Source organism: Toxotes jaculatrix, chromosome 7, assembly GCF_017976425.1.
Source record: "Toxotes jaculatrix isolate fToxJac2 chromosome 7, fToxJac2.pri, whole genome shotgun sequence".
NCBI classification, from domain to species: Eukaryota; Metazoa; Chordata; class Actinopteri; family Toxotidae; genus Toxotes; species Toxotes jaculatrix.
In genome coordinates, this window is record NC_054400.1 from 29374351 (window position 1) to 29504013 (window position 129663).

A 129663-nucleotide genomic window follows, 5' to 3' on the forward strand; every position below is an offset into this window, starting at 1 on the left:
TCAGATGACAGTTCAGAGGAAAGGACTTCTAATTTCTAAAAAGACCTGTTTCCTTCTTTCCTCTTTTCTCACATCTTTCTCTTGTATCTCCTCTCACCTTCATGTCATGTGTGCGTGCGTGTCCTTGTGTGCGCCCTAAAACAAACAGAACAGGGACACAGTCATAAAAACACTGCTCTACAGCGCTACTAGTGGTCAAGAATTACTAACCTCCACATAGAGATGAATGGTTATTGTGGATGTGTATGACCCAGGTAGGCCTCTGGCCATCTGTCTTCTAACAAACCGTAAGCGAAACCATAAAAAACAAATGGCATAAGTGCTAAATAATGCAATCTCAGTGGAAAAGTGATACAAAATGTGTCACACAAGTTCCACTGAACACTTCATATTTAGCAGCACAGTTAGAGACTAACTGGTGGACATAGCGAAGCATTTAGCATCTACAAAGTTAGACAGAGAAACAGAGATTATGGGATTTGGAATATTGGTATTGTTGTTTACAGCTTGTTCCACTGCACCCAAAAAATCAATAAATACAGTTTTTACTGTACAGACATATTACTATAAACTAAGCACTGGTGGGTTATATGGGTCAACATATGTGTAGTAATTTTATGGGCTGGAAAATCCCAGACTACCTATTTCTTCATACTGTTAATATTCCACTGACTCTCCACTGTCTCTGTGTGTCCTTGGCCTGCAGGTCCCCCCTTCTAAATGACCTAGTTCTTTCAGTTTGCACTGAGCACTAGGTTCTGGGTTGTGGTTGTCGTTTTTTTTTTTTCAGTGACCTTAAATGAAAAGTAATTAGAACAATATACAGCTCTCTAAGCTTATTACCCATTGTAAGATTAAAAAGTGTTTTGTTCCATAACTTTGTCAGGTTGACAGTAACACTGGTTAATTCCTCACGACACATTCATTTTATGGAGTGTAATGAACATTGCAGCCCCTAGGGGCCACTGCTCGAGCTTGAGGCCGTTCTGGTCTGGTTTCATGTTGAAGGCTGACTCCCTTTACTGGTGTCTCTGTCTGCTTCGCTCTAATCTGTGCATTCTAGCCAAAGCATGAGAAGTGAAGTGTGGCCTAAATGTAAGCTGACTTTTCTCAGTGTAACTGTGTTCTGCTCTTTCTCCCATTTTAATTAGATGGCAGCAGGCCAGCCTAGTGCCGTGATGGTTTACCCAGCTACTCCAACAATAGGCATGCTGTCTTTATAACGACTGTGTATAAATATGTCCCTATTTCTGGCTAGCATTAAGCTTGTGGAGGCACGGTCTGTGAAAACATAATTCCTGTCTGCCTTCCTCCACCAAAAAGTGTTTTCCTTCTTCCTCTTTCTTTTTTGATGATCTGTCTCTTGGAAGAATAAGAAACTATGTCATTTGGTGGTGCTCATTTTGAGCAGACAGTATCAGACAATATGATGAGCAGAATTCAATGAACCATGACTGAAGTGAATTGTGCTTCAGTACATGTGTTGTCTCTGACAGCAGTGACTGAGCCTGCAATTAACTACAGTATACATCACTGGTCCAGTGCTGAGTGATGAGCAGTCATAGACTGATAAGAAGGGAGTTACATTCAAGTCTTATGTTTGTGTGACTGTGATGATGTGACCACAGTCAGATGTGTGCAGATTATTGCCCCCGTTTTACTCCAGATTCGAACAACTGTGCACTAAAGAGGGAACTGCAAATGTGGCATGAATCTAACCACAGGTCTCTATGGTACTGGATGGGAACATCCCCTCTATATCCTCCATGGTGGCATCACTAAAAGGTGTAAAGTGCAATGGGTCAAGAAACACGAGTAGGCAGAGTTATTTAGAACGATACTCAGTCTGTGTGTTGACAACATCCATCCCCCCTAGAGATATACTTCCAGCTTCAACTTTGACCTGCTGTACTTACTGTAGTTGTTTTCCTGTGCAATGGGGGATTATTAGACATTTCAGGTGCACTCACTTTCACTTTGACCTCCTCATACAGTGGTTTAGATAATCTGGATCAACTGCTGTCGTCTGACTGCTTGCATTTCAATTACTTTAGCAATGTCAAGCTAAAGCTATAAAATTATCCTTTAAATTATGTGGTTGTGAATGATGTGAATGGGGTTTTGGAAATGAATTAAATGCTGTGAAATTTCTGGAATTAGCAGTGGACACTGACAACCGATGCTTTTCTTAACCATTTGACGTTTTTGACCCGGATACACTATCAGAACTAGGCCATATTACGGCGCTGTCTCTCCACATTGGAAATTAAAAATATTTATACTTGATCCAAACACGCACGCTCGAAGATGGGATGAAAAGCTAGTCACCATGGCGTGGTTTAAAAATGGGGATAACAGTACACACAGCCTCTCAGGGAAGAATATATCTCTCATATTTGTCTCTTATTTACTCACATTTTTGATCTTTCTGTCTCTTCCTCACAGAGGTGCCTGTTGATGATGGACTCCTAAAACCTTTTTCTGACACCACTGAACCAACCAGAACCAGACAGCCATGAACCCCCAGGAGATGGAGCTCGGCCAAGAGGTGATGGAGGAAACCGATGCCCCTCTTCGCCATCGCCCCAATAACCACAACAACCGGTCCCGTAACTACAGCAACCAGGAAAAGCGGTACAGGCGCTGTGAGGCCATGGCTGGAGGAAGCGCTGGTGGCAAAGTCAGAGTGCCGCAACAGCGTCGGCCGCAGGAGGAGCAAGACATGGAGCTGCAATATGGAGCTCAGTCTCCACAGCTCCAACAGCCCCAACAGCCCCAGCCCATTCCTCGACCTGCAGTGACACGTTATCGCAGACAGGGGGACAGTGAGGCCCGGATCAGATCCCAGCAGCAGAGGTACAGGCAGAGGCAGCAGAGAGAGGCAGAGAGAGCACAACACTTAGCACATCAACAGGAGAAGCAGCACCGTACAGAGGCAACCCAGGAAGATGAACGAGAGAGGGACGATTCAGTGCTGGCCCGTTCAGGGAGCACTGAGAGCGGCTTCCACACTCATACGGACCGGGCTGAGGGAGACGATGGCCTGGTCATGATGTCTCTGGAGCCTGAGGGGCAGCCAGAGGTGGAGGATGAGGCGGGGAACTATGGAGTCCAGCTACGGCCTGAGGCGGAAGGGTACACTGAGAGCGCCGAAGCTGAACAGCAACATCTCCATCCACATCCTAACTATCCTCCTCAGCCACCACCACTTCCACATGAACCCCTGCCTGACATCCAAAACCCCCAGCGACAGGATGAAGCAGAGGAAATGTTGAACGCTGGCTACTCCAACTACGTCTACACCCAGCCCCTCAGCCACTCTGGGGCAAGGACCGATACCTTGGTCGGTCAGAGCTTGGAGGGTTTAGATACTGGACTTGCAGATGAAGCCTATTCTGAGCCATATGACATTTACTCACTGTCTGAGCATGTTTACGAGGAAATCTGTGATGCTCCCACATCAGCAGTCTCATCTGCTGCAGATGGGACTGGGGACGCAGAATCTCTCCAGCAGAAGAGGGCCAGCTTTCGGCTGTTGGAGGGCCGGGCGGGAGGTGGCAACTACCATCAGCAGGAGGCAGTAGGCTCCCGTCTGCGCCACTATGATGAACGCTCAGATGGTGAGTCAGACAGCCCAGAGAAGGAGGCCGAGTTTGCGCCGTATCCACGTGCTGACAGCTGTGAGCAGGAGGAGGACATTGACAGCATCGTGGCTGAGGTCAAAGAAAGCCTAAGCTCTCAGAGTCTTAATCGTAGTGCAGAAGACACGGTAGATGAAGAAAATGAGCTAGCACAGGAAAAAGAGAAACCCCAACCTGAATCCCAGACCAACTCTGATAAACACCACAAGGCTACCAACCGAGGGAAGCCAGCCAGAAAACAGGCTGTGAGTCCTTCAGAGGAGCCTGTAGCAGTGAGGAACAGGCAGGAGAAGAGGGACGCAATATCTCTGGCCATCAAGGACATTAAGGAGGCCATAGAGGAGGTGAAGACCAGAACGGTGAGATCTCCTTATACACCTGATGAGCCCAAGGAGCCCATTTGGGTAATGAGGCAGGATCTGAGCCCCACTGCCGAGTGTGACCTTCAACCATCTCTGGGGGGTGATGTAAGTTAAGCAGCTCTGGTTATTACTGATGAAGCTATATTGGATAACGTGGTTGTTGTACTTTTGACTATGCAGCATATTTATCGCTCACAAAATCAGCTGACTCATGGTCGACTGATATGTGTTTTTCAGGCCTGATACTAATTAAAAGTTGATTTCAAGGAGGCCAATAACTAATACTTGGAACCAGTATACATTTGCAGTAAAAATTAAAATCGTGGTGTCAATAACTCCAACACAAAACTTTGTTGAAACACCTTTAAGCACGTTTAATTAAAAGATAAATATTCAACATTATCTTAAAACAAAAAGTTAAGTTAGCTCCAAACAGTATTTCTTATTAAATTCACTAAAAATATATTAAATAAATAAAGAAACGAAACAGTTTAACAGACTACCTGGTGTTGTTGAGTGTAATACTCCCATACTGTATTTTTGGACCTTTTCTTGAGTGCAGAGCCGGCGGTTGGAGGGGGCGCTGCTGGTTGTCCATTAATGTTTGGGGTGTGTGTGTGTGCACGCGGAGCTTTGACTAGGCCACCAAAGTGGCTAGAGCTGGTTCTGCTTGAGTGCATCCATCTGCAGTGAGGGTCTAGAGAAAGAGAGAGAGTTAAAAGTGGAGCTGCAGACCGACATATGCCTAACGCATGATTATACTTAATTTATCACAACAAAACAGCTTTGTAAAGCCTTTAGCTGGTCAGTTTGTTCAAAACCAGTCTACTTCATTACTAATGATTACTATAGCTGAATATGTACAATAGCAACAGATTCAGCTCTGACAGCTGTACACCATCTATGCAGTCCATTTATGGATTAGCACACACTTTACCTTCAGTTCCATTAAATCTAAAGTCTCTAACAACAATATCCTGCACCTGTCCTTGAAACAGTCAGAGGCAACAGGATACACTTTGTTAACATCAGCAGTGATCTCATTGGTTGAAACTGAAAGTGTGACTTGTTCGTGGTGTTCAGGAAATAATGTTATAGCCTATCGATAGTGCTGTAAGCGGGACCCTGCTTGAACCCGCAGAATGATCATTACAGACATTATAGTATTATCCATACTAATAAAGGACAGCATCATCACAAAGGCTAAAACAGACACATAAACCCCACAGAGAGGAAGAACAGGAGGCTTGTACAGAAAAATGAGCTTCTGTTTAAAATATTAACCAAATGAAGTCACTCCAATAGAAAAGTACCCATGTACACAAACACACACAAACACTGGTGTATGTCACTTTTGGGGATGTTGTGCTGTCTTTCTCGCTTAAATGGAGAGAGATGGAGAGATGGATATCACTGTCCTGTCTGTGTTCAGTAGCAGGGCAAGATGTTCTTAGCTAAAGAAAAGCAGTGGGAAACTGTTCCAGGACACAACTCAAAATAGCTGTTTTTACATTTCTGTTCATGTTTAGATTAAACAAATAAGAGTACACGTGTTCATTAGTGAGGTGTTGGTATGTGTATTTTTGAACTTCAGTTGGAGCCAGACTCGCTGTTCACAGTGTGTCAAAGATGGCAGTGAGTGCTAAGGAGAACTCCAGGATTTAAGTGGTCCCCTCAGAAACCTTACCATAAACTGAACTTCACAATGTAGAGCTTCCCTGTCTTTGCCACTCCTCATATTATCTGGTGTTCTTATGTAGCCACAGTGGCAGTCTCCCTGCCTCCTCCCAATGATTTATTCAGTAAGGGTGATACAAAGAAAGGTAAAGGGCAAGACAGGTTAAATAATTCAGTGAGGATCCAATAACAGAATGACAACGAATGTTTTCCTGTTGACGTCACAGTGATCAGATCATACCTGCTGCCTGGGTGGTTTCAACAAAGCTTATTCTGTAAATTTCATACTTAGATATTTAGATATTTAGATTTGTCCACAACATACAGTGTAAATTTATTGGATGACTAAAGATGACATGCTGTCACAGTGTGACCGGAGCCAATCCAGGCTTACAGATAGACAGAGGTGGCAGACAGACAGGCCCAGCCTGTTGATTCCATGATGAATCTTGATACCTCAGTGTCACCTGAGCAGCAGACTCTCAGTCTGTAGACACTGCTGTTGCATTTAGCCACACATTCTCAGTGCTTGTCCATCTGGGGCACTTGTTGAAATTCAGCTGGGCTTGTTGCATTTACAGAAAGCCATGGAAAATTTTTGGATTTATCAAGTGGAAAAGCTTGAGGAGGAAGAAGCCAAGCAGAAGCAGGACAGTGAGCAGCGTGATGGAAATGAGGTGTGGACAGTTTGGGGAGTTTGTGATGATTTTTCCCTTGGTGTGTTGATGGTTTATACTCGTAGCAGTGGTGGTGTTTGTCTCAGGAATGTTATGAATTATGTGTTTATAAGACCAGACTTCGTTTGCCCTTTTGTGGATTCTGATATTTTAAAGTTAGGACTTTGTGAGCATGATTTAATTATCTCAGTATCTTGAGTACAAATTAGCACAATTTACTCAATTTAAAATATCACAAGTAAAAGTTTTCATAATGCTGGGTGGTACTTTCCAGTGATTATGTTGTATTACAGTGGGTACGGAAAGTATTCAGGGTCTGAATACTTATGACCATGTGATATTTCAGTTTTTCTTTTTTAATAAATCTGCAAAAATTTCAACAATTCCGTGTTTCTATGTCAATATGGGGTGCTGTGTGTACATTAATTAGGAAAAAAAAATTAACGTAAAATTTTAGCAAATGGCTGCAATATAACAAAGAGTGAAAATTTTAAGGGGGTCTGAATACTTTCCTTTACAACCCCTGCAGCAAAATGAGCCTTTCATTAAATGCAAATGCACTGTTACTTTTTATTTTAGAAAGTTTGGCCACCCTACAGTCAATACTTAGTGCTTGCAGGAGAGAGAAAAGTGTCATGATTTATGAGGTGGATGCATTATTAATTGACTACTTCCAAATATATTGTAGTTCCCACCAAATAACTACCACCAAACACTGGGCACATATTTTTGCATGTGATTAATAACTTAAGAATTTACTTTATGAATGCAAAGATTTTAATGCGTGTTCATGTGCACAAAGCATAATGTAACATGAGGTGGATCTGTTTTTTTTCTCTTGGATATCAGTCCTATGCACAAATACTGATTCTCAAAACAAGAGCTGGTATTATTTGTATCATGGTGTTTTTAGAAAATGATCCATTGCTCTACCTTCAATAAACTGATGGATGTGCACCTTTTTCCAACAAGACTACATCTTCAGCATGGAGGTGGTGGAGTGATAATCTGGGCTGAAATATTGGAAAGTTACATGGAATGTTCCTTTAGGGTCTCTGACATCCCCAAAATGACCTCCTCGCGATACGTGGAATTCTTAACTGAACTGTCATGATATAAAAAGATGAATCGTGCCTTCCAGAGTAAAATTATCTTAATGCAGGACAACACACCATCTCGTGCTGTACAGAATACACCCCATGCTATGAGCATAAAAGGAAAAACAACATGGTGTGGCAACCATTGCCCCCTGACCTCAACACTACTGAGAACCTGTGGAGGAAGATCTGTGACTCAACAAGATGCTAAAGAAAGTACAATACAACTGAGTTCTAGTTGGTTCAGTCATTTGGTCTTACATAGAACATTTGCACTAACATTAGTACTTGTTCAGGATTTCAGTTGACAGCTTATATTCTGCTTTTTGTTCCCACTCCTCCTCCTCCTCCTCCTCCTGTAGTCTCCCGGTTCAGGCTCACCTTCTCCTCCAGGAGCAGAATCATCCAACAGGCATCTGTTGCAGGATAGCAGCTTTGAATCTTCTCCTTCCAGTAAAGAGGTGTGTTCAACATTTTCATTGTCATCATCATTGTTTTGCACATCAAGTTGAAGTAATGTTAAAAAAAAAAATCCTAAAATTCTCTCTCTTTTTATTCATAGTCCATGAGAAGCCTTGCGTCCTTCCCCACATATGTAGAAGGTGAGTGCAGAGTACAATGATCATACTGTTATGACTGAACTAGGACTTGAACCCAAATGCACAACTCTGAGGCAAACTACAAAATAAACAGTTTTTATTAACAAAGTACCAACAGAAAATCACTCAAAGAGGAAATGGTTCATTGCAAAAAATAGAAAACGAAAAATCACTCATTCGAGGAAAAAGGCTTACTACGTACCTGACAAAGAAAACAGTAGAAAGACTAAGGGAAAGTAACAAGCAAAATACATGACCTGACTTGACAAGGGGAGATATAATCATGGACAAAACGCTGGTTCTCTGACAAAATGACAAGACAAACTGGCACAGGACAAAGGGAGACGCAGACAATATATAGACACTAGGTAATGGGGAACAGGTGGAAACAATAAGGGCGGGGGAAGACAATCAGACGAGCAGGAACACAAGAGGAAGGGCAAGCCACCTGAAACACAAAGGGAGAACAGGTTACCAAAATAAAAGCAGAAATCACAAGACAACAGACAGAAGACAAAACATAACCTAACAGAGTTTTCTGGATATGACACATACATTTATTCAGCTCATTCTCCCAACTGGTTACTGAGCCATTGTTAATAAAAAAAACAATTAGTGCAGCTTACTATATTAATGCCAAAGTGGGAGAAAACATTGTGTTATATAGTGACACTGAATCACTTCCCCCCCCTCCAGTCCCAGGCCCATGTGACCCAGAAGACCTGATCGATGGGATCATTTTCGCAGCCAACTACCTTGGCTCTACCCAGCTGCTATCGGATAAAACTCCATCCAAGAATATCCGCATGATGCAGGCACAGGAAGCAGTCAGTCGAATCAAGGTGAAACACACATAGTTTACACTCAGACAAACTCACACTCAGACAAACTGGTGTATTACATACTGCAGACTGTACATGCATTTATGTCATACAATATATTATGCAGGCACAGTCTGACATCATACTGTACCTCTAGTACTTTAAGTATTTTCATTTCCTAAGACTCATTCTTCCCATTATTTTCTAATTTCCCATCATACAATACATCATACATCATACAACCAGTTGTATCTCTCTCTCTGTCAATATATAGTATACACAACTAAATACCCAATTGATAATACATTTAATGTTTTTCAGCTTTTTGTTAATTACCTGATATTCTACTGTTTATATAAATGTTGGTCAGGTGTTTGACCGGTTAAAGCAAAAAAAAAAAAAAAAAGGTACACATCTTAGGCTTCATTTTTGTACAGGGGGAGAGTGGATAGCTCAGTGCGTATGATGTGTACATAGTGAGCGGGCAAGAGATAAAAAGAGCAGGTGTGTGAGGCTGTCGACCAGAGCAGAGAATTAGCTGTGTGAGTAGCTGTGAATGTAGCAGTGTAACATATGTGCAGGCTATTTGTCAGTAAATAAATGCTACAACTCCTCAAGCAAAGTTCCTACATCTTATTCGCTACCTGCTGGTTTAAGTGAAAGGAAGGGGGTGGGGGATTATAGCCCCCAAGTCAGCTGACTTCGGCTCTGAAGCATAACACAAAGTCCCCCTTGTGCTTCCCAACTATGGTCGGGAGGATGAGCCAGGACTGGTTTGAGGCAGGAAAATACAGGATTCAGCACTGTCACTGGAGTGTTACATTGTCAGTTAATGGTAAATATTGTGAAGAGTACCTTAGATATTTTTCCTCCATACTTTCTCATTTGATATGCTTACTGTCAGTTCAAAGCAATAATTTCTAATAGTTTAGGATAATGAATGTATGTTTGGGTAACTACTGAGTAATTATGTCCTGAGCTAATGAGTGGATCCAACCCTTCATTTCATTCTCTGTTAGACTTTGGTACATTGGTGACACCTGAGTTGGCAAAATAGCTTAAACAGGTTTGCTAAGCTCCAACACCAGTTATAATTAGCAAAGTGTAGAAATGTAGAAAACACAGAGCCAGGAGAAACAAAGAAAAGAAAAAAATCATACTGACCATAGTTTACAGTGAGACAAACTTTTGGCACAATTCAGTGGATATGCTGAAAAAAAAATTCAGTCATCAATCATTACCAAATTTTTATTCACTGACTGAGTCATAGCCCTTTGTACCAAATTTAATTACAAGGTACAAACTTTTAACATCTATGGCACCCCTTCAAGGTGGAACGCAAAGTTTTGAGCAGATGCCTGAAGACATCTACCATGATCTAGAGATTGGACAAATAGCTAATGACTATATTCATGACAATATTCACTATGTCAGCCCCTTATGAATATATTTTAGTTGATGCCCATTTATAATAGAATTGTGTATCTCAGTCCCTCAAGGGTGTGTATCAGTCAAAATCCAGTAAATTTGTTTCTCACATTAGAAATGCTGCTATGGCAGCATTATATTTTTATTGTTAGGTATTTTGCACATCATTTCCAGTTATTTTCCATTTCATTTTTCTAGCTCATTCCGGGTCACAGCAATTTAAGCTACAGCTTAAGGCAAGAAATAATAATCATATTATATGAATATAATAACATAATAATAAATATTAATAATGATAATCAACTGCAGCAAAAACAAAAGGGCTCTAAGCCTAAAGGGGGTAAAAAAAATAAAAATAAAAATCTGAACCACTACAAGTGCCACAATGCTTTGCGTGCAGGGGCCCCAACCTTCTTGTGACTTTGATTTGGCTTTTGTAAAAACTGAAATATAAACTAGTGCATAATGTTTGTAACCTGTATCCTCATACAGCATTTGACTCAGTGAATGCCTATGCATATGTCCTGTTATTTGTTGTAATGTGCCCATGTGCCCACTCCCATCCTGTCACACCCCCATCCTCCTGTCCTCAACCCTTCACTCCCACCACCCCAGCACTTGTTCAGTCCCCAGGTTACAGTGAAGCAACATACAGAGACACACACACACACACACACACACACACACAGCACAGCACAGCACAGCACAGCACAGCAAAGAGCAGTAACACATCCAGCGTCTTTCACAGTGTCACTGTATCTTAAGGCCACAGCTGAGTTTTGGGCTGTTTACACAGTTTGTCCTCATTTATCCTCACTGTTGTTCTACTTGTGATATGTAGAGAACAGGGAGACAAAATAATAAAGTTCAGAGACGTTTGTTATGCAGCACCTGGGGTGTTTAAATTAACTTACAGTGCCACCTGCTGTTGTGGAGGAGGTTTTTGAGAATCCTTACCACAATCATGGCAGAACGATCTTGTCAAAAGTTGTGATACTTTCTTGTTTTTGTAGGTTATGTTTTTTTGTACTTGTAAAACATGCTGCATTTCTTTCATTGTGTTTCTGAAGCATTGTGTATTAGAAAAATGTTGCATATTATTTTGATAGGTTAATTTTGAATATTTTCTGAATGCACTGTATATGTAATTGCAGGACATATATGTATTACCAACATGACACATTGAAGCTGTTGTTGATGGAAGTTGATTAGCTTCCTCTGACTTTAGCCTTCCCCTTTTGATGTAGGCGGTCCAGGGCCCACATTTATCTCAGTCTTAACTGGCCAACTGACAATTCCAAGAGTGTCACAGTTTTGGTTGTACTTTTAGTACAACAAATACAATCTTTTTATCTGCTTTGTAACTGGAAACCCAGCGGTGTCTGAACCTGCTAGAAGCTGCAGGGAGATGGCCTTCAGTCAGACGTTCACAATTTGGTCGTACTTTCAAATTTCTTCAGATAAATCAAGGTAAATGTCACTTTGCAACAATGATTGCAGTTTGGACAATAATAAATCGAATTTCAGTAACTCTTACAGCTCTTGAGACTCTGTGCAAATTTATTCACTTCCACAAGCTGCATTATTGCAAATTGTGTGTTAAGTCATTTCCTTGTTTATTTATAATCATTGGTGTGCGGAGTCCTAGGAGTGATAAACTCATGCCCTCGTTTTGTACGTAGTACTCCTCCTAGTCCGAGTCCTTCAAAATCAAATACTATAGAGAAATATTGTATTGGGGTGTAACCATCTGTAGACATCCACACTAGTAATGATGTTCATGACACACAAATACATAAACAACCATACAAATAATCATTTTAGAGTGCGGTGGCACTACAGATCAAGATTTTTGTATCTGACACACACTGGACTCCCTGCCCCCCTCTCTGTGATCCAGTCAGTCCCTCCTGTGCACTGCTCTAACCCATTACTCTCCTGTTTGCTTTATTCCATGCCTGGCAGACGGCCCAGAAATTAACCCAGAACAGGAAGAAGGTGCAGTACCTACATATTTCTCTTGTCCTCCACACTGCCGGGCATAGCATCTCTTTATCCTCTGCTTGTCTCTTCATTTCTCTCTGTGTTTGTCTGTCTGCAATCACTGTCCTATCCTGTCTTTACTCTTCAGTGTTTTGTCATTCTGATGAATTGTTGGCATTTTCCTGAATCCTGCAAACAGCTTTGTTTTGCTGGAGGTGATATGCATTGTTTTGTTCCCTTCCTCAGGTCTCTTGTCTAAAGATCTTGTTAAATTCCTCATCAGACATTTTGTTGTCTCCATAATTGGAATACTCTGGTTTTTATCAAACTGGCTTGTGATGGAAGGAATCCATTTGCTGGATGCAGGAAACGGCTGTCATCTTTCTGACATTGTAAGGTCTTTCCGGGTTTGTGGTCGTTTTCAGTGTGCTTTCTCACAATCTACCCAGAGCAAGATGACAAAATGCAACATCAAATCATCTCTGGGTGTCGGGCATGTGAAAATAAAACTCTACAGCCATGGTAGCACGTCTGTGAGGCTGTAATTAGTCACAGCTGTGTTTTAATTTAGCACTAATTTAGCATACTAACTGGCATGTTAGCATGCTAACTTGCTCACAGTGGCAATTCCTACCTTTATACCTAAGCTCATGCCCATAACCACTAAACAAAAAGCACAGCAGAGATTGATGGGGATATTATCTATAATTGCAAACCAGAGTGTGTGATGATGATACTAGATTTGTCAGAGCAGTTAGAGGTTTTACAGTCATGTAAAGCGGGTGCGCTTTGAGTACACATTAAAGTGCATGTACAGCACTTTAATGTGACCCCTTTAAACTACATTGGTGTTCTTCTGCTCCGCTACCATTACATGTAACTGATGGCTAGATTTTACCTACGGACTTTAGCTTTTATACGGAGTTAGCTTTTATAATTAGCTTAAAAATATGATGTGTTTGTGGTGCTTAAACACCCCAAGATGAAACTGATCTTGTCATATTACTCTGGGTAGGATAGTAAAAGTGTATTTCCCAAAACTGTTCCTTCTCTACTTACTGCACAACCTTAACTGCTAACGCCTTTTAGCAGTTCTTTGAATTTGGTTTCAGTGACCCATTGTGTGTGCGGTGTCACCTACCATTTGTGATGCTCAGTAACAGCTGAATTTTTAATAACTGTATGTGAGATGCCTTGCAGGGTGGGGTGTGTGGAGATTCCATTTTGGCGGAAATGTTCTAAAAACATCTTGAATTCACGAATAAAACAGATTAATTGAAAACCAAGAGAGTAATAGTAGAGTACCAGTGTTTTTCCTGCTTTAGTCCATTCACCACAAACCAGATATATATTCTACATTAGATTACAGACAGATTAAATTACAAACACTTTACTTTCAGATTTTTGGCTGCTTTGCATTAACTTCAGTACAGTATGGAAAGCCACTTAAAGAAACCTTGAGTGCAAGGAACCGGCTAGCAGTGTCAGGCTGACAAGCAGCAGCTGATTTCTCCTGTTAAACACAGCTGTATTATCTCCAACATATCTTTAGACTGTATAGCACGATAAAATAAATGATAATGAACAATATTGTTCAGTTAACTTCCAAATCATGAATTTTTGGACACAAATGAATGTACACAGATTTTCCCTTCTAAGTAGTTTTCATAGTGAATGCAACCGGTGTCTCTGAGCAAAGTAAAAGCAGTGGCCAGCTTTTATGGAAAGGATTATTGTGCGAATGCAGAACTTCTACTACAGCAACTTTGGCTCTGACCTCATCTCTCCCACAGAAACATTGAGCTATAATGATGATATATAGGGGAATGTATACTCAGCCTTACAGGTGGATGCTGGGATGGAGGTGGGGCATTAAGATGAGCAGGTGTGGCAGCAGAGCACGCACTGGTGGTTAGGTAAATCATATTCATCACAGAGATGTGTTGGATGTGTGGTGCAGTGAGAGGAGTTGACTGCCTGAGAGCTTATGCAGGCTTTGCTTCAAAAAAGTCTAGCCACACAGGGACTGATAACATGTTTTCATCTTGTTGGAAATAGAAATAGCCTTACATCTTCCTGTGAAATAGGTGAATCAGCCTCATCCCAAATATTTAGTTTTTATGAGCTGAAAACCATCAACCATAAATAACCATAAATAAAGTAAAAACGATTCACTCTGTCTTATTGTTGTTTAGTAGCTGCTGACTTTGATTCTTGTGTTGGAATGCCCACACCCCTTTCCTGAGCTTCCCGTGGTTTGGCACTTTTCACACAACCAGAGGCACAGTGACGGAAAACATTTTGGTGGATTCATTTGACTTTATGTACCCAAAGCTGGAACACTGGAACATATCCAGGTTATGTAGATCTTTATGGATCATGAATCATCATAAATTTAACATTTTAAACATTTTAAATATACATTTTCATGTACTTTACACAACAACGACTGGAAAAAGGAATTATATTGAACCTTTTAGATGTTTATGGCCATGTATGAATAAAGCTTCTGATTGGCCCAGCATGTGAGCAAGCTGTAACTGTAACTCACACGTTTCACATTGCTGTGCTCTGAAAATCAAGAAGACTTGTATAGATAAATTAACATATTCGCTGTGTCACCTGAGTCAGAGGATTAAAAAGTCTGTTCTGATTTGCCATGTAACAGGCCAGGATCTTAGACTACTCAGCTTTTCATAGTGTACTGAAATGAAGGTGGGAATAACACAGTCAGAAAGCTAAACTGTTGCATTCTTTGCAAAACAAGCAACAGTGGTGTCATGAATTCACCATTTACAAACTGGCCAACTTAAGGAAATAACTAGTATTATCTAATAGGAGTTATTATAGTTGTGTTCTGGGTCAAAGACTAATTTTGAAACTTTCTTGTCTTTCAATATGTTCTCTTTCACTGTGTACGCACTGGTTGTAATGAGATGGATTCTGACTTCTAACTCTGAATGTCTGTTTAGTAAGGAATATCCGCTCACTAACATTTAATAAATAACTTTTTTATGAATGCCTTATTGTTATCAATCTGTGTGTAATATTGCATCTGTGTGTAGGCCCCTGAGGGTGAGCCTCAGCCCATGACAGAGGTGGATCTCTTCATCTCTACCCAGAGAATCAAAGTGCTCAACGCTGACTCCCAGGTACTTACTCTGACAGGAGTACAACTCACAACTGCTGGAGCTATTAGTTATCACTTCATCCACCAATTTAAACATTACAAGATCACTGAAGAACACTGTAGGCTTCTAATGCTACCACAGTCAGCCTGCTCTGCTAACGAGTGAATTAACTAAAAAAAAATGAATGCTACAGTTTGTTGGTTCATGTTCATTTTTTTCTGTTTTCTTAATTAGCTGCTGTGAGCTGTTCTTTTTCAGCAGGACTTCCTCGTACCCAGCCCCCAATCAATGCCACTTCCCAAAATAAATTGATTACTTTATTACAGAGATTACTTTTAAAATCTAAGAAAAACCAATGTGAGTATATTTTATATATGTCATAAAGCAGGACAGCTCAAAACAGATTGGTCACAAATGGAATTCAGCTCTTTATACTTTGCAGGAAGTGAAAAACAGATAAACTGAATGGAATTGGAAATTAGTTAGCTTGCATGAACCAAATTATACAGCAAATCAAAAAACATAAAATAGATAACAGGGTGGTACAGGCTCTCCCACTGGCTTCACTAAAGTCACTAAATGAAAAATGGGCTTTGATTTCAGTTCTGCAAGAAGGCAGCGAAAAACACTCCATGCTGAAGGCAAACAGCTTTTTGGTGCATTACCGCCTCCTTTTGGTGCACAAGTGTCGTTGACACCAAAATAAATGTTTGCGGTCACATTTCAGATGGAAACATGCTGTTCAGAAAACCATGGGTACATTCAATAAGCCTGTTGTTTTGCCACGTTCATGCAGAACACTGATAACAACACATGAGAGCAGACAAGCAGAGGTGACTCTAGCTGCATTGTACACATACACTACTTGCCTGGGTACTTTTAGGTACCTAGAGGATTAATTCTTCACAATACATACTGTATGTGTTAGAAGTCTACACTTACCCATTGTTTATGCGTGTAATTTAAAAAACCTAGGAAACCTACAAACAAAAAACATGCATTGTGGACGTCAAAAGCAACAATAGCAATCCTTTTAGATTGCCCACAGCCTGTTGTAGTTAGGAACAGTAATTACATGAAATGCAGAGTATCACAGTCTGTCTCCAGTTTGTAGGGTGACCCCAGGGGACATATGGTAGAAAAAATATGACATGGAAAATCATCCAAATTGATTACAACAAACAAAACTGTAAGAGGAAAATGATTTTTTTTCAATGCTCAGTCAAGATGGATTCAGGGGAACAATACAACTTCTACTGTGACCCTGTGTAGTATTTTTCATAGAGAGCTCAAGTGTGGCTGTTTGAGTTAAACAAAATGTGCAATGCTTGGTCAAATTTAGGTGATATAAGGACTGTTGCTGTTCTCTGCCTTCCAGGAGACCATGATGGACCATCCTTTACGGACTATCTCCTACATTGCTGACATTGGGAACATCGTGGTTCTAATGGCCCGACGCAGGATGCCTCGATCTGACTCTCAGGAGAATGTAGAAGCCTCCGACCCAGGTCAAGACAGCAAGCGCCAGTACAAGATGATATGCCACGTGTTTGAGTCTGAGGATGTGAGTCCAACAACAAAGTTATATAATGTCCATATTTGTCAAAGGGGACCACATGAATCTTTTGTTTAATCAGCTGTGAAATGGACTAAAGTTAGTTAAAAGAACTTGATTTGACCATAAGATGACTTAAACATCCATCCATCCTGTCCTCCAGGCTCAGCTGATTGCACAGTCCATTGGGCAGGCCTTCAGTGTGGCTTACCAGGAATTCCTACGGGCCAATGGCATTAACCCTGAGGACCTAAGCCAGAAGGAATACAGTGACCTGCTCAACACTCAGGACATGTACAATGATGACCTTATTCACTTCTCCAAGTCTGAGAATTGCAAAGATGTAAGTAGACAATGAATTATTCAAACAGTTTTATACTGGTTCCTTAACAGTAATTCGTCCTCATTAAGTGTTGCTACTCTGAACTTTCAGACTCCACAAGTTCTGTTCTTATTGCACTTTCAGTCACACATGTGAATAACCACTGTTATTAATAACCATTCAAACTACATTCATTTTATGATTTTTCTTTACATGATATTGCAAAAACAGTTTCTGCAATGTCATGGAAAATTGTAATTTACAAAGAATGCAAAGTGATATGAGACTTGTTTCTGTTTGCTTGTGGCCTGTCTGCTGTGAGCTCAGGTGCTCATAGAGAAAAATAAGGGGGAGATTCTGGGTGTGGTCATTGTGGAGAGTGGATGGGGCTCCATCCTCCCCACTGTCATCATTGCCAACATGATGCATGCCGGGCCGGCTGAGAGGTCTGGCAGACTGAACATAGGAGACCAGATCATGTCAATCAATGGGACCAGTTTGGTGGGATTGCCGCTGTCCACCTGCCAGAGTATCATAAAGGTACGTGCATGATATTTTTTAATTTTATAAATCAGGAAAAAAAGCAGATGGTTCACAAATGGAAAAGTTAGTTATAAACCAACTATATGGTAATTCACAGGACCACAGGAGCACATTTTGCCATGATGACAATCATGCAACACAAACGCAAACTTTCACTATTCCCTTTGGGGTACATCGATGCACATGCATTTTCTACCTGCTTAACCTCACTCTAACCTTAGCCCTAAAACCAAATCTTGTTAACCCTCAAAGTCTCCTCCTGTGGAGCCCAGTGTGTTTTCAGGTTTAACTGCCTATCAGGATAATAAAAACAAGCACACACACACACTCACGAGATGAAAACAGCACCAGCCCTGCTGTTGCTGGTAAAATTTCAAACTGCTGTTCATATCTACATTCATAACATAGAGCAACAGGAACAGGGAACATTAAATAATAATGATTACTGTTGTTATTTTTAAGATTTAGTTTTGGCATTTTGCCTTTATTTTATTAACATAACAGAAATACAGACAGGGATTGCATAAGAGAGGGGGAGCGCTGACATGACACTTGTATATGGTATGCATCTTTATCTCTTAGCCATTAAACACCCCCAGCATTCTGACCCAGCATCTCACCATATCCTTTCCTTTTGTAGGGTCTGAAAAACCAGTCTCGGATCAAGCTGAACATTGTCAGATGTCCCCCAGTAACCACTGTTCTCATCAGACGGCCAGACCTCCGCTACCAGCTGGGCTTCAGTGTCCAGAACGGCATTGTGGGTAGAACTGTTGTTCTGCTGTTTCTATGTTAAATGATACTTGCAGTTCTGTTAAAATGCTTGAGTGAAATTTGATCTGTCATGTAAAAGAGCTCATCTGTCCTTTAACAGATCTGTAGCCTTATGCGTGGGGGCATCGCGGAACGAGGTGGGGTCAGGGTGGGTCACCGCATCATTGAAATCAACAGCCAGAGTGTGGTGGCTACGCCCCATGAAAAAATTGTCCACATCCTGTCCAACGCTGTGGGAGAGGTGAAGCATGACACTGAACATAGACACAACACACACTGTGATCTGGCTTCTTTCACACTGCATGCAAGTAAACCAACAAGAACGAAACAAAAGAAACACTGGAAGTGGCAGTCCTCATGTGAATTTCTGCTCTGTATGGCCACATGATGGCAGATGTTGTAGTTATTAGCACACAGCTCAGTTGCTGAGCAGAAGAAACAGCATCAAATGTCTCCTAATTGGCTTTGAGGCAAGGACTTCCCACTGTGCTGTCTGGTTGGTTATAATCAGCAACAGCAGCTACATGACACCCAAAGACGCATTCCATTCCCAAGCTTTAAAACAGCCTTCCTGACCTCCCAGCGTCCCAGGGCCCTGTCAAGCCAAATGTATACAAACACAAGTACAGTATAAGTCATCAAATACTGTATTTGGAGGGATATTGATATAAACACTCACAAAATCCAAAAACCAATAAATGCGCTATTTGCCACAGCTGATAAAAAATACAGAGGACAACTCTTCTTTTTAAGAAATTCATGGAGTTCTTTCTTTTAAGAAGTTACTAAACCTTTTTTTAATAAATGAAACCACAGTGTGTATATGTTAGGTGTTTTTAAAGCTCTTCAGAGTGAGCCAATGGGCTTGCAGCAGAGAGCCACAGGCAGGTTAGGGAAGTAACCTGTCATGGGATTTGTTGGCTGTAGTGAAAATATCAAATATCACCAGCCTTATCTTTTAAAACGAGTAATTGAGTAATTGGAAAAAAAAATATATTCTATTTTGGTCAGTTCTATCTTTTCTGTCATTTGCAGGTAGCAACGCTTTCATTTGACTGTTCTGCTTTATTTAGTAGAGTTGACGTTGAAAATAATTTTGTTTGCCGAGAGAGCACAGAGAAAGGAAGACTGTGCTGTTACTGCAGCAGCACTAACTGCTTGCCTTTCATAGCTGACTTGAGGTTATTTACTATGAATAATTCCATGAATTAAATGTATTTTTCTGTTTGTGACTGTCTCAGATCCACATGAAGACAATGCCTGCAGCCATGTACCGCCTGCTGACCGCCCAGGAGCAGCCTGTTTACATTTAACAAGACAAAGCCCTAACCTCACACACCCTTTAAACTTCTTGCTGTCAGCTGTCACTCCCCAAGCCAACCCCATCTGTTCAGTGCAGTTCTCATCCTCTGTCCCCCCTTCTATTCATAGCTGATGGACTACAGTGAGTTGCTGGTTGAACTGTTTTGTTGCTTAACCTCATCTTTAAGTGATAACTTAAAATATTGACTTAAAAATGTGGTTTCTTACTTTTGCTAAAGTTATGAGGAGTACTTGATAAGTTTGTGCCCTAAGGTAGAAGGAGTCCGTTTAAAAAAAAAAACACTTTTTCAGCACAGTCCCCTCCCAGTAGTTGTGCCCCAAAACTTTCTTCCAGGTTCACTATTAATCTGTTAAAACTCAACACATTTCACACTTAAAACACTTGGGAGCACTGTAACATTTCCTTAGTGTGTCTGTAATGTTCTGTTTCAGCAAATATGGCAGTCTAGTGAGCTTTTTAGTCATTGCACAAGATAAATGAGAACACAAGCTTATTTTCATGAGCTGGCAGCTGAACTCTGATTGTGGGCATGAACCTGTACATCGACTCCTGACCATCACTCCTTTTAATTATTCTTATATTTTTGGGAATGTTAGCCTTTATTGATAGCACAGTGAGGCAGGAAGGGTAGGTGAGAGAAGAGAGGATGACATGCATCAAAGGGCCTTGGCTGGAGTCAAACCCAGACTGCTGCAATAAGGACTCAGCCTTAAAATGGTACATGCGTAACCAGGTGAACTACTGGTACGCCCAGCAACCTGACTACTTCTGCCATGCTGCTATTTCACCGGCAGAACACTGCCTGTTTCTCGTTATATTTCCACCACCAAATAATTTCTGCACAAGACAGAGCTCTTCACAGAGGGAGTTAGTGAACCTTGCTGACAGATGAGTGTGTGACCACACTCCCTGTCGTCACATTCCACACATTTGCTGCATTGTTGAAGAGTTGACTTTGCAGCTCCATTTGCACTTCACATTTCCAAACAGGGAAGCTTTCCAACTTTAGTGTAGTCGATTGTTACAGTTGTGTTTCTGTTCCATTGTTAGTGTTCTCTGTACGTAGCACCAGCAGTAGCTCCAATCGTTGTCTAATAACCCTCATTAAAATGAATCCCCCATGTAAGTAGGAGTACCCTTACAGCACAGACCAGTATGTACCCAAACATAGAGCAGACCCACATGCAACCCTGTTACACCATCTGATGACCCATGATGCTGCTATGTCAAGACACCTACAAAAGATGCAGGAATGGGCTGGAGTCACATATGGTGCATTGCTTATAAAAACCATATATATGAATTTCAGTTTCTCCCCCCTCAACCAAACAAAAAAGAAAAGAAAATGAAACACCTATATGATTGTACACAAACAGTATCAGGAAAGTAAGAATTTGTAATATAGCTTCTATAGAAAAGATATTCATTTTTATGAAATATATTCTTCAGTGTGGCTGGTGGATAATGTAACCCAAAATTATGAGGAGTGAGCTCGGGATTTACGTCATGCTACGCATGTGGCTGTGCAAAGCACCATACTGCATGGTGCATAGTCCGTTTGCTTAATACAGGGTTTTGGGGGCTCTGCACCACCTTAATGGTGTGCATTAAAGTACTTCTTGTAGCAAATTCAGTAACACAAACGTACAAGCTACCATCGACTCTCAAGTGATAGCTGGAGGAATGTGGGCCAGATCCTAATATAAACGTCCACCGTACAGTGCAACCTGGCATGAATGTGTTGTTGACTAGAGCTGTGGAAACGAACATTATGATGAAATTATTCAAGAATACAGGTAAACATGAAGGGTTAGTTTTTTTGTTTTTTTTCTGCATCTCATGGATCACATCCTACTTTTCTGAGTAGTTTGAGTCAAGAGGAAACAGCAAATTAAAAGAGGAGCAGTTTAGACAAAATCTGATGAAATGTACTTATATAAGAAATAATGTCCTGTCTCTAACAGCTACTTCTCTGTCATAAAGACCCGATTTTCTGCATTTGAGGAGAATTTGCAGTAAATTTACAGCAAACAACACTACACACCAGATACATCCCTCTAGCTACAATGTAATTATTCTGTTAAGTACATTTCCCTTTAGTTAAGTAAATGCTAGTGAAACATTTACACTGATCACCAAAGACCGTCTCCATACACTTTTTACATGTAGCATCATTTAGCAACCAAATCTGTAAACTGTTGACAGTTGTTTATCGAATTTTATTGGTAACATGTATATGGAATTTTAATGATAATTCATGTCAATACATCATTACCAATGAGAGGAAAGAGTGAGAAGTGAGGACCTTTTACATGAATGGGAAATATATTATCAGGATTATTACACTGTTATGAATATGGCTTGTTAAATAGCAGGATAGTACAGTTCAGTTTTTCCTCAGTTGAAAAGTACTATGTGTTGTATTCTGACAAAGCTCTAGTTCCTCTGTTCTGATGATTCAGTCAGAGGGAATACATGCCATTGGCTGCATGTATTCCAGGGCTAATCTGTCTTCAGATCATACAGTGGAGTCACACTGAAAGACAATAAGTCAAGCAGTTCAGCAAATGGTCACTAGAACATAATTTCCTGTCCACCAAAGCCCTAATGCAGGTTGTATAGTTTTCCCTGCAATACAAACTGTTCAAAAGTGCAGTCTTAATTTTTCTTAATTTTGTATTGTTTTTGTTCAGAGACATGAGACATGATTCTTTTAGTCAGATTTTAGTCAGGTTCTGAGACAAAACACACAAATTAAGACTGTACAGTAGCTTGTTTTTCAAATCTGAATGGTGCTTATAATGAGACTGGATATGAATTGAGTGTGGCCTGTACCTTAGCTGTTACTGCTATAGTTAGTCTTACTGTATTTTTTATGCTAATTACTATAAAATACATAGTAGTGCAATGTAATTTCTTTTCATCTTCCACAAAATCAACTTGTAAAGACATGAAATTTAGTTTCAATAATCCATCACAGTGAGCATTATGGCTGTCAAGGTTTCCAGTCTGTCAGGAAATCTGTGGCTAAGAGCTAAAAGCAAAGCATTTCCTGTGGCTAATCGTCGACAGCATGGAGAGAAACGATGATAAAAATTTGAAATCACTGAGGAATGCTATGGATATTGATTATCTGCGGTTTTGAATTGCAGTTACTTTGAATAGACGTGTTGTAGGAAGACAAACTAATAAAATCTGAAAAAAAAGCAGAGTATGTAGGTTTTTCTTGCTCTTTTTCATGAGGAGTTTATATTTAAATCTTTAAAAATATAGTAAATCTCAGTCTGTGGTTTAGTTGTCCCCACTGGGCAAGACATCACATATATTCAAACATGTTCTAATTAAAAGCTTTTAACCATTGCTTTGCATGCTGCTTAATTAAAAGGTTGATTGTCATATATTATTGCACTTACAAACAAATGTCTCCATGATGTGAAAGGTAGGTCAGATGTTTGGTTGAACTGAACAGGGATATATCGTGAAAGATACAGAAAATATCTGTAAATTTCACATTTATTCAAGTGACATAAGTTGTGAGTGCAAAAATATATTTGTCAACCAGTTCTTCACATTTCATTTAGGCCTGAAATCAATGGTTCGAAGGTTTTTTTTGCTCTTATGTGTTGTAAATGTTTAGACATCAGCTACAACTTGAACTGATAGTACAGTGACAACCGCTTAATGAGCTTGAGCTTTTCTTAAGCTGTTACAGAAGTTCAACTGTTACACAGTAAAACTGAACCAGTCTGAACAGGGATATACCTTATGTAGTCATGATTAAGGTTAAAACCGATGTTTAAACTAATTGGAAGAACTTTTAAAAGTCGACTGAATTTGGAATTTGATTCTGAATTTTTTTGTGTGAATCCATGGAACTTCTTTTCTCCAGTTTCCTAAAGCATTTAACCCAACACTTATTCTTCTGCTCCCCTCTTGTTTTTCTGGGAAATATACCTGATTACGTCACATCAGCTTCACCAAGCTTTTACTTGCCTTTGTACACCACATATGTTTAAGACAAAACAGCAACTTGTTGCCCATTATACCCCAACTTCAAAACCTTGCTTATTCCAACTGTCTGCCCTCATCATTTAAGCTCATCTTGGCCTTACTACTACTACTACTACTACTACTGGACTTATTATGATGTTAAAACTGATACTGAAGAGGAACAAGGTCTACAGCTAGTAGTTCTGGACTTTTAACACGGGCTTCTCTGGAACCATGTGATTATGCTGTACCGTTCTTTCTTCCAGTGTGTGTGTGTGTGTGTGTGTGTGTGTGTGTGTGTGTGTGTGGTGTGTGATTACAAGCAATGTACTACATGTTCAATCAAAAACCAGCTGAATATATAAAATACATACAACTATAGAGAAAACTATGTGAAGGTATGTACTTCTAATGGTTGCTTTGTGTGTTCGGGCTGGTCTATAGGCAAGGTTTCAATCAGTAGAAAACAAATATATATATACGCGCAGCACAAGATAATTTAAGGTGGATATTTATTTTCCCTTCCTGCTCTGTCAGGCATTGTAGGCTGGCGTGATACAATGAAGCTAATCAAGGAAACAAGCACTTGAAGCTGGTGGCAGGCAGCATGGTTGGCTAACAAGTATTTACAAGTGCACTCATTCTGAATGTAACTGAAATGTTAACTACTCATTGTGTCTAAACATAAAAAAAACATTCAAGATAATGACCATTTCTGCAGAGCAGCAGCAATGTTTTATTTATTTGCTAGCTTTTTTCTGTGATGTTCTAGCTATTGGAGCTCTATTCCTGTAACAGAGTCAGAATGTTTGTAACAATAATAAAAGACTTGGAAAAGGCTTTGGCTCAGACTGTTTCTAAATGAGCCCTTAGGGTTTTGTATAGGTGTGACTGAAGTATGGCTTTACCTGTGGGTTGATGGGATTATCTGATGATATTGTTTAGTGACGTTAATTCTAATTCTGTTTAAAAGCTACAAAAAGCAAAAGACTGTATCCAAACAATTAAGGGGCAGTGGAGTGTATTATGTGTAAGTCTCTCTGAGTTGACATTTTTACTATGGCCATAATTCTGAGTTGTGTTGGAACAATGGGCAAGAAGATTATTTTGTTGTGGTTTACTGTGGCTCATCGTGTGATGTGAAACTTCACAGTGATAAGAAAAATAATACGAAATGTTATGACTTTGCAAAGGAAACGTAAGACGACATGTTTTTGTAAATCAAAGAGCATATATACAACTGTCACTGAAGTTTAAAAAAACTTTTTCAGGCCTATACGGCAACCACCTTCTTTCATATAATGAGGATTATATGAAAGAGGGTGGTGCCAGAGCGCCAGGGTCTCCACAAAAGATGTATTGTTTGCTAAGTGTAAATCAGACACCATTTTAGTGTTTAATGTTTGGATTGTTTAATTTCATTCCAAAACAACATGTTGGAAAACATTAAGAAATGATGGACCGATTAAATCAACCAGTACTCTTTTATCAGTATCTGAAAATGTTTAAGCCAACGCACCGCACCATTAACAACAAGATACATGTAAAATAACTGCTGTCATGTACAGGTAAACTGCTGTCATGTACAGGTAAATGTTTGGATTGTTTAATTTCATTCCAAAACAACATGTTGGAAAACATTAAGAAATGATGGACCGATTAAATCAACCAGTACTCTTTTATCAGTATCTGAAAATGTTTAAGCCAACGCACCGCACCATTAACAACAAGATACATGTAAAATAACTGCTGTCATGTACAGGTAAACCCGAGTTGGCTAGAACAAATGCAAATGTATTACAATGTTAAAATCTCAAACTGTTTAGAAAGCATACAAAACCTTGGACGCTGTGTACCGTTTCAGTACAAGGTGCCCACATTTTTTTGTATTTCACAAATAAATTGTCATAAAAACAGAATTAGCAGGGCAAAAATGTTTTTATCTATACATACCTCACACATACACACACACACACACACATTCTCAGTGCTTAGATTTGCAGTCCATGGGTTATAATTGTTTACTATTTAGTTTCTACTTTAGCAAGAGATAAGACAGCATCCAGCTGCATTACCACCCACATTATGTTAATACCATTAGTTTTCCCTCAAAGCACTGTCTCTCTAAAGACTCCGATCAAACTGTGAGGGCGATCGGGATGATCCAGACGGGACCCTGTCCTTGAACCCGCTCTAGAACCCGCCCTCGACACCACATTTCTATTGCTTGACTGGCGTTCCAGAGATTCCAGTGCTGCACAGGTGAAGGAACTAAGGTCCCCACAGCTCTGTAGGTGCAGCAGACCGGGTCTTCTCCGGGGAGGGCGGTGGAAAGTCTGGGAGGAACTGCCTGCTGGCTGCTCCTGGGGTGGTTTAGGTTGACTGGGATCCAACTCTGAGTCAGTGAACACCTGGAAGAAAACACACACAGAGGAACCACAGCATTTATTAATTACTACTGATATATCATTTGGAAGCAACATACTCATTTGCCAATTAATTAGATGTTAAAACTAATGCAGTCCAATTCAGCAGTCCCGTAATAAATGGAATGCTCAAAGTGCTTTACAATGCATGCTACATTCACACATACATTCACATACTGAGGGTGCAGCATCAATAGCAGTTGGTCGCTCATTGTCTTGATCAAGGACACTTTGATGCTCTCTGGTGGAGCCGGGGATCAAACCAGAAATGTTCCCTTACTTCCTACCTGTTCTATGTAACTGGCACAGCGTACAGCTTCCTCCATGTGCTCCTCATCTGACTGCAAGACATTTCGTATGCTGTCCACCAGCTCCTGGATCTCGGGGGCCAGGCCCTGGGCAGCTGGCTGCTCCAGGATTTTCCTGACGAGCTGCTGTGTGTGTTGGTAGCTCTGGTAGTCCACCATGGAGGAGGGTCGGGGCCGGCGGGGAGTTCTACTGTCGTTGTTGCCCCGTCGCAGTGTGACCTGGCCCTGGGCAGCCAGTGTGGGCTGGGAGGTCTGGGTGGAAGAATCTGTTGTCTGAGGAAAAGGAGTGAGGGGAGTGTCGCTGCTGCTCCACACTAAAAAAGAAACATGAAATGCATTTGAGTACCAGTTTCCAAAAACTCTATAGTTCCTTGTGAGCAAAAAAAAAAAAAAGAGAGAAAGCCAACCTTTAGCCGTGAGGTCTATTAACACTGGGTCACTGTTGGAGCGGCGGATCCCTGCTTTCTTCCAGGGGGCTACTCCTGGAGTGTGTTTCTGCTGCTGAGGAGGAGGAGGAGGAGGCTGGAGCTGAGGTTTAGCCTGCGCAACGACACCGGGTGACATCTGTACCACCTGGGGACTCATGTCTGATCAAATACATACAGACAAACATACTTGCTATTAGAACAAAAAGCAGTGTTTGACATTCATTTTGATAAAATAAGAGACAGACTGTTCTGCTGCTGGAAGAAATAATGTAAAGGAATATCAGAGCTATTAAATCAACAATGCCTCCGCTAAAGCACGAGAATGGGGTGGTGAGGAGAGTTTCAGCAGTAAACACTGTTAACTTGAGGGTGTGAAGAAAGTAGTAGTGCAAAGTGATACCTTGACCAATTTGATTGGTTGCAACAAGTCAGCAGTTACACAAACAGAGGGTGGATGAGATACTGATGGGAAATCATGAATGGAGCCTTGAACTTAGTGAAATTTGTTGATAAGTGTGATCTGTGAAAAGATCACCAAAGCTTTAGTAGGAATTTTTTTAAGATAAATGTAAGAGGTTGCAAAACACGTCTTGTCAACATCTTGATAGTTTGATACTGTGATAGTTATTAGTTAAAAGACAGGAGCACCACTGTCTCAACATTGATGAATGTATTAGCCATGGCTGAGAGCACAACCGGCTCGGGTTAAATGCATGAGGATCTTGGGGAAACCTCCACAGCTGGTGCGATTTCAGCACATGCTAATGATTTAAACAGCAGTCTGAATAAAGATGAGCTGCAGCAGAGTCTCCCTGCTTCGCCTGTAGAGCCATTCTGTTGTCAGGAGGGGTTGGAGGAGTTTCTGTACTTGGGAGAGATCTGGTGAATTCTCTGGCTTAGATAGACCAGAGTCACAGAGTGGGGGTTGGGATTAGCAGGTAATTTAGGGGTGATATATGGTTTGCAAACTAAAACACAACACATAATGAAATGCCTGCTTAGTAAATCACTCCACTTCCACACAGACCATGTTTGTGCCACCCTTTTTAGACCCAGGCCCTCGCTGTCTGGTGTGGCTGGTGTGTGGACATACCTCGAACACAGGTGTGTGAAGGTGGAGTGGTTGTAGGGCTCCTAGTCAACTCTGTCAGAGCAATCTCTGTCTCCTGAAATAAACAGAAACTGCTACAGTTAGATGACCTGGCTAAAAACTTGAGTTGGTAATCAAGTTCTTTTTTACATTCAGAATTCATTAACATGAATATTTAATCTCAGCCAGTTAAGTTAAGCGAAATGTACCAATTTTGGGGTCAGGCTATGATGTAAAGGATGCTGATCGGGAGTTTACCTGCGGGACTTCATTGCTGGAACTTCCAGCAACAACCTCATATGGAGGTGGGCTATCTAGTGGACAGAAGACCTCCACCCCTTTGATCCGAGCCCCGTAGATATGAGGAAGGGGGATCGCACTGTCCCCAAGCATGCTGAAATACAAAAGTCATGCAACAAACTAATTATGTTTCATGGGCAGACCACAACAAATAAAAATATACCACATTTGTTTATGGTCTGAGTGTCTTTTAAAACAGAGAGATGCTTATGGAACAACTTCTAACAACAAGCACAAACACAGCCTAACACCACTGGCCTGAATATATTAGTGAATAAAGTGAATATATTAATCATAGTTTGGTATGAACTGAAATTATATACAGTATATGCTTCTATATGTGATGGCATACAGTATAGATGACGTGTGTATGTGTGTGTGTGTGGGTGGGTGGGAAGTTACTGGCGAGCCAGACGTGGTGTGTATGAGTAGAAAGTCGAGAAATAGGAGGGAGGAGGGGCTGGGGCCACAAACTCCTCTGGGTCAGGGACCTGAGGGGCATCCTCCCTTTCTTCTACTACAGGCCGGGGCTCATCCTGTGACAGAGCAAAGACATGTAACGTGACATATCATCTTAAATAGTATTACATTAGAAAAAACCTCTATAGGCATACATGTTTAACTGTTGGGTCACATGGAAGTACACAGTGCTGTTTTACATGGACTGATCCAGACACAGTACAGTAGGTTACATATACAATAGGCTGTAGCATCAACCCACTGTAGCAGCAGCACGTCTGTCTGTTTTGTGATCGTACCATGAAAGGTGTTCTTGTATTGAAGATCTGCAGGTATCTCAGGGCAGCTGCCATAAGGCACACAGCTGTGGTCAGAGCGTTCAGAGCACACAGCGCGAACAATACTTTCTGAGAGAGAAAAGGACAGATCAGTTAAGCTAGAACAAATGAGTGATGAAGTGAGTGTTTTAAATCATATCAGAAGCACATTTGAGTAGTTTTGGTACTTTGGTAACTCATGCTACCTGATGAGAGGCGGGATGTTGTTTTTTTCCTGAACATTGGATCTTGGATATGAAAAATCAGCTACAAAATCAGCTGATTGGATAACTGCTTGAATAAGCAGGTGTACAGATGTTCTTAAAGTGGTCAGTGAATGCAGAATCATCACAAATACAAATCATGTGCCAAGTTATGAAAATCTGAGTTCTGAACGATCACTCACTCAAAACTTAGTTTTGTATTGTTTTCAGAGCTAGAAATAGGCTTTGTGTGTCTGTGTGGTGTTTTGGTGCTGAGCGCAGAGTGTGAGATATTTTGCTTTATCATGTGGGAAAAGTCAAGTCAGACAGTTTTGCATGTACATTCCATGGTGAATCCACTTCCACGATGCATATGAAGCACATTTCTGAATTCAATCATTCACGAAAGCTGGAAAGGAAATGGTTATCCACTAATTTAGAGGAATTCCGCCTAGCCTGGAAAGACAGCTTTATAACGTATAAAAAAGCCCTTCGTAAGGCAAGAACTGCCTATTACTCATCATTAATAGAGGAAAACAAGAACAACCCTAGGTTTCTTTTCAGCACTGTAGCCAGGCTGACAAAGAGCCATAGCTCTGTTGTACCATCCATCCCTCTAGCTCTCACTAGTAATGACTTTATGAACTTCTTTAGCAACAAAATAGTAGACATTAGAGACAGAATCCATCTTATCCTGCCTACAACTGTTAATGATGTAGGTATGTCTAGAACAACATCTTTAGAAATGTCTGCCAGTCCTGATTTGTCGTTAGACTGTTTCTCTCCCATAGATCTAGCTGAATTGACTTCAATAGTTTCTAAATCTAAATCATCAACATGTCTTTTGGATCCTATCCCGACCAGACTTCTTAAAGATGTGTTGCCTTTGATTGGCACTCACATATTAGATCAGATAAATCTTTCGTTGGTTACAGGATATGTTCCACAGGCTTTTAAGGTTGCAGTTATCAAACCTTTACTTAAAAAGCCTTCTCTGGACTCTGACATTTTGGCAAACTATAGACCTATATCCAATCTCCCCTTTAATTCTAAAATTCTTGAAAAGGCTGTTGCAACTCAGTTGTGTGACCATCTACATAGGAACGGTTTGTTTGAAGTTTTTCAGTCAGGATTTAGAGTTCATCATAGCACAGAAACAGCACTGGTGAAAGTTACCAACGACCTTCTTATAGCATCAGATAATGGGCTCGTCTCTATGATCATAATATCCTATTGGAAAGATTGGAACATGTCATTGGGATTAAAGGAACAGCACTAGGCTGGTTTAAATCATGTCTATCAGATAGATACCAGTTTGTTCATGTTAATGATGATCCCTCCATATATACCAGAGTAAGTCATGGAGTTCCACAGGGTTCTGTGCTTGGACCGATACTGTTCACCTTATACATGCTTCCCCTAGGCAATATTATCAGGAAGCATGGAATAAATTTCCATTGCTATGCGGATGATACCCAGCTATATTTATCTATGAAGCCAGACGAAACAGATCAGTTAGCCATACTTCAGGCATGTCTTAAAGACATAAAGGCCTGGATGACCTGTAACTTTCTTCTTCTGAATTCAGACAAAACTGAGGTTATTTTGTTTGGTCCCAAACACCTCAGAAACTGTTTATCTAATCATATAGTTACTCTGGATGGCATTAATTTAGCCTCCAGAAACGACTGTGAGCAACCTTGGAGTTATTTTTGATCAGGATTTGTCCTTTAACTCACATATAAAACAAGTCTCTAGGACCGCCTTCTTTCACCTGCGCAATATCAGTAAGATTAGGAACATTCTGTCACAGAGTGATGCTGAAAAATTAGTCCATGCTTTTGTTACTTCTAGGCTGGACTACTGTAATTCCCTATTATCAGGATGTCCAGTTAACTCTCTAAAAAGCATCCAGCTGATCCAAAATGCTGCAGTGAGAATACTGACTGGAATTAGCAAGAGAGATCATATTACTCCTGTACTAACTTCTCTTCATTGGCTTCCTGTAAAATCCAGAATTGATTTTAAAATCCTTCTCCTTACATATAAGGCCCTCAATGGCCAGGCTCCTTCATATCTCAAAGAGCTGATAGTACCATATCATCCTAACAGATTGCTTCGTTCCCAGAATACAGGTTTGTTTATGGTTCCCAAAATCTCTAAAAGTAGAATGCGAGGCCGAGCCTTTAGCTATCAGGCCCCTCTTTTATGGAACCAACTGCCAGTTTGGGTTCGGGAAGCAGACACCCTCTCTAATTTTAAAATGAAGCTTAAAACCTTCTTGTTTGATAAAGCTTATAATTAGTTGTAGTTACAGTCCTAGTTATTTATTAAACTTATAGTTAGTCACAATTATCTCTATAGACACTGTTACAGTTAAGGATATAGCCCTTAGTAGGGCTGGCTCAGGCAACTGAATCATCCCCTAGTTATGCTGCTATAGGCCTAGGCTGCTGGGGGACATCCCATGATTTACTGCGCACTTCTTCTTCTTTCTCTTTCTCTCCTCAGACCCACTCTCAAATTTATTATTTAATTCCTCCTTTCACCCAGCCCGGCCATCGGCAGGAGGGTCCCCCATCTGAGCCAGGTTCTGCTCAAGGTTTCTTCCTGTTAAAAGGGAGTTTTCCTTGCCACTGTCGCCTTAAGTGCTTGCTCTGGGGTCAGGCTCTGGGTTTCTGTAAAGCGCTTTGAGACAATTTTGATTGTGGAAGGCTCTATATAAATAAAATTGAATTGAATTGAATTGAATCATAAAATAAAAACTTCAAGCACATTGCGACTTATGTATTTTATGCTTTCGGTGCTAGACAAGCAATTAAGTGTAGGACACTGAATAATGGGAGATCAAACAACTCATATACTGTAGTACAATAAACAAGGACATGTTTTATAACAAAACGTGTGATGCTTTTAAATGTGTATATGTGTAACTGTGTGTGTTCCTTCTCAGGAGGTATTCAGGGGATAGCTGACAGTGTACCTTGAGCAGGATCCTCATGGTGCTGCAGGAGTGGGCAGGATGGAGCTCCAGCAACTTCTCCTCCAGACATTTGGACGTGGGGGAAAGGGAGCAGCAGTAACATACATCCCCATCCTCACTCTGACATAACAAACAGAGAGAGGGAGAGAGAGAGTGAGACAGTGACAATGTCAAGAATACAAAATGAACTTGATGTGGATGTTCACAGTCTCTCTCTCTCTCTCTCTCTCTCTCTCTCTCTCTCTCTCTCTCTCTCTCTCTCTCTCACAACACACACACACACACACACACACACACCCTGTCACAGACAGAACTAAAGTATATGAAAAACATAGTGACAGAGAAGAGACAGAGGAGCGGGCGCTGTGCAGCTGAACAATACCCCCAAAGACAAATTCAAACACATAGAATATGTAGTGCATTCAAAAGAGGATCAATAGATAATAATAAATAGATAACATGAAATAAATAATCATATAAATAAATACAGACAAGATATAATCACAAAACTGTGAAATAATTCAGGATGATCCAAATGTTACCATTCTTATTTACAAATGTCATTTCACAAATGTCAGTTTTCTTTCACAATGCCATTTTTTCTTTACGTACTCAAAGTAAGTTTTCACTTCAGTTTGGCTTGTTGTGGACACTAAGCAGAAAAAAAATCCATGATTAATGCAACCACATATTCCCTGTTTACCTGCTAAACATGACTGAGAAACTCTTTAATTCATTAAACACAGTTATCAAATTAATCCAGGCTAGATTTTGATCTACAGTAGACAGTTTTTATCCCTGACACATTTATTGAATAAGTGAAATGCCTAGGAGAGAAATAAAGGCAGCTAGGGACAAGTGAGCAAAACCAGAAAAGTGTATGTGCTTCTTCCTGTTAACAACGTCAGGAGATGTGTGGCTGCTTTCAACTATATTCGGTCTTTTTCAGAGAACAACCAACACTGGTGTTGCGTTGTTTCCTCTTGAACGAATTACAGCAGAAAGGTTCCTTCTAACAATTAGCAACTCAAAAATATAAGATGAATTTCCATGACAGTAGTTGTGGCTTTTGTGTCTGACTGTACCATGAAGCCTCAGAAGGGGTTTCAGGGGCCTTTTTGTTGTGGGATGAGACCGAGGTGAAAATGCGATCTGTTTCTGTTATTACCAGTGTTTCCCATTTTAGTTTTCTTCTTTCATTTAACTGGCATCTTACTTATAATGCACTTAGTGCCAGAGTTACTGAGAGAAAGGCATGTTTTCAGCACTGGGTTTGCAGCCGTCAGCTGTATGTATTCAGCAACCTATTTACAATAGATATCTAATTAATGCTATAGGTAATGAAATCAGAAAAGAGGCCCAGAGGGAACAGTTCTTGTGAAATTTTGTATGATCTTTCACTGTTTCACATTTTTAAATGCCAGTGACTGCATGCTCACATTTCTTTCTTCATGTGAAGTGAGTAAATGATTAAAACCTTTACTGTACACCCTTTGATTTACTTGCCATGTCATGACCTTCCGAAGTACTGGTACTGGTTAGATATGGATTACATCAAATTAGCAAGGATGATGATTTCAAGGTGCCATTTCTCACTGACTAAAGCAGAGAGACGCTGAAGGAGAAAGGAAACAGAAAACCAAATGACGTGATCAAAACCAGACGGACACAAACAGGCAGCAACCTCACCAGTTGGCAGCTGGTCATACTGGATACTAGCTGGGCTCCCTGGCAGCACAGGATGAATCCCGCCAAATTAAGGAGCACACACACCACAGACAGCAGGACAAATACATTGACCTGGAGATGGAGCAATGGGGGTGGGGTTAAAAGAAGGTGGATGGAAAAAGAGAGGGAAGATTATTGTAGTTTGAACATACGTCTAAGTGTACATATACTGTAAAAAAGTTTAATGAACAGGATGTAATCAAATGGAGAGAGACAAAACAGTTACTGAAGTTTATGTGGGCCATAGGCAAGCACAGACAGAGATGAGATTGCATTCGATTCAAACAAAGTCCAACTTAAATCACAAATCATTTAAATCCCTTTTTGCAGTGACAGTGATTTTCAAATGTGCTTTAGTACTGAAAATAATTTCTTCAAAGATACTCCAGGAAAATTCAGGAGCACACTGATGTTTGCTTGATGGAGACACAGTGGAAAACTACCAGTGGTGGTGTTGGTGGTGGTGCAGAACAATGGCATGGAGTAATGGAGCTTTAACAAAATGAACACATAAACCGGCCCAGTGAGGGTCAGGAGCTGTGTGGTATAAAAGTTTTCCCAAAAAACTTCTAAAAACACAGCAGAACTTTTAATTAATCTAGATTAATTAAACTGCAGCTGCAGATAAAAACACTGCTGGTTAACATGTGGGCCAATTACATCCTTTTCATGCCTGTTCAGATGAAGGCTTCTTCTGGGAAAATTGCATATTTTGTTCATTTTAAAAGGAGTAAATACAACCCATTAAGCAATCCTCAAAGGTAAGTTTCCAACACCTTGTGAGTGTGTCTTTTTTCTATTTCATCCAGCTCACTGATTATGAACTGCTGAACTCTGCAGAGTGAATTACTTATTACACTGTGGTGAACAAACTCATATTATCTGCTGTCATTCTGCAAGGAATCTTACTTCAAGAACTGTCAACTTATCCAACAAAATACTGAGAAACTTTCAAAACTGCAAACTAAAGGCGTCTCCTCAGTTGTTGAAACCCCCCTGCACAAAAACCTTTCAGACTCCCGAACTGGACTGTGTGTGTTTGTTGCATGAAACTCTGCTGCAATAGAGTTGCATGATTTCTGTAACTTTAAAGTGGCAATCAGACTGCCTGTTTTAGTGTTTGCTGAAGTTGTAAAGCGTGCTTGCTGTTGCCATGGTAACCACTGGTGTCACCATATCAACCAGAAGTGAAACCTTAAGGATTAAAAGTGTTGGAAAACAAGTGGAGCAGATGTAGGCACCTGTTATCCACAGTTTGTTGATGGGTTGGTGCGACGCATTCAGTGTGAATTAGCGAGAGTAGTTATGCAGAATTTTGTTTATACATAACATTGTTGTCTTTTTCCTTATTTGTCCACTGTCTTGTCTGATTTATCCACTTATGTGCCTCTACAGGTTTCCAGTTTCAGCTGATGACCTTCAGCAGGTAGTTTCACTGATGACTTCTCCACCTGAAGGAATGCTGAGCAGCTGAATGGAGTCCTGGAGACCTCAACACTCGCGGCTCTCTGTCGGACACCCCTGATTTCAGTTTAACAGCAATGCAATATTGTAATCAATACAATCACTGCTTTATAGAAGGAAACAAAACCATGTTCCTTACCAGCAAAAGCATGGGCCTTCTCCATGTTGTGAGGCCTACAATGCCTGACAGAATGACCTGCAGGTACATGGAGACACTGTGTGAAAACAATAACACATAACTAGCATAACAGATATGAAACACAAAACACCAAGTGAAAAAAACTGATTTTATCAACTCCATGGACCACAGAGGGAGGTTCTGGTGTCTTAGAAAGGGAAGGAGACAAAGGTCTGAGTGTCAGACATCTGAGGAGTACCCGTGACAGTGACACATTTAAATGGCACTGGAAAATGGAAAACGTTTTGGTTTTGTAGTATAAAAACAAATACCATCGGTAAACCAACACATGACTTCTAGGATCAAAATACACACTTGACATGGATAAGTCAAACACAGGAGGCTCCTTTCAGCTTTTTATTTCTGGAAGCACTTGCTGCTGCAGCAGAGTTTGAGCAGAGGTTTTTGTAGGAGAGCTAAAAAAAAAAAAGAAAAGAGAAAAAGCTGAAGGGAGCTACAGAATTATCTACACTAGTAACTTATTTGTCACTACTAGTGACACCCCTCAAATTAGCATTGGAAGAGTGCAGTGCAGCTTTAGCTTAGCTATGCACAGGGATTGTTAACTTCTTAACTACTAAGTTTTTTTCACACAAAGAAGAAGTTATCCTTCCCCCAAAATCTATATCAGTTAACCTCCAGTTGCTACTTTCCTGAATAACTATCTCAATCCCAGCACCTTCTTCAGCTGTTAGTGCACACGACCACCCCACCAAACCTGCCTCCCCACTCTACTGCTGATATTTAGTGTGGTAGTTTTGAACTGCTACAGCCCATGATACAGTCCACCAGCTGCTGCCAAACAGTCTGCAAATCCACTACATCACTGTCCCACTAGCAAAGCTGTGGAAATTTTTTTTTCAATGTATCTGTCCTTAGTGAAAGTGAAGTCTAGGATTGTTAATTTAGAACTAAGCTGTACCCAAAACCATCCTTTGTACAAGTTTTCCCACATTCTTTCAGGTTGTAAAACCCTCCCCGGGGCTGTTGTAAGGAAATAAGGATTATACCTTGTGGTCATTTAAAACAGACGTCCCCTAAAGTGAAATGACATCTGTAACTGTTGATCTGGAAAGACCTTAGCTAACCTGGGAGTGAACCCCAGTTAACTGTCCTGAGTGCTTACAGTAGGTGTGCTAACAGATCTTTCCTAGAATGAACTGTTTATCTGAAACTGCTGATCTGGAAATATCTTAGATGGCCTGGGAGTGAACCCCATTTGGTTGTCCTGACTGTTTACATTTGGTGTGATCAGGAGACATCCTTTGTCTCTCATGCTGGGAAAGGTATTTATAGCATACTGACTACAGGTATAAAGAGTCATACTAGACAACACTCTTCAGACAACACTGCAGAACACACTGTGAACTGTATGGCTTGTCTCCATGCTGCATGACATTAAAAGACTTGATTCACAACACCTGGTCTGAGTTTTTCCTTTTGCAGGATTAGACCCTCATGTTGTTTTCACAAAGCACACGTGTGTGTCCTGTGTAAGATGAGGTATGAAAGACAGGACTGCTGCAGCAGAGACCGAAGAGCTGGAGCAGAAAATGGGAGGGAGGGAAGGGAATTCATTCTTCTCCAAAGGCTGGAGGAGCAGCAGAATTAGAGGTTGTGTGAGAGGAAGCTGGTGGAGCATGGGATCATTTTACCAGCAGCGTTCACTTCAAACAAGAATTCCTCATTTACCATGATCATGTGATATGATCAGGAGATATGTTGAGTAGAGAGTCAGTCTGGATTACTCTTAAGTCAAGTCTGAAGACAGTGGAGACACTAAATTCTGACCTAGAATGAAAATTACTTTGGAACAGGTTATTTCTATACATCCACACGTTAGGTAAAGCAGCCTATCTTTGGGGCTTAAAAGGGAAGGGGGGGCAGTCCTCCTTTCTCTTCCAAAAACCTTTGGACAACCTGTTGGTTTGCTAGGGCACAGCCTTTCTGACTGTCGTCCTGCTGGTGTGTCTTGTGCTGTTGGATTTATTTTTAGCGACGTTGCTACGATCCAAACGCTCATCAGTTACTTTGGTGAATACAATGTTATTGTAACTGGCAGAACCAAAAAAAAAAAAAGACCCAGTAAATAAAACCAAAGTCAACTGCAGTTTTTCCTGAAATTTTACCCAGGCTGCATGTACTCAAGACTGAACCAGAGGTGCACAGATAATCAAGACCTTTGATAGGCTGTCTTTGCCAGGGACCCATAAAACTCCTGTGGCTCTGACAGTATCACGTTCACCTGAAAAAGCAATGACATCATACCCCACCATATCAGTCAGAGTGGCTCCAGCTCATATGCTTTTTTATGACGTACAACATTTTGGTCTGTCGTCATTTCCGTTTAATTGTGAAATACTTATTTCAAAACGTTTTTTGCCCATATAGGGCAAATGCAGTATAATGTATGTACTCCACATGATTCGTCATCTTTTACCATGGATATTTTATTACCTGTTATCTCTTAGAGGCACAAATAAATCATTTAATACACGATGATACAATGCCGGTGGCTCACTTACCGAGGAGCCTGCCCAGAATGGACAGGAGTTTCGAATGGGGGATGAGTTGCTGAGGGACAGAGCTCCGAAGGACAGCGCCACCATGGAGCCTCCGAGCAGCAGCTGCAGCAAGCCCAGCGACAGCAGCGGTCGCCCGGGCAGTAGCAGCGGAGAGCCTCCGCTGGCAATCCGGGAAGACAAGCCCCGGGGTCGGTTTCTGTGAGATGGCTCTGCGAGCTGCGAAGCCCCAGTAACGGGACAGCAAGACCCCGGCAGCACTACTGGGAGCGACATCTAAAGCTGATCGATAGACAGGACGAAAACAGAACGTGTCGGCGCTGTAGTTTAAGCAGAGAGGCGTTATTTAAAGGGAGTTAGGCGTCGGGCTGAAGGGTGGATCCTCGCTGGGTTCACTGGAGTTGCTCGGTACTCCAGCCATGATGGTGTCCATTTTTAAATAACATCCTGCCTGAACGGCAGAGCTCGCTTGGATTGACTTTCACATATTTTGGCAGCGAACTGAGAGAAGTCAGGACGGGGGAGGGGCAGAGCAGGCCATGTGTAACATGTAAACAGCCTGTCTTCTTCAAGGGTTGCAATAAAATGGAGACTTGAGGCTGTACGTAAAATGTACAGTTGCTGCCATTTTTCACCCTGCAAGACAGGGACCCTTCTGTGTCAAAGGCTCAGTGCGATTTCTTTGAATAAAAGGTATATGAAACGTGAACAAAGCCAAAAATAAAAATGGAAGCGTATCATGATGTTTTTTTCTGATTTGATTTGTTTTTAATAGAAATCGTGATAGATTTTCAAGTAAAAGGCTCCTTCACAAGGCCATTAGAGCTCACTGGTCTGTCTGGGACATCAGAGTAAAGCCTGCAGATCACCTGTCTGCGTGTCTGTGCTCAGGATGCCGCTGACAGGATTTTCTGAATAAAATTATGCCTGATAATAACTAACATCAGTTGGACAAGTTAATTAATTTTACAAAAATGTTTGTGCAGCAAGAACTCTGCTCTTGATTCACTCGTGGATTGATTGGATTGATTATTGATTACAGAACATGCCTACTAGCTGAGCCTCAGTTCTTCTTTAAAAGGGATATGTCTTAATTTGATGTGGGAGGCATTTTCAGTTCACACTCATTTAACACTTTCACTGACCTTTAAATATAATATTGCTTGATAATTAATTGCAGTGAAGATGTTTTCAGTTGTGTGTCATTTGGAATATAAATACTGTTTGTTTCAGATCCACCACCGCTCATCACCAGCTCCACTGTTGCTGGTGCTGGGCAGCAGACAGTCAGGCAGTACTACGTACCTTTTCATACTGACCACCTTTCATCACCAGCTAGTAGTGCTGCTGGTCACCAAGGGATACTGCAGTTTGAGGCCCAAGGTTGCCAGATCATAGTCGAGTATCCCCCATATCAGACGCGACGAGAAGGCAAAATGGCTGCATTGGAAGGGAAGTCAGCAACACCTTGACACTGGTAGGGACATGTCCCTACTGTCCATACCCAAATCTATGCCCATGGTTTTATTCAATGTGATTACCTAAATTCAGATCTCACAGGAAGGTACTGCAGACGAAAATCAACCTTTTGTCTATTTGGCTAATTGTTTGGACTAATTCTGAATAATAGCTGAATGTATTAGTTTAATGTATACTAAATATCATTTGAATCTAATGAGGCTTCAGCTGTCACACTCAGACTAATTGATTGGGTAGTAATGAAATGCCTGTTTGTCAAAAATGATCACAGTAGATACAAATGGTTAAGACTTTATTTTATTTGGTGTTTTAAGGTAAATAATTGAAAAAAAAAATTAAATTCAGCAGACACAGTCCAGTCATCCTTCTGATTCTCTCTGTTCCATTTTTATATAACCATCTGCCAGGATACAGTACAGTATTCTCCATGAGCTCAATGCCAATCCAAGTTAGGTGACTTATCAGTTCTTCTGACAGAAAGCACTGGCATGGACATAAGGAGTGAACTGAGATATACAATCAGGCATATTTGAAACCTGTGGGACTCTGTACGTTTGCCCTGATGGCGAAGCCCAGAACAAAGACAGCTGACTGCCTCCATTACAGACACCAAGACCGAGGCAGACCACACACTCCCACTCAAAGCTGGGTCTCCATCACTGTGGGTTAGTAATTGTGGCTTCAAAACCAGACTCACCTGACACAGGTTTCCCTCTGGGTGTATTTATTTCTGTTAACTAGTGCAACACTATTTTATTGCATACTGTCACCACAGTTGATGGAGATGATTGTTGATGTGCTCTTACTGGCTTTTTCAACAATTGAACCTATGAGGTTACACAAATTCTCTTTCCAGTATTCAAACACATCATAATAGAATAAACATAATAATCTGTCATTTTTTCATAGAAATGAATCTGTTTTGCTCCACTCTGTGGATGACTGATAGAACACAAAAATTATTCACTCAGCTCATTAAAGATTTTACACGTGCTTGTGTCATGTGTGTAATGTCACTGGTTTGTTTGGAATAATAAATGAAGCTGCTTCTCAATTCAGAACCTTCCCCCTTTGAAGGAAACAGCCCACAAAGATGGATCCTTAAAACCAAGCTGGATTACCAAGATCACAGCCCAGCCCTGTAGCTAGGTACAGGGCTACTACGCTTCGGCCCTGAAAGTTTACTGTGTCAACTTTGTGCTAATTTCATTGTAAATTGGCTTGGGAATCTGCACCACAGATGGCAGATCAGATGGCAGGATAAGGGACTTTGGGTGGGCCTTGCTTTATTGATCTTGAGGTCTTGAAGAGGAGTCCGTGCCAAAATCTAGGCACAATGACCCTAGTTATCCCATTCATCCATACCTCCAGAGTACTGAAAGCTGAATCTGGTGCGCTTACTCAGTTTTTTGAGGAAACTGATCTGAAATTGGACACAGCTTTGAAAAGATAAGGCTGGTGTTATTCTGTTTTGTTCTTTTTGTCAATAATCTCCACATAATGACCAAAGCCAAAAATTAATCTGTCACTCAGAAAGATCATTTTGTTTAAAAAAAAAAAAAAAAAAAAAAGCTCAGCAATTTCCTAAAACAGCTGGTCATTGCTGTTTTTTATTTTAATTTGTTAATGTCAATCAGTGCTGTTGTTAATATTTACAGTTTTTGGACAAGAGTGAGCTCTCTCTATACAGGAATAATAAATATCAGGCTTTGGATATTCACACACTACTTGTTAGGAGACATCAAGTCACAACATTGGGCTTTGTTGACAAAAAGAAAAAGATGAATACGAGCAACCTTATCATTTGTCAGTGGGTTGTTAGCATAGGCAGTGATAGCCAACATGGTCGAACAGAGAGAGGAGGGCTTCACCAGCAGAAACTTCATTTAACAACCAAAGAACATCTTGCAATGGCATCACACCAGCCATGACACCATGACATGACATTCTGACCCATAAGTGCTCATTACTCTTAGTCAGTATCACATTATCGGACAACACCCTTCTTCAAATGCAACCTCCATTGTGATCTCATCTACACACCTGGAAATGTCCGTGACTGTTGTGATGTGGTTGTGATGCTATCTTGGTGACAAAATCTGTCCACCAACATTAAGACACCTGCCAAAGTACTGAAAGTACTGTGGTAGTTTCTGCTGCAGCAAGTGTCTCCAGGACCACATTTTACCATGATGACACACACACACACACACACACGCACACACACATACATACATTCCCAAGCCCTTAACCCTAACTTTAACAATTACAACTAAATGCCTAACCCCAACCCTGATGCTAAACCTAACCTAAATCTAATCCTAACCTAAAACCTTAACCCTCAAATAGCAGCCCTTTGAAGGTGTGTCAGAAATTGAGGACTGATCTAAATGTCATCACCTTCCAAGGATGTCCCCACTTCAGTAGTTCAGAACTCAAACTGGTCTTCAAAATGTTTAGCCATTCAAGTACACACACACACTCACTCAGTGAAAACAATACCAGTCCCGCTGTTGTGGCTGGTAAAAATTGCAAGGCAAAAGACATCACTTCTCTGGGCCACACAGACTGACAAATCATTTCTGGATGGGAGGTGCAGTCCAAAAACAGCACAGCAGTTGACTGCTGAGCACCAAAGATGGCAAAAATAAGAAAAAGGGGTCTTAAGGCCCAGTCACACCAGACAGTGGAACAGCACATAGAATTGCACATTCTAGTAAAATAGGTTGTCAAGACAATTCACTATTGGTTAATGGCACAGTTCACCAAAACTGAACTTGAAATAAAATATTTGTGCATTTACTGCATCCCTGTGAGCTGGTCAACTCATTGTGCCAGTTCCACTGAAGTTAATTGATTTTGCCATTAAATCTGGCTCTTTTAAATGCTTGAGTTACTTGAGCCACAGAGATTAAAACCTTAACCTACTGTTAATGATCGCAGTTAAAAAGGTCTGGTCTTAGACTGACATTGTTCCTGACTGAATTCCAGAGATTGGACAGAGTTTGCACTTTCTTACAGATAGGACTGGCAGAAGGGTGTGTACTGTATTTTTGTGGGTTTGTTTTGTCACTAGCGGTAACAGCAGACATTACAGCATGTGGGGACAGCATTAAGGTTTTGGTGTCACTGGTTCCCTGGTTTACCTTTAAGCTTGACAGCAGCAGAGGTTTTAGTCCGGCTGGGTGGCTGAGGGGTGGAGGAAGGACAACCCAAACCTCATGGGACTAAGAAAGTAAAAGGCACTTCAAAAAACTGTAACAAATTCCAGTGTTACTAGATAGAATATAGATATATGCTGTATGTATACACAGGCATCAGGCATTGTTGTTTAGGACAGAATGCAAAGACAGAGTATAAACACATGACGTGTGTGTGTGTGTGTGTACATATAATCTGTGAAATAATATATACCTAACCTTTGCTGATTGCTTAAAAAAGAAGAGCGATAGATGTGATGAAGCGCATTGTGTTTTTTGGGGTGTTTGTTTAACTTTTTTGTGAGAGCAAAACTCGTGGCAAAAGGTTTCAGTTGCTGTGCACAAACTGAAGAGTTGCATAGGCAAGAAAACAAGTAGTTCCTGTTCATTCAGTTTTGACCATTTAAAAGTTTGAAGTAAGAAAGAAACAAATACAACATAAGTAAAGTGAAGACAGTGTGTTTGTATCCAAATGGATAGTGCAGATTACTTTAACTTCCTAAAAAAAAGTTCTTTTCCCTCCATATCAAAGAGCAACAGTCAGTTCGAAGTCAGCAGCTGACTTGTGCAGGGCATAATGGAATGGTATGTGTGTAGATAGACTGCATGTGCAGCGCAGGTGTACATGTATGGCCAATAAGCTGAGGGCAGGCACAGTTCCTGTGTACTGACCCTACAGTTCAGTGTCTTGGTACTGATAGGAGTTGGCGGAGTAATATCCGGGTACTGCCTCGTCCTCTTCCTCTGCCTCCTCTTTGGTCAGGTAGAAGGGACATCCATCTTTGGAGGACGGAGTAGTCTGGGGTTCAGGACGGGAGCTGGAGCTGGAAGGAAACAGAAAACACATCCTTCACTGAGACCATGCCCCACTAGCTTGCTGTGAAATGCGATTTCAGAATTTCAAGTAAGTATCATTTTGTTTTATAGCTTTGTTAATTTGTAGGGATCAGTTAGCCTGAGGATCTGAAAGTGTTCAGATCCTACAAACAACCACGTCTTTCATACTCATCCCACCCCAGCTCCCCAGGAGGCAGCCCTGTGCCCCAGTGTCTCTAGTGCATGTGCATGCTGTGTCTGTGTGTTTCATTCACTTGGTGTGGGTAAAATGAAGAGATTAATTTCCCCGTTGAGGGACAATAAAGGACTTAACTTTAATTTATAATAAATAATGTGCAAAATGTGGCGCTATGTGCAACATGAAATCCCATCGAAATAGTGCACAACGGGAAAAAGGCAGGTTACTGACTGACTACTTAACTAAAGCGGCTGCCTCGTAAACAGATCCACCAGCTGCTCTTTATGTTATGTATTAACACTTCTTGGTACAAGTAATAACTTGTAAACTGGGAGGATCCCAAATGCTGCAGAAACACAGGTAGCCTGGAAACAATTATACGGGCCTACCCAATAGGCTGTGGGCGACTGTCATCCAGTTTGGCAGTCTTCAGAGGAACAGCGTAGATGTCTGGATGCCTCTGAGCAATTTCCAACTGGGAACACAGGATAGCTGATTAAAGTCTGTGATGACTAGTGTCCAAACTAACTAACTAAAAAAATGCAGCTCACAATAAGAAATGAAGCAAGAAACTAAAAGGAACTGTATGGAATACTTCAGATTTCAGATCATTCTGCTGTGTCCCAGTGTATTTGTCTGGGTTTATGCAAGACCATAGTTATGTCAGTGATGGTAAATTAATATTTTGAGGGTGACCCTATGCTACTGAAGCATATTATTTTAGAAATAAAATATTACACACCCATTACAATATAGATAATGGCAGAATTGTCATGTCTTTTCAGTGTAGGTTACAATGTCTTGTCTTCGACAATGACTGCATCTTTTTTATATTTTAAGAACATACCAACTCACAATGTTATAATGAGAGAACATTGTGTGATATTAGATGAACTGACACGTTGTTAAAACAAGAAAGGTTTCATGGGAAAGAGAATATATGATATGTAGTACACATTTGCCATTGCTACAAAAGATTTCTTGCTATTAAATGACAAGACTCTTGTAAAATTAGAAACTCTTCTTGTTAATGAGAAGCTAAGCAAATAAACTCTACTTTAAAAGTACCGCCTGCCTCATATGTCTCATTAAAACAGGGTAAGCATCAACTGATGACAAAGCTCCAATTAGTGCATCACAGACAGGAAAATGAGATCAGACCTGGAAGGTCTGGAGGATATATTTTTTAAATGGAATTGCAAGGATTTTACACATAGTCTGTTCCCCAATGCTGGGGACTAATGCATATGTAAAAGAAAGTTCTAGAAAGCCTTTAATGTCTTCAGAGGAAGGGGTGTGAAGTAATTTTCTTGTGTGCACAAGACAGAGCTAATATCTTGTTTGAAGTTAAAAAAAAAATCCTTCTTTGGGACTTTGGGGCCTCTATAGTGGACTACAATTTTATAGATAGATAATCTTTTATAATCTCTCTCTCCTTGTTAAAAGTTTAATTACAGGACAGTATGCTCCAAACCTCCAGATGTGATGTCATCTGTCCACTTTCCTCTCCATTTGGTGAGAGTAAATTTCATCACACCACTGTAACTGGTGCAGCTAGTAGTGCTTTACTTGTAAACAGGTTAGCAATGATGGTAGACTAAATAATTTTTTGGAGGGAATCCTATGCTACTGCATTCATAGAATTAAAAAAACTACACACCCATTACAATATAGATAATGGAAGAATTTTTTGTCATTGTTTGCGATAATGTCTTCTCTTAAACAATGACTGCATTTTTATCATGTTTTAACAACATACCAACTTACATTGTTATCTCACATAGCAAAAAGAAGCTTGTAAAATGAGAAACTCTTCTTGTTAATAAGAAACTAAGCAAACAATTGGTGCAACAGATCATTATGTCATGTGCTAGGATGTGCTCTTATTATCATAATCAGGGCTGGCTAATGGTAGCACAGTTAATAAACAGACATACCTGTATATCTGAAATGTGATTTCACCAGTCTACAGACCTGATCTAAGTCCCTGACATCCTTTGTGTGTAATACGCCTTACAATACTGCAGATGACCAATGGGAACACTGAACTATGCCCACCCTGGCATTCTGTGCCTCCTGCAAATCCCGTATCCTTTGGGCTCGGGCGAAGTGATCCATCTTCTCAAAGGCCTTGATCTTCCCCAAGAAGGACTTCATGGCTGGATCCTCCACAGGGCTCTCATCTACTGTCTCCTCCTGCTGCCTACAGGCTGCTACAGATGCACTGGGCAGAGCCATTGGTGAGTGAACTGCGATCTCTGCCATGCTCCCACAGCTGCTGTGTGTGGGTGCGGCAGGGGGTTGAGTTGCTCCCAGGGGCCGCAGTTTGCTGAAGGAGTTGAGGAGGAGAGCTGGAGGCGGGGGAGGTGGGCCAGACATGACAGCTGGACGGGAGATCAGTGGAGGGTCATTGTTGCTGCTGGCGGGGCTGCTGCTGGATGGAGAGTCATAACTTCGGCTGGAGGTTGGGGGTGGAGGGTGGTGTTGGCGTGGATGATGATGTGGGTTGATGGCACCAGATACAAAGACTGGATCATCCCTCAGAGACAGTTTGACCTGAACAGTGAAGGAAAGAAATAGAAAACATCAGAGCACTACTCTTGTTTTGTAGAAAAACCCAAAACTGACTTTCATGATAAACAAAGCCATGTAACAATAGACCCTTCTGCTTTTCAAACAGCTGCCACAATCAGCAAGATATGGCAAGGCTGTATGGATAGAAGTGCAGTCAGGTGTTTGCAATTCCTATTGTCTAGACTTCCATTATGGTAGACACCAAAAGTTTCACTCCATATTTGCAACGTTATCGCACTGAGGCACTTCTCATAAGACAGCATAAGACAGATGTAGGACTTTGAATTGACACAACCAGTGCATATTTCAGTCAGACAAGGAGTCAGTTTACCACTCCTCTGAGACTCACAATAATCATTTCTAGATATTTGCTGAAGAAACAGATATTGTATCAGTAATTGGCCTTTCCAGACCTCTTATGCGCTGACCCAAATTATTTTATGAGACATCATGGAGTGAGGAAAAAACTTGGTGTTAAATCAGAGGTGTGTAGGAGAACATATCCAAAGCATTGTAGCATAAGCTGGAATGTTGTGGCATGTTTGATCCCATATTAATCATATATCATCTACAACAGGGTTGATTGCTGTTGATTTAGATTTTAGCTTGTTCATCTATTTTTAGCAAAAAAAAAAAAGACAAAGCAGAATTCAGCATCTTTATGACAAGTGGTACGTAATTGATTTTGCAGTATTGTGTTTTTGTTTTTTAGAATTTCTGGCATTTCCAGCGCAAATATGGTCCATGCCTTAGTGTACAAACTGAAGATGCACACTGAGGCATGAAAACATACCTTTTGTAAGCAGCAGTTAATTGCTTTGTGTGAGAAAGTGTACATGTGTGCTGGGTTTGAGAAAGTCAAGTGCACTATATCTCGTCTCTAAAAGGTGTTAAAATCTTTTTCTGAACAGAAGTTGTTCAACAAAATGCTACTGACAGGATCTACTTCAATCAAACAACCCTTTTCTACGTCAGAAACCAAATATAATGCCCGTTACATCTCCCATAACCTGAATTTTTAAGGACACTGTGAGTGTTTGGTTTTCCTTTTATTTCCACTGTATTTTACAATAGGATTTTTCAGATAAACACCATTAAAAAGGCAAAAGCAGGACTGACCTCATCATCAAATAATGTGTCTTAAAAGACTATGAGATACAACATCCAGTGCATCAAACCACTTTGCTCCACTGGGTACATCATGACCCTTTTTCTTTCAATAGTCTTATTTCCAAACTTGTTTCCCCATTTCTGCCAGACAGAAATAGTGTTTGTAGTTGTCCTTGTTGTCATATGATATCACAATAAACTGCACGGATGCTAATCACCGAAAGTACCAGGAACTTGAATGTGGTATCACCTCCTGACCAGGGACCAAGTTCCAGGAACGCATCCTCAAAGCAGGCAGAGAACAGTTGAAACAAAAGGATGTGATACTGGATATGTTTTATGTTGCCTTTCACTTTATTCTTGCAGTGGAAATTAATTTGGTTCTTCCTGGACAGATGGAACTATTCACTAAAAATTCAGCATTTTCATGTTCTATAGATACGGATAGATAGTAGACAAGTAGAGTATTAAGGCTAGTGGGTCCCTTTGTTGGTTTTATTTGGATCATGGAGGAATCTGAACTGCAGTGAGAGTGGTTTCTCCATATCAGGCCCATCTCTAAGATTGTTCCTTTGGATAGCGGCTAAGAGGTGCCAGGGTGGATATGGATGTAGAGGTTAGGGTCAAAATAACTGTAGGTTGTCATATTTGACTGTTTGCTGATAAGTAATAGTGTCATCTTTGATTAATATATTGAAAAAAAAATTCAGCCTTCGATATGTGGTGAAATGGAAGAGTTGAGGATGTTGAACTTGAAATCACGACCTTAGAGCACCATACAGTATTTACATGACCTGTCCATCCTGATTAGATTTAGAAACTGAACAACCACCTTCTGTATACACGTCATCCAATCTGACTATAATATGATTATAGTTTAATTCAATTAAAGCTGCATTCATTCATTTTTTGGACACAAACAATATCTAACATATTATTGTGTTATTATTAAGTTGATTTGGCAGATGTGTTCACAAAATGACGGAGAGTAGGATCTATGTGCTGGAAAACCTAAATAATGAGCTGCAGTGAGATAAAGAGCTCTGTTGATCATTGTCTATTCTGTGGGATGCTGACCCTGCTTTAAAAGTATTTTTCATTTAACTTCATAATGCACAATGTAGCAGCCATGTGAATGATTGTCACCCACAAGATATTTGCTTTGTCATGACCTTAAAGTATTCAGGTGTGCCTTGTGGCACCAAAACTGATCTTCAAAGCACATGTGAGGCATAAGTGAACTAGAAGCTGCTTAGGGCCCTGTATCCACCAGGAGGCTCCCAAACATAAAATTACAGTGACAACTAGACCTGCAGGAGGATATAACCCAGCGGCCCATTGAGGAAGTGCAATTCAGATCTGCAGGCCCATGGGTGAAATGCAAGTGATATGTTGAGAGCAGCACAGAGACTGAAAATGTTTCATCAAGGTTGGAAAAGCACCACCAATATGCCATATGCACCAAATTTTGTACAGAACCTCAGTGTGGCACGGCAAACTACCGGCTGTGTTGTGTTAATCGGACAGACCAATGTAAAGATATGTCACTTCCGCTGGACACGAGTATTTATATTTAGTATATACATTTTTTGAGAGTGTATCGAAAATATGTGCAAATTTTCATGCAGATGGAATGTACAATCTAAGAGTCGTCTGGAAAAACAATTTTATCATGTTCATGCAACAAAAGCTCCACAGATTGGTGCCAGAGCCTCAGTGAGTCATGAATAATGAAAGAATGAATTTTGTGTTAATAGGAGTAACTGTGGTCAAGCTGAAGTGATGGCATCACATGGGCGCAACTTTTTGTCTGTCTAAACTTATAACTATAGCTGTTGTGAAAATTCTGAAGAAAAAAAAAATCACCTTGCTGTCTGGTAAGGAGACAGCTGGGGGGCTAGACCTGTTGAGGACTTCCCGGCTGTTGATTTTCCTCATACGACTCCTGATCTCTGGACTGTATCTGCGCAAGATCTACACACATACACACACACACACACACACACACACATTGTACACATCCATACAATACACAGGACAGGTCAGTGGGAAGGACCATGACACGGTCAGAATGTCACTTCTGAGGCTGAAACCTTAAACACCATACCATTCCCTTTCATTCAGCCTGTTAAGGTGCACTTTAATAACCTGTTTGCCAGCAGTCTAATCTCACATTTAAAATACGCAACATTTTCAAGCATTTGTGTCAGAATGTCCTCAAGAGAGCTTTGGTTTTCCAAAAATAAATAATTAAAAGTGATCCTATAGAAATGTGTAGTATCTACATTACTAATTTTGATTGTGGAAGGTGCTATATAAATAAAATTGAACTGAATTGAAGTTGAATTTCTGATAAATTGTATAATTGTATACACTTAGTGATAGTTGTATTGTCCTGTCATCAGATTTGAAGCTGTAATACCTCATCTGCTCTACAGATGGCAGCACTATCCAGAGACAAGGGAGGGAGCCTGAGAACCAAGGTCTGAATCAGGCTGTGTGTTTATGAGAGTCTGACATTTCCATAAAACTGACTCTGAAATCTGGATCATATCAGTCCAGTTCTGCGGTATTTGAACTGAGTCAAACAACTGTTAGTTTATGAAGAGCTGAATAGTTCAGCACCAAAACACATTTGTGACCTGCTATCTTCTGAACTTTCAGACCTCTCAAATTGTCTGGGACAAATTAGCTCACTGTCATCATAGGGCCAAACTAGGCATGGAGCAGCAGAGATCAAACTCCCAGAAAACACAAGCTCTGCTCCAGCTCTCACTTCTTTTAAATTACATTTATATTTTTTATTAATAAACTTTTCTTGCCTATAATATTTAAGATTTGTAGTGAAACAATTTACTTGTAGAGAGTGTTATTGCTTTGTATCAGTTAATCCTCCTACACAGCTATATTTGAAAAGGAAATATTTCACTTTTTATTCTACTGTATTTATCTGACATGCACATACAACTGAATGTGCACTTTGCAGACGAACGTTTTACGTACAAAGCATGCCAGTTTGTGTGTTCCAAATGCAAAACTGTGAATGAAAATCTCTGAGGAAAAACTGTGTGAAAGAGTGGAGCATTAACCCCATTTGTATAATTCATGTTTTCCCTGTGCGCACATGTCTATGTGACTCTGACCTCTTCAGCTGTGACAGGTTCAGATGAGCGACTGATGGCGGAGATGTGTATTGTCTCCAAATCAGGCTCAATGTCTGTGTAGGGCCCCCCCTCGTCGGCAGTGTCGTCCAGGTCAGAGGTCAGCCGGCTGTCCATGCTGAGGTAGTCGGCAGACATGGCAGACAGGAAGGACAGACGCTCCATGTCCTGGCAGTCCAGATCACTCTCTATTCCCTCCAGCTAGAAGAGACACATGATGGATCTTGGGTGTACAGGAAGGAAGGACGGACACACGGATAGCACAAGAACAAGAGAGAAGAAAGACAAACAAAGCCGAGCTGTAGAGCACTGCTAGCAGGAAGTAGGAAGACAAACAGTGAGCATTCTCAGCGTGCACACACGCTGTGGTTGCTATGAAGGTGACAGGAAGCTAGAAGGACAATCAGTCCACTGCAGACTGCAGTTAAACTATGATGTATTAGGTACATCAATCGAAAACCAATGCAGTGTAATTCAACAGTCCCGTAATAAATACTGTCTTCAAGAAGGTTCTACTGTTCAGTTTGGGCTAGAACTTTTTCAGTGTTCATACAACAAAGTGGGTTGGACAAAATAATAGAAACACCTCTCTGTACAACATGAATTTCAACAACACCACTAACTGCATTCTCCAAAATGATCGTCCAGCTGGATGATCACCATCTCTGTGAGGCAGTTTCAAGCATTTATTATAGGACTGATGGATCAGACTGTCTTAGGCTTAGCTAGGTGGACTTAACAAACGCTGTGCTGACTGCAGTGTTCATATTGATATTCATGGCATGAAGCTGTGAAGTACAAGTAACTGAGGCATGTGATCATGAAAACCAAGTGTCTATAAATAAAAAAAAAATAAAGATAGAACCCTGGTTTTACCCCTCATGCTTCTGATTTCCAGGGTCTTTATAGTCTGGGTAGATGTGGCCATCATTCCTATCAAAGTATGATGATATTTTAATCCCCTGTTTCTTTGCTGAAAGCTGGAGTCACGAGGACATGGCTTTTACACTTTAGCTTATAATAAAATGCACTTCACAAATAAAATGACCTTGATTTATAACACAGACTGAACAGGGCAACCACACAAGGGATCAGACAGAATTTAAACGTACAGTTAAACCTCCCGTATGAGTGAAATAATTTATCTGGATGTAAAAGTCAAGACAAGTGCAAACGTTAACACCCAAACCCCTGTTACAAATGTCCAGAAGAGTTACAGTATGTCTCACAGTACAGTACCTACTGTACTGAACATATTTGTTCAGCATGCAGTGCATGATTTTAGCAGACATTACAGCAGTATTACTGAAACCACTTTCAAAAATATGGCTATATTTGGAATATGTATGTGTGTGTGTGTTTGTGTGGGCCTGTTGCAATATTGTGGGGACATAAATCTGTTTACACAGTCACAGTGTGGGGAGTCCCCATATAAATCAGAACATTTTGGGGTGAATTTTAGGTTTCAGGTTGAGGCAATGTTAGATTTAGGTCAAGGTTGGGTTAAGTCTCCAGGAAATGAATGTAAGCCAGTGTAATGACCCCTGAAGCAATGGAAACAAGACTCTGTGTGTGAGTGTGAGTTTACCTTGCCATCAGAAACCCAGACAGCCTGCATCTGCTGCTCTCTGATGGAGTCCTTGATGCTGCCGTACCAGGCGTCGTTGGCTGAGTTCAGATCGATGGTGGCTGGATGAGAAAACCATCCAACCTCAGCATACACACTTCAATAACGGTAAATACACAGCTACTGTACAGTGCTACTGTACATTTACACCTGGCTGAATCTCTGTTTGTGTGTTCACTATACCAGTGAATAAGTGAGAGCAGGTCTTCCTCAGTTTGACTGCCTGTTCGTAGAGTTTGCGGGCACTGCGGTTGGAGTTGGGGATGATCCTCTGTCTCATAGCCTTGATGCCATGCTTGCTGTCTGGGTTGAAGAAGATGACAATGGGGTACCACTGGGTGTAGTTCAGGGTGTCCACTGCCTTTGGTGTCACATCCAGCAGAGCGTGCTTATCCTGGGTAGAGTGAAGAATGGGGGACACAAGGTAATGGTGAACACTGTTAATGAAGGTCATCGTCTCACCAGACCAGCTGACAGGGCAGAGGGTCTCCTCATTCTGTAATGTGTTTGTTTCATACAAATGTCAGGATGTCATACAATCAACAGTCAATAGATGAACAAATTGATGATACTAATGAGAAGTGCACAAACATGCTCAGAGGTTTTTGCTGCTACAGCCTCACCTGTTCTCCAAACAGTATGTCATGAAGTTCATTTAATTTGTCTGAACAGGAATGGTCATATATAGAATATATAAATTGTCATATATAAAATAAAGTAAAGAGTAAAGTATTTTTACTATGTTTTGTTCTGTTGTGTTTTTAAAACGTTGAACCATCTTTCTTAATGCCCAGTTAATTCCTGAATTTTGAGTATGTACCATATGTATTTCTAATGTTTTTCTAAATTAATGCAGGATCAATGCTGTAATTTGTGCAGGGAGGAACCTGGGACCAAGAGGAAGACCATCAACCATCTACCAGCAGTTCAGTTCACAAGGTACACCACACACAACCAGCAGGTCCCATTTGTAACACTGATAATGAATAAAAAATAATTCCCAGCAGCAGCCTTGATGGGCGAGTCAACAGCAAACACAGATCACAGTTTCTCAAGGGTTGGTTATAGTATGTATTGCTGATTGTTGGTTGACATGACAGATAATTTATGTTTTGTGTGTGTGCGTGCGTGTGTGCAGGTGTGAGCTTGGGTACCTGCTCGATTATTTGTCGGATGGTGTTCAGACGAACCACACCTGAGGATTTCTCAGAGCCGGCGTCTTTTGGCTCAGTTTCTAACATAAGATCACAGAAACAACGGAAAAGTCACATGCAATACGAGGAATACATTCCTAATCTGTTCACATAGGAATGAAGACTTTCGCACACAAACACACAGACAAAGGCTGGCAGAGACTCACTGGCAATAACAAACAGGTTGGACATCTCAGAGGCCAGTCTCTCATTAGCAGCATCAGCGATGGGGCCGAACAGAACCACAGGACGCCGAAAACCAGCTGCAAATGACACACTGTTGATTACAAGGCTGCTTGCAGAACATAACATTTACATATTTTTGGCCAACTCAAGTGGCTTTGAACAAAACCTGATCTATACTAGATTTTCAAGGCTGGTGGAGTTTCTAAATTACCTCAAACATATCTTTGACATACTTATAATTAATAGCTAAAATCAGATTAATGAAATTAGGCATGCCAATATATCAGTAAGTGATCTTTAAACATTAATATCTGAGACTCTGGGTCATTGGCGCATATTAGAACCTTTTCAGATAGCATAAGTTGAAAAGCTGTCTCAAATCTTAAATCTAAGACTTAATAATGGACTGTGACAAGACTGTTCATTGCCTCCACAGCCTGAATTTTGATTAATTTCATCAGTTTTTGTTGTATTATGCTACATAAAATATTTTTACTATTTCCAACCACTTTGTGAAGCAGACATGTTATGTCATGTCATCATCTGCCGCTTATCTGGGTCCGGGCCCAGGTAGTGGGAGCGACTTCCACCCAGTCCAAAATGCACCTAAGTCCTATGGCATCTCCCATGGGTGGTGGGCCCATGGGAGGTGGTGCTGCCCAAAGTTTTTCAATATTTTTCATAAACAGAGACATAGAGAAAAAAGTCCAAAAGAGGTGTTCCACCCACCCTCTCGGAGCACCACTCGTTCGTATGCTGGGAAGCGAGTGGCCAGGGTCTGAGTGCTCAGATTTTCTCGGCTCTTCCTCAAGTCCTTCCTCCTCATGGAACGTTGGCCTCGCAACCGCCAGAAGTCAGCTCGATCGCCCACAACAGCTTTATGAGAGCTCTGGACACTGGCCATCTGCTCCGCTCTGTTAGGGAGGACAAATACCCCTTCATTATATATTCATTACCAAATAAATGTTCTCGTATAAAACCAGCTCTGAAACTTTGTAGAGCATCAAACTGTACATGTTATAGAAACCTCTGAATGTGTCGGTCTGATCTGAAATATGTCTCTCATACCTCTCTTTAAACTAGATGAACATCATTTTTTAAAACAAGAAAGAAAGCTGGGTGTGACAATTGTTTTATCTTATGTAGTACGTCACCACAAGTCATACAGCATCAAAGAGGAAAAAGACTGGCATGTCAGAATTATTCTGCTTTCTCTATTTTGGCACTTCTATGATGTGACGGATAATGAGGAGTGCTGTTTCATTTTATTTAAGTGAACCCGTAATCATGTGATTGTCACTCTCAGATCAGGAGCATTACACCAAACCTTTCACACCTCACACAGAGCCTCTTTTGTACTAACTGGGAAGTAAAAAAACATTAGAGCCCACATGCTTCACCCATGAAAGCTTCCAGCTTCACTTTCATTCACAAATGCATACAAGGATATATTTTACAATCTTTAACAGTATTATACATCAAACATCCGGTTTGTAATAATCAAAATCCTTCCACTATAATTGTATTTAAGACCTGAGCCCTGAATAGTGGCCTTCTATTCAATTTGGTTTGTTGGTTTTTAACCTTACCTAGGGTTGCCTTTCAAACACGTTTGACATACAGCTAACAGGAGTGATTAGGATTCTCTAAGGATGCTGTGCTTGTTTGAGTCCCAGTCACAGAGCAGTGACAGTAAATGTGTGTGGTGTGGTAGTGACCTTGCATTACTCTGGGCTGTAACTCTTAAGAGAAGAGTGACTGACTGCAGACGGGGTGGTAAATAGCTGGACTCAGAGCTTACATTTATAAAAGCACATAGAAACAATTCTGTGTGGAAACAGGATTAGCAGTACGGAAGCAACTGTTGCATCACAAATAAGCACCTGGATTCAAAAGTCCAACTCCTGTCACCTGTCCTGGTTCATACCTGATCATTAAGTTCATTCCACCTTGCTGCCTTTTTCAATGTGAGTCATTTTAATTATGGAAAGTAGTTGTAGGTGTCCAACCTCTGAAACACACACCTTCACAGGCTTTACGTTTCTAAAAAAGGGACCAGCTGATGGCCCTACCTGCTCTTGCTCGGGATGATACCCTTCTCCAGGAGCTGCTTGTCCTTGCCAACACGGATTGCCAGCCAGTTGCCAAGCCTGCCATCATACAGGGTGTCCACCACCTTGAAGATGTCCCCCCGGCTGAAGGCCAGGCTCTGAGGAGTCTCCTTTTCGTATTCAAAGTGGGTCCGGATGAAGAAGGAATCTCCACGTCCCGACACCAAGATGTCGTTATAAACTAGACACATACAAAAAACGTGAGAGGAAAGAAGGCATTAAAAAAGAGTGAGAGAAGACATGACACACATGCATGTGTACAGTTGTGGTTTGTTTCAAAGGTTACACTGTTCCTATGGTGGCAACTTTACATACATTAGTCAACTATACTGAAACACAATCAAATGTTCGACTGACTTTATAAGTAGTTTCATCTTGTTGAGAATATTATGCATCAGCCAGCCAGACATCTAGCTAAGTAGATGTAGACAACACCACGGATATAGTAAGTTGTAATTAGGGTGGTATTAAGAAATATAGGTGCATGAACACAAGCAGCTTGTGTTTTCAGTGATTTCATTTACTTATTTGCATTGAGCAAACAAAGCTGCATTGGAAACATCCATTCAGAGGAAAAGTTTTAGTGCAGGCAGAGGACAAGTTTAGCTAACAGGCTACTATAAAAACGTGGCTAAGCATGTGGCTTTGAGCCCTAAAAGGCAGCCAGCATCTACCGGCAACTTTGAAGGCAGAATGTTTTCATGCATTTTACTCAGTGCATGGGTTAAAATGTCAATGTGAACACTCACATTTATTTTTATCGGCATGACACACTTTAATGGTGACTGGATCTTCATCTAAAAAAATGTATATCCATTTCTGCGCGAGCTGTGAATATTCTGTTTCTTCACTTGGAAAAAATAAAGTGGTGGAGAGTTGATCTCAAGGCAGGACTACACCTATGAGCCAGAGAAAGATGGATGCACGAGAACAAGATGGGGGCAGCAGCAGTAGAAGAGCAAAATGCTGGAATATAGCTCAGCCACACTCAGAACTAGACTATGATGTTATCATATTCTCTCCAAGTTCAAGTGAAGTCTGATACTGTTGGACTATGCTGCAGGATCAGACTGCTGCAGCTGTGTCAGACTAGACTGATCTTTGTTTGACCTGCCCCATCAGCAGTCATACTGACCGCAATCCACTGTTGCCACGGCAGGCTAGCTGCACAGTGAGTACAAGAGCACCAACTGTGCATTTATCTGCTGCTGAAAATAGTCCCCAACAAATGTCCTCATACACTGTGTGGATGTCCTCCTGTCATTGACCTCTTCCCAGTCGATATTCTGATTGGTTTTGATCTGTTGTCTTCAACCACCACAACGGTTACTACTCCCTCTACAGTGCATGGAAAGGGTTGTAAAAAGCAGACTGTAAAGTGTATGGAAATGCTTTGCAAAGTGTATAGAAATACACTTTACAGCCTGTTCCAGCCTCCTGAGAGGCTTCCTGATTTGATATGCATGGTCCGACAAGGCGCTGACCCAAAAGGACCAACAGCGGCAACAGTCATATTGACTACAATCCACTGCTGCCAAGGCAAGCTGGCTGCACACACGCGGCTTCGTTCACGCTGTGGATTCAGCTGCAGCATATATTCAGTCCACTTTAATCACAGTCACCCTGAGGAAGTACATAAAACAAGGAGTTCCCTTGTATAGCCTAACCTACTTCTAGTTGAATGCTCCTCCAAAACCATTCAAAGACGTGAGTATTGCAAACTCATGGGGCTTCAAAAACAGAACATTTAAAGAGCAAAGGAGTCATTACTGTCACTCCAGTTTTAGCAAACAACATTTGCCTGAAGATACTATTTCTATTAAAATCTATGGATTTCTTTCATGTTTTATCATGGAAGCAGGATTGTTTTGAATTCATTTCTAAGTCCATTGAAACTATTTAGATGAAACTATTTAGTGATTTACAAAATATGGCTGCACATTTAAAAGTTTTAAGGAGCAGTTTGACATTTTGGAAAATATTCTGAGTCTCTTTCTCGCTGAAATTTTGATAAGACTTTTGATACCACTTTCATTAGGTTATTTAATGTGTGTCATTTGTGTAAAATTGGAGCAGACAGCTGCCAGTTAGCTCAGCAAAAAATGGCAAACAGACAAATGTACAAAAACCAAAGCGTAAAAAGGACATGGTTTTATGAGAGGCTATTCTATGGGGCTATTACTGTAGCAAAACTTATTACAAATGTGCATAATCAGATTTGTAAATGTGTAAGAAAATTTGACAAATTTATCTTGGATAAAAAGATAAATTTGTCAGTTCATCTGTTTAGTTACCTGTTTTCTGTACCTGCATGCCTGTACACCTGTCTGCCTCCTAGTCTGCCTGTAAGCCTTATTTTCTCCTTATTTGCACTAAATGTGATTATGAACATCTGTTCCAGTTGTTTGCAGAACATATACACTGTGCTTGAGAGAAATTTGCATCAACTGTATTCATTCCTGAAATGTAAATCTAACCCGAAACTCTTCAAATTTCTTCCCAACTAGTGTTACATTTGCCACTCTGACCTTTCTAACCTCATCATAACTGTTTATTCTTCATGTGAAGGCCTGCCACTCTCTGATGTTAGGTGTTTTCTTAACAGTGCTGGGCAGTGAAGAGTCACACAGTTTCCATGTCAGTTCAGCATCTTGCTTCATTGTGTCATGTGTTTTGCTTCATTTGTTTTTTTCAGTAAAAAGGCCGCAAGCTCAAGGAGGCCAATGTGCTCATTAGCTAACACTCTGTGTTGCTCACTCTCGCTCAGTGTGTTCTAGAGCAGATTTGTGTGGGTGCATGTGTCCACGTGTGTCACGGTTGGCTGAACCAAAACTAGCCCGATCTGGCCTAAAAACCTTGAGGGACCAAGCTGGTATTGCCATCCTTACATGGAAACATCAGAGAGAGAGTTAGAGAGAGACTAATGGTGCTGAGGTGTGAGTGTGACAGCTGGCAGAGCATTGTGGGAGAGTACATTGTGTTCTGGGATATTCCACAAGTGGCTGGTAAGCCTACAACTGAGCCACTTAAAACTGCTCTGATTAACACCTTCCATTATTCTGTCATTCCATCACTGCTAACACATCTGCAACAGGCTCAGGCAGTGATGTGCAGATATGCTGCACTTGAAGGATGGTGTTCTGCTATCTGCTAATGCCATAAAGATTACTCAGTTTAAACTCAGTAAACTTTATAGCAATCCTTCAATTAGAGTATGAGATTTTGTGTGTAATCTGGACATTTTGGACTGAAGAGATCAAAGAGAAAATCTTCTAGGATGCTGAAAACAAGTAGGGATCATCCTGCTGATATACAGAATGCCAGACTAATCTTTTCACTGATAAAGAAAAGTTGTATTATTATTCAATGTTGAACTTTTATTGATGTGAGAAATGTAACTTTTTACGTGACTTTGCTTCTGTGTCTTTCAGAGTTTCTGGAGGATATGTCTTACCATCAGGTTTGCTCTGGGCCAGGATAGTGACCAGTTCCCCTTTAGGAATCTCCAACAGAAAGAGCACCGCTTCCTCTCTCACTACACCTTGAAAATCAACGTTGTTCACCTTCAAAACATAAACAAAGGACACAATAAATCAGGTTTGCTATCCAGATAATATGTAACACTAAACTCACATTCATACTGTGCTTTGAACCATGGATTATCTAAGCTTTGTTTTGTTTGTTTGTTGTTATGAAATAAGCTCTGTCTGGGCTGGCTACCTTTAAGATCTGGTCTCCAATGCGCAGGCCCTCTTCCTCAGCAGGACTCCCCTCTTGAACACCAGCAATGAAGATGCCGACATCATTTCCTCCTGCCAGCCTCAGCCCAACACTGTCTCCCTTCTGGAAGTTCACCATCACTGTGTTCGGCCTGCAGGAAAAAGCCACCAGAAATATGGGCCAGGTTTACTAACATGAGAGTGCCAAGAGAATGTGCAAACTCTCCATACATAATGTAAAAATCATGAAAAATCATATATTTTTTCATAATTATGAAAATTATGACACAACACCTGTCAGTGATGGTGCAAAATGATGGGTATCTCAGTTTACTGATCACTACAGAGTAAACTTTAACTTTAATTATGCAGGGAAAAGAGACAGTGAAGTATCAGCAAAGTGTAAGCACCTGCTCCACTTTAGCTGTGCCCCAGTTCTTCACAACACACCAATTCTATGCAGATTTTAAGTATGTATACAGTATTCCCCAGAGTATTCACACTAAGAAAGTAAGTAAAGTCAAAAAAAGATTTTTGACTGTGGTGTTGCTAACCTCCTGTTCCACAATGCAATGCACAAAGGACATGAAGGGGCTGCTCATAGCTACACATAGGCTGTTGCCTACCATGGGACAGGAAAGTTAATACACCATCGTATCATGCTAGACTTACACCTTCCCAAACAGATCTGGTTCTCCCAACTATACCACTCTGACACCACAGACTGGGAGGACACTGCTCAAAACATGGATTCCTTGCAGGACACAGGATGTCAGGGTAATCTCCAGCAGGTTGCAAAAGGCAAGTGGAAACAAAGAAAGGAGACACTGACTACCAAGAAGGCCCAGCTAAAGCTAACAAGTGGCACCATGAATCCACACCCACGCTGAAACAGTTTGTGTTTCTAGGATCAGTTTTCTCAGCAAAGTTAAGACCCACAAAGAGGAAACCTCAGGAAGAAAGTCATACTTGACCCCACATGATTGTCATGTAACACAGCTGTTAATCTTTTTGTGCTGACGGATTACCTGAAAGAGTTTCATGTCACATAACAGAAGATACAAGATTTTAATGCAAACTAACTTGTTTAAAGTACTTTCTAATATCAGGTTTCATTTTCCATTTTTCTAACTATATTATTCTGCTTATTTCTTTCTTATTTCAAGCTACAGACAAATCTTTTTAGAATTTCATTGATTATTATAATTTGTTTGTCTAATGTTTATATGTTTATATTTTCTACTCTAATGTTTATATTTATATTATTGCCCTTATGTTTATATCTCATTCTTGTTCACGTCTTGCTCTGAATGGCTTAAACTGGGACCTGAGTACTAATTTCGTACCATAACATGTAAATGTCCTGGTATGACAATAAAGTTCCTTGATCCTTTATCCTTGTTTGCTTTAAGAAAATAAGATTTTTAGTACTAATACTTTTTAGTACAGGCCAGTCCCAGCTGACATTGGGTGAGAGGCGGGGGTACACCCTGGACAGGCTGCAAAGTGACATTTCTATTCTTATTTATTTCAGAAAGGATCACATTGAAGGCAAAGATCATGTATGTATGAAGTCAATTACACACAGGTGTGTTGCTGCAATTTGATTTGAACATGTGTAGGCCACAATTCACTGAATATGTTAGTCTCATAAACACACACTTTCAGGAGTTTATTAATAAAATGTAAATAGGGAAAGAGAAGCCACCGTAAATGAAAAGTGAGGGGAATTGTGAAAAGAGAAAAAGTAAAACTTACCCATATATTTTTTCATCTTCTGGACTTGGTCTGAGGAGAATCTTGGGCGTGGTTGTTACAGCAGCTGTAGATAAGAAAAGCAGGAGGAGTGTATTTTCTGTGCTCACAGCTGCCCACATGCTACCTCAGTAAAGGTAAATGCAAAACAAATTTTCTTTTACATAGTACGATTATGAAACAGTCATTTATAGCTTGTCATGCTGAAGACCTGTCTGGTATGTATTAATGTGAGGAATGTCTCAGCCATGATAGACTGTGATGGACTGATAACCTGAAGGCTCCTCTGTGACCGGTGTGTCTTTGTCCACATCAGCTGAGGCATGAGGGTCTTCAGGTACTCTGAATGGGGAGGCCATGGCTGACATCTTGGCTGTTCTCATGGGTTCTTCCCTGTTCCACACACAAGCATGTTGGTCTTACTAGTTTTGAGGACACTGATTGACATAATGCATTCCCTAATCCCTTACCATCATAAATGCCTAATCCCAATCTTGACCTTAGCCTAAACCTAAACCTAATTCTAACCTGAATCATAAAACCAAGTCTTAACCCACACTGCCCTTTGAAGGTGAGAGGACTGGCCAAAATGGTTTTGATCAAAAATTTGTCAACACAGCCATAGGTAGACACGTACACAAGGGATGAGAGGCTCAAAAGGGACAACAATGTGCAACTGATTAAAGCCTGAGTATGTTTTAGTTCTTGTAGCAGGTGGACAAGATTACAGTAAGAACTCACACACATTCAGACAAAGAGACTAACTAGATAACTTCAATTTCTGCTTATAAGAGCTGTCTTGATGTCTTTTGGGGACAGTCAAATTTGAGTCTCCAGGTCAATCAAGACACGTTTCAGTCAAGTCTTGTCATAACAAGTCTTATGTCAATATCCCAGTCCTTGACCAACCCTGTCTCCTTTAAGTTTATCTTTATATGTTTTGAAGGAAATGTAACTGCAACAGGATTACCATTTCTATGAAGCCAAATTCACTGGTGACTATAGCATTATTAAACTTTTTTATGGTTTTGTTTAGGTAGGCAAGTACTTGGTTAAGGTTAGGGAAAGGGAGTGAACATAATCCAGCCAATGATTATGTTGCCAGCACAACATGATTTAGCAGTTCATGAAGTTAATTTCTAGGAGACATAGTTGCCTTACGAGCACTATATGCAATCCAAGTCACAAGTCTACATGAGCAAACCAAGTCAGTCAGTTCTGTCAGGTTTTGAGACTTTTCTTGCTTTCAGCTCATTCATCCAAGATTCTATCCATCCTACCTGGGGTTGTCTCGTTCATTAGAAGAGTGGGAGGACAGGTCAGACTGGCGGGACCTCCTCTCCTCTGGGGGAGAATAGGAATGGTATGACTCCATCTCTGACATGTCTGCAGACAGACAGATATCTCAGTAAGACAACAAAACCTTCTTCAAGCTAAATCCCACCACCCAGACAGCGTGCCACCAAGGAAACCACCACCAACTGCACCATAAGTAATAATGGTAAGCATAAGTAAGTAAGAACAGGAAGCCCAGGTACCATCTTATTACTACATGGGAAAGTGTGGACGATATTAGAGGTGTTTGTCATAATTATGAGGGTGAAACTCTGACTGGACTGAAACAGCTCAGGACTCAAGATGAAAGCAGCCATTACTCAAACACACTGAATTCATTGCCCTAATTACTTCCCTAATTACTGTGGCCACTGATCTTGTTCAACATAGTACAGAACTCAAATGACTGACTTGCATAAAAGATGAAGTGAAAGCATGAACCAGCTTTTGTCTTGGACACGGTGTATGCACTGTTTCCTGTGAATCCCTTGTGCATGAGTGTGCAATACAAACCCTGTAGAAGAAAGACCTTGGCCAGAGATAATAAAAAATATGTTTCAGAGGGGTAACTACAGAATACAAATATCGGGACCAATAGAATGAGACTGGGAATGAAAGTATGACCCCAGATCCATATAAGCAGAAGAAGAAGGACAGAAGGACATCAAGCACTGCAGTAAATGCACAACTGTGGTGCAAGTCATTTGTACAGGGGTGTCCAAACTTACTGACATAAACTTTAATCCAGTAAGTCTAAAAATACTGAATTCATGCTTAGAAACATTTTAAAAAATGCTTTCTAAGGACCCATGTGTCGACATCTGGAATACCAGTATGAGGGTATGAACTCTGGCCTCATGGGAGTATACATACTGCTCATAATCCAGATCCAAGCAGGTGGAGAGTTCTTACAAACAGCTACAACTGCTCTCCACAGAGGAGAGCCTGGCTTTCATGTAGTCCCTCTGATTTTTTTTTCTTTTTTTTTATTTGAAGTAAATGTGGACGTCAGAGTCTTTGATTTGGCTGCTTTTATCCATCAGAGTGTGGCTCTGAAGAGAGAGAGAGAGGGAGGCTGTAGATGGAAGGATTGACAGACACCTGCACTTCAAGAAACCAGAAACATTGAGACTGACTGAGGTGAGAGAGGACAACCCACATTGAAGAGAGTGAATACAAAAATAGCAATAAACCTTCCTCTGAATACACCACACCATAACAAACCAACAATTTGGTCATTTGGTCAACAGGGTTGTTGAATTCCCTCATGTCTTTAAAAAGATCACGTGTGCCTTTAATTTCCCAGCAATTAGAGGTCAGAGAGGGAAATGACAATGGTTAGTTGGGGGTTTGGCACAACCCTGTTTCACCACGTACCATCTAGTAGTTTGATCTAGATTAGTTCGATTAAGGTTAGAGAGAGATTTTGCATGCAGAGGTGATGGAGTTTGAAAAGTGAGACTGAGACATCAAACTGGAAGAGAGTGAGAGAGAGAAACAAGGAAAGAGGACGAGAGAGACCGAGAGCATGAAAAAAAAAGAAATGTGAGGATAATGCGTCAAACCTGATATGGGCGTTGTTCAAATACGGAAGAAAAAACATCATTCAGATTTATGTCACAGCACCAAATCCGGACAGTGTGTTGATGTGAACATAGCCATCACAAAGACAAAGCCAATCAGTCCTGTCTTTCTGTCTGCCTTATAGAAGGATGCTGAGATGGCCTGGCATATCCATCTGTGGATCCATGAGATCTTCACTTACTATATGTCTGTGCAAGTTCTCACCCTTGGTGGTTGATGGTTTCACAAAGTCTACATGGAAGAGTATAAGTCCTAAAGACAACGCTTCATCTGCCTGACAATTCCTAACAAGTTAATGAAGGTCTGAGTGTTAGTAGATGGGCGTCCAAGCTTTTGCACATGCCACAAGTACTATTTCATTACAAGCTGTGTGGCTGGTATTGTCGTCACCTCGTGAGTCTGTGTGTTTGTATCATCTTGGCAAAATGTGGTCCTGGAGACACCTACTGTAGTGGGAACTACCAAAGAGATCTGTCTATCTGTGGACAGATTTTGTTGTGTAGTGTAGTTGAGATCAAAAGGTTCAAAGACGGCCTGTTTTTGGTTTTTTTTGTTTTGTTTTTTTTCATTTCAGGTAATTTCCACATGAACAAGCACTCTTCATCTCTTGAGCCCAAACACATCTTAACTCCAAACCCACCACACACACACGCATGCACGCACGCATGCACGCTATATTTCTGGTAACCTATCACTCACATAATGCATTCCCTAAGCCCCGTACCCTAACCTAAACCTTATTCTAACCTTAAACATAGAACCAAGCCTTAAGCCTCAAACAGCCATTTAAACATGTGGGGTCCAGTATTTTGGTTCCCACACAGCTGTTGAACCCTACAATGTAGCAGCACCCTGGTTTTAATAAAAATAAGCCCACACACATGCACACACACACGCACACACAGTCAGCTGCTCTACTACTCCGAGTTTTCAACAGCATGTGCCTGAAAGGTGACAGATGCACAAACTTTGTTTAGTTTACACAGTTACTTAGCTACCTGGTTTTGGATTGTATCTTAACCCTGTGATACTACTGTATGTGACTGTATTATATAGTATTGTATTATTAAGAAAATTTCACTGTCAGTATAGTTGTTGTGCAGTACATTATCACACCAGCACAACCAGGGGCTGGGCTCCTGAGCTGAAAACTGGAAACTGGGAAGACTTGCTGCTGTTGAACCCTTGAAAGTTTTTTGTTTGTTTGTTTTTTTGGTAATTGGAAGTATTTGAAAGGCAAATAGCTGTTATACTCGTACATGAAGCCATGACAATCTAATCTAGAATGCTGAGGTGGAGTAACTGATCCAAATCCTGGTTTCAGCAATACTGAATTAGTGACCCTGACAGTGCAGTGAGATGAGTGAGCGTGATATGTGAATGTTCGTATGAAAAAGAAATGCAGCAAGAAATAGATTCAGATATACCACCTGGACAGACAAACGGCGAGTTGCTACACTGTTAGGACAAATCATTAATATGTTATTACATTGAAAATGCAACAAACATCTTACCCACTTTATGAGCCACGCTTTGTCATGCAAAATTCTGTATTCACAAAAATAAATCATCATCCTTTGTTGCGACATCATGATTCAGGCATAAAAAAATGAAGCACATCCATCTGGAGGCAGCTTACAGATGTCTTCCACTGGCATTATTCAACTGCTTTACTTAATGAATCACACAATTCGTAGTACATATGGATTAAAATGTTTATTTATTCAGGAAAATGAATCATGTATTAAAAAGTTAAAAGATTTAGAGCAGTATAAAGAGAAGTGCAAAACGTGTGAGAGCTTGACATCTTAGTCGGGTTTGTCATAGCTGTTTTACAGCTTAGAGAAAGGCAACAGAGTGTTACACAGTCTGTGTCTCGGGTGGTCCTTCATCTAAAAGTAGGACATATTATCTGGAAGAGAAAACAGACAAAAATTGCGCTTTTGAGCGATTACAGGGATCGCGTCTGCTTGTCAAGATGAACACTTTCAAATCAATATGATACCTCTGGTAGTCAGATTTCAAGACAAGGGGTTGGTGGATTTTTTTTTTTTTTTCTAAAACATTTCATTCCACAGGAAGGTCCAATCCTGACCTGCTGGTGACCTCTCTCTCTTTTTGATACATAGCAACTGAGCAGCTGCAAGTTGAAACTCAAGACCACTTAGTTTCAGATGTTATTTTTAACTACGTGAATGCCAAACTTTTCTACATTGTATGCGCAAACGGATTAGAGACAACTGTATTTCTCTAGGAAACTGCTGAAATAATATCAGTGGACACTAATGATAAATCCTTCCATTCATTATACTGTGTTTTAAATGAAAGCTCAGTGTTTCTATTCTTCATTTATTGTCAACATGTTTCTGAGTTCTCAGCTTGTTGCAGGACATGAAGCTAGTGGTTCAAATCAGTAACACTCCATGCCACTTGCACTTTAACATCAGGTCTCCACAGGGCTGCAGCTCTACCACTTCTGATGACTCCGGGAAAACATTTTTTTTGATGCTATGGTGGTTGGTTTAGTAACAGTAACTGTCAAATCAGCATTGAGGAGGGAGTTTTGGCCAGGAAACTGACTGAGAATGTGAAAGGGTTTAACCTTAAATCAATCACAAGGAAATATTCTGAAAAGTAGGCTCATAAGAGATACGATTTTTTGTGTTTGATGGACTTCAAGGTCTTCACCCTGACCTGTACCTACATCAGAGTTTGATGGAGTAACAAAAACTGCTACAAGTCTATGATAAATCTTAGCCACAACAAACCTTAGACAGGCTTTAGTTAGTTAAGTGGGCTAAGATCAACATGCAGTAGTCCAGGGATACTGTAAGTAATATGAGGCATTTTATTAGATATCACACATATTTAATTAAATTTTAAGAAACATTTTTGATCCTCTGATTTCTTTCAGGTTTTGAAATTAAATACTATGGTAAGTGTCACCAGTAGACCATTTGTTCTTTGTCATGTGTTTGATGCCCATCCAGAGTCCCATAACAGGTATATTTCAGACCTGTGGGAGACACTGGACACAGCAGTCCTCTCTACTCAGCATGATAACCACTACAAACTTCCCTGCAGTCTAACACTAACTCTCTGTTGGTTAGGCCATGCATTCAGTGACTAACCGTCATTATCAGAGTCAGAGTCGGCGAGGGGGGGGATGCGGACGAGGATCTGGCGACGGTCTCTCTGGACCACCAGCTGCAACTTCCCTCTGGACTTCTCTATCAGCTTCCCAGCATCATGGAGAGAGAGGTTCTCTGTTACTGTCCCATTGATCTGTGCATGCACACAAACACACAGATACAAACACAATACGTGAGTTATCTGAATTTTATGTATTGCATAGTTGTTGTCTTGGCCAGGAAAATCTTGATCTTGGAGAGGCTATTCTTATTTGTGTAAAATTTGAAAATGTAGATAAAAGTGTGATGTTATCACTTGCATTTATTCGTGGATACTCAACATGTTTCTCAGAACAGTGAGAAATGAGACATCATTTCAAGATCATTTGTTTGTTCCAGCAAAAATATTTTTGTATGTGGTGTAAGTTTTTTTTTTAGTTTAACACTAGAATCAAATAACAAAATCAGATGTTCAATATTAGCCTGACAAAAAGCATTTTAATGTTAGTATTATAACCAACTATTCTAGTACTCATATCTTATTATTAAATATGTAACTATTATGTAAATTACTCTCTGTTTCTAGTGTGGACATGAATTGTTCTTCAGATTCTTTCATTTGAAAGGGTTTTTGATGCCACAAAGGTGTGACAGCACCTTTTATTTTACAAGAAAAGAAAGCCAAAAATTGAGAAGAGAAAGAAAAAACATTGCTTACCAACATCACCATAACAAAGATACATTTGGCATTCCTTTAACTGTGTCCTAATTCCTCACAGCTAATTTAGGAGCCCTCAGAGGGTCTGAGGATCATAGGTTGAATGCTGTGCTGGATGACTTATCTGTGACGGATGTGATTGCATGGCTGCACTGTGAGTAAATGTGTGCACCTTGAGAATGATGTCTCCCTCCTGCAGGTTCCCATCCTTCGCAGCCAGGCCTGTGCTGGTCATCTGTTTAATAAAGATCTGACTCCCCAGACGAAGACCATACTCTACAAAAACAAACAGAAACACACTACAGTTACTCCAGAGCCCTACTGGAACTGACTGAGGACGTTTTAGGCAGGAATGTTTTGACAATATAGGACCTGAATGCACTGCTGGCCAGCATATGATCGCATAAGAAGTTAACCCTCCCCCACCCCACATTTTTTATCAATCACTAACAATGACATCGGAAGTACCTAATAAAAGGATCCAATTTTAGGTCAGAGTAAAGGTCAGAACGTTCTCATCAGCAAACGGTTTATTTTCCCAACGGGAATCTTTCATGCAACTTAGTTTCACTCCATATTTTTCCCCAGTCATCCCCCCTTCAGTGTCTCCATGACCCCCAGTGGGGCCTGCCCCCCAGTTTGAGAAGCACTGGCATATGATTTGAACACCTGGATGCCAGATTTTTCAGCAGCACACACGGACACATCAGCCAGTTAATGTTGGGACCAGAGACCATCTGTACACCACATTTCAGCCCAAAGCATTTGCTTCAGGACATACAGATGACACGTAAACTGTTAGCAAAAGATGCTCTACAAGTTCATTTCAATTTTACATACTACTAAATCTAGCTATTGTATATTAAATCATTTGATATTAGATACATTTTGCAGTCAAGTTTTTCTTTTCTACAGCTTCTATATTGTTCAACCAAATTAAATGCAGTTAGAGAAGCAGGATTTTGTAGCAGCTACGTATTTAAATGTAGTTTAGTTACTACTAAGATGGAACTCACATCTCCACCAAATTCATCACTCAGTCATCCTCTCCACAATCACAAACTGTCTAACCGATAAAAAAATGGATGGACAACAACTTTCTAAAACTCTACAGCAATAAAACAGAACTCATCATCATCAGACCCAAAGCTCTCCTCCCCTCTGCCCAGGACTTCTCCCTCCTCACCGATGGTCACAATGTCACCCCCTCCCCCTCAGTATGAAACCTCGGCATTACAATGGACCCCCACCCTCACCTTCAAACCCCACATCAGTAACATCACCAGGACATCCTTCTTCCACCTACGCAACATCACCCGTCTTTGTCCCTCCCTCTCTCACTCCGCTGCAGAAATACTCATCCATGCCTTCATAACCTCCAGACTTGACTACTGCAATAGCATTCTCTACGGACAGAACTCAGCTGCCCGGCTGCTCACCCACACTCGCTCCGGAGACCACATCACCCCCATCCTCAAACAGGTCCACTGCCTCCCTGTCCAATATCGCATCCAATACAAACTCCTCCGCATCACGTACAAAGCCCTAAATAACCTTGCTCCCCCCTACCTTACTGATTTTCTCCATCGTCATTCCCCCAACTATTCCCACCAAACTACTCACATCAAAAACAGAAGCCTTCTAAAGACAAGCCCCCATCCTGGAGCAGCTACTACTCAACTGGCTCCCAGTTACGCAGATCTAAGGTAAAACAGGCAGCCACAGATGATAGCTAATGTGTTTTACCTTCGTTGGGTCTGTTCTTCACCAGCAGGACGTTGACAGGCTTCTCTAGTGGCTCCAGCTCTCTGGAAGGTTCTGGAGATGGCGGGGTGTCATTAAGCTGGTCCCTGCTCCTATACCTCCCTCCTTTACCTCCTCCTTCTCCTCGCTTGTACTTGTCATCCATGCGGTAGTTGTCCCCGGGGCTGCGTCCTCGGCTGTGGTACCTCAGACGGTTAGTGTTGGTGTCCAAACCTCTTTCCAAGCTACCATCCCTCCTGGATCTGTCCGGGCTGGGTGAGGTTCTCTCCTGACTCCTTCCACGGCTCCTTCCTCTCTGGTTGTAGTCCTGCCCTCCCCTGTACTCGGGGTCTAGGTATCCTTTGCTGTCAGAGGTGTGGTCCCGTCCTTCGTCACGGTACCAACCGTCATTGTCAGCATCATAGTAGTGGCTAGAGGGGGTGTATTCCCAACTCTCTCCACTTGGGGAAGGAGGCTGCTTCAGGGAGTGAACTGCCACCTTACGAGGTCTCTTCACCATCTGACAAGAAAAAAATGTTATTGAACGTCATTGAACATCCATACCAATTATATAAAATTGCCTGTTTGTTACAATAATAATACAAGACACAGTGAGCCTGAAACTCCCTCTCATACTTTAGTAGTCTGATTGGCTGGGAAATCACAGATAGATAAATTAAAACTAGAAGAAACTTTAAACTTAGAATCCTGTTTCTTCCGTTTACAGTTACAGTTACAGTTATGTGCAAAGATTTGGGTAGCCCTGGGCAAAGTAGTATTTTGTTTATTTTTGAAGTTAAGTAAATCCAACCCCTGCAGCAAACAGACATTAAAAATGAAGGTTCTTCAAGCGTTAATGTAGCGTTACATTTTCTGTAATGAACTTACAAAACAGGAAAAAACATTAAAATAACAGACAAAAATCCAGTAATTGCGCAAAATTTGGTTACTACTTAGAACTAGTAATTTGCCCCAGTCATTTCCATACATATGTATTTGAAGGGACACATGAGATGTTCTGTGAACAGCATGTGAAAACATTAAAAAAAAAATACAACTTAAAATCATTGTATGTCTCACTGAAGTCCAGACACCAGGACAGTACAGGCAATTGTACTGGATGCAAATTAAATCCATGAAAAGGACAGAAAAAAAAGCTACTATGGCAACACACAAATGTGGCCAGAGTATCAATACACCAGATAATTAATAACCCTAATGTCAATATACCACAGTATTAATAACCCCAATACTAATACAACCCAGTTTTAATACCCAGAATATCAATAGTCTGCGTATCGATACACCAGAGAATGAATAACCTGAATATCAATACCCCAAAATATCAATGACTTGAATATCAATACACCAGACAATCAATATCCCAAAAATCAATACACCACGGTATCAATAACCACAATATTAATATAATCCAGTATCAATAACCCAAATATCAACAGACTAGAGAATCAATAACCTGAATATTGATCAGTTACCTGCATATCAATACACCAGTGTATCAATGAGCTGTATATCAATAGCAAAGTAGCTGCAGCTGACACTGTGCTTGAGGAGATCAATCAGCACTTCACTGAGCTTGTTCACGTTCTACTTTGACTCCAGAAAACGAGACATTGCTTAATCTTCACTCAGTCCAGCATGTAATTAATAAAAACATATCTTATACAAATAAATATCAAGACTTTATTAAGAACTGTACTGTATTTATCTGGGCAAAAATTACAAACACTGCCTGTCCTCTGCTGGACACCCTGTGTCTTCCTTGTGTGTGGTTCATACTCACTATTTTGGCCACTTTGCCACATTTACGGAGGGACTGCACAGCAAAGGAATGAGGCACATTGTCCATGGGGATGGAGTTGACCTGAATGACACGATCGTTCTCACTGGACAAAAAAGATGCATACAAATAATAGAAGATTACGATGAGAACAAAAAAAAAAATAATTGTCAACAGTAAAAATGTTTCACATATAATGCAGTCTTACTTTGTGACAATTTGTAATTCCACTAATCCCAACTACAGAAACACAATCTTTGACCTAGTTTGACTTCTGTCTTGTCAGTGGAGATAATCTAGGGGAAAATGAACCGAGTACTTTGGTACTTCTGTACAACTGTTTTACTATAAAACACTTAGCTCATGCAGGACAAGAAGTTTAGTGTACATTTATATAGAGGCCTTTTTAGCATGTTATTTTGCAGAACTCTGACACAGAGCTGTGCAAGTTAATGTTACACAAACACAGATTTCATCAGTGTAGTAGAGATGAAGTTGTGGATATGACACTTTAACCAGTACACAGCAGCAACTCAATCTACTGGGGCAATTTCTGTTGAGGATTATGGTAACTGTTTGACAGACGTACAAGAGTAATCCATCTGCTGGTCCTCCTTGCAGCACATCTGACACGATGATTGACGTCTCACCGTTCTCCACGTTGGGGTTGTCACGCCCACCTGACACAGCGATACCAAAACCCATCTTAGAGTCCTACAGAAAAAGAAGCCAATTAGTAAATACAGTACCTTCAGACAGGATGCCTGACAAAACACATCACTGAGTCAAACTGGGTTTACAGTTTGAAGTGGGGTGATTTATTTTCCCCCGGATAGTTACAGAGGTGCTGACTGTTTGGTTTTGTTGACAACTGGAATAACCTTAGTTATTGTCTTTACGTCTATGTCTAGTGTAAAATATACTGTGTCTGACGTTAACTCTGTCTCTTTAAAATGACCTGTATAAACCGTTTAAGGATTTTACCTAGTTCATTTTGGATGAAACATGATTGCTGCTGGGATTATTGTCCACTGGGAACATTTGGGTTTTTTTTTTTTCATTCTATGGAGTGCTACCTTCTTATGCTGCACTGAAGTCATAGGGAGCTGGTCAGGGTGGATAGTTGGCACAAAAAGGATTTTTATACCAGAGACTGGAGTTTGCATTCTGAGTTTCCTGTGAGTTTAGGTTTCTAAAAAACTTTGCTTCAGGTTAGGATAGGGAACGGTCATTGTTGGGATCAAGTGTTGACTTGAAGTATGCTTACGTAAAGAGTTGACTTGAAGAATATTTAACCAAGACCACCATCTTTCCTTCACCTAAACCAAGTGCTTTGAGCTGCCTGAAAGTAACCATCAACAGTAAAGCATGGTAAGAACACTAATGAAATACATCTACTGTCGTTTTGCAGATTTGTTTAGTACTAGGCTGATTAAAAAAAGTAACTTCTTTCAAATGCTATTTGCTGTTTCAAATGAGTTGTACATAGACATAATTTGTAAGAGACAGGTCTCTGATGTGAATGTGAGTAGTGGTGCTCTTTTTTGCTTTTCCAGTATAGTCTATTGACCACAGAGTTCAGTGTGGAGAGGCAGCCAAAGGGTGGGTTAGCTAGGGTCAGGGCAGGTCTATTTTTAGAACAATGTTCATTTGCATCTGGCCTAGCAGAGATAAGGGTCATTTATTCAATCACTGGAGGACATACCATAGCTTGCATTTAGATGTGATTAAATATGGATTCGGATTAAGTAGTTGTTTCTTGACTGAGAGTAAGTTCAATTTAGATCCTACACCTCAGTCTCCCAGTTGATCCAGTCCTGCCCAGCTGATGAAGTAGCCACACAGTTGTTCTGACTATTAATAAGATTACAGACTGACAGAGGAAAGAACAACCATTCATGCTCAAATTCTCACCTACAGACAATTTACAGTCACCAATGAACCTGATCTGCATGTCTTTGGACTGTAGGAGGAAGCTGGGGTACCTGACACAGGGTAAACATGCAACCTCCACACAGAAAGATGAACCCAGAATCTTTTTGCTGTGAGACTACAAAAAAGTTATTCACCCCACCATATGTAGTATCGCCAAACTACTAAATATGAAAATTAAATTTCTAGTCAACAACTAGAAGTACTGCATGGTGGTGGTGTGCCTCTGCGTGGTTGGGTGCCTGTTTGTAGTAGATGTAGAGATAGAGGTTATGGGTGTTTTGTAGTGATAATGGAAATGTTTGGGAAGGTTAGTGTTGGACGTTCACAAGCAAAACTTACACAAGATCACAGTGGCCTTGACCTTTGACCTCCACTACATATTGACTCCATCTTTGACAAGCAGTGATAATATGTGCAAAGTTTGAAGAGCATCACTCAAAGACCTTGCCACATCCACCCGGAGCCAGCAGTAGAGTACAAGCCGTCCATTTTCTCTCTGTACTGCCTCTTAGCTGCTGTAATGGCTTTCCTCAGTCCATACTTTGCAGCTTTGTACTCCATCTCATTGCCTGATCTAAATGCAATGGACAGAGCACGCAGCATGTGGTGTACCTGACTGTTTATCCAGGGCTTCTGGTTGGGGAACATCCTGACTAGTATGATGGGCACAATGTTGTTAACACAAGTGCTAATGTACCCAGTCACATACTCAGCATAAACCTGCATGCTGACGGAAGAGTCCTCCAGAGTGGCTGCTGCTTTAAACACATTCCAGTCTGTCTGAGGAAAACAGTCCTGCAGGGTACTCTCAGAGTCTCTGTGGTCCAGAGTTTAACTTGTTTGGTGACATGGTTTGTTTGTAGGCCAAAAACACAGCAGTAAATTCCCTTGGTAGATAGTAGGGACGGCATTTCAGCAGTAAAAACACATCTGGCGAGCAATGCTTATGAACAGTCTGTATGTCTCCACACCACAAGTTGTTAATAAATAAGCAAACACTTCCCCCTTTGGCCTTACCGGAGGCTGCAGCCCGGTCTCCTCGGCACAGCTGTCTGAAAGCCAGGTCACTTTGAAAATTAGAGCGCAGCACTCTCTTATTTCCCGTTGTGTTGTGATCCTGGCACTTAGCTTGTCCAGCACGTTAGTTAGCAAGAGGCTGGGCAGCGGTGGTCGGCTAGCCCGAGCTGTTAGCCTAGCAACTACCTAGAGATCGGAGGGTCACCGGTTCGATTCCTCGACCAAGCACAATGGATACGAACAATGGAGATGGGTGGTGGTGAAGGAGACAACCCCAGCTCACCGGGCTCCTTCTAGTGAAGCCTCCTGCCACAGCGTTTCTAGTTTCTAGCATGTGCACGCTTGTGTGTGTGTTTCGTTCACTTTGAGTGGGTAAAATGCACAGAATAAATTTCCCCAGCTTGAGGGACAAATAAAGGATTAAAAACTTTTAAAAAAACTCCCTTGCGTAGACGCAAGGGAGACCCCACTCTCTTGGGGTCAGCTTTTTCACTCACACTCTGGGCTGTGTGAGTTGGCGATATCCAGCAGTGCCTGTCTGTTGTATGTTGGCATTCGTGCACTGCAGAAAGAGCAAAAAGCACACAAAAAAAAAAGCCCGACGTCCACCACGCAGGGCACCATGTTGCTATAACATATTCTGAAGCACAACATATGCATTAAGGTTGCAGCGGACCTTTGACCTCTGACCTCCACAATCTAATCAGTTCATCCTTGAGTCACAGTCAACATTTATGGAAAGTCTGAAGACCATCCAGACATAAAATGAACATAAGGTCACAGCGACCTTGATCTTCGACCTTTGACCTACAAAGTCTACTCAGTGTATCCTTGAGTCAACACAGACTGAGCCACAGTCAACATTTGTGCAAATTTGAAGACAATCCCTCAAAGAGTTCTTAAGATATCACATTGCCAAGCAAAACGTAAACACGGTCATAGTGACCTTGACCTTGATCTAAAACCTCCAAAATCTACTCACTTCATCTTTGAGTGACAGGGAACATTTGTGCAAACTTTAAAAAAAAACGTCCTTCAAAGTATTCTTCAGATATTGCATTCGCCTGCATAAAATTAAATGTACGACCACAGCAACCATGACCTTTGACCTCTAACCTCCAAAATCTACTCAGATCATCCTTGAGGCACAGTTGATATTTTTGCAAAGTTTTAAAGTCATCCCTCAAACAGCTCTTACAATATGATTTTACTATGCAAAGCATAAAAATACTGTACCACACCCTCCCTAACTCTGTTTTGGCCACTACAGTCTATTTTTCTGAAGTGGTAAGGTACAACTACTGTCCAGATGTGCCAGCTAAAAATACTGTCATGTCTGTGCTCCAGGCAAACAGGGGTAATAAAAAGTTCTGAGGAAAATGCACACACGGACGATACTCTCCTTATCAATGTGTGGCAGTAGTGAGTCACTTCATGTTTTGTCAACCACCGTAAAAAGTAAATTGAACAAAATGTAAGGCGACCACAACAAACACGGAGTAAATTCACAGGAGTGTTGACTGTTACCAGTTCAGAAGAAGAAAAGAGTAAGATCACCAAGGGCCAACAGGCCACAAAAGAAAACGACAGTGGAGTAAGACTAAAAAAAAAAAATTATAATAATGTGTACAATAACAGGATGGGCAGAAACGAAGCAACAGCTAAGTTTCTGAACAGCCCAGCTACATAACCACTGGCACTAGTGCTGAAATGGCAGTTTGGTGTGGGAATTATTTTTCTGTTACAGATGTTTGCTGGTGTGATTCCATATCACACCACAAGAGAGACTGCCACAAAGTATAAGTTACATATCTGTGTCTCTGTTATTCATATCAACTTTCTGCTGCTGCCCACGCATTTCTTAATGGTGTGTTGTGCTATGCGTAGTGTATTTATTTTTACTGTACAAAGACAAATCTCCAATGAGGTGGACCACAAAGTCAATCAAATAGTGCAGACATTTCTTAAATATTTCTTCTTCATTGTACATGAATATTCAAACGTTGTTTTCTGAATCCTTATTTCCAGGTTTACATGAAAGTATTAGAGATTTTCAATGGGGTCTCAGACTTTTGGACCACACTATATTGTCAGCACTTCATTCCAGCTGTTTATATTCATATATTGCTGAAACATCATCAAATGCAATTAGGTGTATGTTGCATTTCAGTCACTCTTATGTCCTGTCTTTAACAAGTAGTTATAATTCATGTATATACCTCAGGCTCAAGCAGCAGGAAATTCTCTTTCCTGCTCTATGGCCTCCCTCCTCCAGCACATACTATGGTTAGAAGAGGGTTACACGAAAGACTGAGAACTGAAGATTCATAGACAGCAGACTGACAGACATACTGATAACTGATTGATACATGCATAATCTGTCCCCCAGACACTTCAGGTTGATCAATAGATAGATGGCTGTTGTTAGTGAATGAACTCACCCGCTGCAGAGTTACTGTGTACTGCTCCCAGACCGTCTCTTCCATCCCTGAGCTCTGTAGTGAACACAGACACAAAACAGGGTTAGCAAACACTGAATTTCAACTCAAACTGATCCACACAGACTAAATTTTTAAATGTTTATTAATTTATAAAAAAAAAAAAAAGTGTCTCTTCTCTTCTCCATCTCTTCATTAACTCAGGACATATCAGATCAATAAGGGAAATGCTGCAAATCATTGATCAGAAGTATTTAGGCAAGATTGGATCTTTATATGATTTCTGCGTCGAAGTATATGATTTGTCGGGTATTTCATTTGCTGGATAATCAAAAAAAAGGACATTCTTCTTCGGTTATTTTATCAATAAACAAATATCAGACTTTCCAAAAACAGCGCTATATCAAAATATATCTTGATATAGTGCTATAAAATGGTACATATCCTAATAGAGTATCAGGTTCAGGCTCAGGTTTCAGGTTACTTTATTTGTACCCGTAGGTAGATTTGTTTTGCAGTCAGATGATCAGATGATGACATCCTTTTGACATATATACAAAGAACACAAAACACAAAACCAACACAGCTGACTATAAACATGATGATTAAAGTAAAAGTGCTGAAGGCTCCACCAATCAGGACATCAAAGAATAACTTTGGTAAAAGGTAAGGTAAAATAATAAAAAAAGTATTTTATCCATCATAATGTGTAACTGTTACATAACCAAATGCCTGGTGCATGAGACAAAGCTGTGCATTACCGATAACCTCCATAAAAAGTAGCCTCAATACAACTACACACACACATACTGTATATGCACATACATCCACATTAGACAAATCTGTGTGCAGCAGGAACATATAGATCGCTGGGGGCTGAAAGATGCTCGTGGAATGGAGACTAACCCAGATTAACTCTCACACACACACACATGCATACACAACAGAGGAAAAGTACGTGTGTGGGTGTGGGAACTGACCTTAGTGAAAGAATAGTCAGTATTACGTCAATAACAGCAGCACGGCAGCCTGCATGTTGTCCTGTCTGTCTCGCTGCCGGGCTGGTGTGTAATTTTAATTGGACAACTATTTCAGCAGAACAACTGCCCTTATGCCTTTCCACCTCATTGCTCCCTCTCTCTCACACACACACACACCAAATAAGTGATGTGTGTGCTAAGCCCAGGTGACACTGATTGAGGCAGGCAGCCCTGCTCAACTTCAGCTGCTTCTAACAACAATCGTGAATGAGAGACAACAGAAGAGGACAGAAGGGAAAACTGATGGAGGAAAGGAGGGAAAGAGGTTGCAATGAAGGGTCGTCCTTGCAATGTGTCCTACACTGTGCTGTTCAGATTGTTAACCTTTTTTCAGTGTTTGTCACCCTGCAGGTTTGATAATAACACTTTTCAGCCAGCTGGTACAAAAGTGAGCGTCATAATCATTTTTATGATTTTGTCTTGAAGATGTTTCAACTAGAATCAAATCATTGTTTATTTAAATAATTCTGTGGTTTGGAGTCACCCAGGCACAGGCACTACTGGACACTGTTTTCCCAAAGCCTTGCACTTACATGTGGCGTGCAGAAGCAACATATTCTATGTTGTCAGGCAACAAATTTTGGAACATAATAAACAACTTGTCATGAGAACACAATATACGTTAACTATGGTAGTTTCTGTCATTTAGAGAATAGCTTGAAGAGTTAGAGAAAGTAGTTTTGCTACTGTGTCAAATTACCTACTGTACATTTAAACTTACAAAGGCTGTACTCAAGGTCCTACAGCTCTCTCCATCTTTTAGCAACCTTCTCACTACACCTACAGCATCACATGTTGTTCAGATCTGCTAGTTTCTTTAGCTTAGCACACAGCTCTCTCTCTCTCACTCACTCTCCTGCTCTCCCTTACTCGGTGTGTCTTGTGTTTAGTTATTCCTCTGCCTCCTTTAGTGACAATGGTAAATGTAATAAATGCAGTTTATTTGCTCTCATATCTAGGAGTCTGACCGAGTTTATGAGTAGACCCAAACCATGACAACCCAGAGTTGACCAGGGTGTCCAGGAATCAGAGGCAGTCACTCACCCAAAACCCCATAGAGACTGTGTCTTCCCATAAAAACCCATGTATGTACAGTATGTGCATTGGCATCTGTCCTGCAATGCTGGTCCTCCCTTTTACACAGAAGTCAATTCAGCTCTGTGACTACCTCCACTGCCGTCTTAAAGGTGGAACAATAATGCCCGCCCTCCCCTTCGGAGTTTGTACATTTAATACAGAACGGTGAGGCATAATAAAGGAACATTCCTGCCTTGGGCAGCAGTCTGTCTTTGTGTGTGTGTCGGCCCTGCGATTGACTGGCGACCAGTCCAGGGTGTGCCCCACCTCTCATCTGTAGTCAGCTTGCCTGTAGTCAGCTGGAATAGGGTGACTATCCCAGTCTGTAGTCAGCTGGGATAGGCTGACCTCTGACTAGATCAAGCGGTATAGAAAATGGATGGATGGGCATTCCTGCCTTGAAAAGCCTGTATAAAAGGGGCTAGCGATCCTGCCTGTGTTCAGAGGTGAAGAGGATCAAAAACTTTCAACTTAAGAGGGCAGTAAAACACTGCTTCACAATCTGCTATTAAGTTAGAGAAGTGTGTAGGAAAATGAAATCATGGATATCATATGTCAGAAAAAGTTGAATTCCTGCACACTGTCTGCTTAATCCAGAATTCATTAGATATACAACATGTCAGTCGAGGACCTGCAACAAGTTTTTCTTACACATAGTTTTGATTCAAAGACTATGACACTCATTCTGCTCTTTCAGCACCACAAACACAGAAATTCAACCACACGTCCTCCTGGGTCAGAAGTACTTCTAGGCATGGCAGTAAACCTGACTTTAACATAACAAAATGTCCTGTCCTCACAATGAGCCTGACAATACTGTGTGCGAGGTACAAGAGTGTAGGACAAGGTCACTTGCTTTAGAATATGAACCAACAGCACCTGACAAACACATATCAAGCTTTTATTATTTATGCACCATTTGTTCCTGAGGTGGTTAACCCTTCAGTGTGTTCTCTACTGAGGCACTCAGTACACCTACTCTGTTATAAGGGCTGTAACTAGTAATTATTTTCAGAATCTATTAACCTGTCAATTATTTCTTTGATTAATTGTTTATAATGGCTAAGTGTACAAAATACCAGAACACAAACGGAGACAACACAGACAAACGGAGTCCACAGGGTCTAATATCCATGACATCATCTTCTTGCAAAATGGCAGCATCTGCATCGGGGCAGGTGCAGATGGACATGTACAGGCACGTGAAGGCAAGTTCCCACGATTCACTCATCACCTGTCTCATTTTGTCTCATTACTGAAGAGCTGTTCCAACTGACATTCAAACCCCAGCCCCAGGCTGTGATTGTTGTGATCAAACATACCAAGGGTGTTCAGCCTAACATCTCAACACCATCCTATAACATTTGAGTTTCCTGTTTTGAGTTTCCTGTCTCTGATACCCAGCTGACTGCCTTAATTAAAACCTTGTGCATACATATAAAACCTCATGTTCAGCTAATACTGCTGCAAATCACAGTTTAATACTGCAAGTTTAAGAGCTGTAAGTTCTCTCTCTTTTTGAGCTGTCTACTTCTTTCATCACAACTTTCTGCTTTAATAGAACTCACACAAGCTAGACTCCTACACACGGGAACACTGTAAGCCACAGTAAGCTCACTAAAATGTACTTTTTTCCCATTTTTAATTTTTACTACATTGTACGCTGACAGCTCAGTTTGAATGTTCATGGTTTGGGTTAGTGACCTATGTCTTCATGGTTACAATAATAAACAGGTAGTTAAGGTCATGGAACAATTGTGGCCCTGCTTAAAAAAAACACAATGTTGACTGACCCGACTTCCTCTTTTGCTCCTGTCATAGCTACTACAGTCACTAGAGGGCTATACCACAGACAACTAAAAAAACTCACGTCTTTCTTCCTCTCTGTATTCCCTAGCCCCTTACCACAACCCGAACCATCACAACTACATGCCTAACCCTAACCCTATATAATTCTGCATGAAGCATTAATGGGTGTAAGCATCACAAATATTCCTAAAAGAGATCTTGTGTACCATGTAATCCTCCTGCAGCATAGACAAGTAAACCTTGTTTTGTGCAACTTTAGCTAAAATACTGAAACCACTAAGCTAGCATAATAGTTACTAGTGCGAGGAATCAGTTATATGACTGCTCCTTCTCCAAAGTATAGTCAATGAGAAGTTAGTATCTTACTATTTCTATATTTTTATAAGGATAGTAAAGAAAACATCACTATCTGAAATCATGCATAATTCACAAAAAAAAAAAACAATCTATACATCCACTATGTTAAAGAGCTTTAAGTCTTTTATATGGAATAAATTCAAAGGAATACATTCAATTAAATTTAATATGAGACTTAGACTAAAAGCAGCAGACACCCCGAGGATACAACACAGCACATCAGCACACTCTGCTCTCTATCTATTCCATTCATCCATCCATCCATGCATGTCCCACCAATCTGAGCAGACAGGAGTTCCCAGCAGGTGCGTAGAGGACCACCAGGCTGCCTTTCAGCTGTTCAGTGTCCAGCCTCCTCAGCTGGATCCTGGCCCCCCCACCGTCGCCGATGCCTCCCCCTTCCCTGCAGCCATCTGAGGCCCCAGTCTTGCCCGTCTCGGCCTGCCTCCACCGATGCCAGCTGGGGTAGCCGGCGCAGCAGCCGGTTGGCAGCCACTCCAGACTCATGGCTAGCAGCGGAGCTTCCTCAGAGCTCCTGTGAGCAGAGAGACCACTGTCACCCTGCCCTGTCAAACCCACAGCCCTGACTAGCGAAATCCTGCCTCAGCATGGTCTGGCTCTGTTTGTGTAGTTTATGCAGCCTCACAACCAAAGTAGGCTTCCAACAGGCGTGAGCGCTTAACCTTACTGCCTCTGTGTCCTACCGCCAATCTGGATAAGCCTGTGCAGCGGCGGATTAGCCTAGCCCCGGGAGGGAGCAGAGACTAAAAATAACAGCAGACTCACAGCGCCTCCTGCACCTCCTCCTGCTCCCATCCCGCGCAGAGTCCTGAGCGCTCGCATCGCGCTCCTCCACTTCCTGCGCAGGCCAGATGACATGGCCAGGTAGGAGCGGGATCCACAGGTTCAAATGCAGAGGCAGGCGTGAGAGCTGCCCAACTCTCCCCAATCTGCCTGTCCTCCCTCCTCTCTCTCTGTCTGTCACTATGCACACTATCCTGCTGCTTTTCCTCTGCCTCTCTCTCTCTCTCTCTCTCTCTCTCTCACTCAAACACACATTCAGATTCGTATGTTATGCGTACTTGTGAGGACTTTTCTCCTAACTGTATCCTAACTGTATGTATTTACCCTCCAAAGAACCACAGTCAACATTTTCAAGAAGGGTTGAATCGTGGGCGGCTGGACTTGGTTGTAGATACTTTAAGACATTTCATCTCTTATCCAAGAGGCTTATTCAGTTAATTTCAGTTGAACTGAAGAAGCCTCTTGGATGTTCAATAAAATATCAAGCATCTACAACCAAGTCTAAGCCTTACCTCAACATTTTGTTACCACTATATTTTAATTTGTGTTATTATCTGGCCTTAGTCAAGATTAGTTTTGCATTTTTCCTCTTAATTTGGTTTTAAAGAACAACCAGAGACCATCTCATGATGGAATCGCACCAGCTGCAATACCTGTTTGATGTTCCGACCCATGAATACTCAGTAGTCGTTACTCCATTCATCATCACATGAGTACTCAGTAGTTATGGCTTGCATCACACCCATCTTCAAATTCAGCCTTCATTTTCATCTCAGCTACACTTCCGTAACTGTATCTCGCACAAAATCTGTCCACAGACAAACAAAGTACTCAAAACCACCTCTGTGCCTTTGTGGTAGTTCCCGTTACAGTAGGCATCTCCAGGACCATGTTTTGCCATGATGACGCAGACACACATGCATGCACACACACATACAACAAGCCTGAAAACATCAATAAATAAATGCAGACTCTTGTTTTTAATACTGTTGATGTTGATTCTCTCTGACAGCACTGACCATTCAAAGAGCACTGGGTCATGTTACTGGTCCTGTCTGACACTCTACCTAGTCCTAATACAGCAGGTGTCAATTTAGAAAACACCTCATAATATTTCCACGATTCTGTAACCTGAACAAAGCATGTGGCAGCAAAATACATATAGTATCTGAGACAGGGTTCCCATTATCATGCCATAAACTTCCTCGATGCTAAAATAGACCAGCAGGTTTCCTGCGATTCTACACAAATAACAAAGTGCAGAACAGAGATGGGGGATGTAATCGTCCCTGTGGTGGGCTCGTCTGTTTATGGTAATTACAATAATGTCTGGAAATTGATGTGCTTAGGGTTTGTTGATGTTAACATGGTTCATGCAGAAAAATGATAACAGCATACAAACAACTAAGCGGTTGATGTTTCCAGAGCTAGAGAAGACAACTGGGTGCCACTATGCCTTCAGGCCCACACTCATTCTCTGTCAGCCTTTAAAACGGATGACACATCATGCTCTGCTCTCAGGTACGTCTCTCAATAATTTATATATCAAAAGTGCAAAGTCAGACAGAGTAATTTGGCATCTGAACTATGCTCACATCCTCTCCTCTGCTGTGGACACCGTGCGTTGCTCTTTAATGAATGCATGTATGGTCCTCACAGAAGTGACATCATAAAACATCATACAGTATAAACTTCCTCAGCTAAACATGCTTTTGTTTAAAGTCCATTCACTGCCTCATATCTTTAACACGTGATTAATTAGACGGCATAAGTGAGTTTTTCTCTCTGTTGGGGTTCTGCAGTATGAAAACTCTGCTTACAACAACATACTGCACAGAGTACAGTTATTACATAAATGCAGCACATTATAAGAGTCAAGTGAGGTGTGCAGTGATGCATATGATGTGAGCCACGGGACATGAATGTTGTCTGAAAAAAAATCTATACAGCTGACTATACAAAAGCATGCACACTCACTAAAAGTCTGTAAGTGTGTTCATTTATTGCCTCCACTTGAGGGGAGTTATTCAGACTCTGCATGAAATACAGAATTATCCTGAAAACACTTCAGGTTTTCTGCAGGAAACAGTTAATGGAGGTGATGAGGGATCTCAACTCTGTGGCTGTGGCTCCAGCTCTGTTTTATTATTCATCAGTCATTCTGAATAACATGAGGTAGAACTGTGATAATGTTCATGTCAAGGACCACAAGCAGCTGTCTACATCCTGTATAAAGCCTTCTGCCACAATATAGCACAAAATACATTTTAGGACATTATACCTACCACTACACACAACATATAGATGTATATGACATATCTTATGCTGAATGGATTTACACTAGGAGTGTGTCCGAAAACGGAATCTATTTTTAACGCGGAATATCGCGGAATTCGACATCAGTGCAATGCTGTTTTCGTGTGGAATAGGAACGTGTGTCAGGGGAAAACTGCCCGGAGGGAAGCAAATCTGGGTGGCACAACAAGCCCCTTCCACAGACTAAGCCCTTCCCCCTTAAAAACAATGTAAGCATGGTGAAGCGGCTGCTTACGGCTCTGTGTTCGTCTGCGAAAAAACTACGAAACTCGACGCGAACTGCTCGGCTCTGTCGGAAATATTGTCAATTTCCTTTCCCTATTTTTTTCTTTTCTTTTTTAACAGATATTTTTTTCATGTACATGTTCATAAAAAAATAATCAAATCAGAATCATGTCAGTACAGCCACACAATATATATTTTTAGTATTATTATTATTGTTTTTAATCTACATCAATAAATGAAACAGGCATTACATGTGCAAGCTAATGCTTTTTTCTTCTTTTATCAGAGGAGTTAGAAAAGAAAAGATAGAGATAAACGTGTTTTACTTCAGTGAATGGATATGTAAAAATATACATTATTTTACAAGTAACTACAGAGTGAGAAAAGAAACATTCTATGTGGGAAAAAAAGATTAATCGAGATGCATCGATAATCGGGGAATCATCAAATCGTAGCACTGTGAATCGTAATTGAATCGAATCGTGAGGTGACTTAGATGGCACACCCCTAATTTACACATTAGGATGCAGGCCAAGACTGCATCCTAATGTGTACTGCATACTTAGGCTCAGTATATCAGGGATATCAGGGTATATCAGGGTCTACCCTGATATACTCTACAACATGGACACAGCAGTGGCATTGGTGTCTAAATATAAGGATACTTTCAAAGAATGTGCACTGAATTATAAAATACTGAGAGCACATTAGTTCATGCAGACAGCCCAGCAATGAGTGCTGGCAGACTGTGTAGACATACATGTGAATACTTGAGTGGATGAGGGGGAATAAAACCTATTGCTAAACATAAACATAAAACTTTCTGATTCATTTTTGTTACATATTTGGCCAAGTAGCAAAAACCAAGCAGTAATAAAATAAATAAATAAAGCCACTTCAAAGACAACAGTGATCCCTATTGTAATGCTACCTCTTGTTAGTGCTTTTTCTGTCATTGTGTTACTGTTGAGACCTAACCTAACCTTAACCAAGTGCAGCAAGTACCGAAACACAATCATACTCTGTAGGTAAGTGGACATTGTGCAGCAAGATGTTGTCTGTTGTCATTTTACTGACGCATTAGGTATCAACATAATTGTATATTTGTAACTTCTCCTTATTTATTAATAGAAAAGCTAATCCAGCCGGCGTTATGTTTCCCTCAAAATGTATTTGTATTAGTTCATTTTGGATGTTAGATGGACTATTCGAGCTGCGTGTCAATAAAGACAACTGTGTGAAGAGGTTTGAAAAAGCTGTAAAACTCTTTACACAGCTCTCTTTACTGGGTGCCGTCATCAACACACTCTTTTTGTTTTCTGTCCACTCTCTTCCTTTCCTCTCTTGACTTGTGTGTGTGAAATGTGGGCTTGTTTGACTATATTTGTGGGAACCAAAAACCAGAAGCCCACCATACTTGTAGGGTCTGTGGCTTTGTGGGGGCCAAAATGCTGGACCCCAGACGTTTAAATGGCTGTTTGAGGGTTAACACATGGTTTTAGGGTTCAGGTTGGAATCAGGTTTAGGTTTGAGTTAGTGTAAGGGTTACGGTTATGCATTTAGTTGTTATGGTAAAGGTTAGGGGCTAGGAAATGCATGCATATCAACGAGTGTCCTCACAACTGATGTAAAACAAGGATGTGTGTGTGTGTGTGTGTGCGTGTGTGTGTGTGTGTGTGAACGTGTCTGCGGGTGGCCCTCAGAGCTTCAGACAAGCCTGCCTAATGCTGTCACAGCAAATTGTCATCACAACACCCTCCAACACCAAAAACAATGCTCTCTCTCTCTCTCTCTCTCTCTCTCTCTCTCTCTCTCTCTCTCTCAGTGTTTGTGTGTGTGTGCGCTGTTTGTTTGTGTGTGTCTGTCTGTGGAGTACCAGTTGTTGCCACAGAACACGGATTGAAGTACCAGTGATCCCATTGTCTGTGTAAGTTCTAATTCATCCAGGACATCGTATCCTAAGGGTTGACTGAAGGCAACTGGACTTCTTGTTTGAAGACGTTTCACCTCTCATCCGAGAAGCTTCTTCAGTTCTAGAGACTGGTTAGAAAGCCCAAACATTTAAAGTCATCCCTATCCCATCTAGAGGTTCACACCTTGGGTGGCGCCTGCTGGGCTGCCTCAAGTGGACTCGTTAGCACCTGAGGGTACCTAAGCTGATCGTAGAAACTAAGCATCATCATTATCAATAGCTTAAAACTGCAGTTACTGACATACAAATTTTTAAGTTGATATGACAGATATTTGGGCAAAGGCAGTCAAGTGAAGCCAGTATGGTGTTTTTCTACTGCACTGTAAGTGAGTTTATCTCAAACTAAACTAATGAAGCTCTGATAAAAACACAGCATTTCCTGTAACTTCTTCACACTAAAAGCACCCCACTGGTTCAAGTGTTCCAAGCTCCCAAGATAACCAGCTGGTCAATGTGTGCCGTGGTCCCTGGGGACAATAGTCTTATCTGGGTAAGCCCTTTGGTAATTTACCACTGGCTGTGTGGTCTGTGGCGTTTCATCACAGTGTCAGTGCCAATTTGACTGAAAGTAAAGCTCAATTAAAAAAACAGCGATGCCTGTGTGGACTTTGCGATTCTTCTATGTATAGATATCCCATCACGTGTTTATTTAAAATAAACATTTAAAATAAACATTATGCACATTATTACTATTATTATTTGTACAGACTTTCTTCCTCTTAGTACTTCTTTCTCTTATTTTAGTAAAACTTTTTTTCTTGTTCAACTTTGTGTGTTATGGGACTTGTCAGTCCAATTCGTCTGTTTTTTGCACCAACAACGTCAAATTCCTTGTATGTGTAACATACCTGGCAATAAAGCTTTCTGATTCTGATTCTGATTCTGAAATGAAAATTAACAAAGGCAATGCGGTCTATATTCAATTTAGCTTTATTTTTGTAGTATTGATCCCCTGAAAATGTCTGTTTATCAGAGCCCAGCTAAGCTGTTGATGTCAATAAGAACACTGCTGTTTCAAAAGTCCACTCCACAGCTCCTCAGCTCAGCTGGTCTCTGGTGACTGTACTTCAACACTGTATTTTTACATACTGTGACAAAATAATCTTTAATTAAAGATCTAATAAAAAGTCTTTGCTAAGGGAAAAAAATGTAAGTGACATTTGTACTGTTTTGTATGTCTGTTTAATGTTTGTGCTTTTGTATCAGGGCCATATATATAATTTTAATTTAATCGGAATCAAACTGCCATTTTGCCTGTCTATTTATTTCTTAATGGCAGTTAAGTTCATCTGGAAGCTTTCTTATAGCTTCCCCTGCTTTGTAGGCATCGGTTAGTTTAACTCATGAAATAAAAAGCAACAGCGCATCAACACTTGAAGAGTCATTTCCATGTCTCTTTGATGCAGGGGATAGATTTTCTTTTTTCACTTCAAATATGTCAGTAGCCCTGTGGGGGTTAATTGTGTAACAAAAAACTAAAAGTTTCATATGCTATTGTCAAGTAAACTATTGTTAAACGTGCATCACTTTGTAGAGTAAAAAGTGCATTTTTAATTATTTAGTATCTGATCAAAATATCTGTGCATGATAACTTAAAGAAAACAACTGCAGTCTACTGATTTCACTGTAATTAACCAGAGCGTGAGGTGTTCATCCACTGTGCAGGCTGGTGAAATAGCTTGAATGTAAATAGCTGCTAATAAAGTGACATAGCTCTAGCCAATACCTGTCTGCAGCAAAAACCATGAAGACACCAGGGCACTCCTGTTCATAATCATCTGGTCATGGGCCATCAGCCCATTTATAAGCAAGGCAGGCTGAATCCCTGTGTGGACAAGACCATCCAAATGGTCACAAGACAGACTGGCTTTGTGCAAAGGAACACAGAGTGGATAAACCCATTCCAGCACCAGAAGCAGTCACCGGTATATGAGTTCCTAGGAGATTGCAGCACAAAAGCTAGAATAAATTAATCCTAATATCACTCCCTGTGAGAGATAAAAACCCATCTGACACAAATACTTCAAAACCAGAATATTTCTCAGTTTCAGGTTTGACAGAACCTCCTCAGAGACAACTGGAACTTTTGTTACTGGTGCACTCAGAGCGGCTGGTATGACATGTTTTACCTTGCTTCTCAGTACAGGACACTCTGCTTTCAAATGTCCCCTTTCATGGCAATAATTGCAAACTTGACCAAAACAAAGAGAACATGGACCACAATTCATCTTTGCAGACTCAGACCGAGAACATTTAGCAGAGTGATCAATAGCAGCAGCATTATCTAAAATAGAAATGCTGCCCAAATTTTCCTTGATGTGCCAGCAGATATTCATCTGTAGCAGCAGCTTCAGAAAGCAGTACATACACCATGGAACTGTGCCACAAAGGCTGTCTTAGCCTTTTTAACCCCTCTCCATTTGCAAGAGCAACAGCTCTTTTTGCTGTTCAAAGTTTAAATGTCATAATTCTCAACAAGCTTCAAAAATTGCTTTTTTGTTCAACTATTCGAAGGTTCCTCAGATGGAGACTGAGCAAAAAAGCTGCGAGCAACTTCTGCAATTGTTTCACCTCATGCCTTATTGAAACACTTTCCTCCCGTTGTTGTCATAAATATTTCAGACATGATCTTTCCATTATAAATAAAGAACAAGGCTCCTCCAGTGGGAGAAGAGGGGAGGCTAATGGGATGAAGTGGACCACGACTGGTCAAACAAGAGAGGGCTGCATCTTTACTTGAAAACAAACAGCAGTGGGCATAGAGTGGATGCTGGAAGAGAAGAGGAAGAGATTACAGCTCAACATAACCTGCTGATCTCTACAGGTGAAAACATTCGTCCCACACCACTGACACAGTCCGGTAAAACACACTAAATTTAAACTCTGAGATTACACAGTCTCAATTCAGATTCAATTCAGTCTGCAGTGTGAATCAGAGAAGACGTCTGTAGACCTTCAGTGTTACACAGCTGAGTTGTATTTCACATTCTTGTACGAGTTTCTAAAAATATGTCAGGCTACATTTCAGTGAAGGGACGTTATGGAACAGGCTGCTGCTGAGGATTGGGCTCTCAACGCTGGAGATGACAAATGAAGAAGATGTGGAGACACACCACAGTCGTGTTTCCACCTGGGACAACATATGGGGGTGAAAGACGTAGCAATGCTACCATAGTTAGCCAATAAATGTTAGTTTATTATACTTCTTCCTGGAAATAATACACACCAAACTGAAAGATCAGTGGGACTACTGTATTAAATACAATTACATTCTAAACAACTTTCTAATTCCTCCTGTTGTACATCAACTGAAATGATTAGTTAATTGATAACTCAATCAACAGAAGATTAGAAAATTACTATTTTAACAATCTATTCCAGCCTCTCAAATTTCAAAGATATGGCTTTTTTTTGTTTCAGTTGAAAAGAACTTGTCATCAGTGTTTTGGTTTACAGTAGGGTTGCAACAAACAGTTATTTTCATTCATATTAGCGAATCAATTAATAAACTATCAGAACATCTGACATTAACTGTATCGAGGCAGAGAATACTCTGCCCTAAACATTATACACTGAGAAAATGTAAGGAAAAATTGAAACGGGAGAATCCCACCACTGTTATTTTCATCATTAGACATGTCAATGACATGACAGACAAATAACAGCGTAGTGCTTCACACTGTCCTGAAATGACAGGGAACAACACGCAAAGTCCTACCTATGTATTCTTGGCACATCGGAGGAAGAGGAGAAGAAATCTGAGTCCTGAAACCCTGGACATGCTCACATCTCTGCACCACAATTCAAAGAGCTACGTTTGAATGAGCATTAGACGAGCAGAGATAGTGTGTGTGAGTGTGTGTGTGTGTGCGTGTGTGTGTGTGTGGGGGGGGGGGGGGGGTAAACTCTTTAGCCGTTAAAAATAAAACTGGAACGTGTTTGTGTTATGAACAGTGTGAAAAGACACATGATTTAGGCATTGATTTACATTTCCTTCATGTTCCATAATACAGATTGAATATCTGTTTTCAGTCAATTCCTGCCAAAACCTAGAAGAGTCTTTAATAAGAGGAACAGTTTAGAAACTAAAACCTCTTTCCCACAATGTGCAGAGGGAGAGGAAGGAAGTACAGAGAGAGAGAAGGCTTTAATTAAAATGGAAGTTTAATCTTCAAAGAGGAGCTGAGAAGCTGAAGCTCCTAGGGATTCCCTATCACAGCCTGTGACCTTTCAGCCCACATCAGTCCAGAGAAGGACAAGTCAGTGGCAGCAGAGACGACTCTGGAAGAGCTGAGGAGGAGTCAGATGGAAGAAATGAGTCACACTCTGAATGTTGAAATGACGAGCAGCTCTCAGTTCATTGTCATAAGACTGCAGACTATACACAAAGGCACCACGCTAATGCGCAAACTTCAAAGTAAATAAAAAATGCCAGTATTTTTAAGCAACACATTGTGTTGCACATTACACAATAGAATGTCATGTTTCCTGCTCTTATGATTTTCCTAATACCAAAGACATTTGGCTGTATAGCCGACAAAACACACACCACACAAGAGTTATAATATTATTCATTACAAGATTGCATATATGCATTCAGCCAATCACATGCCCCCTGCCTCTCTAACAGACCTGCTAGTACCCTCTAGAGGCTGTTGTGTTTATTGCAGCCACAGTATGAACAAACAACATAATGATGATTAAGCTATTTTAGAGCCTTACCAAATGCAAAGTCTGATGTGAGGAGGGCCAAAGGAAAGGTCAGGAGGTCACCAACATACATATCAGAAACACCTGACACAGTAAAACTGGAAACATCAGAGAATGCCAAGCTCACAGAAAAAAAGTGGGATGGAGGCTCTCCAGTGGCCCTGTGTGGGCAGAACTTAAAGGTCTGCACAGGCTGATCCTTTGTCGACATGCTGCTTGGAATGCGATAAAAACAGGAGGATTTAACAGAGATTTGTGAAAGTAAAATAGATTTAATGGAACAGAGGTTTGGCTTTTACTGACACCAGCACAGAACAGACAGATATGTTAACCCCATGTTAAGACTAAGAAAACGTCTACAGGATCTGCCGCAACAGATCACAGTCTTATACATGGGTCTGTAAGTGTCACTGCAGCAGTGATGGGCTGTCTAGCTCTGCCACAACTCAGATTTGTCTATAGTGAAGAACAGCACACATGTAACTGGATGACTGACAGTGCTAATGTGCCAAAATCTTAACACACACTAAATGCAGAGTAAGTAAGGAGACAGTAAAGGAAAACAAAGAGTTTTTGTTTACTGTCTCCTTACTCAAGCCAGTGGGCTCTGCATTCAAGCCATTTTTCAGACAGAAGCACCTGAACTGTATACCAGTCTCTCTGTAATGCTCGGCTGATTGGTTTTACAGAGCAGTGGTACATTTAACAGTCAGCAAGGGACTCATATTACCTTCTGTAAGAGCTGAAGGACTAGCTGGCGGTCTCAAATGTCAATGTCGGTATCGCCCTCAAAAATCCAGTACCTTTCAGTTTTTAATTACATTAAGGAAACTGCACTTCATTGCCCAGGATGCTATAATCCAAACACATTAACAAATAAAACCAAGACCTAGCAGTTCACATCCATGTGGACTGGATGTTAAAATCTGTAAGAGCAACAGTAACATCAGATTGTAACATACACCCACCAAAAGCCACACAGACCTAAGAGCTGGTTTATGGTCTCTCTGAATCAGTTCTTAAGATGTACTGTCCAACCACATCGGAAATCAAAACTTGTGCATGTGACTCTGTGTTTAAACGTCCAACACTGGGAAGTGGAGTGAAAATCTGGGAATCACAGAGAGGGTGATGCAATATGAGGAAGACATTAATTGTGTTGCAATCAGTTTTTCATGTGACAAGTGACAGAAATAGCTGAACAACATGAAAAACAATGCCTGACTCCCCTCTCACCTGCATGAGGCTGAACATTCAAGGCTTCAAGTCAGTGTGAACATCAGATTGACAGTTTCAGAGAGTCACAGAAATGATTGGACACATCCCCCTTATTAACCATGGAAAGGTGTGATGGCAGGGGGTATCCCTGGCAAGCAGTATAAATCCCACTTAATCCAGCAGAGACATCAGAGAGACATGGTGTAAATGAAGACAACTGTGAAAGATGCAGGAACACACATCCTCATAAAGGACCAACATCAATCACTGTCCACTGACCAGTTTTAATATGGTTTCATCCTGGCTGTCAGTGTGCGTGCGTGTGTGTGTGTGTGTGCGTGTGTGTCTGTGAGAGAGAGTGTGTGTGTAGTATGCTAATGTGCAGTTCTATAAACAAGGAGTAGGTCAGGATATACACATATCTAATGAGGCATGAGTGCTTTGAAGTGGAAATGCAGCTGCAGGCAGGGAGCAGCTCTGAGGACAATAAAAGCCCTCTGACATTAAAGCAGAGGCACTGTGCTGAAAAAAAAAAACTTCAAAAGATAGAATATGCAAGACCCACAGTCGAATTCCTGCATGAACGTGAGCACAGTGTTTAGGCTGAACCGACCTGACGGCTGATGAAGTAAGGCCTGATATGCAGAGAGCAGGTAATTTCAGCTAAATAAACTATAGCAAGGTGAGGGTCAAGGTCGACTAGCAGGCTGTTAACTCTGACAAAATGAAAGGTTCAGTGCACATAGCTCCATTATTACGCAACCCTGTTCAAGGAAGAGCCTGACATTTTGAAAAACAAATTTCTATCAAACTTAAAGTCATGTGAGGATACTGATCTCAGTTTCATCTCTGTGGTTCTGGTACAAACTTAGACTGGAACAGGGTTTCAACAATTGAGATCCAAGAATTCACACAGAATTCTCCCAAAAATCTCCCCCCAGACTTTTTAGCACATATTCTTGTGTGTCTGTGTATTAATACACTGAAGATTACCATATGTACTTCTCTAAACCTTCAGTGGATCAACTTCAGCTGCTGTGCTTTCTTCTTGTTACTTCCAACGCTAAATATCAGCTTACATTTCAGCTGTGTGGCAAATAGGGCTGGTAGAATTTCAGAATTTTCAACCTGGAATGTTTTTCTGTTCAGCTGTTCAACAACTTTGTGCAGATGAAACACAGTCTGAAACTGATTTAACACAATTTCACCTCCGAGATTGTGAACATTTAAGAAGAATTCATTTCTTACTAAAAACAGTAACATTTAATCTTAATCAATTTAATTGTGTAACAAGATAAATTGTTATAAATAACTTCAATCTCTCAAATATCAATATCAGCCTCAAAAATGCCTGCCTTTCCTGGTTGATTTATTTTAGAAAGAAACTGTTAAAGTCAGTGTCAGGCAGAAAACACTGGTAACTTACAAGTTCAATAGAACATTGTCAGAACATTACAATGATGTAATCAGAGCTTCTGTGTGTCTCCGCAGCTCATCAGTTGCACAAAGCACCACTACATACTTAGAGTCTTAGGCATTCCCTGAATGATAACAATGGTGTTATTGTGACATTACTCACAACACTGACCTGAAACCACACAGACATGCACACTCCAACCCGCGCACACCAACACATATACAAAGAGTCACGTGCACAAGGTCATGGGAACCAGTTCCATCCAGCCAGCAGTGAATTGTAGCTGTGTTAACATAACACACAAAACATATAACACAAGCACTGGGTCAGTTCAAACGCAGCTGAACATGAGAGGACTGAGTGGTGTCAAACTACTGTGGAATTGGTTTGTAGAGCTGCAGCTGTGTGGGTCACCCTGTTGTTATGGGACTGTAAAATCTCTCTAGAATTTTACAGTAACATATCCTGTACTTTACATTACTGCTGGCTGTTGTATTGCATAGTAGTTCATTCACAATTCTGGAATGTTTTCCGCTGTCTCCACTCATTTCAATAAACTAAGAAAATCAGCATGCAGATTGGAGGACATAACTGGGAAACTTGCTATACTGCAGTATCATCGCAGTGACACAACACTGACGACTATAAAGGATACAAATTTCAGCCCCTGCACATGAAGTTGTTAATTTTACAATGATGAAATGGAAAAAAAGGGCTGCTCCAGTGGAAGGAAGACACACTCCAAAATACGTCAATACAGTGCTTTGTGTAATCAATACTTTAGAAGATAGTAAATGGTCTAAACATGCACTAAAATGTATAGAGCTGTTTGGTGAGCAGTACAAACATCCTGTGGAAAATGTAAATGGAATCTAAATAATATGACAAAAGTAAAGTCTGTGTTAATAAGACTAAGAAGATCCAGCATGCCATTATATATTAAAATATTTAAAGTGTTTTAAGTTATAAAGGTCTTTTCCTTCATTTGTAACAGATTAGTGTCACACATTTTTTTTTTTTTTTTGAAACAGACAGATAAACGGGGGGAGGGGGGGGGGGCATGATGGTGACCTGACAGTAGGAAGAAGAGCTGAATGTCCACACAGGGGTCCATCCATACCATCACTGACAAAATGTAGACATGCTAACATGTTCATTCTTCATGGAACAGCCATTCACATTCAGACTGAATGAAAGACTTGAAGCTAACAGAAGCATTTGGGTGGGTTGAGAGTAAATACTAAACTAATCCAGTGGATCATAGTGTGTTCCTCTCCAAGTACAACAAATCAAACATGGCTGGCATGTGAATGGAGCATATGAGAAAGACTGGCCAGTGTCTTTCTCCAGTACAGCTTTGTGCCACTCTCCTGTAACAGCTGAAGGTGCTTCCTGATGACTGAGTGTGGAGGGCTATGACTGACTGCAGCAGTCAGAAACACACTGACAGGTCTGCAGAGCTACCTGACTCACTGAGGAAGCTACGGCGTCTTCACCATGACAAATGATACTGCTATTTATACATTCTCCCCTCACTGGACCCGCAGCTTTGCATGTGTGTGTATGTGTGTAGTCAGCAGTGAAGGCCTGGGGCGGAGACTCATCAGTACAGCAGCCAAATGTGTTCCACTCATACATTCATTCATTCTTTTACTTCCAGCTAGCATCCATCTCAGATAACTTAGTGCCCATTAGGAGATAAGACAATATGTGACAAGTTTTATGAGATGTATTGTTCAACACAGGTCATCAGTAAACTACAATTATAGCAGAGCTATATATACATGTACATAATATGTATACATACTTATATATACGTGTAAATTGCATATATACTTGCTGCTGCCTTTACTGAGAACTGCTAAAAAGCATTTCATTGTTTTTAAACTCATCTTTTTAAACAATGACAATCAAACTTGATACTTAAACTTAAACCTTGAGTCACTAGGAATTCTCAACTATGAGTGGCTGGTAGTTGTTAATTTTCCTCTGGTAAGCAGACAGTATAAGCAGACACAGTGTGCGTTCGCTGTTTGAAATGAATGTGCCAGGATTAAACTGTAGGGATTAAACAGTGAGATGTACAGTATTGTTCAAAATAATAGCAGTACAATGTGACCAACTAGAATAATCCTGGTTTTTAGTATATTTTTTATTCCTACATGGCAAACAAGTTACCAGTAGGTGCAGTAGATTCTCAGAAAACAAACAAGACCCAGCATTCATGATATGCACGCTCTATGCAATTGGGCAATTAGTTGAAAGGGGCGTGTTCAAAAAAATATCAATCCTGTGAATCACTAAACTAATATTTAGTTGTATGACCACAGTTTTTAAGGAGAGGGCTCAGTACACAGCCCCACGGCAAGCCAGTGCTGAGGGTGATGGAGGAGGAGATGGTGTTGTGGATTCTGACAGTCTGTGGTCTGTTGGTCAGAAAGTCCAGAACCCAGTTCCCCAGTGTGGGACTCAGACTGAGGAGGGAGAGCTTCTGTACCAGGGTCTGTGGAATGATGGTATTGAAGGCTGATGAGAAGTCCAGGAAAAGCAGACAGATGTACGAGTTCCTGCTCTCCAGGTGGGTGAGGGTTGTATGGACCACTGATGAGATGACGTCATCACCGGTGGGGGTCCACAGTGTAACTTGTTTGCCATGTAGCAATAAAAAATATACTAAAAACCTGGATTATTCTGGTTAGTCACATTGTACAGCTATTATTTTGAACAATACTGTAGCTAAAGAGCTTGGAGCCAGTGTTATCTGTGCAACCAGTCCAAATATTTGGACTATTTTTGCTTATTTGATGCTGATTGAATTGATAAGGATTGATAAAAACGGTCTTTAGATAAAACTGTGTCATTATTAATTGGTTCACAAACTGGTGTTACATATTTAAGACTTTGATAGATGGTAGTTTTTCATGTGTCTGACAAAGTGAACAGTGAAACTGTTCCTGTCAAGATTCTTGATCATATATTTTTGCGGGCTGAGAGTGAGGTCAACCCAACAACAAGAAGACTGCATTTGTTAGCTACACTGAAGTTGCTTGTCTGCTGGTTTCAGGGATAGATCCAGGAGAAGGAGGAGGAGAGAGGAAGCAAGACTAAAAGCACAGCAAAAATAAAGAAACATGTCTCAAAATGAGAGAGGGGAAGGGGGGAGGCAGCTTCTGTGTGTGCGCGCATTCTATGGCAGATTGTTGTTTCCTGTGAGGTGAGTGAACATGACTAAGAAGACGTTATCTGTGGAATGACAGGAAGAGGGAGTGATGGTTTACAAACTGCTTCCTGCAACAGAAGCCTCTTTTCCCTGTGTTTCCACTTCACCACACCCTGGACCCTGAGGCCAAGACGAGACCACAAACAGAGATACACAGTACTTACTTAAACTCTTAACTATGGCCCTCATTTACTGATTTATTAAGACATTCATAAAAACAAATATGATATTTTTGATAGAACATATCAATACCAGCAGTGGACTCCAAACACAGAAGCTATCATCAGTTTCAGAAACGTGCATTTCCTTCAAAGATGGAAGTTGTGTTGTTCATGGAAAGCTTTACAGAAGCTTGATGTCATGTCCTATGAAGAAGAAATTCTGTATTTGGTTTGGAAACTAGTATTCACTGATTATTTTGGAATTTGAAGGTTGCGTCTCAAGCTCTCAAAGGCCTGCTTCACATCAACCTGTGTTTCAGGCAAATCCTGCAGACCTAGCAGATCTGTTACTGGGCTCCACTCTGCACTGCATGCACAACCCTCCTATAATGGCAGTCACTGCACCTGAATCAATTTCTCTGTGTGTGTGTCATATGTAAATAAGGTACTGGTGAGTCATGTTGTTTTCACAGCTCATCCAGTTTAGAATTCAGCAACGAAAACGCCACTGTCCATGCACTTGCACAGTCTCTGTGGTAACAAACACACACTACTGCGCAACTTGCTTACTTTAGCATGCCTTAATAGAATCCATTTCATTATTATCTTAATATTAAACTAGATCATCTCTGGATTTTTGAGGTCAATACAGATCCTCCAAAGTTGAAAGGATCTGATGAAGAAGGTGATATATTGGTTGGTCAGATATTCTTTTATAGTATAATAATATGACATAAATACAGGTTTTTGATAGCAGTTTTGTATAGATATAGATATCAGATATCTTAGCATGTACACCTTTTGTGTTTTGTGTTACAAACAGTGTGTAATTCCATCTTCAATTTTAAAAACTACCTGATAAATCGCTGTAAAATGAACTGAGTTGATTTATGTTCCAGAGCTGGTGAACTCTTTCTTAAAGTCCCTCATCACAGGTAGGCAGATCTATCTATTAAGAGGCCAACAAATCCTGGATTTTTGAGGTCAAGACCGACACGGGAGAGTAAGAAAGTCAGGATGAAATACCATCATAACAACAACATTTTTAACAAACATTTTCGATTCCCTTAAATTCAGTTTTTTAAAAACTGTGAATTTTGGGTAAAGATAGACACACCAGTCCTCCCAGGCTGCACTAGCACCCATACAGATACTAATATACAATATCAGTTATTTCTCAATAGTTGTCAGTATTGTATAGCTTTGAAAAAGTAAAACAGGAAGAACAAAGGCACAGAACAATGTAATCAAGATTAAATTAGTACACTCACTGTAGTTCCTGGTAAAAAGCAGCCTGCAGTAATGTGTAAACATTAGCACTTCAGCACTGACTAATGGTATCCAAAAATCTGGATCACAGAGCCTGAAACTACCATAATTATTGAGTTATCTGGTTCACAGACTTGAAAGCAACGCAGAAATCAAAGTGTAGTCCAGTCATGACCGGGATGTTCATCTGAGAAATGACACACTGCAATTACTGAAAAATAACAGGAAGAATGCTGATAAAGATAGATAGAGAACTGTTGGATACATTGGCTGTGTGTGTGTGTTGCGTGACAGAGATGACATAAGTGAAATCTTGTCTCCGAAAAATGCTCTCAGATAGTCCCTCCATTAATATATATACAAATCCATATTTATGGAAGCAGAGTCCATTCACTCCTCCACAGGAAGCTGGTGTGTGACAGTATTAGTGTGTGAGGTAAAGAGGGCAGAGGAAGCTGCTCTGAGGTCAGACACAAAACAACGGCTACAGTCACTTGGAACCTGGAAACCTGAGGCCAGATACACAAAACTCTAACTAGAGTCACAATTAAATCTGCATCATTCTGATTTCTTCTTCTTTTACTTTCCTGCTCCATCTGACGTGTCAGTGAAAAATGACTTAGACTGCAGTTTGACAGACTGTGTCACACTGGTGAAGTTCTCAGACAGAACAGCTGTCATTACATGCAGCTGTGGCTATTTATACCACCCACACCACTAATTCATCACATACATGTGATATCTCAGTCACGATTATTATTTGCAGAAGGATCCTCAATCACAGGTTAATTTATAGCACTTATGTTGAGACAGACTTCACAAAGGGCTTCACAATTCAGGGTGAAATGAAAAGGTAATGAGCAGGGAAATAACTGCTCCAATGAAAATAAAAAAGAAGGATAAAATTCATCACTGATAAATAATTTAGAATTAAGTTTATAAATGCACCTTTGATCGACACTTTTCACATAACTGTGTAGACTGTAAAAACAATAATCTGTGAACTTGGAGTTGCACTGTCCTCCCTCTATTAGTTATTATTTGTTCTTATCTGACTTCATTGTGTGCATGCGCTAATTTTCTAATATTTTATGATACCAGACTCTGCTTGCTCCTCTGACTGTTCTGCTGCTCTGTAAGTCCTGCACACATGCACAGACCAGAGACCAGCATTGCACCAAATGTGGTCTTCCCTGATGTTAGCTTGGGTTTCAGCAATGCACCGCACCCTTGGCCTCTGAACGTATTCCCCGGACAGAGGGCAGTGCCAGTAAACACAGACACACAGGGAGAGAGATATAAAGACACATGCAGGAATTTTATCAGCCACTCCCAGCAGCTGTCTGAGCTCATGTGGCACTTTTCACATTGGTCAGGGAATCTCTGGAATATCTTACAGCTTTAAGGAGTGTATTCAGACAGACAAGGTCCTCAATCAGACCTGCTGGAATTCAGGGAACAGAATAATTTAAGTAACAAAGTTTTCTCCTCTGGGCCTCACTGGAAACCTTGGTGTTATAGCTGTGTTGGTCTTTACTAATATATAGAGAACATGGCTCAGCCTCCTGCTTGCACATGAAGTCACGTGTATAAATTGAAAAATGCAGACACTTGGCTAAAGGTCTAACCCTAGGTGCCCAGTATGACAGTAAAAAATGAACTACAAACTGAGCATAATGACAAACTGGAATTAGAACAACACAGGCTCAGGGGATAAACCCAGGAGCAGACAAAACACAGGACTTCCACCAACTTACTCATTCAATGATTTGTCTGTCTTTCACATTAATCACATGTATCTCTTGGTGGCACGCAATGTAGGGATGAAGAGCATAACATGAAAAATTACCCATTTCATACAACAACCAACTAGGATGGGCATATTTGAAATCTTCAGGCGTCGTACACTGGTCTGAACTTGATTGCATTAGTGAAGTGTTCCTAATAAACTGACTGAGTGTGGAGCATCAGTGTCTGACTGTGCCAGCCTTTTATATGTAATATGTGCCAGCGTTTGAATGCTCTCCCTGTTCACTATCACCAGCTGTGTTGAGTTGAATACGTCACTTGGGCTGAACTCGGCTCTATGCTACTGTAAGAAGACACAATGAAGCTGATGAGCAGACCTCACTAGATCATGGGAGTAAATGATACTTCAATACCACTGATTTTTAAAAATGTAATGATGCCTAGTACATATAATGATACATTCCCCTTCTCTGTTAGAAAGGAGAGGACTCAGCTGCAACGTGATTTCATGTTCCATAATACATGAAGGTGCTGTGCTAGATTCATTATGAATGAACAATGTGTACTGACTAGATTAGACATGGCTCAGGAGTGGGAATGGATTCAGATTATGAACAAGTACAGTGGATTTGTGTTTAGCAAAGTTCAGTATGCACTGCTGCTGAGTTTCTTCTTTTGAATTAGATGGAAAGCAGACACAGGCTTACTCTCCATTCATTTATTCAGAGAGTAAAAAAAACAAACTTTTCTTCATTTTCTAAGATCAGCAGATGAAAACTCCATGAAATCTCCAACAAGCTCACAGTATGCCTGAAGCTCATACATGACACTGACGCACTTCATCTGCCACTTCAAGTGACAGTTCTACTGTTTCTGGAGCTCCCACTGCAACTGATTTCATTCACACTTTAACTAACCGCTAAACTCACCTGTCTCACCCGTTACAAGTCACCTTCTTTACTGTTAGTTCTTTAACTAACAGTTCAATTACTTTCACTTCTAGCACCTCATCTGACATTTGTGATTCTGACAGTGCTTAAATACAGCTGACACTTCACTGCTTAAAATGTGCACACTTCAACTATCTCCAGGGCTTACACTGCATTTGATAAAAAGCTTCCAGTGCTTAAACACCACATGGCAGTCCCTCTACTTCCCACATCCCTTCTATCCCTTATTTTTTAAGTGAGAGTTGGCCTGCTTTCACTGATTACACATTGGCTGACACTTCAACTCCTCTCTGTGCACTCTTGCAAGGATATATCAAACCCTTTCAGTACTTCACCTGACATGTCCTACCACCTATCTGTTTTAACTTCTGCTGTAACTCTGTAAACATCATTTCACAAGCAAAGCCTTAGCATTTGAACACATTTGGATTTATTTACTGTTTACAACTGCAAGTTTTCAGTGAGAGTGAGCAGACAAATTTTTTTCTAGTTTGTTTACGGTTTAAGGAGAAATGGCTGAGAGAGATGAATTCAAGACAAAATGTTAGACTACTAAGACTGCTGCCTCTCATGGAGTCATCAGTGTGATCGCTCAGAGACTATACCACCCTACTATATTGTCCCCCCACCCCACCCGCTGCCGCTGCCGCCGCCGCCACCACACACACACACACACAGACACACACACACACACACATAGACACACACAGCACCCAGCCTTTCCCATTAATGAGTTCCATTAATCTGAAAAGCCTGTCTCCTACTGGGCCCAACCAGCCAGACCAGAAGGAGCCTTAGGGTAGTACACACACACACACACAAAAACACACGCACACAGAAAGAGGAAGAATCAACCTTGACCAGCCACCAGAGTTGTTATTGTGTGATCATCACCCACCCTTAACATTACTCGTTAAATCTATCCAATTTTTCATCATTAACAAGGAAATTAGTACCTTTGAAATCTGTGACACTGCACTGACATACACATAAACAATATGTGCAACATGTACATACTGTACACATACTGTACACATACTGTACACACACGTTTCCCTGCTTGTCTACTGATTACATCAAGTGACCTTCTTATCTCCAGAGAACATCACACCCCCACCACATCACAGATGTCAGAGTGGACAGGATCACAGTCTCTACGGGGTCATAATCTCTACTGGGTCAGAGTCTCTGCAGGGTCAGAGTCACTGGACTTTGGTAAAAGTTCCCAGTTTCTCAAGTTACAGGCTGAGAAACAACTGGAAACAGCAGCAGCAAAATAAATATTAGTTCAGCTATGTAACCAGATTTTGTATTGGCTGTCCTGAAGCACAACAGGTGTACAGCTGACTAGACGTACCTCAGTCACTTCAGGGGGGCTTTTAAATGAAAGATACCCCCCCCCCCCCCCCCTGTTTTGACGAGACGTGTTCGCATTATGGCGGAGTTATTACGTTTTTATATGTTAGCAAATGGAACGTCACACATGTCACACGCAGAAGATTGCCACTTACTCCGACATTTTCGTTCTTGCTCGGTGAAGAGGCCGCTCTTCCTCCGCCTTTCACCGGCATTCTGCTTTCTCCTCGGGTCTCGGGTCTGAACAGGCGCTCTGTCGTCGCGGTTAAACCTTAAAGTCGTGTGGATTCGGGCGATAGTTGACTCGGTGGCTAGTTTCTGAAATGAAACATATCTCCGCCCTCGTAGCTTGTCTTCCTGCGGGCGGACAGCCCACTGGAGCCAGCAGGCAGAAAGAGGGAGGTCCGTCCGACCAGCACAACAACTGTCGGATCACACTGCCGCTGCGATAGCACGGCAGTCATGGAAACTCATATTTCCTGTTTCCTTCACTTGAACCATTGTTTTATATTTGCTGGCGGTGGCAGCACTTCAGACCATCACGTGTAAATTAGGTAAACACACCACAGCTGTAGGAATATCTGGACTGAAGTGTATCTCCACAGGCATCAGTGTTTTCTTAAAGCGGCCGAACTCTGTCCTGCTAAATCCACCATATAAACTAGTTCTGCAGTGCTTTTTGTTCTGAAGGAAACTGCATCCTTTCTGCCAGTCACACTGAGATTTATCATCCTATATCCACAAATAATGAAGCAGCTGTGGGTATAGTTTTGCTGATTTTGTGGCTCTTTATGGCTCAGATTTATGTGGCCATGAAGATGAACCCAGCTGTAGAGGGAGAGCTGAACGTAAAGTTAGACTTTATTTTCAGAACCTAATTATGTTCCAAACATTTTTTTGTCTTATTGCTTTAAAACACATTGCATACAAAAGTCTGACAACAGTTTTCCAGAATGGGAAAGAGCCTACATGTTTGAGTATGTGTGAGTGACACCAAATGCACTATAATCAAATGCAACTGTCTAGTGTATCCTCAGCATCATCAGTACTACTTACAACATCCACAATTTCTGAAGTATCTCCAAAAAGCAGTGCATTCAAAGAGTTGAATATTATGTGTACATAATTAACAGGATACATTATAAGCTCAGTGTATTTTTAGAAAGTCAAAACAGTATTTCCCTATTCATTTCATTGATTTCATTCATTCACCTCCACGCAGATACAATGTGAAAATGTTAGAGGTTACAATTCAGTACAACACAACAGTTTGCCATGAACTTGGTTGCGGATAATCAGTGGTCCCAGATCTCTGATGATTTCAGAACAGGTCAGAAACCTATATTGCCAAATCAGTACAGAAAATGACTGACAAAAAAGTCACTGTCAGATGTTTAGCAACAGTAATGGAAATGGAAACCATCATATCAAATACAGTATGATAAAAAGCATTAAATAACAAATGGGTTCAATTCAACTCATGGCCACACAGGACAGAAAAGTTATCCATAATAATATATTGAAGGAATGTGTCTAATAGATTCTTACAGTATAGTAGGAAGTAAGATTCTGTCTCGATTTCTCTTTTATGAGAAAGTGAACACAGGACGGTCTGTTCAACCTGTCACAGCCTGTTTCTATGGCCTGCATGTGTCTACTTAGTCTCTACATTGTCAGTGTTTTCCTGTTTTCTGTCCGTCACGGCAGTCAGGTATTGTGCCACCATTAACTCGGTTATGTTAACGTCTCAGCTTTGCCTCTCCCTCTTCCCTGAGTTCTCCTGTCATTTCCCCCTTCCCAGTGTTTCATGTTTGTGCCCAGTCCGTCACTCTGTGTTTGTGTGTGTATCCTGGGCGTGGCCTCCTGGTTTCCCTTGTCCGCCATTCAACCTGCAGCTGATCAGCTAATCAACTCTATATACAGTCTGCTGTATAAAACCCCAGCTCATCCATCCAGACTTTCAGATTGTTCAGTCACCAGTGCGGTACAGACACCATAGCCAAATTCTCTGCTTTTTTTCTTTTTTTTCTCACCTGAACTCAGGGTCATTACACCTGCTTATCTGTTGTCGCTGCCTGCCCTGCCCTGCCTTCAGCCCTTCTGCCTGCTTTGTTCATTCAGCCTGTTCTGCTACCTGCTCTGCTCCACCATTTCCAGCCCCTCTGCCATATCCAATTCCAAATCTTGAAGCTAATCCATCAGTTCCTTCTACAATTCAAGTTACAATAAACTGTCCTTTAACTGTTCTTTGTCTCCTGGTCTGTGTCTGCATTTGTGTCCAAATATAAACTGTTACTGAACTAAAGGCTTGGAGGAGGGGTCGGCCTGGCCAGTAGCAAGGAGCTCTGTGTCTGTAACAGTGGCTCTGAGAAAGGGTGTGGGTCATATCTAACCAGGGCTGAACGGTCAGAGTGGGGCAGACATCTGTGAGACAGAGGTAGGGATATGGGCTGAGGAATGGCGGAGAGGGTTGCAGTGGTTCTTGTCCTGTATCTGGCTCTTTAGTTTTCAAAGATTCAAAAGATTCTTCATGTGTTCTAGCAATCTTCTGAGGCTCCTCTGCTCTCTGTGTTCTCCTTCATCTGGCCATCTGGACTTGCAGACTGGTGTCCTAGATGGTGTAAATGGTCTGTCAGAGATCATCAGTACTCTTTTGATGGTCTTCTTTCATCTGCTGGATCTCGTTTCTCAGTTGCTGGATGTTGTTGAGTACAGTCAGGGTGTTTCTTTTCCTGTGGTTCTCTCTCCTCCTCTCACACTGACTCTTCTGTGTCTGCTGGGTCAGTGATATCTGGGTCTGTTGCTGAGTTGGGTCTGTTCCTGTCCACTTCTTTTATCAGCTGGTGAAACAGCTTCTCAGATAAGTTGAGACTGGCCTGGTGTCCCTGGACCAGCACAGTTCCTTTGGTTTTATAATAAGCTATGGTCAACTTTGGGTTCCCTGTGTCCAGACTCTCATTTTGACACCATGACCCTCTTTGAGGGTTTTCTGGTTGTTATTGCAGCATTTCTCCACACACACACACACATACACACACACAAATGAATGAATGAATGAATGTAGTGGTTACTAGGGCATTAACTGATGAACTGTTCACAACTGTACCGTATTTAAACAAGTAATAATAATCTGTGACATGTGGTTACATCTGCACAATATGAAATCTGAACTGCACTTACATACAGCTTTTCTAGCCTCTCTGGCCACAAGAATATTTTAATTCAGACATATAGTATTTTGTAGAGATCATTAGAATCAGAAATGTATTAGGAATGTGATGGTTACACAGTGAAATCAGCCTTCTACCTTTGTCAACTCATATAAACATATAGTATATACTGTGTGTTCAGTACAATGGCCATCATCAATGCCCTTAATTTGTCTGGGTGCAATCACACTTATTCTCAGAGTTGAACTTATGATCCGATCACCTGAGATGCATGTTAATTACAGGTGTGAAAAGCTCTTTTTTTTTACCTTTTTTAACTGCTTTTTTACTCACAATAAGCTGGTGTTTTGCCTTAATTGGACACATGTCTAATTGTTTTTACTCATGCATAAGTATTATGAATGGAAGAACAACCAAACCAACATATTAATTAAAAAAATCTGCAAACATATCTATCCCTTAAATATCGGACAATTGATCCGTTTATGAAAGATCATTGTCACAATTTTTATTCTGAACTGTCTTTCCCTCTTGGTTAAATATTTTAATGCCATGTTAAAGCTTTGTTTTAATACCTTTAAATTGTCTTCAACAATGATTAGGTCATGAAACAAATGACAGTAGTTGTTCAATGAGAATGTGAATATGTAGTTAGACTACTAAATTAAGTGTGGCTAAGTAATGATTCTGTCTGCATATCCATTGTCTTCTGACCTTGAATTTCCATGCCAAATGTCATAGAAAACTCACCCAGCATGGGCTGTGATTTGGCCCTTGCTGTGTCTCTGTTATTTGCTACTTTTGGGGAAAAATTTCAGACTAAAGACCAGTTACTTGGGGACGGCTTGTCCAGTTGGGGACAAAAGTTGTGTCCAAAATTGGAAAAAAAAAAAGCAGATTTTTGGGTCATTGGTTATGGTTAGGGTTAGGGTAAGTCTCCAGGATATTAATACGAGCCAATGTGTGGGTGTGTGTCTTTCTTTTAGCATCAGAGAGTCTAAAGACAGTGCCAGGAGCTGAGAGCCACCAGTCAGACTACAGTCACAGGGAAGCAGCAACATCTAGAGGCTACAGAGGGAAACACACCAAACAGTAAGATGAAATAAAGTAGAGTGAATGGAAGTACCATTGTTCAGTTACATGTTTCCAATATTATTATTTTAAGACTAAAGATTGCAGTAACGCTTTTGAGTGTCTGGTTTAAAGTTTCTAATGATCAAGAGAGTTATGTGGTTGTGCATTTTAAATTCATTAATGAATGAAGATAATATACACCAAAATACTGTGGGACTGAAAAACCCCAGAAAGGAGAGAGGGCATCAGCAACGTTCTCTTAAACACAGAGATATTACACATCTTTACTCTGAACATTTTATCTTATACTTTTGTAAGTGCTGAAAGTTGGAACGAACATTTTTTTCAAAACTATGCATGTATTTACTTGATTTATACACACACACAGACACACAGACACACACACACACACAATCATGTAGAGGAGGACCTCTCTTGCAGCTTTGGTATACAGTGCATTCAGAAAGTTTTCAGACCCCCTCCCTTTTTCGTATTCTGGGATGTATGACAAAGCAAAAACAGAATTTTAGAAATTCATTTAAAAATGTGTCCTTGCACTCCTGGATTAGGGGATTTTCTGTCATTCTTCTCTGGTCACTCATGTCTCAGCTCAGTCTGAAAAGTGTCACGACTTGGGAGGCAAGGACTAGGACCCAAATGCATGACCCCTCAGACGTAGTCAAAAATAATAATTTTAATTCTAACAAAGTAGCAAACAAAGATCAACCATAAAGGGGAAAAAGGCACTAAAACAAAAGTTACAAAACGTGAACACAAAATCACTTTTACGAGGAGAACGACTAAGCAATGAACAAAACCTAACAAGAAACAAAGTAACAAATTAATACAGAACCTGACCTGGGACACGATGACTGGGACACGACAAAGGCATGAGACAGAACATGAGACAAAAATCATGGGACATGGCATGAGACAAAAACGAACTGACACCAGACAAGGGGAAACGCAGACTATATATACACAACAGGTAAGGGGAAACAGGTGGAAACAATTAGGGCAGGGAAAACAATTACAAAAGCGGGAAACAAGACAAAGACAGGAAGTAAGACAAGACCAGATACACAAGGGCAGTGAATTCAAAATAAAACAGGAACTACTAACAAACTAAACAACCTAGACAAGAGTCCAAAAAGGGGTTCAAAACATAAAAGTTTTCAGAAAACATCCCCCTAAGGGGCTAGTCATGACAAAAAGTAGTACATACAAAAAAATTGTTCTGTCTCATGTTATATCTGGAAGTTTCAGCACTGGACAATTACAACCTCTTACTCCTTCCTGATGTTTTCACTCACAAAGAAACCATTTACCACAACCAACACTATTCCCAAGCAGAATAACTTAGCACAATGGGCATAACCAAGGCTAAAATGGAGCTGTTGATGCTCCGAAACTAATACAACCATAGAAGGTTGTAGCCAAGGCGGGCAGTGAGTGTGACTGTGACTAGGAAATTGGTAACAGTTCTGGTAGAGCTTCTGATCTCACAGTATAATCAGGATTTTAACGAGATAGCATCTGAAGAAAAGGCCGAGATTGAAGACAAAAGGTTTTCAGAGATAGCCACTGAGGCTGTCCAACAAGAAGGACATTACAATATGAAGTTATCTTTCAGGAGAACATACGTGTTGTTATGTATGCTCTCCTGAAAAATAACTTCACATTGTAATGTCCTTCTTGTCAGACAGAGCACAGAGCCTAAAGCAGCAGCTGTATAAGCAGGAATATTTTGTGTTCCTCAGTGACAATGAGAATATTTTTTTTGTCATTTTGTCATAAGCTCAACCTTTGATCCAATTGGCTGTCTTGCTCCTCTCCTTCTCCCACAAAAACTGAGTTCTGCCAAAGAGGTTTTGAATGGGATGAACTATATAGGATCAGTAGATGGAATGGGTAAACAGTATAGAAAGGCTTAAAAGCTTCAGTGTTGCACATTGTATGAAACCAGAGAGTTGTGAAACACCAAAATGTACACACACAGCTGCATTGGAAATGACCACATTAGGTGTAGGTTAGCCAACAGAGCTTCACTGATTTCTGAAATCACTGATCTATCTCAGAGTATAGCTACAAGATGATCCAGAAGCCAGAAAAACAGCTGTATTAAAAACAGTGAGGAACAGTGAAACTCCCACAGAAATCTTGTTTCATTCTTTTCACATTGGATGAGGGTGCTGAAGAATGCTTTGCTGGTGATCATCAAAAGGTAAAAAGAGCTTTCCTTACATCACTACTGGCTCATGCATCCAAAAGGTGAGCACTGAACTTGATGGACAGTTCCTCACAATGTAGGGTCAGTCAGGCAAACAGCGACACTTATTCTTTCTGTTGCTAAGTACAGTTCAGAATTTATTTAATTTTGTAATTAAGTTTCATGTTTTGTACCACTGTTTAAAACTTTGAGAGATTTCAGAATGAATGTCCTATCCACACTTTGACATTTAGTGGTCTGTGATAAATAACAGTATGCTTCCTCTGGTACACCTACACAACATTAGGATGTTATTGTGCAGGATGTGACAGTGTAACCTGGAATCTCTGCAGCAGCTGAGTCGCCTGTATAATCTGCATTTGGGTGTCTCCCTCCATACAAATCAGAGTGGTAGCTTATCCACTGAGTATCACACCATGCTGTGTGTCACAGACACACAGTGTCATGCAAATCAGGCATTGAACAACGTTTTGTAGTGCCATAAGGTTGAAAATTAAATTTGAGAATTGAGAGAAGGCTGTTGAGGTGTTACTGTGTGACATTTCCATATGAGATGCTTTGTAAATACAGCCTTTCAAATCCACAGAGTCACTCTAGTGAAGAATCCAAAACAATCCCAGGGTCAGTGGTGTAAAAAGTCTACCTGGATTCCCCTCGATAGTTTCACTACCATGGTTTCACATATGGCCTGCCCAATTCTCACTACCCATCCTGCTGCCTTCAAGTCTCCTTCTGCCATTTCCAGTAAATCAATCAATCAATCAATCCAGAACCTGGTGGGTTTTTCAGTGTTCTCTAGTGTTTAGCCAGTTACTGCCCACTTTAGCTACCGATGCCTTGGATTTAGCTACAGAAGTATACGGCAGTATGGAAAAACATACTTCTGCTTTCACTGATGAACTTTACAAAATGTATTTGACCATCCAGTGCAAGGAAAGGGAATTTCCCAGAAGCTATTCTCTTTCTGACAGGGCTCCAGGAGAATGGCTGAGTTTTCTGTGGAGTTTTGTACTGTAGCACGGGATTCAGACTGGAACAATCCAGCGCTTCAGGGGGCCTTCCTGCATAGCTTGAGCGAGCAGGTCATACACAAATTAGCTGTTAAGGATGAATCAGATTCTATTCACTCTCAAATCTCTCTCACCATTAAAATAGATAATCATCATCTTTCCTCACGCTCCTCTTCCACTCCCTGTGTTGCTGCTGGATCATTCGCGCCACAGAGTTCCAGTCCCCAAGGCTCTGTGGAAGAGCCAAAGCAATTGGGATAGGCTCAGCTTTTGCCTGCAGAGCACCAGCAGTGACTCCAGACAGGTGAGTGCATCTACTGTGGACCGTTGGATCATTTTCTGAGGTCATGCCCCCTTGAGCCAAAAGAAGGCCTGAGGAATGTTTACCATCTGTGAGAATAAAGGAAGGGGACAAGTGGAAGACTGCTTTCAACACCCCCCAGTTGACTTGCAGCTCAACTCACCAAGCTTACCTAAACCTCTTCCCGCTTTTCCTGGACTCCTGAAGCTAACCATGCATTTGCCACCTGTTCACCTCAGGCCCTGTGCAACCGGCTCTTTACCGTTGTAAGGCTACTTGACAATTCCTGTCTACATGTGTTTCATGGAAGAAGGCCTACAACCAGGTCCCTCTGGGCATCTTGTGATTACCCTTGTGTGCAAATATGGGGTTCTGAGGGGTTTTTGTATTTATAATTTTTAGGTGTATCTATTGATATTACCTGTTCTTGTTGGCTTTACCAGGCCCTCAGTACCCAACTTCATTCTCTCATTCAAAAGCATCAACTTCTCTCATTAACTAATATAAATACTAAATCAATTATTTTTTTCCACAAGTCATCATGGTATCATTAGCTAAATTCCTCCATATGATCTGTGTTCTGGTGGTCCATCTGAAAATAGTTCCCTAATCTGTCAGGTTGCTGGTATAGGTTGTCCATGGGTTCTCAGTCAGACCCAACTCTCACTCATCCCCAGCTCCACCCTCTTATCCAAATATGGTCACTTCTGGCTCCAAAAAACCAAGTTGGCAACTGTCAAATGCCAAACTTGAGACTTTAAAACAGCAGTTCACAAACCGATAGGTGATGTCACAGTAGGTTACCATTTACCCAACCCACACTGACTCAGGTGACATCACTTGAGGGCATTCATCAGACTTCAAACAGCTCACTCTGTAGAAACTAAAGACTTTTTTTTAACGCTACACATTTTTAACGCTACACATGCTACATATTCCTACTGTAGACAAAAATGTAGGTAAGTAGTTTCTTTTTTGTGTGTTTGTATAAACAGGAGGAGCAAGGTGGATAAATGAAGACAGGAAAGAGAGGAGAAAGACGAGAAGGAGGGGGAGAAAGAGGACGATCAATGTTTGCAGGAAGGTGAAACCTCTGAATGTGTAGTCCAGCACACTGATACAGCACAGGCCTGTATTGACTCAGTCCTGTCTCCTCACCAAACTGACATGTTGTAAGGTTACAGTGGTGCTGACAGGGAGCACACTGCATTGATCCTGCTGCACAACATTCAACCCTTAAGGTATCGGAGGTGCCTGTATACTAACACACCTTTATACACCCATACAACCAAGTGTGGATACAAGTGTTAACTATCTGTGTGATAATGTTCATCACATCACATTTTCATCATCATTGGGCACATAATATATGAATGTATGAAAGTTTAAACCTAATTCATTTTCTTTTCAAATGCATAATTACTGCCAATATTAACGTCAACTGAATTGGAAAATAATATTCTATGTATTCCCATGATAATAATGAAATTGAATTTTCAGATTTGTAGATAATGTGCACCTTAAAGGGCAGCTTCACAATTTTTCAAGTCTGTCATAAATCAACAATCAGGCCAACATGAAGATTGAAACAGTTTTTGCTTGGTGCAATCTAATCCTTCCTCCTGAAGTGCATTAGAGGTCACTCCCTAATGCACTTCATTGTAAGAGATGGGGGACAAAACCCTTGTTCTGAGCATCAGCAGTCAGATATATTCAGTGAGTATCTCCTTTTACAGTATGAAATTTCCTATTTGGTGAACACTTTTTAAAGCTTTTACAACTTAATTCTAAGTAAATGTAGCTGTCCCGGGGTTTCTTTGCTTAGCTTCATTTTAGTGGCATGACTGTCAAGGTATGAAACCTGACCAACAAGAACCATTCCATTAGCACTTTAAAACTTTGCCATGAAACAATTGGTTCCTACGCAGCTATGATTGGGCTAGAATAAAAAATGCCAGGCGTGTTGAACATGAAGATTTGGGGCTTTGCTAATAGCTTTCAGGGCTGAAGTTCACAAGCCCGCTCCTTGTGCCCCACATTTTCTAGAGATCTTGAACTACAACTAACTTTTTGCATTAAACATAAGTCTTCCTGATACTGCCATTTTTACTTTTAATTATACAAGTCCAACGGAGGTAGCAGCATTCAGTGAGACAGCTTCTATTTTCTCTATTTCCTGAAGTCAGTGAGGCCACATTGATCAAAGGTCTCTATCTCTAACTCCTGTCTTACACAGTCAGTTAACAGGGAGGTTGACAATATGTACAATTCACAAATGAATTCACAAATAAAAGAAATTATTAAAAACGTGAAAAAGAAAGTGAAACAAAAAGAGAGACAAAAAGTGTAGAAGAAATGTTAACTCTTGAATCACACTTTCCCTTTTAATTTCCAGTTCAGCTGCTCAATGGTTAATTCCACTCACCTGCATTGTATTAGGGTGGAGGCAGAAATCTTATCTCATAAAACCCAATCAGCTCTCTCTACTATAGGAAAATGAGAACAAGTGTTTTTTTGTAATTTGGATATGAACCTATTGCCACAGAAACAGGATATTGGAAATCAAAGCAGGAAAATGGGATAGTGAGTATGATAGAGATCACAAATGTTCAGTGTAATAGTACTGCAAGTAAAACGTGCAAAAAACAACTTAAAGCTGCAGTTTTATAATGTTACATGTAAATGTGACTTATGTGGCATAGTGTTTAATATACTAAAAGTAAACTGACCTTCCTAATAAAGCAGGTCAGCAAAATCACCTGCTGTGAAGTTTTTTTTTCTGCTGACCTACAGTAGTGTGTAGTAGTGTAGTATATCCTTGGCATGAGAAGCAGTTGAGTCTGTTGGTGGAATACCTGGTGATGACAGGGAGTCACATACACACATAGAGTGTGAGGCTGCCGGGGGTGCAGATAGTGTGTGTTTAAGCCATCCAAGTGCCTGAGCACATACACCTCTGAGCTGTACCACTCCCTACAAGGAAACACCAAGGTCAGCAAACTTTCTGTCTTGATGCTGCACAAACGCACAGGCTTGTATTTCTATCTTTGTGAGGACATCAATATAATATCCATTCCCTAGCCCCTTGCCCTGGCCTTAACTATCACAACATATAACCCTCACTCTAATCCTTACCAAAACCTGATTCTAACCTGAACCCTAAAACAAATCCCAACCTTCAAACAGCTGTTTGAAGATGTGTCAGGAAGTGAGTGGCCAAAATGTCCTCACTTTCCCAAAATGTCACTCCAGTGGTTTAAAACTCAAACTGGTCCTCACAAAGATAGTACAAGTACACACATACAGGCATATTGGGACAAAAACAGATTTACACCCATAAAGGAGCTACATCTACACATTCACGGTTATATCAGGGGAACAGTAAATCAATCGATCATCAAATCAAACACAACATCATGAAACAGGACCCATGCTTTGTTTGACACTGTTACCTTGGGTTATTGCTACCAGTGATGGGAACAGGATTCACAGGCTTATTAAAACAGGCTGATTAATCTAATTGGTTTCACTCCTGATCTTTCGAAAATCAGGGACCAGACTGTGTCAACAAGAATAGTCAGTTATATAAAGATAACTGTGTAACTATTATAGTAGGACTGCAGAGCATAAACTCCTCATTACGAAGATGAATGAACATCTGAGAGTTCAGTGGTGTTAAAACCATAAACACTGGTGTACAGAGATGTGGAAAACTCTCTCTCCCCCCATCCACAGGGCACAAAGGGTCACTGAATGGTTTGATGTGTATGAACATGATGTGAATCATATGCTGTGGCCTTGATTGTGGAAGGCGCTATATAAATAAAATTGAATTGAATGGAATGATCGAATATTAGATTGACATTCTGAGTAGTTCCATGTTAAGAATATTACACAGCAGCCAGCCAGACATCTAATTAAGTAGCACTGGACGATACCAAGGATATAGTAGGTTGTGATTAGTCTGACATTAAACAATATAAGCAAATAAACACAAGCAGTTTGTATTTTGAATGTATTTATTTACCCCTTTTTTTTTTTTGAATTATTGAAGCTGCACTGGAAATATCCATTCAGAGGAAATGTTTTAGTGCAGGCAGAGGACAAGTTTAGCTAACAGGCAATGAAAATGTGGCTAAGCAAACTTTCATCTACAACAGCTGTAGATGCAGCATAAGCTGTTTAATAGACTGGCTTTGTAATGTTGCTGTGCCAGTGCATCACAAATAAAGAAACCGTCAGAAGACTGAATGATGAATAAAGATTGTTTTTCTGCCTTTTCATCTTTACTAGCTGACACTAGCTGGATAGACAAAATCAATTAAGCCTATCACTGTGCTGTTCAAAGCTTACCAGCTGACTTAAACATCAATATGACAACTTTGACCGTTCAATTAGTTTTTTATTGCGTGACATTTGCTTTGAATGGATCTTCAAGTGCTGAAAAATGTACACAAATTTCGGCAAACTGAGAATATTCTATTTCCTTAATTGGAGAACAAAAGTGGCAGAGCGTCCTTCTGATATGCTCCAGCAGCACTTCACCTATGGGAGAAAAACCAATACAATATGATAACAGTAAACATTTTGGTGATATGTGAAATATAAACATTGTAACAAGTCCTCCAACCTAAAGACCATAGTGGTCATTTGTCATCTGATATGACCCACAGAGCGGCTCATGAATTAGTGCCCCTACTGCAGCAGGAGAATCATAACAGATCTGTGTCAGTCTGTAACCTTCCTGAAACAAACAGAAATGAAACAAACAGAAATGTCAGATTTCACTCAGACTTTCCACGTGGCTTTCTATCATTTCAGCATGACTGGAGCTTGTTTAATGATCTCATATCGAGTCTTCTTCTTCTGCAGTGGTTTAATGGCACAGACTGGAGAATTAGCTCCACCAGTTGTTGATCTCCATGAATCACCTCCTAATAACTGCTTCAATGTATAACGGAATGAAAGAATGATGAAGTAAAAACAAAATGGCAAATCCGTCTGATTATCGGGCTAACTTGTACACCACTGATCTACCATGCACCGACCGAACTGAGAGCAACTTAACACTGATTAACTGAAAACCCCATTAATAAAGTTAACTGGATAAACAAGTCAAATCTGCTGCAGCAGCACGGAATCAAAGCACACATTCCTGTTCTGTCTTTGCCTCTCACAGCTGTATACATAAGCTTACAGGCCCAAGCCCAAAAGAATGCACAATCATGCTTCATCTGGATTTCATGGATCACGGTAACACACACACACACACACACAGACACACACAAAACACACTTTGTGTCAGACCACACCATTACATTCCACCTTTATCTTCAATGTGTGTGTGTCTGTGAGTGAGTGAGTGAGTGAGTGAGTGAGAGAGAGTTTTCATTTTACAGGATGGAAAATATTTATAATAGCTGAGTTGGTGTGGATGTGGATGTAGGGGAGTCACATGGTGCATAGACTCACAGTAGCTTCATTAATGACACTTCGGAAAATAAGAAGAGGATTTTTTTTTTAAAGTAGCATCTACAGAGAGAATGAAGATCAAAGAAGATTCCAGAAAGGGAGGACAATGTGTCTGAGAGAAAAAACAAAAAGAGTAAGAGCGCCCAGAGAAACATAGTCACATAACTTGTTAGTGTATGTGATCAGACAGCCAACTCAGCCATAAATAAAGCTAGGCTGAGGCTAACCAGGACTAACAAAAGGCACAGTATCACAAGTATGGCACAGAATAATGGAAACAGAACAGAAGAAAAATGGTGCATGGCGCACATAACAAGGTTTACATTGTGGACAGATGAATTTATGATAACAAAACTGAATGGTAAAGAAAATGACAGCTTATACAAAGCACAGGGTGCACTACTTTGTCAGGGTGTTGTTGATGGGCAACAACACCCTGACAAAGGGCACTATAGTGAATTTTTCCTTCATTCACCTGTCATCGGTGCATGTTGTAGCAGAAGCCAAAAACACCAATAGGCACCAATGGTCAAGAAAGCCCTCTCACTTAAGAAGTTGTTCAGGCTGGTAAAAGAAAGAGAGAGCTACAGGTCATGGCAAAGAAGGAAGATATTTGAGCTACCTTGCTTTGTTGGCTTTTAATGTGTGCCAGATTTGGAGATGGATGGATGGATGGATTGATGGAGCACTTTTACTGTGATGTTATATTTAGGATCATAATTTTTTTTCTTTGTATTTTAAATCATCTGAATCACAAAGGTGATGTTTTGCTCAAATGTCCACTAAAATGAAACACCAACCACCAAGATAAACCAGTCCCTTGAAGGACTGAGTGGCAGTTTATGCAGCAGATCCACTGTTGGGGACAGGGAGCTGATTCACTGCTGAGTTGATGGATAGACAAGTAGAGGGGCACACCACATTCCACATTACAGTACCATCAGGCTGGAACATCAGACTCTGTGATGTCATGACAATAAAGCGGTTGTATGAACTGAGACTTGATGCAGCAGACACACCCTTCACAGTCCTGTAGAAGTAGCGGTCAACAAATCTCAGTTGGGACCTGCTCTCTACATTCTCCCAACTTCATGAGGAGGTTTTTGACATTTAGACTATCTGCAGAAAGAGAAATTCAAACTCACTTTACAGTGTAAATTACTAGAGGTACCTTTCACCTCCCCTTGGAGACATTCAAAAAGACATGCAGATTTGACCAGAGCTGTAGGGTCCAGCTTCTGCCTGCCTCACTGGCTGCTATTCTCATCTTGCTGTGACTGTAGTAGTGGATTATTAGTGTGGTAGTAGTGGCAGTGCTGGTGTTCCTTTTTGTCTGGGATTTCTTCTTATCTTATATACAGAGGCTCTGCAGTTTCTGTGATGTGGAGTTTCAACTGGATTTTCAAAATGCAGTGAACATTGTGTTGTGGGCTTTTCTTAAAGGTTCAACCTTGCATTTAGCAGCCACTGCTGATTGCTCTGTGGCAACACTGCATACTATGTACATGTTTTAATTGTGTTTTCAGTACATAATGTATTCGTACAGGAACAATGCCAAACAAAGTGTTTCATTTTCTGAGTAGGTGCTTTTTGACCAGAACAAAGTGACCTAAAAAACACATAACAGCAGGCAGCGTTACAATATGGATCACTGCAGTCTGTGAGGTAGCTTTTATATACTTATTTAATTATTTACTTATTTGAAATGGACCAGGTTTCCACATCTTTATTGCGCTGGTTGTGCTACTTTTCAGTATGTGTCAAATGCATCAAAAATGCTGCAGTATGCTTCAGGTGGCTTTACAGTTTTCTTTTATCCCACTCTATATTTGTATGCAGTAATTCAAAATACTCAAACAGAAATGGAAATAAGACCAGCAATGCAATGCAAAACTATACATTTTAACTGTACATTTGTATATAGATTAGCTTCAGATACAGCAATACAGCAGGGCTGGTCAACATTGTCTTCTGCATTTGGCCACAAGGCCTCATCAACATCATGCCTTCTGCCCTTGCTTCAGTCCACTTAGGAAAGAATCTTTTTGCAGCCTGATCCATCCTGACAGTCTTCTGCTGACATGTCCAGACATCCAACATTCATTGTGTCCCAGAGATTGATCAGATCATAACCTTTCTACTACCATGAGGTGAAGAATTCCTCTATGGGGTTGAAAAGGGAGAGTAAGATTGAAGGAAATGTGACACCATCAAGGAATGGGCTGCAAACCAGTCTGTGACTGGAAGAGAACAATGATACTCTACATTGTCCCATACTGTCACAAAATGCTCTGGATTTCACCTCATCTGCCCTCTTTCCTCACCTGAAGTCCTTCACAGAGGTCATCAGGGAATGAAAACAGGCTTTAGTGTTGTATTTTCCACTTAGGAGACTCTCTTTGTTAATTTTCTTTTTAGATGTGAACGTGGCAAATATCAGTCTCATTTGCAGTCATTTTGTGTTATGTTTAACTTTTTGAGTGTAAATTTAACAGTTACAACAGTACATACAGATGCAAAATGCCTGAGTCTGAGTGAGAGAACAGTTCATGAATTTTGAAAGGCGTTGTCACTGAATGCATTTTGTGTCACAGCAATGAAAAGTGAGCCACAATCTAGTCCAGACTGTGTGAAGAGTTCTGAAAAAGTGAATGTTCTTCAAAGCAGCACACCCTGTTAAGTACTGTACTGGTTTATCGCTGTCATGAAAGCTTTTACTCTTTTGAGTGTTACCTGTGTAGAGATTATATAATATCATCATATGAGCATGACTGCTAAAAGACAGATGATGTAAATATAGCATTATCATCCAGAGCAAGAGGAACCCAATAATAACTTCTCTGATGGCATGTTTCTTCATGTTGTGCTCTTTGAGTGTTAGTTGACTTCTTTCCAAATATTGTTGGCTACAGGAAAAGAAAGTTTTCAATAAATTGAATGTATTGAAAGTTCATCCAAGTCATTTTTGTGGCCATTCAAAATTTGGAAATACTAGGGATGCATTTTTTTTGTTTGTTTTGTTGATTGAACAGAATTGTCACTGACTAGGAAAGTCACACCATCCTCCACCACCTTCACTCACTTTATTTATGACTTATTCCCACATGAAGGTGGTGAGTATGACATCTCACTGCTGGTAGTAGTGGCAGTGACTGCTTCCACTGCATTATGGTTGGACTCATTTTAATCTCAATAAATCCCTGCGAGTCTCCTTTACCATCACCCATATACATGCTTGGTCGAGGAATCGAACCGGCGACTGGCAATCTCTGGACGGTCCAAAGCGCACTCTTAACTTGTTGCACCACAGCCGCCCCCATATCAGAGACAGGTCGCAAAGTCAGTGTCCCAAGAAGATGGCACCCCAAGAAGACCATTTCCTCATCCTGTCAGCACTTAGGAACCGTAGGCAGTCTTCTACAGATTTGCAGTCAAGGTTTACAGGATGATATGCCCATAACCACGCTGGCTGACTTGTGACAAATTCTGTTTGAAGAATGGGATGCCATCCCACAGCATGTAGCATGAGGAGGAGGTGCCAGGCTATTGTGGCTGTTTATGGTTCTTCCACATGCTACTGAGGCTCCTGTTTGTTCAATGAATAAATTGTTCAGTTGCCAATATGTCGTGTTTCTTCAGACTTCAATCATCCAATCCACCAAACAACACAGAACAAGAGTCAACAGCAAAAAAAAAAAAAAATTGGCATTGGCAGAGAAGATTTGCCAAATCTTTCATGGGCGCAACCCACATACTCAGCTCCGCTGCTCATTCCACAAATGCATGTTCCTTACAAATGTGGCACCATTTAAAAGGGAAATAATCAGGCTTTCCAATGGTATAAGATTTATTGCCAAGAAGCATTGTTACAGTAAAGAAATGATCTACCAAACACAAAGTTCCTTACTTTTTGTGCTTAGTTTATATATATGATAGTAGGATCATATCTCTTCTAATGCAGGCCACTCTGCACATGTAATATCTACCAAATCTGCTGCAGAGCTTTTGTTACAAACAGTATAACAATGCAGCAATGCAGCCCTGCTCATACAGTGCTGCTTGTTCTGATCCTGAATCAGTGATTAAGAGTCAAAGAGTAACTTCTGCCTCCAGACTGCTTCTGTGCTGTCTGTCAAGGTCACTGTGTCAGTGTGTGTGTGTGTTGTTTGGTGCTGGTGGTGGTGGGTGGGGGGGGTATGCGTATGGGCTGGTGGCAACTTGCTGAGGAAGCTGAACAGAGGAGTGGAGAAGAAGAAAGAGGAGAGAGAGAGTGAGAGAGAGACTACTGCAGTGCGTCTACACAGAGAAAAAGTGAATACTGAATACTGAAACCTCTCTTTACCTCCACCTGCACCTCTCTCTCTCTCACTCACGCACTCACCCACTCTCTTTCTCTCTCTTTCTTTCTCCCTCCCTTTTGCTCTCTCACTCTCTCCCTCACCCCCTTACTGTGTCTCTCCCCCTCTCTTTCTCTCCCTCTCCACCCCCCGCCCCCCTTCCACCCCACCCATGCTGTCTAAGCGCAGTATTTTTGGAAAGGTGTGAAAAATGGTGTGATGCAGAGATCTATCCATGTATTTATCTTCCTGTCTTATAATTCTGTCACTCTTTGAGCTCCTGCCAAAAATATATTACACCAAGTTACCAGAAATAGCAACAGGAGTAAAAGAAGGAAGGGAATTCAGTTGAAAAGTCAAGGATTTCAAACGACAGCAGCTGTGCAGTCTAATCATCTGTAGACAGATAGTAGAACATTTCACTTTTACCCCAAAATAGATGTAACTGTAAATAAGGGCACATCTGCACTGCACTGGGTTATGTAAGCCTGTGTGTGTGTGTGTGTGTGTGTGTGTGTGTAGGTGTGTGTGTGTGTGTGTTAGCACATGCTGGATAACAGTGGGAGTGGCGTTGCAGAGGGTACAGTAACACGCCGTCACCTCATCCATCTGGCCTCTGCTAATTAACACTGCTGCAGGAGATGTGCACACACAACCACACACACGCACGCACGCACGCACGCACGCACACACACACCTCTGACTGAGAGCATGTGCAAGACAAGAAGCTGAGAAGAGGAAGAGAGAAGGACAAAAGATAAAGAACGACACAAAGAGAAGGTGAAAAACATGAGGAAAGAGGGAGGAAAGAGGAGAGATATAGAGATTTGTGTCTCTGTATTGTGTTAACTAACATGTACACCACCTGAGAGAAAGCCACATAGCCTAGTTTGTAGGGTTTATTTATAAGCTTGTAGATGGTAAGCATTTCTCTGAATCAGATGTGCTCTAATTGCCAGCTGCTCCAGCTGTTCTAAGTGAAGTTAAGTCAGCTGTTTACTATGCCAATATTTATGCTTCACTAAATTAAACAGGTGTCGCTACACAAACTATTTCTTATGAAGAGCTTAGTTATTCAGGGTCAGTTCACCTGAATAACAAAAAGACATTTTCATTCTTCCCTCTGGAGGCATTTCTCTATGCACACAGTTCTGGTTTGATTTGTCCAGAGGCCTGCACAATGAAGCAAGTTCAACTTACTCGGGATATCTTTTGTTTATGTGGCTTCACTGAGCTTAACATTGACCATTCTAGATCACTGAAGCTGGTTATCAACAGGCTCCATTAAGTCTTGGTTTGTCCATCTGGCTTTGGCGATGTAACCCGATAAGAAGTTACCTGAAACCTGAAGTTAAGGCCTTAACCCCAAATCATGCTTCATAGTACAGGCCTGAGGTTTTAAGATAAAACATCTGGAATTTAGTTATTTTTAAATAGAAAGATTAAGGTGTGCAAGTCCAGTGGCAGTGTGTTTGTGCAGAGGGCTGGGTAGTCTGCCTCACAGTGTACTTGTTTATGTGCAGGCCAATTGTAAGGCAACATGGCTGAGAGCTGAGACACACCTGCACAATTAAAAATATAAATATCTGAACAGATTTAGACAGTTCAACATGTAGAAACAAAGTGTTACTGCATCATAACAGTTCATCTTTAACAAGAACTGGTAAAAAAAAAAAAAAAAAAAAAGTGGCAGCGACAACTTCATAGCTTCAAAAGAGAAACAGGGTTTGTGGCTAAAATAAAAATCCAACTTCAGTCTTAGTTTCCTCTCAAGGTTTTCAACATGTTGCTGAGATGACAGATATTCATCCAGATACCTAGATATTTACAACAGGTCACAACTTCTTTTGCCTTTCTCTGAGCTGCTACAGGACACTTGTAGGAACCAAAATTCCATTTAATTAACTTTTCTCATTAAGTTGTCACCTGCCTAATGGTGGCAGTGGCAGGAAATTTCAGGGGGGTCATCAAAACATTCGGCTTCATCCTCTCAGGACAATCAGTACCCACAGCAAATTTTATGAAATTCCGGCCAGTGCCTCTTGAGATGTGTGCTTAGATACACCAGCCAGCATTACCATCTTTTAATCCTGCAGCTAGTGGGGCAAAAGCCACTAATCAGAATGAAAATGTAAAAAGACATCAGCCCATGGACAGTGTCTTGTGTTATTTTACACTGCCTCCAGTTAACACAGCTTTTCATACTACAGCTATTGTTTCCATCATTTACACACCTTCAGGTTTGTGTTCCAGGGGAGCTTTTAAATACTTAATCACCTCAAAACCCCAGGGTCAGTCTGATATGAACACCCCCCCACCAGCAACACTACCCCCCACCCCTACCCTCCACCCCAAGCAGGACTAAATCCCCTCCAGCTGTTGGAGCTGACCTTGCCTGCTGACCTACCAAGGAAGTAAATCTCAATCACCCTCACCCTCTGAATGATCCTCACTTCTTTGTGTAAACACCTCTTGTCTGGTACCCTCTCCTTGACATTCTTCTCACCACTGTCTGCAGTTACATTAGCAGGAGAGGATTTAAAGGTTCAGTATCACTAATGATGGTATATCTCCTGTACTGTTGGGTGGTTGCACTGGGTTGTACTGTGACAAGGGGCTGGCTGGGTACAGACTCCATTCATTCAGATGTTCAGAGAATTTACAGAGCACGAGAAATGGAAAACTGATTTCAATTTGCCATTTGATTTTTAATTTAAAAATGAATCTGATACAAGGATGTCTACGTATGAGACTTGGTTTGGCAAAGACTCCCAGTTTAACAACACAAACCTGTTTTTTTGGTGTTGCTGTTTGTAGTCAGCTGTGGGATTTTGTCTGCAGATGCTGACTGTTTGTGTTGATTGTGTTTTGTTTTAGAGCTCCATCTGAAAATCAGCAGTGCACCAGTGGCTGCCTGACCCCATCCTCAGGGGTAAGTCTTAAAATTTTGGGAACCTTAATAACAGGTCTGACGCTGTAAATATTCTTTGAGGGCCTCCCTGTCAAGCTCCAGGCCTTGAATCATTTAAGAGGCACCTGCTTAAATTCTACTGGATGACTGACAGCAGCTATGATGAACATAAAAAAAATGGAAGAAGAGGCAGATTAAAATAGAAGAATCTGTTCCATCAGAACAGATGCAGTTATGCTTTGCAGGGAGACTAAGAAACACAGCTGAAACACCTCCTGTGTAGACATAATTACTTCTCACTGGTGTAAGCCATAGTTTTCAGGTGCAGAGGGAAGATGTCAAAACTGCCTTTGTTGTTGCATACTTCTCCTCTAAGCGTCACAACTCTGCTCACATTAAACTACTTTGACTTTTACAACGTTTATAGTGACTTTCCGTGCACTACCAGTGAGATAACTGCCATCCCAGCATAACCTCAAAGTGACGTGATGGATGAAATATGTTAAATTCACCCCAAGCCTTCTTCTGTTTTAAAGTGACATAACCTACTACCAGTGTTTGCTGGACTTTGCTGTAATTGGTGGTGTAAAGCTACACTTCACTTTGTCTTTGTGCTGTGCATTGCGACTCACCTCGTTGGTGGTGTTGCTGCTGATTGTGTGAAGAAATCATCAGAAGAATGTCTATTTTAGGGTGTTTCCTTGATCAACAGGCTCAGTCAGCCATAGCAGCTGGTGTCTGCTGGTCTAAAGCAGCTCTTTGACCGAATTAGTATTTTATGGTTACAGTAACTGAAAAACTGGTGACACTAGGTGGCACATGAAAACGTGACATGTTACTGAGGAACAAGGAACAACCTAATGAATTGTTAATGAGTAGTTCCTGAATAACTCTGAATCAGGAACTAGTAGATAATGATGAGTCCCAATGAAACAGACTAGGAGGTACTATATTAATGTAACATTAGGTAATGATTGGTTGATAGGTATCTGTAAAGTGGAATAACGACCTCTTTCATTAGTGTAGTGGTAGTAGTTAGTTAGTTAGTTAGTTAGTTAGTAGTGTGAGTAGTTCCTGCTTAACTCTCCGCTCCTTAATTACTCATTACTTCATCTTTTGCATTTGCAGCACCGAGTAAAGTGATTTATCACAATGAGTAGTTACCAAATAGTCTCTCATTACTTTATGATTATCTGACCACTACTACTCTTGTGATGTGTGTGTGTGTGTGCGTGCGTGTGTGTGTGTGTGTGTGTGTGTGTGTGTGTGTGTGTGTGTGTGTGTGTGTGTGTGTGTGTGTGTGTGTGTGTGGCAGTGTTATTGTAGTGTGTTCCACTGTGCAGCAGTGTATAAACGATCAGGGAGAAATATGGATACTGTAGCTTGTGGGTCACCTTAGGGTGCCATCTATCCACCCAGCCATATGGATCGATTGATGGAGGAACATTAATCTGCAGAAGCCCTCGTCTGTAGCCTTGACAGGACAGCACTGATCAGAATAAGAAATATGGAGCAACCCACCCCTGGCTAACACTGGCATTCTGCCACAAGTGTGCACACACACACACACACACACACACACACACACACACACACACACACACACACAAAATAAAAACGACACCACCCTCCTCCTATCTCCAGTCTAGGGTGTCACTGACACAAACAACCTTCACTGTACAGAGAGCAACAGACAAACACTCTTACAGTCTTTGTCTCCACTCTGAGCTACTGTCTACAAGGTGTGAAGACTCAACTCACGCTCCTTAAATAAATGAAGACGTTAGCACTCAAGGTGAGATGGGCCAGAAACAGGCTGAATGTTCACAATTGTGCAGGAACAGTCAAATTCATCTACATGTACAGCAAGTCAGTGTTTTTTCTGATCTAAAACATATCTTTCACAAGAGCTGCATGAACATGATGTGCAGATAAACTGTTTCTGTTTCAAATGAGTGGAAAAGCATTTTTAAAAATCAGAGCCAAAAAGATAGATTTTGAATTCAAACTCCTTTAAGTTGATACTGAACAACACAATGTTTCACTGGATAAAATTTACACTTATCAACTAAAAGCGCTGTATTGGTGTTTCTCAAAATCTTTACTCTTTACTCACAATGATCTGAAATTTTTTTTTTTTTTTTTTTGTCTTTGGCCTAAATGAGGGTCTGAGCTCACCTTGACAGTGTAGACTGAGGGTAGAGAGAGAACATGCAAAAGGAAACTTGAGAGTTGGAAAAAGAGGGCATTGTGTTGATGAGCTAACATCTACAATGAGTTTGTAAAGGATAAAAAGAATATGGAAACTCGCATTCTTCCAGTAGAGCTGTTACTTTTCAAAACTTTATAACAGCACTGGAACACACCCAGTGCTGTGGGGAACACATGTGCCAGCTGTTGCTGTTGCTAGGTCAGTGCACTGATTAGCAATGCATAGCTAGTGGAGCAAGAGGAACACTGACTGTGTGAGGTAGTCTTCAAACACTCATAGGAACAGAGCTGCATAAGACATGACATGAACTGATGAGCTGCTCATGGGTTGAGGAATCCTAATAACTTGGTGATACTCTATGGTCAGTAAATGGATGGAGTTCATTTTACAGTAAAAGACAGTAGTCTTTTAATAGTCTACATTTAACACATTATGTGTGTCTTATTTTCTACCTTTTTCTTCTTCTGTGTTTCTTATTATTGTCATCAAATCCCATTTGCAGACCCAGATGGACAAATACCTCTTCTTCCTCTGAGCCAGAGAGCTTCATTGTCTTAAAAAAAACTATTAAAAACCAATCACTGAGCTAATACATTGTTGCTTTTGGTGTTTCCATTAGATGTGATGACAATAAGAAAAACCAGCGCTATTCTTTTTATGCAGCACTACATACTTCTTTATCTTACCTTTAGTTTGTTGTTAGCTGTGTTTTTATAAACATTTAGATGTTATTCATGCTCTGTTGTTAGGATGTAACAATCAACCTAAGATATTAGGTGTTTCAAAGAATTATGGACAAAATAAGGAAGTGTACATAGAAATGCACACACTGCTGCCTTTGCTATCTGTATGCTGTCAGGTGACCTTGCCACACCTTAGCTTTAGCTGAATCAGTGCCTCTGGGCTGTGTTACAGTAATGACGACCAGAAAAATAGTACAGGATTGATGATGTGTTCCACCAGATGTGTGTGGACAGAGAGGCTGCTGTGGTGTTTGATTGGTTTATCAGCAGCAGATCCGCAGCTGCCTCTGCACTCCCTCACTGACGCCTGGCACTGAATCTAATACTGCTCCAGTCCCAGGACAAATCCATCAATCTAACACACACACACACACACACACACACACACACACACACACACACACACACACACACACACACACACACACAAGCTCCATCTGAGTAACATATCAAGCAGCACTGTCACTATTACATTACATTCAAATATTCAACTCTCTTTCTTTGTCTGTCCCTGATTCTCACACACATGCCCAAAGGGTGCCTGTCAGTATCAATAAAGTCATCTCTTGATCTTCTTGTCACTATGATCACACACAACACACACCCACACACACTGCATCTGGCATACACTCCACATTACTGCTGAGAAAGCACAGAATTATAAAAAGGTTTGTTAAGCAGTAGAAGCAAACACAGGTAATAGAAACATGTTTTTTCCTTCTTTTATCCTTCAACTGTATAAACAAATGAATGGAACTGAGCACGATGGACACAGCTCCAAGTGGCATTCTTATTCAAACCAATGAAAAGTTCACCTGACACAGTCAAATGAATCAATCAGCTTTAACAAAAATTTCCTCCACCTACAATGAACATTGCTGGTGGCCAGTAAACCTGACCAATGTCCCTCTGCACAAAGTCCAATAAATGATACGCAAAACTCATCAGTTAATGCAATGACACCACTTCATTTAGTTTGAAACTGAAACAACTGAAAGACGTTTGGTTAAAGGAGTAGTGATTTTGTCAAATAAACCCACAGTCTGTGGGGCTTTCAGTGCATGCTGACACGCTTACAACACACACGGAAATATACTGATGTTCAGCAGGTCTAATGTTTACCATGTTCGCCATCTGTGTATAAAGAGTTAGCGTGCTAACTTTTGCCTTTTAGCACTAAACACAAAGAAGGTCTGAACTTGATGGGAATGTCACGTCATAAACCCGAGAGCCGGACGAATGAAGATTGTTCACGTGATGATGAAAAATCAGCACAGATATCCCCTCATCCTGAGAGGAACATAGATATATGAGACATGTCTCTATTGGATGCACAGACATGAAAATGATCTCATTGTCATAGGATGACGGTTACTTAAATGACGGTAACTAAATCAGTTTGTTTGTGGTTAAGGTTGTACTTTATATTTTACTCAAAGAAATACAACAGTCTCCAACAGTACACGGGGATGCGGTGTCTTCTGACAACACTCAAAACCACAGTAACCTCTACGGACCAAATATGAACATTGTACACTTCCACTCACCATACCACCTGTCACCATTGTAAAGACAAGTAAATGCAGAAATGTATACAATATAAACATACTGTAATATCAACCCAACCAATCCAATTAAGCTGTGAGCAAGACAACACACACACACACACACAGAGTGAACATTTAACACACATACTACACTGTATCCATAGAAGCCTAAGACATCATGTCACCAAATAAGAGTGTGTATCCCCAGCAGCTCACAGAGGCCCTGAGCCCTGCTGCTGCTGCTGCCTTGCTCCTAAGCACAGCAGCAGGGTGGTGGAGGTGGAGGATATTTGACTCTACCTTGCCCTCGGTCCAGCAGAAACAGATGTTACTGGAGGTACTCAGGATATCTGAAATGAAGGAGCAGATGCCGAGACGCATGGTGATAGACGACAACAATGCAGGAGAGATATACAGATAAAAAAGAGGAGAGAAAGAGAGAGATGCAGGAGCTGTTGACAGAGCGGAGACTGTGCAAGACTGAGGAGGAGGGGCGGGTGTGTGTGTGTGTGTATGTGTGTGTGTGTGTGTGTGTGTGTGTGTGTGTGTGTGTGTGTGTGTGTGTGTGTGTGTGTGTGTGTGTGTGTGTGTGTTGGGGGGTGGGAGGGTGGGGGAAGAGAGGGCGGAGAATGGCTGCTCTGCTCTGCTACTGCTGCTGCATGCAAGACTTCTGCAAGTGTGTTCCTCTGTGTGTGCACCTGTGCATCTAATGGTCTAATACAAAACAAGGACAGAATTAAAAAATCCTTTCTGCTCTCAGCACAATAATACAATAAAGTTTGAATCAATTAATTCAGTGGATTCACCCAATGGAGAGCAAAGCAAATCCATGTAAAATTATTTGTGCAGAGTTCAACTTTTGTGATCTTGACCATGTGTGTGAACTTTACACACATGCACATGGGTGTAGGTTTAGTTTCAGAGGTTAATGCTTTTCCTGCATCTATCCATCCATTTTACAGGTCTCAGACGCAGTAGTGCTTAAGTAATCAATGTAGCCCAATCTTTCTTCTCATTTGGCATGTCACCCACCTCCTCCTGGGGGATCCCAAGGCATTCCCAGATTCATGTCCCCCCAGTATATTGTTGGTCTCCCCTGGTCTGTCTGTACAGCTGACACCAGCTGCCCTGTGAAGGAAACTGATTTTTGGCTAACTGTGCCCAAAGTGTGAGTCACTTCCCAAAGCTCACTATCATAGTTGAAGACTGAAATGCAGATTATCTTCACTACAGCAGTACAGAATTAGCAAAATGACATCATTTGTCTGTGCCAACCAAAACAGTTAATTAACAAGCACGGTTAATTGAAAATCAGCCAGTCAACATATGCAATACTGACATGAAAACCAGTTTTTTTTCCTTGTTCAACTGAGTGTGTTATGGGACTTGTCAGTCCAATTTGTCTGTTTTGCACTAACAACACCACGTCAAATTCCTTGTATGTGTAATGTGTAGCAATAAAGTGTTTCTGATTCTGATTCTGATTTCTGTGCACATCAACCTGTCCTGACAGAAATATCTGATTGCAAGCTTATTTAGGCCCCTGAAAGAGCATCTTTACATTACTAACAGAGACACTCCTCTGTACTAACCTACATATGCCAACTTTGACTTCACCAAGTTTTAAAGACCAAACTGAGCCCACTACCAATCAAACAAGGAGTGATTTTTGTTCAAGCTTACAGATTAAGACATGTAAAGAACCAACCTATCACCAGTCAAACGTGAACAAATAAGAGTAACTTCCAACAAGAACAAAATATTGCATTTACACTGAAGTTAGAGATCAGAAATACATATAAATATATCCATGAAATTAAATTTTAATAGTAGTCCTAGAAGAG

The 129663-nt window shown here is 40.8% G+C and overlaps 3 protein-coding genes across 6 annotated transcripts; 1 reads left to right on the forward strand and 2 right to left on the reverse strand.

Annotated features, from left to right (window-relative positions):
* Positions 1-2515: 2515 nt before the first annotated feature.
* Positions 2516-19923, forward strand: apba1a (amyloid beta (A4) precursor protein-binding, family A, member 1a). Its single transcript, XM_041042491.1, has 11 exons — positions 2516-4108; positions 7817-7915; positions 8017-8056; positions 8750-8895; positions 15351-15437; positions 16795-16980; positions 17135-17314; positions 17621-17833; positions 18477-18596; positions 18711-18851; positions 19852-19923. Exons 1-11 carry the CDS (start codon positions 2516-2518, stop codon positions 19921-19923), a joined length of 2877 nt encoding a protein of 958 aa, XP_040898425.1.
* A 5405-nt stretch (positions 19924-25328) lies between these two features.
* Positions 25329-38775, reverse strand: fam189a2 (family with sequence similarity 189 member A2). Its single transcript, XM_041043337.1, has 11 exons — positions 38334-38775; positions 35770-35826; positions 34128-34238; positions 32439-32558; positions 29235-29342; positions 28879-29012; positions 28435-28570; positions 28180-28252; positions 27066-27245; positions 26638-26972; positions 25329-26335 (listed from the first exon to the last, which is right to left on the reverse strand). Exons 1-11 carry the CDS (start codon positions 38604-38606, stop codon positions 26033-26035), a joined length of 1830 nt encoding a protein of 609 aa, XP_040899271.1. The 5' UTR covers positions 38607-38775; the 3' UTR covers positions 25329-26032.
* Positions 38776-40090: 1315 nt separating this feature from the next.
* LOC121184155 (tight junction protein ZO-2-like) lies at positions 40091-103184 on the reverse strand. Of its 4 annotated transcripts, XM_041041615.1 has the most exons (24): positions 102968-103184; positions 77166-77219; positions 72362-72486; positions 71776-71878; positions 69975-70491; positions 68401-68504; positions 67511-67664; positions 62741-62846; positions 61735-61853; positions 61464-61527; positions 59707-59857; positions 59441-59549; positions 55948-56167; positions 54605-54789; positions 53857-53952; positions 53651-53730; positions 52680-52890; positions 52458-52558; positions 50852-51070; positions 49575-49682; positions 46083-46580; positions 44414-44499; positions 43682-43833; positions 40091-43036 (listed from the first exon to the last, which is right to left on the reverse strand). In XM_041041615.1, the coding sequence occupies exons 1-23, from the start codon at positions 103025-103027 to the stop codon at positions 43683-43685; spliced, it is 3621 nt and encodes a 1206-aa protein (XP_040897549.1). In that variant the 5' UTR covers positions 103028-103184; the 3' UTR covers positions 40091-43036; position 43682. The 4 variants fall into 4 exon arrangements, with proteins under 4 accessions (XP_040897549.1, XP_040897547.1, XP_040897550.1 ...); XM_041041613.1 differs by having other exon boundaries at positions 40091-43833; XM_041041616.1 differs by lacking the exon at positions 49575-49682 and having other exon boundaries at positions 40091-43833.
* Between the last annotated feature and the right edge of the window lie 26479 nt (positions 103185-129663).

Bases quoted from the DNA above. Each gene is read 5' to 3' on its own strand.
- apba1a (XM_041042491.1), top strand. From the start codon at position 2,516: ATGAACCCCCAGGAGATGGAGCTCGGCCAAGAGGTGATGGAGGAAACC. The intron at 15,438-16,794 runs GTACTTACTCTG...TCTGCCTTCCAG, and splicing joins TGCTCAACGCTGACTCCCAG to GAGACCATGATGGACCATCC. The intron at 18,852-19,851 runs GTGAAGCATGAC...TGACTGTCTCAG, and splicing joins TGTCCAACGCTGTGGGAGAG to ATCCACATGAAGACAATGCC.
- LOC121184155 (XM_041041615.1), bottom strand. From the start codon at position 103,027: ATGCCGGTGAAAGGCGGAGGAAGAGCGGCCTCTTCACCGAGCAAGAAC. The intron at 67,665-68,400 runs GTGCACACATTT...GTGCATGCACAG, and splicing joins AGGGAGACATCATTCTCAAG to ATCAATGGGACAGTAACAGA. The intron at 52,891-53,650 runs GTACCCAAGCTC...CACTCTACCCAG, and splicing joins TCCGACAAATAATCGAGCAG to GATAAGCACGCTCTGCTGGA.
- fam189a2 (XM_041043337.1), bottom strand. From the start codon at position 38,606: ATGTCGCTCCCAGTAGTGCTGCCGGGGTCTTGCTGTCCCGTTACTGGG. The intron at 29,013-29,234 runs GTACGATCACAA...GCTCTGTCACAG, and splicing joins ATACAAGAACACCTTTCATG to GATGAGCCCCGGCCTGTAGT. The intron at 28,253-28,434 runs GTAAACTCCCGA...TGTTTATTTCAG, and splicing joins CCAGCAATGAAGTCCCGCAG to GAGACAGAGATTGCTCTGAC.